This window comes from Agelaius phoeniceus, chromosome 7 (assembly GCF_051311805.1).
Source record: "Agelaius phoeniceus isolate bAgePho1 chromosome 7, bAgePho1.hap1, whole genome shotgun sequence".
Lineage (NCBI taxonomy): Eukaryota > Metazoa > Chordata > Aves > Passeriformes > Icteridae > Agelaius > Agelaius phoeniceus.
The window spans coordinates 24,472,136-24,589,487 of NC_135271.1; the positions used below are offsets into that span (position 1 = coordinate 24,472,136).

The 117,352-nt window shown below is 39.6% G+C and overlaps 2 protein-coding genes across 2 annotated transcripts; one reads left to right on the forward strand and one right to left on the reverse strand.

The window, feature by feature from the left end:
* Positions 1-1,419: 1,419 nt before the first annotated feature.
* Positions 1,420-3,571, reverse strand: LOC143694509 (uncharacterized). Its single transcript, XM_077181275.1, has 2 exons — positions 2,613-3,571; positions 1,420-2,443 (listed from the first exon to the last, which is right to left on the reverse strand). Exons 1-2 carry the CDS (start codon positions 3,569-3,571, stop codon positions 2,407-2,409), a joined length of 996 nt encoding a protein of 331 aa, XP_077037390.1. The 3' UTR covers positions 1,420-2,406.
* Positions 3,572-3,668: 97 nt separating this feature from the next.
* On the forward strand, positions 3,669-108,574 carry BMPR2 (bone morphogenetic protein receptor type 2). Its single transcript, XM_054636119.2, has 13 exons — positions 3,669-3,802; positions 55,105-55,278; positions 56,548-56,727; positions 82,762-82,872; positions 83,394-83,485; positions 85,498-85,728; positions 89,161-89,275; positions 90,859-91,019; positions 92,125-92,272; positions 93,227-93,363; positions 96,912-97,084; positions 98,139-99,400; positions 101,097-108,574. The coding sequence occupies exons 1-13, from the start codon at positions 3,727-3,729 to the stop codon at positions 101,345-101,347; spliced, it is 3,111 nt and encodes a 1,036-aa protein (XP_054492094.1). The 5' UTR covers positions 3,669-3,726; the 3' UTR covers positions 101,348-108,574.
* The last annotated feature ends 8,778 nt before the right edge of the window (positions 108,575-117,352 follow it).

Below are 117,352 nucleotides of genomic sequence, written 5' to 3' on the forward strand. Positions count from 1 at the left end.
TTTCTCGTCTCCCCATCTTTACCTGAACCTGCACCCCAGATTTACTGTCCTGCACTCTGCAATTTTTCATTATCCTGACTACTTTTCTGTAGGTCTTACTTGGTGTTGCTGAATATCAGGAGAGCGAAATCCTAGCTTACAGATAAAACAATATCACAGGAAGAATTATAAATATGTTCTTGTCCAAGCACATAACAATGAGCGAGCCTGACTGTGACAGTTTGGATCTCTGGTTTCCTCCCACCACCGTGGGAAAAGGAAGCTGCTTCTGTGCTTAGACAGCAGCGATTGCTTTCTGCATCTGTGAGGGGGTCAGCCCCTCCTGGGCCCTGCCGGCTCCGGGGACACCGGGGTGCCGCAGTTCCTGCTCTGCAGTTCCTGCTCTGCCGCCTGGCACCGGCCTGTGACCGGAGCCAGGCACAGTCACACCGGGCCAGGGGGCACCCGGCCCTTGCAGAGAACATCTGCAGGACTCAGCTTAGGGAAGCAGGGGAAATTCTTGCAAACTGCAAGTGTGTGAGATTAGTCCAAGGGGCTGATAGGAACTCCAGCAAAGCAGATGCATAGCCCCCTGCCCTTCAGTAGAGTGTTTTCTTGATGGGGTTTGGGTTTTTTGTGAAACTAAAAGGAAGTAATTGTATTAAAAATTACGTGTCTTTTTCCTTTATTTTAGGAAAAGACAGAACAAAATTCAAATCTGTTTTGTGGAGAGAAAGAAAGAAAAGTATTTTAAGGCAGAATATATGTTTTTGTACAATTTCTTGTGGAGAAGAACTCCTAGTATTAATTAATGAGCCAAAACTAGAATTATTGAAACAAGTGAGACCTCTGTCATTTACTTCAGGCTGAGCAGGTTTTCATACACGTCATAAACAATTACAGTAATTTTCTTTTACCATCTAAACAGTGGCAGTGCTGTGCAACCCACATGGCAAGGTTCTTGTTTTCTCTGAACAAAGTAGATCTTGCTTCTTTTATTGGTAGCTGCAGCTGGGCAGAATGTGTGCTGCATAGTTTGGTGTCTGTGGAACCAGAAAAGAACATTGGATTTTGGTGCTGCAGAAAAATATTCAGTGTTAGGGTTTTTTCCTCTCTTGGAGGTAAAATTGTTCTAGCTGTTGAGGGGGGAGCTTTGGTGTTGGTGTTACTTCTAAAGGTTATTTCTTGACATTCATATTTCACAAATAACAGGAAGGATACTGTGGTTAACGTGTGGTTGCAATTCTGGAAAGTGGCAATACAAATTACAATCTGTGATTCTATATTTTATTGTCTCACCCATATCCCTGCTGGATCTGCATAGATTGGAAGTAAAAATATTGTAGGAAACTTTAAAAATATTTTATAACTATCAGTGTAAATTCACCTTGACCCTAGGAATGTCAAACTATGACCCTGGCCAAAGCACCACAATGAAGAAAATTCTAGTATAATTTATTTAATAATTCTCTTGATGATCAAAGTATCAGATTACATCTATTTCATCCATTATGGCTTGTGAAGAGGAACAGAATTATGCAGAAAACTTTTATTATCACTAAAATTCTAACTCTGACTTGCAACTACACCATTTTATGTAGTACCATTCAATATTTTGAGGCATGCAACTGGATTTCTGAACTCGTAACTGGTATAAGAATTTTGGCACAGGGAAGCATTTGCCATAATCAAACCTTCGGTGATGCCCAGATATGAAGGTGCCTTCGGTGTGCAGGGTGTTAAGAACCTTTTTTCTATGCAACAGCCAGTAAAACTTGTTTGAAAGAGCCTTGCTAGGCCAGAACATCAGACACTACGTTCCAGTCACAGCTCTCCCATCAGCTCTTTGGTCCTGTGCAGTACAGCAAAGGTTAAAGCATGCAAACAGCTGAGTGGGCTCACTTTATCTTTGTTTTGAAATCATAAAATCTCTTTAATTTAAGACACAGATAATAGTTTTGCTTGAGAGAGTCACGTGGCTGACGCCAGAGGAGCTGAGTGGATTTCAGATTGGACATTAGGAAGAAATTCTTCAGAGAAAGGGTGGTTAGCTATTGGAATGGGCTGCCCAGGGAGGTGGCGGAGTCACCGTCCCTGGAGGTGTTTAAGGAAAGACTGGATGGCACTTAGCTGCCAGGGTCAGCTGATCGGTCACAGGTTGGATTCGATGATCTCAGAGGTCTGTTCCAACCTAAGGGATCCGTGTTTCCGCGACTTGCCTGGGCTCACCGCGGGAGAGCAGTAGATGGTATGGCCAGCGCTCCTCGGGGAGCTCACAGGGACAGAGACAACGGGGGCTTGAACCCGAGGACGAGGCAGAAGCTCCGGGTGTTTGACAGGCAGGCCACCGAGTTCAAGCATGACGCAATCTCGGAGACTGCTAAACATTTTTTCTTGTTGTTACAGCGTTTTTCGTGAATCCTGAGCTCACGCCTCCCTGCTGACAGCCTCTCTCACAGACAGCCTGCATGGGGTGAGGGGGCCGTTCGCGGCCTTCCCGGGAAGGTCTACCGGGGCCTTCCCTTCTCTCGGAGCCGCCCCTCGCCCGCAGCTCCCGCCCGTGGCGGTGCCCTCGGCCCCGAGCCCCCTCCCTCAGCCGGCGGAGCTCCGCCCGGCGGCCCCGCTCTGCCTACCTGGAGCCACCTCTATGGTGCGGGGCGGAGCCGGGCGGCGGGGGCGGCGCGGCGGGACGGGCGCCCGGGCCGGCGGCTGCAGCGACTCCCCTTTGTGTCTGGAGCCGCCCGTGCTGTTGGGGCGGGCGGGCGAGAGGGGGCGCGGGCGGCGGAGCTTCGGCCCTCGCTCGGCTCCCGCCCGCAGCCGGCGGCGGGCAGGAGAAGGAGGCGGAGCGGCCCCTCGCCGGCGAGCCCGGCGCGGGGGGAGGAAGGCGCTGGCAGCGCGGAGGGGCTGAGCGGAGACCGGCGTGAGGAGGCCGGGCTACGCTGCCCGGCGCTGTGGAAACTCGGGGCGGGAGGCGGAGGACGGGAAGGGCCTTCGCCCGCGGAGAGCAGCCGGGTGCGCTCGTAGCTGGGGCCGCCGAGGAGGGGCCTCGCCGCCCCGGGCCCCACCTTTGTCGGGGTGGCCGAGGGTGGCGTCGGTGCTGCGGCGGTGGCCGGGGCAGCGCGGAGGAGCCCGCCCGGCGCGGGAGGCAGATGGGCCGGAATGCAGCCGCAGCCCTCGCCGTGAGAACAGGGGGCCTCGCCGCCGCCTTCCCCGGAGCGTGAGGCAGCGAGGAGGGGCGGCCGGAGGACAGAGACCTTTGCCGGGATGGGACGCGCCGCCGCCGTGAGCACCTAGCTCGCTCTCCGCGCCCCGGCCAGCCCGCAGGGCCCGCGCAGACTGACACCGCTGTGGGCGCGTCTGGATATGTTCCCTTCCCAACCGGGCGCTTTCTTCGATATCGTGAAGCTGCGTGGGAAATAGCCCGGTTCCCAGCGGGGTCGGGAGCCTGCCGCCGTCCTCCCCGGCGGGGGAGATGCCGCGGGGCTGGGAGGCAGAGCCAGGCGCTTCCCCCGTGTCCGCTGAGCGCTGCCGGCTCCCGAGGCATGAAGGCAGGCGGCTGTAATGGAGTAAGAGCGAAGACGGCTCCTCTCATCTGCCATTTGCCCTTCCAGACGGGATTGTAAACCGAGAGAGTTAAGGAAGGCTGTGCGAAAGCAAGAGGAATTTCCTCTCTTCGGGGTTTGGCTTTTTTTTTTTTTAACCCCCTTTTTTTTTCTCCTGCCGGCTCGAACCGTGGCTTGCCCAGGTATGCCTGCCTCACTGCAGCACCTTGAGCTGGTGCTCCTGCTCTCCAGTGCCACCCTGCTGCTCGGCACTGCGGCTGGTGAGTAGCCACTGGGTGGAACGAACTGGCCATTTTGGCAGCGGGAAGGGGGTGGGGTCCGCTGGTATTTGGGCACATCTGTGCCTCCTTACAAAGTGCTGGGCATCTATTTTGGTGGAGAAGCCTGATAAAAGTTTTGAAATCCTGATACGTTAAGTGTCTCGGGGAATAAAATCTGCTTTATTGTGTAAATGAGCTCGACCTGCACTCAGTAAGAATGCTTTGCTTAGATCTGCATCTCTTGTCTAATAACTTACTTCAGTTTTGGAAATATATATAATCTTTTTGTTTTGCATACCTCGCCCTTTGTAAGGTAATGCAGGAATTTTTAATATATATTTTAATCGTCAGCAGAGCTGTGCCTGTTTCGCTGTGGGATCTTCGGGCACAGCCATTTTTAATTTTATCAGCATCGGTGCTTCTCGGGGCCTTACACATGTGCTGTAGTTTTGTAACAGAATTACTGTAATGTGTATTTTTTTTTCCCCTGGAAAGATCTGAAGCAAATATGGAGCTATTTCTTTTGTCACTTGTGATTATAGAACACAAAAAACGCTACTAAGGAGTGCTGAAAGGTCTTGAAGGGTACTCTTTTTTTATAACAAGAAGTTGGAAGCAGAAATGCTAAGAGCATCCTTACTCGTATATTTGGATACTGTAGTCCTATTTTTAATTGTCTTCGGAAGCTCAGTGTTAGATATGCAGGGTGTTGGAAAAGAGATGTGTGTTGGTCTGGCATCCTTTGCTTTTCTGTCACGGTGACAGATTAACATGTTGGAGCCCTCGAGTGTAACCCAGCTTTGTTAGGCAGGAATACCAATTGTTCTTGCAGTATGCATTTTCCAGCACTTTTGGAAGACTCCTACGACTTTCCTGTCGTTTTACTGATCGGGATCCAATCTGCAGTGCTTGCTTTTCTTCGTGATATTTTGTAATCTTCTGGATATAGTTCATAAGCGAATCTTCAGAGGAGAATTGCTGAATGTTGCTAAGATGACCCAACAAGCATGGTGGTTTCCATGTTATATTTCAGTGAGGTCTTAAAATTAATTTGTCAAAGTTGAAGATACTTGGTACCATTATTAGGAAAATCCTGTAAATTACACATGTTTAGGCAGTTTTCTCTGACTGGATAGTCCCTCCTGATTTTCTTGCTTCTGCTTACTAAGAGCTGCCTTTCAGGAAGATTCATAAATGAAAAGCTCGATGTTCCCTATATCATCCTGACCTTTGACTGCCATTATTTTAGATGGATGTCTGCAGCGTCTCTCTGTGGTCGTTTCTGAGGAGCGTTTTTGGTTTAGTCCCCTCTTTTTTTTTTCCTGGGAGAAGGGACTTCTGAAGGTCAAAAATCTTGGTATTAAAGCACATATGAATCAAGAATGCTCAGCATCTCAACTTTTCTTTCAAATGTATTTTTTAAAAAACTATAGGGTTTTTTTTGCCTTTGTGGAAACTTCAGTGAGTTGGTCATTTCTGTGCCCTGATGAAGAAGGGTTACTGAAGGAGCAAGTACAGATTTGTAGCAGGCCAAGGGCTGGGCAGGTGCTGTAGGAGCCCATTTGCACGGTTTACCCAATTCACTTCAATTCTGACCTGGCAACAGCATTCCCAGTGTTTCAGTTCTGCCTTGTTAAAAGGGTATTAACAATGCCAGCTTGGTCGGTTGGTTTGCGAATAGGAACCTATTTTCTCATTGTGATTTATTTCTTAATTGTGAAATTTTCACAATTCACATTTTAAAAAAACTTGGTCATAATCCTCTGTAAAAGTAATTACATGGATGATTTGAGCTTTAGTTAAGGAAGCTAATGGCTGATTTTAAGTTTACACTGCATTTCAGAAAAAAATGTCTATACATGGGGAAGCTACACTAATGTGTAATTCTGCCCTTTTATGTTCATGAAAGAGCCAACACTCTTTCTTCTCTTCCCCTCCCCCAAAGTATGAACTGTATGCTCCCATCAGAGTGAAAATGCTGCCTTTGTAGCTTTGAAACCCCTATTAATTCTTTCTTCTGATTAGTGAACAGATACTATATCTCAGCAGTGTATAGAATTGAGTGACTATAAATGCAAAATCATGACATCAGAGGGAAAGTATTTTGATAACAGGTTTTTAAGTTTCTGTCTGGAGGAGAATATCTGGACCTCTCTGGGGTATGTATGGACAGGAAAGGGAAGATAAAACGATGAATAAAGAAGATGACACAAAAAATCTTACCATGGGGTTGTAGATGATAGTTCCACTCATAATCTGGAATATGAATGAAGCAAGAAAGTGATTCTTCCTTCCCCTTTCTAATTGAAGATATAATAAAGAACTAGCTCTAGATGCAGAAATATTTGCTGATTTTTAGGAGGAAAATATTACTGGCTTCCTCCATAAAATACAGATTTTAACAGTTATCTGATAAGTCTGTGTTTAAATAATGTATTAGTCTTTGTAAAGAGAAATGCTTTAGTGAGGACATTTTACTGACAGCAGGCTTGGGTAGAGGTTTAAAAAGCAGTATTGGACAAAAATGGTTTGCAACATTTTGTTCTTTATTTTTCAAATTATTTTAAATACTTATTTCTAAATCTTTTGTTTAGAACTGTGAGACATATAAAAATATGTCTTTATATTGTAGAGGAATCTGATGTGTTAATCATGAGGGCTTGTGCCTGAAGAGGTGGTTGGTGAGCCTTTGAGCTGTTCCCCGGTATTGCAAAAGAATTTTGTTTGGGTGTTCGTATGGACCAGATATTAAAGATACAATCTTTCCTCATTTCACTTGCTTACGTTCTGTGATATGCAATACTGAACCACTTTTCCTTCTGCATACATGTCCAGGGTAGACAGCATTCCATTGTCTAATGTGTAAATTATTTGCAGAAAGTATAAGGTATATAAAGTAAACAGAATATCCTTTTATCTTTGGGAGTATTTTCATAATTCTGTATCTGTGCGGTTCAACAGGGCTGCAAAAATTAAAGTGTGGAAGAAATTGGATAGAGATTGAATTTTTTTAAATGATAATTTTAATTATTAATTAAAATGAGTGAACTGAAGCATCTTTATCTAATTCTGTCTTGCTTGTTAAAGTTACTTTAGTATCTCAACATAATTTGTCTGAAATGTGAATTGGGTGAAATGAGAAATAATCTCCTTTGGATATTCAACTTAGTTCTTCTAATTCAGTGTTTCAAATTAGTAACTGATCCTATGTATCTTGCATATTAAACAGTGGGGTTTTTTTAAACTTATCTCCACCCTGATTTCTACTTATTTACTAGAGCTACACCCATTGTTTATGTTTTTGTTTTTCAAATGTAACCTAAAAATTCTGTTTATTTTTCTGTTTGTGTTGGGAGTCATCTCAGAAATCTTAGCCTGGGAAATGGAAGCCAGGCTGTTGGCTTGAGGTGCACACTGGTGCCTGAAGGATAACCACAGCACAAGTGCAGCCTGGACACCAGTCTGGGCCTTCATGGGCTGTGTGCTTGTGTAAAGAAATTGTGTAGCTGTGCAAGCTGTTCACCCTGCTGGGAAGAGCCTTTTTTCCATTAGGTAAATCAGCCTGTATGAGCCTCTGTGATATTTTTACTCAGGTGCTTCCAGTTCCCAAGCAGACTTCAGTACTGGGGTACTACACTGTGCAGTGTTGGCACAGCCTGTGAGGAGATGGAAGCTGTGCTCATCTGGTGGCCAAGGAACCCAAATTTCAAGCCCTGAGACATTACACAGATACCTTGCTCCAGTGTGAATGGTTTTGCCTTCAAAGGAACCATGTATAAAAAGCTGGCTCAATTGTCTGCCTATCCTTCTCTGATAAAGGCAGGCCAACCTCACTTCACCCTGGACAGAGAGGGAAGCATAACTGTATTTCTTAAAATTATTCTTACAGTGAAGTTTGTTGAAGTGGTTATTTTGATGGCATCTCCCTAGCACTTACTACAAATTTCTCTAAAAAAGTATTTGTTGACTTCTATGTTGTTGCTCCCCTTCCTTTTTATATTTCCTTAAGTATTTATCAGTAGTTTGTATAGTCAGTGGCATTGTTTCCTTGGTAAATACCATTTTCCCCTGCCTTTCTCACTGGAGAGACAAGAAATTTATATTGGGTTCTTCAGAAATGTTTTATTCCTAACAACAGAGTGCCTGGTACTGGAGCTGCATTGTGTTTGGACTCAGTCTGGCTGTGCTATGAGTATGTGCTGTCATTTTCTGGGCAGAATATAACTTTATAGCCAGGGCTGTGAGCTGAGTGTAAAGTTTCATTTGGAACAAAATGTTTATGCCCTGAATAAAACAGGCTGGGTGATGATTTAGGTTGGGTAGGACTGGAATCTGTGCATAGCTTACAGGCAGTAACTATTAATTTTATTGAGATTCTAGACTTAGTGGAGCTACTCACTGCTTGATTTTGAATTTAAGAATAAGTGAAATACAGGAACTGTTCCCCAAAAGACTAACATTTCAGTATGCAAACTGATTTTCTGCAGAGTGGATTTTATGGTGTTTTGTTTTGGGATTTTTTTGGGGGTTTTTTTGGTTGATTCTTTTTTACTTGTTTGTGGTTTTTGGTGGTGTAGTATTTTTTGGGGTTTTTTCCCTCTTATATTTTTTCTGAAGCATAAGTTCACAGAAGTATAAGGCTAGAAGTTGTTTCTCTGTTTCCTCCATGGCCTGGTTGTGTAAGTACAGATAATGATGTCTGTCTAACATCTCTAAAATCTCCAGTGAAGAGGGATTTCATAGCCTGTCTAGGTAGTCTGGCCTGTTACAGTGCTTAATTATCATGTTTTTCATAATGCAACAGTAGTAGATTTTTTTTTTGCCTCTTTTATAATGCAAGATTGTTTAAGATATGCCATAATTAATATGTGGCAATCCACCTGAAAATGTAATGTAGTATACATACACAGGCAATTGCCAGGGAATACCAGTTTAGATAAGTTTCCGTGTTTAAGCTTTTGATCATCAGTGTTTTAAAATGCAATTTTTCAGTTTTTAAAAATTTTTGAGAACTGTGCTCTTCCCAGAATTTCGATTCCTGATGGTGCCTTGGTGACTGGAGATGTCTGTTAATGTGTTAATTGCAGGGCCGGGAGCTGGGCTGAGCAGCTGAGAATCTGATAGGAGAGGTCAGTCAGGAGGTGTGGTGAGCAGGAAGAAAGGCTGGGGCAGGAGGGATTTGAAAGGATGAAGGATTGGGTCTGGTTTGCTGTGGGATGAGAACCAAGGCGTATGAGACAGCCAGACAGAGATAGTGTCTGAACATTTGTCAGACTTGCTCGGAGAATGAGTGGAATGAACCTTCTGCACTGGGAAGGGAGACAAAGCAAAGTTATAGGTAGCAGTTTGGGAGATCTCTGTTCTTTCTTGTGAGAATGAATGAGACACACAGTCATTCAGATGATGCCTTTACCCTTCTCCTTTTCCTTCAGTCGTGTAAGTTTCAAAACCACAGGCTTTTGGGTAGTGATGGCATTTTGTTTCAAGTCACTGGGATGTGTCAGTTTTGTCAGTTGCCTTACTGAGTTTGCTTCTCGTGTGTTCTGTTTTGAACTGTAAATGTGTCTACCTTTTGTATCTCTCAGTACTCTGTATTCTCTCTTTGGTTTATTCTGTGAGAGAAGGAAGGAAAAATATGCATTATGGACCCAGAAGACTGACATCTGTGAACCCTTCTGTCTCCACCTCTAACTCCGTAATCTGCTAGCCAATTTCAACCATATGTGAAAGATGAGAAAAGTCTCAAGAGATTAATTTGCTACCATTTTCATGAAAAATTAGGAACTGAATAGAGGAATAGAGGAAAAAGTTCCAAGGTAGAGGTTTTTCAAGGGAAAAGAGGAGCATAACTCAGCCCAGGATGTAAGTGTTGGTGCATACACTGCTCTGGACTATGCACAGTCCTGTTTTTTTCCTGTTCACTTGGCATGCTGTAGGAGATCTGGGGGAGAATGAGGGATCCCTCTGTGGGAGATGTGGGAGTTGGCTAAGAAGTGTGGGAGAAGAGGCACATTTCTAGGCAATTAGTTTGCTGCTAGTGGAACAACTGGTGTTTCTGAGACAGTGTAGTAGCCAATTTTTTTGACTGAACTTGCAAAACAATGCCCAAATCATTTTAGTGAATGCTTATCATCCATTTATGAACTTCACAGTGTGTATGAGTAACTTAAATGGTATGCATTGTTTTTCACACTTCCAAAACTGCGTTTAGCTGATTGTCCTGTGTCTATTCTGTAGTTCAGATATCCCACACATCAAGCTTCCTTATGATCCTCTTTTCAACAGTGCTGTAACTCAGGCTTTTCCAGTGGTCCCTTTGAATGTTTTTGTAATGCATATATTTCTACTTGTTTCAATCTGTGAAGTTCATGAAAAGTAGTTTTGTTGTTTGTTTAAGCAGGAGTAATGGGAAGGTATGAACTGTCACCTTCTGGAGTAAGTGGCAGACAATGACACTGGCAGTGGTTCAGGGAGCCCTGCATTACCCTGCCCACCTGCCACTAACAAGCCAGTACAGAAGCTCTTACTATTATGTCCAGCCCAAAGCTGACATTTCTGCTGCTCCTTCTACTACATATCCTTTGGCTGTTTTGAGTTGTAAGCAGGATGGGTGTAAGAAAAGATGGGTAAGAGAGGCTTTTTTGGATTTTTTGGTGGTGGTGAGATGGCTGTAAGGATGATCGTAGGTCACGTATGTTAATTGGCTCCTTAGTTTATACATTGGAGAATGCAGCACCTAATTAATATCAGAGTGTTGGGCGTTGGCAGTGTCATCTCAAGCTCGTCATTCCTGGCATCAAGTGCACTTCCCTCTGCATAAGTCACAAAGGTCAGCTTTACCTGGTGTGAGAAGCTTTAATGTAGTTCAGGGACAAGAACAACTGACTAAACATGATCTACTGCTCTTGCTTTTCCCTTATGAGACTTCCTCAGTATGGTTTGGTTTCTGTTAAAAATAAAACATTTTATTTCTACAATTAAAGCAGCAGATACTTGATACAAGACTCCTAGACCATCCATGTTAAAGAACCTTAATTAGATTTTCCCAAGAATGAAAATTAATCCACAATCTTTTGTTAGACTTCACAAAATTGTATCAGGAAAAAGCTATTTTCTCTAGTAGTGATTATATTAAATAAATGATCTCACAACAGTATGCTTAGTTATCCACTGTAAAAAAATACTTGCTTTTCTTAGTGGAGTGGTTCTGTTGTAGTCAGATTGTTGCTGAATTAGCCCTTCCTTCTGATGCTGTCCTTCAGAGAGAAGTCACTAAAGCTGATTTCTTTGGGAGGCTTTGTGTTCCTATACCTTCCAAGTTGCAAAAATCTTGGTGTGGACATATTTTTTGCAGAAGATAATGTGCTGTATGCAGTCTTTTTATTTGTTTAAAACCTAAACACTAGAAATTGTTTTTCTATATTTAATTGTAGAGAAGGGACTTAGTTGAAAATTAAGGTGTTTTAAAATTATTATCAGTTCTTAAATATAAATTTTTATTATATTTACCTGTCTGAGATATGAATGGTATGTAAAACCAATATAGTAAGGTGAAGAAAACTAAGGTTGTTGTAGGAAAATTGTAGCAGCTGTCTTTTTAGTTAGACAGTGGCACTGTCATATATATGCAAAGCAGGCACTTACCCCAAGAAGCAGCTTTCTGTATTAAAATAATTTCAGTTGCAATCAGAGAAGGATAAAAGGAACCCTGTAATGAAGTTCGTCTGGATGCCACCGCGGTGTTGGTTTCTTCTGTTTGCATGTTTGAAGTTCTTTTCCTTTATTTCTGGCTGAGATGGGCCAGGCCGGGGAGCTGCAGCTGCCAGGACCGAAATAGCCGGGCGGGCCGGGGCGGTGCGGCCGGGCAGGAGCCGCGCTCGGGGCTCCCGGGGCGCTGCCGCTGCTGCTGCGCCGCTCGAGTGCTCGGGAGTGCAAGAGCTCCTTCCAGCCCCCTGTGCTATTCTTACTCGGCTCTGCAGGCAGGGATGAATGACTCAGTGAATTTAAATGAGTGAAAAAAGCGGTGGAAACAGTAGGGTAAATCATTCCTCGCGCCCACTGCGGTATTATTTGGATCTCTGTAAACTTTTTTTATATAGAAAATATGCAGATTCTCAGTTCTAATGTGTATGACATAGATACAGTGAAGACGAATTGTAAAACATACATGTATATATGAGTGTGTGTGTCCTTACATGCTCACTGTTACCAAAATTCTACCAATATGTTCTGCTAAAACCTAAAACTTTTAATATTAGAAAATTTACTGTTTGCATGCCGTTCTTAATTCCCAAAAAGTCCTCATAAATGGCGTATTTTGTGGGATGGGTAAACTTTACACTTATTAATTACATCCAGATTCTATCAGGACCTGTTAAATAATTTCTCTTTTAGTTATGCTAAGATGAATCTGACCTAATTAAATTTTAGTTAAATTTAACCTGTAGTAGTTAATGCTGTTGCAGCAGAACACAATTATTTGGTCACAGTTTTTTTCTCATTGTTTTAGCCAACAATTTCAAATCTAATAAGTATTTTTGCTGATTTTTTCCATACAGACTTAGAAATATCTAAAGTGGCAAATAGAGAGACTTTGTTGTCTTTTATTGTTTCCTGTCAGAGCAATAGTACCATTAAGGAAGCTGTCAGCAAATTTAGCTTCCCTTATTTTAAGAAATACTGAAATAGAATGTTTGTGTGCAAAACAAATAACCCCCTAATTATTATTTTACTAATCTGTAGACTGTATTTTACTAATCTGTATGTAGAATGTATAGCTACTTAAAACTGAAGATGTGGCCTTTGGGGTACACAGGAATACACAGTCGAAATGTGACATCACAGAGTAAATTAATTTTAAAAATGGGGAGAAGGTGGGTTGTTTAAAGTAAGGAACACTAGTGATACAGTAATAATATAATAACTTTGTGGTTTCACTTGGAGAATGTAAGAATATTTTCTTATCATTTTGCAATGTTCAGGGGAAAATATCAGCGAGGTCCTAAGACACTTGAATAGTAAGTGGTGCCATAATACATGAGACTGGTAAGAATATTGTGAGCAGGAGTCACTTCACTGAGGAAATCTAGGGGCATTTAAGAGAGAATATACTGAAAGGGATGTTGCATTGAGTTCTGCTGAGGAATGGAAGAGTTAAATGTGGAAACAAGTATTCAGATGTTATGTACTTTGAAGTAGTCATCAAAACAAAGTCTTTCATCTTGAAGAAGTGAAGGTCTGCAAATATTGTGAAGGAAGCAAATATTGCCAAAGTGATATCATGGCCAGCAAGTTGATTTTCTTGACTGGTTTTGGAAGAGTGGGAGAAGGGTTAGCAACAAAAGAGCTGAGCTGAGAAGATAATAAGGCATGCAGAAAAATAAAGAATGGGCTTTTAATGTGGTATAAACAAAACTAGGAACAGACTTGGTGATCCAATAACGAGGGAAGAAGATAGGTGGGGAAAAAAAAAAAGCTCTGCAGTTAATTAAGGTTCTCATGAAACACCAGGAGACCCATTGTGAAGAAGAGTGAATTGTGTGTAGCACCAGGGCAATGTGCATTGTCCTCTCACTCCTGATGCCCTGTTTCAGAAGGGAGCTTGCACTGGCTAAGTGAGAAAGCATCTGAAATTGCCAGTAAATCCAGAATGTGTCCTAGAACTCTGTCTGAACTGCACTGTGTGTAGCCAATGCTCACAATAATAGCAGCAACGGGGTTTTGTTTGACCTGTAAAGAAACAGATGAAAAGCAAAATTTTAACTTTTAAAGAACATTTTAAAAAAGTTTTTATGTGGCGTATAATGCAAATATTTACAGAACCTTTTTCCAGAGATCTGAATAATCCACAGTTGTACTAACTGAAATAAGAATTTTCTTCAAATCTCAACCTTTTTTACGTCTTTATCTTTTTGATTATGATTAATCTTTCATAAATTTGTTGTTACATATGAAAACCAGTGCTGAATTGAAGTGACTGAAAGGCTATGGAGCTTGTGTTTTAATGTTGCTTTACTACAGCAAGGTGAGATATGGCTTCACTTTGGTGCTGGTTTAATGTATTTGTTGTGCATATGGTATCTTTTCTGCCAAGTTCAAATCTTAAAATGTAGTTAAATCCATAGTTTTCAGACATCAGAATTCAGCATACATTTAACGACACTGTTGTATATCACTTTCAGTCTTCCTGCAGTATGTTCATGCATATAATGCAAAAGAAAAACCCAAAGACATAATAGCCTTTAGACAGGCTTCTAATTGAAGATAAATCAAGATAATTCTACATACTGAACTTTTTTGCTGTATCAAGTAACTTGTCTTTTATGTCTTTGCTGAGGGGGAAATGAACATTTATGTGAATGTTCTCTATTTAAATGGAAATTTAGTAAGTAAGTCACTTTTCCCTTTCTGTGCTGATGTGATGCCAGTTCTGAGCCTCTCAGTGTTGCTTTTTTCATGTTTTTGTGTTCATGCTATAAACTTAAACCCAGAATCACTTTGGGACAATGAAGTCCAGTACAGTTATATTCTATTTCCACGTGCTTAATATATAAGATGCTGGTGTAATCCCACAAGTCTTTTTAGTATTCCTGTGTTCTGAATACTTTAATCATTTGTACACATTTATAGGTAGTTCTTTGAACTTGACAGAGGTTTTGGAGATCAGGTATTTAATTGAGATTGCCAGGAAATACAGAGAAGTAAGCCTATTGCAATATCCTGGCTTCCTCAGATAAAACTAGACATCCTGGCTGGATGTTTACCAGTGTTATTACAGAAGAAGGTATTTGTGTCTTGATTCTTTCCTAGATTTGTCCATCCTTCTCCACCCTTGGTTTTGTTATTCTTTTTAGGATGGTTAGAAGAAGCATATCACGAATTTACCTTTGTTTCCCACATGTGCTTTCAGCGTGTAACTGCAGGCAACTGGTGTAAAATGCAGGGGTACCACAAACAAACAGTTACTGCATTGAGCTGAAATATTTAATAGCACAGGAGGGTGACGTATGCGATGGAATCTGATAGTAAATTCCTTTGTGGCAATGACATAAAGCAGTTTGTTTCAGTGCCTCATTGATAACACTGCAGCTTGCCTCACTTCCCTGAGGTGTGGGAATACGAGGTGCAGAGGTAACTGCATTCCAGCGAGTCTCAGTCTAGACAGGCACGAGAGCATCATTCATCCTGCAGCAAACAGGGCAGCATCATCACCTTCTTAAAAGTGACCTTGCAGCTGAAGAATGTGCTGTGGTGGGCACAAAGGCAACTGGAGAGCTCAGTGCCATCACCAGCAGCATGAGTCCTGGAGCTGAGGGTCTCACCTGAAGGGATGTGGTCAGAATTGCAGAATGCTGGCTCCTTCTCATTTTATAGGGGCGGTGGTTTTTGAGAGAAATGGTTTAATGAATTGCTGTACAGTTAATTATGTTTGATTGAAGGAAAAGCTTATTATCTAGTTGAGGTGGGAGGAAGTTTGAAGTGCACTTTTATAGTAATAAGTATTAGAAAGCACCAGTAGAAACTCAGTTCCCTTTAATTGAAGAGGAACAGAGCGAGCTTTGGCTTTTTCAAACAGTATTTACAGGAAAAGAGCTTTTTAATTGTATTTCATTTATGAAATTGTATGGTGTCTATTTCTAAGGCATAGCAAAATTAAGAGGTAAGTGTGATGCGGCACAAAGTGAGCCCTGTTAAATATTTCTGCTGGATTTGGTAGCCTTATCTCTACATGGACACTACCAGAATTAGTTGGAGAGGAGTTAGGAGTGGAAAAATGTGGGAGCTACTGAAGAAAGTGTGGAAAGGTATTTTCAAGTTTTCTTGGTTATGTGAGGACAAACAGTTAATAGCAGATGCCCCTAATAGCACAGGAGGCACAAAGAGTGAGATGCACCATAACAGCTTGAGGATAATTGTTAAGAACTCTTAACAAAGAGATGTAAGGAAGAGAGTGAGTTCAGATGGAAACGAGTTTGCCAACTGCTGTGCTTTGATTGACTCTGTGCATGTTCCTAACCTGTGGTAAGTGTTAAGACAGCTCTTGGAAAGAGGTTGTAAGTATGCAGATGCTGAGTTGCTGTAGGATAAATTAAGTAAATTAACACTGTAGTTTCATAATTTATGTTATCTGGCTTTGTGGACATCCTTCCTTCTCCCTTGTCAATTGTTCTGCTTGAGCAGGAGATTGTAATCCTGCAGATTAAGATCCAAGTGGAGCATTTAAAGAAGGGAAGATGTAAATGTTCTTAGCAGAGAATGAGCACAGTTCTGTAGTTTTGTTTTCACTCACAAAATCAAAATTACCTAAAACCAGAGCATTATAAATAAGCATGAAATTAGTCATATAAACCCCTAAAACTCATTATAGCAACTATCTGACCTTAGTTCAGATGCTTTGTGCATAACTATGATGGTTTTTATGAGGTGTTTCTCTGCAGAGTACTTGCCTCATTTGGTGAAAAAGGGGTAATTTCAAGGGCTTGCAGGGAATAGACTTTCACCGTTGCACACTCTCCTGCTTCTCCCTTCCCCATGGATGTTATATCCTCCAGCTCAGAGGTGGTTCTTTATGTGTGCTTCTTTCTTGATGCTATCTCTTCTTAAATTTCACTTACTGCCCTTATTTCAGTTATTGTAGAAAGACATTTTTATTTCCACTTGAACATTGCTGTTTTATGCATTTCTTCTCTTTAATGAAAAGAAACGAGTTGTATCATGTTACTAAAAAGAGATCTTTGATAAGTGCTCAGATCAACTGGGGTGCATAAAGGAAGTGCAAGAGACTGAAGTTTATTCTTCCCTAGAGGAATGCTTAGCTTCTCTGACTCTTCTGGTATGCTTTCAAAAAGTAAGGCTCCTTTATTTTTCTACTTTTATTGTCTTGCAGAACGCAAACTCTGAGTCTCTTAATTGGCAGATGCACTGTGGATGTATAATTTGTTCTGGGGGAGATGCTGTTGGGGTGAGATTAGAGGCAGTGTAGGACGGTCATTGCCTACCTAAACTTGGCTCAGTATAGCCCACAAGAGGTGGCTCACCTACTAAACTTCTTTTAAACATGCATGAGCTTGAGTGAGTAATTAAGGAAGTGATTTCAGATATATATTTAAATAAGGCTTTCAGAAGAATCATAAGAAGCTTCGGTTAAGATCTGGGGAGAGGGGCAGTTAAGGTAAAATTGTGGGAAGGGCTATTTTAGTCCTTGAGGAATATACACGTTCCATGCCACAGATTTCCAAATGATTTCTCTTATGGTGCATTTTATTAAAAGGTTCCAGGACTTTTGAGAGGCAAACTGGTAATATAATTTGTCACTGCATAGACAAAACCCAAAATTATTCTCAACATTGTAAACTCCTGTGTGGCAGGGGAAGGTGGGTGTGAGAGTTCAAAAAGAAAATGATCATGCTCTCTGGGAGATCTGTATCTAGTCATTAGTGTGATAGCGGATACCTTGCAGTTCTGCTGGGTTTATTTTGAATTTTCATCTTTGTGTTGGAATTGTATTGTGTAAGACTGATGAGATCAGTCTTTGGAAGTGAGCTTAGAAATGCTGTAGCCTTTGCTTGCTCTGCCCTTCCTATCCTTCCGGTTTTTATTCACCAAATGTATACAAATGTGAACACAAATACTGTCTTCGTCTCAAATGTCTCCATCCGAGGACAAAGACAGAGTTCCTTTCTCATGTCCCATACTTGGCATATGGTAGCATTTATCTAGTTCTGCTAAGGACTACAGAAGACTTGTTTTAGCAGTGCTGTCTGTCTCTACAGATTCCCGTACTGGAGTTCAGTTGTCCCAAGTGCAAATGATCACACCAAGTAGCAGTGCTTGAGCAGCACAACCACAATCTGTAGTAGTTTGTGTGAGGTCTGCATCCCCTTGTACACTTATTTACACAGCAGCTTGAATCTGGATCCCCTGGCTGTCCTCAGGGCCCTACCTAATTCAGGCTTGCTATTTCTGTGTGGAACAGAAATAGATACACTCAAAGGTAAAGTTGCCTGCTGCCCTTCAGGGCAGAAGTTGGTTTGGAAGCAGTATCTGGCTTTTGCTTTGAACCTGTGACTGTATTGAAGTTGCAAGCTGCAAGCCCTGATATTTTGTAAAAACAGCTGAGAGAAAAGGAAGTAGTAGTTACGGCCGCTGTGTAAGATGAAGAAAGGAAATGGGAGCCTCCCTTAAGTGCAGCCACTAAGAAGAACAGTTAAAAATAGCTTCTTTTCCCCTCTAAACAATTGTCTAAGTTGCCATAAATCTTGTTTTTTCTTGGGACGTGGAGACAAGTCTCATTCCCTGGGTGCTCTGTTCTGAAACACCAGTTGTGTTTTGAGAACTTGCTCTGTGCACATTGATTATTGCGGGACAGATGTTTAAAAGGCAGAAACAAACACCGAGGCCCAACAGTGATTGTAATGAGCAAAAGCATGACAGTACTTTAAAAATACATACACAGTGGATGGGAGGAGGACCACAGTGAGATGAAGTATCTTGTTGTTGCTTAGTGTGCCACCAGCAAAGAGAACACATACCTGGTTTGCTGCCTTGGAGTGCATTGTCATCCACTTCAGCATCCATTCATTACAATGCCAAACTGATGGATTTTTTGAGATTTATCATGGTAGAAAGCTGGTTGTGATGGCTTTATACTAAGTAAAACTGCTCTCAAAGAGAAAAGTTATGAGAAGTGGCAGTTGTATGATTTATTGCAAATCATACAACTATTAGAGATGAAGGAAATTTTTGTTTTGAAAGGTTTAGAAATTAATTTATTACTTTCTCACCAATGTTTACTGCTCTGTTTTAGTTCTATCCAAAAAGTTCAAAAGACAAAACACTGTCATTTCAAATATATTTTGGAGTGTTTTACTTTGTGCCTTACCCTATTGCTGTTTGAATTCTGATTAGTTAAACTGATTTTTTTATAATCATTCCTGACCACTACATTTCTTCAACTTGTTATGCCAAGCAGGCCACAGATTCCAAATATCTGTAGTTTTGTATCATCCACCCATGCTCTTTCTCTTTTTTGATTGAGCTGCTTCTGAGATGTTTAATAAAGCAGCTAAGAAACAGATGACTAAAGAGGTAGTGTGTACAATTGCCCAACTACTTCAATACATTTTAATGACTCAGCAAAAAGTGTTTATTTGGTAGGCACATGGTGGATGTTCCTTATTTTAGATGAAAGTGAATTTCTAATCTTAAGCTGCATCTAAATTAGCAGTTCCAAGTCTCTTTACTCTGACATGCTTTCACTGCTTTTCTTAGAAGCAGCAGGAAACTAGAATGTTCCCTGTTCCTTATTTTCTTCCTTGTCTTTTGAGAGTGAATCTAGTTGGGGTTTTATATTGCGAGTAAAAACAAATTTTAAAGACGTGAACACATTATTTTCATTTCCTTTTTTTTTTTTCATATTTGTGTATTTCCTTTGGTTTTTTTCACTTTTGTTTCTCTCTTCTGCCCAGTGTTCTTCAAGTGTCTGTTCTGCGTGTGTAGAAGAGAGAAGAGGTAATTTGAGCCTTAGCATTATCCAGTTATGGTGCTGGAATGCTTTGGTGTCTAATACTAGTACATGTGGAATTATTCTGAGTCCTGCTTTCTCTGTAGATACCAAGAAATTCCTAGACCCATAGGACATTTAAATGAACAGATGAAACCCTAAGAGTGTTTTCGTTTAACCTTTTCTGAAGCTATTAATTTTTTGCATCTCAAATAGTGAGTTTAGCATGAGGGAGTCCAGTGGGCTAGTGTCTGAGAGTCAATAAAAGCAGATCACATGGATTTACCCAGATATTGCCAGCTTCTCAGTGCAGTTTGGTGAATTTTAAGATACCCATACTGTGGTAAAACTTTAATTAGTTTTAAATTAGTTTAATTAGTAGTTGTGGCTATTTTTTCCTGTAATCATTTGACTTCCAATCCCTTCGTATTTGTAACAGCCCTTATTTTTGCTAATGGTGAACTTTGTAATTTTTCTGAAGGCTTTCTGTGTGTGAGAGAGAGCAAGCTCAGGATGATTGTGGTCTTAATTAAAATTATTGGCTTTGGAATTAGGAGACAACATTTTAAGTCCTCTTTGGACAGTTGGAACTCTGAGCATCCAAATTCCAAAATGGACTATGTAGTGTTATTAGAGTCTTGAATTAAAATGCTTTAGTTGCCAAACCTTACATTATGGCCGCATGAAAGCCATTATGAAAGTGGACATGGACACTGAGCTATAGTTTCTTTACTGTGGGAGAAACATTCTAACTAGGCACAAATTTCAAACTATATTAATGAAAAAGTACAGTAGAATTAAAAGTATCACAGTCTTTTGTGGCATACAGATGAATGTGTGGTAGAGTATTGGTTAATAGATGGAAAGATAAGACATCTCTTAACAGAAAAGGTTATTTCAATGATTTACTACTTGGAAGCACGTGAAAATTTAGTGAGGTGCAAGAATGCTGATAACATAATTGGAGATTAACTTTTTTCTGTCTTGATTTTCCCCTGTGACTGAATGGCTGAAGCACTAGGTAGACACTAGGCTAGTGTGAAGAAAGAATCCTTTTCACAGGGGCCATGGAATAAAGATCTGTTTAAGCATGTGGGGAAAACCCCCATATTTGAGTTAGTCACCAGAAAAGACTGGAGAGGAGTTGTTCTTTCCTAAAGCCTTTGTAGATCTCTTAGCAAATAAACTAAGGAGTAGATTTTTGATGATGACACATGCACACAGTTTGTGCATAATTGCCTGTCTCTGCCATAGTATGAATGTGTTCCTTCTGTCAGGATGGGTAATATTCACCTGTAGTATGTAGTCTTGTTGGTACTAAACAGGAATCTGCAGTGAACCAATTAAAAATACATGTTATCTTACAATTTTTATTTGTTGATGTAATTCTCTAACTACTATGGAGTACAAATATGCAGTCTTGCATCCAGAAACCCCAGTGAGAGCTTTCTGCTGTAAGGTTATGGAAGAAATTAATTTAAAAAGAGAAAAAAAAAGACAGCCACAAACTCAAAACTTCATATAGTGAAAACAAGATGTTATTAAAAAGATCTCTTGTTGTATGCTTTGAAGTGAGCAGCTTATTTCCTACTGTTTGCTACAATAATATTTTTCTCCTAAGCACAACATTGTGATCAGAATCATAGAATAAATGCCAGGGACCTAGAGGGTGAGCAGGGGAAAGGGAAGAATAAAAAGCTGCTTCTATGAAGCAGACTTGTTCTTTATTGGAGACCACAAGCATTTCCAGTCTTTCTTTTCTCTGTTGCAGCTGCATCTTCTCCCTGGCTTTTGGCCTTTTCATTTGGTTTTGACCTCCTTTGCTTTTGTCTGCTTTTCTGAGCAGTGGCACCACTGCTGCTTTTTCTGCTGACCTTTGTTCTGCCTTTTCACTGTTTTCCACATACCAGCTTTCTTCATATTTTTGGGGTTTTTTTTCTATTTTGTGTGTTTTCCTGGAAAAAGCAAGATTAGAAGACAGGGTCATGCTTTTAGTTCCATCTTTACCAGAGTAGGTGCTTGGCTGCTGGATGAGGAGCTGAAGTTCACCTCAGTTTATTCATAAAGCACCAGATTTTTCCCTGCCTGTGGAAGCAGCGTGTGCAACAATCCCATGTCCTAGGGAGACTGTAGAGCGCTGCTGGTCTGTGAAAAATTGAGTTTCCAAACTAACAACCCCTTCTGAAGTTTTTCAGAGGCCTATAATTTTGGTACTTTGTCAAGAAAATGAGCAATCCTCTCTCTGTTCCCCTTCCACTTCCCCACAAGAAAAAAAAAGCTCGCCACAAACCAACCAGGAGCCACACCCTTGGTATGAGGCAGCTCGTCTGCCACAGCTTAAATTCAGCTTCTTCCACTTTTAGAACTTGTCAACAGAATACTTTAAAAAGGTATTTTAATATGGACTTCACAACCTATTTTTTCTAGTCTTGTTGCAGTCATGACAACATCATTTTAACAGAGTCTGTTTTTAACTTCTCAGTAGAAGAGTGCTTGCTGTATGAAATCTGTGACCTCACTGATAGTTTGGTGAATGTCTTAAGTTACTGAAAATGGAGTTCTTCTAAGATGTGTCAGATCCTTAATTACAGGCAGAATTCCAGGCTGGCTTATAATAAATGTAATTACTCCCTTCCCTCTCAATTTAAATTAAAAGCAAGTAAATATAAATAATGTCAATCCAACTGTCCCTTAATGCTGTACTCAGTTGGCTAACATTGGAAAGGTGGCTAAGAGTGCAATTAGTTTTTAGAAGAGGTCCTGAAACTTGAATTTCAGGTTATGTGTATAAACATACCGAGATGAAATAATGTGAAAATAAATGAGAACAGGAGTACTTGTTGTGGTGGTCAGTTTAACAAAACCAAATCATGATAAAAAGCCAATGACAAAACAGACCTAGTGTGTTAATGTAAATATTTGTAACCTATTTGACCTGAATTACCACTGTTTTGCAATTTTCATGGAAACTTTCCCTCTGCTTGAATTCGTCTTGTAACATTATTAACAAATTCTAAAAAATATCAATTCAGTACTCAGTAATTTCACAGAGAAATGAAATTTGCATGGAGAAATCTGTAACTGCTAGCAAAATCTTTTGAAGAAGACAGGCAAGCACTCCATTATCTAATGATGGAGAATTGTCATCACTCCTATTCTGCAGCTTGTCCCTACTCCTAGTGCTTCTCAAACAAGCTACCATCTGTGGAGGACAGCATTCTAGTGACTGCTCAAGCTTGTTTTCTGCTCTGTAAGCAGAAGAATGTGTATTCAGGTGAGTGTTTTTAATGGACCTATTCACAAGAGCATAAAACTCCTCAGAGCTGCACATGTTCCAGTTTATACAATCAGGCTCTCAAATAACAAAACCCTGTATCCCAATGGAAAGAAATTTTTGTGTTCTGTCTCTTGGACAATCCCAGTGGCATAAACTGTGTGTCTGACAACTAGTTTTATGTATGAAAGATTGTTTTCAAGGCCTTCACAGGAGAAGTAGCTGTTTGTCGTGGTCCCGCTTGTGAAGAGGGCATTATAATGGCTGCACAGGTGAGGGTGTGCAGCTGGCTGGTGTGGATGAGGCACCTTATCACACCCTCCATAGTTTGGAGAGCCTGCATGAGGCAGTGTAGTATTCTGATGGGGCCAGCAAGAGGTTTGATGTTTCTTAATTGACTCAACACTGTTTTCTCTGGCCATGAGATGTTGAATCTTCAAAGGAATATGAGAGACTGGCTGAAAGGTATAAGGGGGCATCAGTGTACAGTACCCCCTACTTTTGTGTACACCAGGTGAAGCTTACAGTGGCTGTGTTGAAGTAGTTACCTTTCTTGGAGGGAATTTTTCATCCCCATCTTGATGAAACATATTTGGTGGCTCCTGCAGCAAGGGGAGGCCTGCTCCAGGTCTGCCAGGCACTGCAGATGGTAGGGGGATTCTGGTAAGTGCATATTTTGACACTCATGTTTTAAATTCCCCAGTGCTGCAGTTCCAGTCACTGCTCATGATGAAATCATGTAACCAGTAAATTATTTACAGAGGCAAGGCTGCATTGGCAGAGGTGCCCTCATTGTGAAGTGAAAGCTCCCTAAAGCAATGAAACAATGTGAGTAGAATTGGAGCAGAATTTAAAGGAAGTAAAGATTGTGTGGCAGCCAGTCAGAAGGTCAGATTGGGTTTTCTGAAGTACTGGCTGGGTTTGTCTCTGTAATCTGATACTGCAGCCCTGGAAGTTTGTAGAGCTTTCTGGTTTTGTTTATAAGGCGGCTAAAATGTGTGTTTGGCATAGCATCTTCTGATAAGCTACTATAGCTTTGCTTATCAAGAGCCTGTAAGGGATTCACAGATCCTCTTCTCAGGTATTGTTAGCAAGGCTGGGTGGACAAGGTCACTTCAGTTCAAGCTTGCTGAGAAGAGCATGCTGCCCACTCTTGGTATGGCAGAAATAGTATATTTAAAACAACAGCAACAAAACTACACTTCTCTCTACCTCCAAACTTACTCTCACCCTCCACATCCCAGGTGGAAATCTGCCTGAGAACAGACTTGTTAGCAGATGGTAAACTCCTTTTGTGGCCATCCAGCTTGGACTGCATAGGCCTCCCAGGTCCACAGCCTTGTCTGAACAGAGCATGGGACAGAGGCAGCTGGCTGTCTTGGATGGACATCAGGGAGGAATTCAGCAGAAATCAGCAATTGGATTTTAAGGGAAATTTCAGAACACCTTACATTTCAGTATCTCATAGATTCTTGCTGCTTTCAAATACTGTTACTACAAACTTGAATTTATTATCTAGTACTATTGTTGCAGGCTTTAGGCTATGTCAGCACATCTTTAAAAGCAGTCTGTGGGAGTTTTTAGGTGTGTATTTGGTGTTAATTCCAATATCAAATATTAACCAACATTACAATATTTACTAATATAACTTAATTGCCTAATTTTACAGTGTTTACAGTGATTATGGATATGATGTTTTCAAAAGTTGTGTGGAACTGAGAAAAACAGGTTTTGAAGGTAGATTCCCCCCAGACACACCCCCAATGGTCACTGAAGCTAGCAGACAAATTCTCTGAACCTTTCTAAATATTGTTCATAAATAGTAATAGATGTCTCATTTGTTTTTCTGATTCTTAACTATTCCTTGTGATTTATTATTTCATTAGAAGCAAGCCATTATCCCACAGGAAACGGTTTTAGAGCTAATATATACCACTGTAAGAATTTTTTTTTGACTTTTCATGGTTCCTGTTTAATAGATAGTAAATTTTTGAAGAGTTCTGAGTAAGTTACCCTTTTATGAATGAATTATCTGTTGTTCTTAACATCTGCAACTGAGCAGTGTTCATTGAATATACACAGAGGTAGTGCACCCTAGCTAGAAGATACTTCAAATCCTTTCAGCTGCAGATAGTCAATGGTGGGATGTACTCTGCATTTCAGTGCTTTGGAAATGTAATCTGTGTTACTGGTGGTCTTGGAGCAGGTAGGACAAAGTGGAAACTTCAGGACTGGTATGCAAGCTAGGCAGCTGGAAGCAAAGGTAATATTCACTTGTCATTAATTTGATGCAGAATGGTGCTTGGCAAGGTCAGTGCATTGGGATTTGCAAATGGTGCTACAGTGTCACCATTCATTCAATTTTTGGTTTAGTGGGCAGTTTGTTACCTTGAAAATAGCTAACCCATGAGATAAGAAGTTATTCTGTTCTAAATTCTACAAAATTCTAGCTGCACTTCTTTTATGTAGATAGTTTTATCAAGAAATACATTTCTCTTTGCCTTATCCCTTCCCCTGTCACCCTTCTTCTTTTTCATTTTGGGGCAAACAGAAGTAATTTCTCTGTGGGGATGGTGTTTAATGTGTTTTTAAATTTGTAATTTGTACAAATTACAAATTTGTAACTATGAATACCAAATCTGGGGTTTGCATGGCATTGCTTTTGAAGAAGTGTCTGCAATTAACAGTTGTTGAGGTTTGGTGAGTGAGTGCCCTTTGAGATAGGAAGAGGCAGAGGGGTGCTTGGAGTTCTTTGCTTACTTGTGTCCCATTTGTCTCATTCTGGCAAAAACCTTCAGGAGCTAGGCAGGAAACTGAGGCTTCTGGAGCTGATGATTTAGTCATCCTTCTACAGCAGCAATCCATTAGGAAATCTCTCCCAGCTTCTCTCCTGCTCTTAGCAATGTAGTCCTTCCTCTCCCTTGTACTCATCTGGAACCCCTCATTAAGCAGCTTAAAGTCTCTAACTGGCAGAAATTTAAGCAGTGTTTTTGTGGGGCTACTGACCTAGTTTTCTGCCAGACTGGTGAGTTACTGCAGCTCGTGGGGCTCCTGCTGTGGGTCAGCTCCAACACTTGTTAAATAGTGGGAGTGTGCAGTGCTTTTGTATCCTGCTTTGAAATTTTCAATGTTTCTGGCAATTATTCTGAGAAAGAAATTTAGCTCTGCCTGCTCACTATTTATTCAGGAATTTCAGGCTGTTGGATGGTGAAACACAATCTGTGTATGTACCTAGATTCTGTGAGTGTCTGGGTTTCTTAATAACCCACATCTACATCCTATTGTAATTCTAAATTTGAAGAGCCTGTGGCACTTCCCCTCTGGTGCAGAATGGTCTGTATTTCTTCTTTTATGTTATTGGAGCAAGATTTCATAGCTAGCTATCTAAACTTACCCTTTACATATCAGACTGATAACATAATTCATGTCTGTTGGTGAAGCAGGACTCTTCTGCAGAGGAGATGAATGATTGTAACAACATGAAATATTATAATGTCACAACCACACTTCAAATGTGAAATTTGCTGTAGAATTCTGTAGAAAAATACAGTATTCATGTGCTGTACAAAATGGTTTACAAGGTGCAAGCAGTTAACAGAAATGCTTCATTATGAAAGGTCCAGGTGATTAACTAGCAAAGTTCATAAGATACCAATTTTTAAGACTCTGTTGCTGTGTATTTTTCTTCTAACAGCAAATCTTTGAACTTCTTTACCTGCAGATAGATACACCTGCCTTCCGAGCTGAAAAGCTTGGAAGCTATTTGCCAGCTTATCTTTCCTTATTTTAGTAACCATTTACGTTAAGGAAATTAAAAGGATGTTCTGAATAATCAAACACCTTTTTATCTTCCATTATTATCAAAGTTCATTCTCATAAAACTAATTTAAGGTCATTTTTGTTGTGATACAGTGCAGTTGTCTTGTGTGGTTAACCTGTCTTTATACATCATCTCTCTGTGAAACACCCCCTGTTCCCAGTGCCTTTGCCTTATCCTAGAGGAAGACCTGAGAATTTTGCATTGGACAAGTAGTCTTGAATTTCATGAATACTTGTGTGTAAGGAAAGGCAAGTCTGATTATTTGCAACACTTGAAATTCCAAAGTCCACTGGTATTTGTCCAGGAGTGAAGTTACTCAGGGTCAGCACAAAGAAAGAAGTACCAGATTTACTGCTCAGAGATGGGTCGGAAATGTCCGTGTGGAGTAATTATTCACAGGAAGCTCTATGGGAATAGGAAGTCTGAAAAGCCAAAACTGATGAGTTATAAAATCTGGGGAGAATCCAGGCACCTGTGACTAGCAGGCTCATTGCTGATTTTGCTCTTCAACTTGACTGATGGTTGCCCAACAATCTGCTTTTGATTTTGGGTATTTCAATGTGGATTTGTTTATTTTTATTTTTAAAAAAATCTGGTTTTAAATATATAATTGTGGTAAAATTTTCAACTTTTCACTTGGCTTCTAGAGGTTTCTAGAGGCTTTTTAGAGATGAGTATAAAATGGTTTTCAGGAAGGGGATCACGTTGTTAGTAAATAATCCAATTAAATTTTAATGCAGAGACTGTATGGGTGTCTGATTTCTCTGGGACAGAGAAATTGATCATTTATAGTTACTGAAATAATGAATCTTTTCTCTGTAGTTTATTTAAAGGAATGTTCAGAGAACCTCTTTGCATATTCTGTCAAAATATATGCAAATTGACTACCCAGAAGTCCTTTCACTGAGCTATCAAAAATGTATGAAAGCACTTCAAAAAAATTGAACCAAACGATCCTGAAGTGTTATCAGTAACATAGCAGATTGTTTGCATTTCTCATTTCTGTACCAAGAAATTTGAAATTTCTTCATCAACTGGTAGATGTACTTGGTAAGAGGTTGCTGGGAAATAGATGGTGTTACATTTTAGCTCCACAGAGGTCAAAGAATGCAGTGCAGTGGCATTTAGTGCTCAAAGGTTTAGTGTTTTACTGTTCTTTTTACTTACAATTTGGTACTGTTGATTATTCGGTGCAGGACGAGGTTGCAGCTTAAACTTCTGTAAAATACCCATAAAGGCAATGTGACAAGTCAATGATTTAAAAAATAATTTCCCCATGATAAAGGCCTTGGTTTTAATTTGTGGATGTGTGGAAGGAATGACACAGTGGAATACTGAAACAATCAGACAACAAGAGCAGTTTTCTAACGTGCCTCCAGCCAGCATTGATGAGTACAAATTTCTATTTCAGTGATATGACCACTGGCTCAAAAATACTGGTTTCTTTGCATTTGTAGAATTGTTAGATGTTTGGTTTGCTGTTGAAGGAAGCAGTGAAGCCTGGGGGGAGGGCAGTTCTGTGGTGATTGAAGTTGATCTGAACCTTGACCTGGCAGGGCCTACCTTTGTAGGCTTCCACCCACCTCCAGCCTGCGCTGGTGGCCAGCTGGCCTTCTCTTCCCTGCCAGCCCCAGGGTTCACTGAGACCCTTCTGAGAGCAGCTGCTCAGTTCTGACATCCCCCTGCTCCCAGCTCGTTCTTTGCCCAGAGCATCTCCAAACTGCTGCTCTGTGCAGTTCCATCAGTGGCAGCTCTCTCTCAAGAGAAACAGCGAGTAGTGGAGGGGAAGAGGCAAAATGGTGCTAATCCTGCTTCAGTTTGGGTTGAGAGGCAGTGTAATGGCCCAGGAGGGAAAGAGAGAATTATTCCTGGGTTACTGAATAACAGGGTTGTCTAGAGTTATTGAGCAGCCGATTAGAAGAAAAATCTGTCTCACCACAATTGATCCGTAGAGCACAAGAGACTCAGTAGTTCACTGCTGGTGTGTAAAAAACCACATAAAACAATTTAAAACTGCATTGTCTCAATGAAAATCTTGGCTTAAGTGTTGATGTTTTGGGAACTTCTTGCCTGAGGAGAGAGATTTCTTTTTTTTCTTCTGCTATTCCCTTTGATAGTTTACTTGGTTCATAGGAGATGGAGGCCTGTTTTGGGGCTTGACTATATTGTGCTTTTTAGTGATCTTTGGAGCAGACCTTTGCTGCCAGAAAAAAGGAACTGAATAACTTTGAGCTGGTTGTGTGTGATACACCGACTTTTGTTACCGTCTTTTGAATTTCTGCAGTGATTTTTTTTAACCTCTGTTTCTGTCACTGGGTAAATAGCAAGTGGTGTGAATGCTTAAGTGTTGGGGTTTTTCCCTTTTTTTGTTTTATTTTAGAGCACCCATTTCTACTTGAGAAGCATTTCTTTGTGGTACTTCCCAGCCCTTTTCTTTTGTTTCATGAGGGCCTCCCTAGAATGCTTAAATATGCTAATCCCTGGCAGAAGGAGGGTAAAGGCTTTATAAACTTTTTGGGTTTGTGAGCCTTTGGTTACTTGAGATAATGAGAAAATGTAAATAATAAAGATATGTAAATGATGTGGATATTTTTGTCTAAAAAGTATACTGTTGATATAACTGGCTTTTGAGAGACTTCTATAGTGGGAGAGACAGTAAGAGATGAGAGACATTGAAACAGAAAACTTGCAGAGCTCTGAGGAGCTGTTTCTAGCTCTGCTACTGTATCACATTTGATGTCGTTTAAAATAATATTAAATAATATAAAATAACTGTTAAATTATTACAACATTTAAATAATTATTGCTGTTCTGAAAAGCTGCTTTTTAAAATAAATCATCAGTACAATTTTGCATAAGGTTATACTGAACCTATTTATAATTTAAATATTTCATACTGAAGAGGTGATTAAGACTGGGTCTTTTTTTTCTTCTCCCATTTCATCTTGCTCTGTTTTGGATTAATTGATAAAGTAATAGCTGCATTATGGACACGAGCTGCATCATGTTTGGATAAACTGTAAGAACAACACACAGAAGAATGTGCAATGCGTATACTGCTTGAGATTTTTAGAAAGTAATGTTCATTTTTGAAGAAAATACAGCATGGATACTTGATGTTAGACAGCTCTATGATTTTTAGAGATACTAGCATAAGCAAGAAAAGAAGGATATGAAGACTATTGATTTTACCACTCTATGATCTATTGCAAACTTGCTAAATACCAGGTTCAAAATCGTATTTTCTTGGGGCACATACAACAGAAAATGAACAAATCTTTAATGATAAGCACAAAGTTAAGGATACATTTATTCTGCTGAATACTGGTCTTGAATGATAAGCCAAACAAAGACATTTATCTTGTGTTCATAATAAACAGCTTGGGTTTGCATAAAGTCAGACTTTTCTTGGTGCTTAATTGCTTTTTTATAAAGTAATACTTTATAATGGACTTTTACACAATTGGATAATTCATTTTTTTATGTGACCTGGTAAACAAATGGTTTTGGTAGTCAGTTATGGGCATTTTCAAATGTCAGCTTGCATGTTCTAAGGCTGTAATTGTCTATTCCAACTCTAGAGAAAGATGTAAATCTTACCAAGATTGAAGGAGGTCATTGCAAGCAAAATGTTTGGTTGCTGTTTTTAATGCAAGCTGTTTCATGCCATTACCTTCCTGAAAAGAATATTGATTAATGACATTAAATGGTATTGAATTGCATTTAAAATTTTGAATTGCTTAACATCCATATTTGCATTCTAGTTGGCTAAAGCCCATTGTTGCTTTTCTGTGGAAGTTGTGATTTGATATTTGGTTTCTTTCTAAAGACAGTTGGTAGATGTGCAGGATAGAACAGGATGATGAAAAGGAGAAATACTCATTTCATATCTGTAGAAGAAAAATTTCTAGAGTTTTTTTGTTTGTGGGTTTTTTTTGTTGTTTTTTTTTTTTTTTTACACAAAACGCTGTAATCTCTGACTTGGAGAGCCCTAAACTGCTGCTGCTTAGAAACCAGAAAAGTGTACTGGAAAATATTGTATGTTTGTGTGTCTAACATCTGAAACGGGTCAGAATTGGAAATTATCCAGAAAACATATGCAATGTAAGTGTTGGATTTCAAAAGTACTGTACTCTGTTACTGGCACCAAGTGAATAGCTGGAGGGAAACTAATGTAACACCCTAAGACCTTTTCACACCCTGAGCAGTGAGCTTGCTGAAATGCCTTTTAACCAGCAGGATAATCCTTGTAAATGATGTGTATTTGGTCATTGGGAAAAACCTCTTCTCTCATACTGGAAATAAAGGTCTTCTGATAATTTTGCCCATACATTAAGAATGGTGAAAGGCCAATCTTGTGCATTTCCTCATCTCCTTGTTAAGCATCCCACAGGGGATTTGCGCTGCACACCCGTGGTGGTACAAATAAATCAGAAGTGTGGTTTTCAAAGCACATAACCGGCTCCTGAAGGAGTGTGTGGAAGGTGAATGCCTTCATCTGAAGCTTCTTCCTTACTGTGCTGTGTGTGCTTTGTCACCGCGTTGTCACGTAGGCACTGGTGCCATCCTGCCTGCGGTGGGGGAGGTCCAGTGTCCTCTCAGCTCCTTCCCTCTGCTGCTGCTGATCCTGCTGCTTTTCTGCTTCATTACCCTGATGTGGGCATTGTTGATGCCTTTTCACTCTGTCCCTCAGTCTGATTCAAAGGCTACTTTAGTGTATCTAAAGGAAAAGGTCTTTCACCTCCTTCTCTCTCAATATATAGCCTACTTAGCAAATACTCCGTGGTGTGATTATGGAACCGTGTTCGGATGCACTGTTGCAAAGATTTAAATGGAATCCAGACGGAAATTTTAGTCCAGTTTGGTGAGAAAATGATAAATGGAATAACAGGTTTTTCGTGATAGCAGCTTGCTAAATTACAGGTTGCTGAAGAGCAAACATTTCCGTCTCTTCCATCCTGTTAATTATGCAGAATTAGTGTCTCTTCTCAAATATTCTTACGTATAAATTCTTATTTTTACATTTCACAGGCATTCATTTGTATGTATTTCATAATCTGAATTAACAAAGTGAGAGCATGATGTTAGTTGCAAGCCCTTCCTTCAATACCATATAGTAGATTGCCAATTAATTTTCAAATTAAGTGATAACTAATACACTAAATCATTATTTAGGCATAAAAATAGTTTTACATTTCAGCTGGGTTATGACCAGTGGATATATAATTTGTGATGAATGTGGGAGTGGATTGCATGGCAATGGTAACCCAGCCAGTGCTTTGCCCCTCTTGGGCAGATGGACTTAGCTGCTGTCTTCCAGAATCTTTTCTCTTGCACCCTTAATCTTCCTTACCTGTACTTTTTGTTTGCTGTGTGCATTTCCCACACCCTGTGTGTGCTGTTAGTACTGTATTTAATTAAATGGTTCTCCTTAGCAGAATCACCCAGGTGCAGTGCTTTACTGAGCAGCACGTTAGGAAATGCCTGTCGCATGGAGCAAAGTCTCGTTGCCAAGTGTCCTCTGGAGAGACCTGCACCCCCTTCTTCCTCTCAGCAGTAGGGAGGCATTAGGTTTTATCTGTAGCATTCATTACAACTTCACTTTGTGCTCATTAGAGCTTATCCATGTATTTTATTGGGTGCAGTCTCTTGCTGTTCCTTGTTCAGTGATACAAGATCAAGCAGTAACCTTCTCCCTTACCTTTGGGAAATGCTTCTTCCATTCTGGGTGGAGAGAGCTGGTCCTAACCCAGGATGTACTTGCTGTGTTCATTAGATACTACAAACAGAATGTCTGTGATGTAAGATTGGCAGAGTAAATGCCTTTGCTAAATAGTGTATGTAATTTTATGTTTGAAACAAAAGGCTAGGGCTGAGAACTGCTTTCAGCACAAGATGGTAATGGCAGTAAACTTCCTAGGTGGTTTTTTTGAGCTTGGGCAGTGCTGGCATTGAGCCTGAGGAGATGGGATTCTTTGTTGGTTCACTGCTGGTAATTTACAGAAGTTATACCCTGTTCAGATGGAACTTGGCTGCCACCAGGATTTGAATGTGTGTTTTCTTGCAGGGTGTCCCTCCTGTGTGCAAGTGATCTTTTTGAAAGGATGTGTTTTGGGCCTTGTTAGCAAGGATTTGGCCTATACCTTGTAATATATATGATAGTCAGTCAAACTCAAATTACAGTTTTAATAAAGTTTGCAAATTATTGTCGAGAAAAGTGACATTTATTTTCAAGTAAATAAACCCTAAGCCAGACAAGAAAATCCTACTCCATAAATGGGTAACAGGCAGCATTTTCTGTGCACAATTAATTGTATTGTGGCTAATTTTGTTTTTTAACTTGAAATTTAATGTAGATCTGCTGGGAAGCAGAGAAACTGCTTTCTTTTGTACAATTAGGTTGTATTGTAATATTTTTTTTGTTTTAAACCAAGCTTGTAGTCAGTCAGAAAAGGAGATAATCTAAAATATGAATATGAAGCATAAAAATTACTGTCATTTAAAAAATGTGAAAGTATGAGTGAGTATTACATTCTTCAGCAAATGGAGTTAGTAGTGACACTGATGTGTTACTGAGGTGTTTCCTTAGTTGATACTTGTTTAAAGAATGAATCTCCTTCTGCTTTGTAGAATTTGGTTGCTATTGCAGTTATTTGCCCTATCAGTGATGCTTAGAAAAGAAATCAGAACTTCCTTACTATGAAAAATGAATTATATATTCAATATTTGAGAGGGAAAATGAATTTTTTCCCCCTCAAATATTGAATATATAACTGAGTTTCTAGCAATTGAAATTAGAAGAGTTAGGGGTTTCTTTTTCATCAAATGTTAGGTGACATGAGCAGCACTATATGTAAACTTGGTTAATTGTTAGAAGGTATCAGTGCCCGCTTTTCTTGGAGGAGAGTTGAAGTGACCTGGAATTAGCTGAGATGAAGTCCGGGCTATGCGATATTCTAGCATGTCTGTCTGTCTGTCTATTTTGGAAGAAAAAGCCCTGCTGTCAGGCAGGGTGCCCGTGTGCCCTGTGCTTGATGGGGGCTGTTTGTGGCGCTCAGAGGCGTCTGCAGTGCCCGGGAGCTGCCAGGACCTCATTAAGCGCAGCTTGGAGCAGAGCCAGGCATTCAGGGCAGGGGAGCCTCAGCCTTTCTCTCCCAGCCAAGAGAGGCAGCTCAGAAAGGGAGGGGGGAAAGAAAAGAGGGCTTCACCCATCAACTGCTGCGTTTGATTGTGCTGAAGGGGTTAGCTGAGTTCTTGGAAATAAACTCTGGGCCGTAACTTTTGCTGGCTCTTGTAAAAGTTGAATGTGGCTCCTCCTGTCCCTGGCCTTTTTCCTTGGCGTTAGTGAGACACAATAGCTGTAACAGGACATTCAAAGGTTTTCCCCTGCTCTTGTTCTATACTTGAAATCAAATGGGAAATAATGTGTTGAAGACGTAAACATCGCCACCTTAGAAAAATACAATCTTGTTTTCACATGTCCCATTCTTTGAAATCCGTAAATTATTAAAAAAGAATTATTCAAATCCATTTTCTTAAACTGTGAATTATAAAAATAATACTTTCTTTAAGGCATAAAACGATTTTTTGTCTAATACTAAAAGTATATCCTCTATATTAGTTATAGCAAAAATTTCAGGTAATTTGTAACTTTTCTGAAATACTCAGTAACTGAGGGAACTGTTGGAAGAGATCAAGAAAGAACAGATTCTGAGAAGTTCTGCCTGACAGAAGGATTTTCAACTCTGATACCACATTTTTCCTTCTGTATTGAACCTATGATTTTGATGTGGATAAAGATTTAGGACTTTCTAAAAAACACTTTAGCTCTAAGCGGCACCAATATAAAAAGCTTTTCGTTTAAGTGCTCCCCTGCTGAATGTTTTGAACAACTAAGATGAAAAACTGTGCCCTGAGATGTCTGTGCAAAGACAATCCAGAATAATTTAGTGTAGCTGAGCCATTGTAATGTGGATTGCTTTTAACAGTGGATTGGATGTGTGTTGGGTGGATGTGTCTGGATCTCTCTTCTGTCTTTCTCTTTTACCCAGAAGTGCCCAGAAAGATTGCAGGGGGAGCAGGGGGAAGCATGAAAATGAGTTACAACCTGCTGCCAGCCAGGGATGTCAGCTGTGAGAGGGACTGTTTGCTCGTGTTAGCTGACTTGTTTTGCAAATTTGAAAAAACAACTCTTTCCAGACTTTTTTTTAGAAATTACAGTCCCCTCATCAGTTTAATAGTTTATTTAGGAAGATGATGGCATTCTTAGCACAGCTGGGGAAACCTCCTCTACCTGAGGAAATAAATGGTGGCTTTTGTTGATGGCTGTGCTGGCAAAGCTTGTACAGTGCTGTTTTCTGTTTTGAGAACGGAACCTGATAATGAGTCAGAATATTCATAAAACTAACACATGGCCCCTCAGACTCCCCAGGACTTGTGATTTCAGCAAAACCCCTTTGTGGAGATGCAGTAGACAGACTGTCATGCAATTTACTGTTTGGGACCTGTATGTATAATTTTTTAGACTAGAGAGTATGTCTTGAAGGTATTTGTTACTGTTTTTCAGACATTGGACTTACTTAAGCTTTAGGAAGTGCTATTGAACGAGATAAATTGTAGTAAAGGAGACTGTATGCTGGTGAAACACTGCTGTTTGTACAGCTGCAGGTCAGTTAATAGAGACATAAAGAAGCAGGCCAGGATGGGGATCTGAATAGTCCTGTATTGTCTGAAAACTTAGCAGGGTTGGTTAGGAGGGAGGGAAGCAGCCTGGCCCATACGGTGGTGTTAATCATTTTCTGGGAGCAGGGCAGTGCAAGGGGCAGAGCTGCTGAGTGGTTACAGTTAGCTTTAAACCAACATTTGTTTTACAATGCAGATAAGTTCTCTGAAAGAAAAGGTACTCTTTTTTTGTTTGCTTTTTCACAGGGATTTAAAATTGCTGTAAGGATTGAACAAACAGGTGTTCAGTCAATGTCAATGGTTGTCTTTTGCTGGTAAATCTTATGTGTGTAGAGAGGAGTGATCAGAATTGATACACAGGTATTGACATATAGTTGGTACTTGAGCCTCAAGGGAGTTGATTTACAGTTTCCCATAAAATACTGATTTAATTTTTAGGGGATGTAGCATCAGAGAGAGGAGGATCCACTAATGGCTATTACTTTCTGTAGACTTCTTTTTCAAGAAATTGCAGTTCTGCAAGTATGTGAAACAACGCTGTCAAAAGCTAAAAAATATTGCAAATATTGCTGACCAAGCAGAAAACTCAGATTTCCTCCCCCAGTTGGAAAAGATAAGTTGAACATTTACTACATTAATAGTACACAGCTACTGATAATAGTGTGTAGGAAAAGTGTAACTGACCACTGCAGCTTATTTGTTTAGTAATGCTAGAATGGGTGAAGAACAAATGTAACAATCCTTACAGAAGCATTTGTTGTTAACTTTTTTCCGCCCTAAGCTTGACAATGACATATTTTGAGATAGATGTGAAAGATGTATCTATTTGCAAATTTAGAAGTGGTAGGTTCCCTTGACACAGTCTAAGCAATGCTGGATATTTTTAGAGCCATATTTTGAGACATGGGAGCTCTACAGCCGTAGATCCTGCATGCCATCTTTGTGCTTAGAAGTAGCTGAGATAGTTAGAAGGAAGTAACTTCATTGAAGTTTTACTTTTTTTCCCCACAAAATATGCACAAGTGAGAGGTGATCTCCTTGAACTTGTTTAGCTCACACAAAAAAAACCCCAAAACTTTTAAAGATTCTGAATAATTATGAGCAAAATCATTTCTTGTTAAAGTTAAGCAGACAAGTATATGTGGTGTTTTTCTGTGCCCTGATAGTGTGCCAGAAATGTGTAATCAAATTTGCATGTCTGGGTTTGCATTACCTAAAGCTCCATGTATGTAATTTAGAAAATATTTTTTGGTTAGATAGTTGGTTTAAGAATTTAGAGAGCCATTTAAGAAATGTTTTCAGTTGTTCTTGCTGTTGATGGTAGCTTCTCATCATTGCTTGCAGGTTAGATACTGGTACTACTTGAACTTTTTCTCAGGCCTCAACTCTATACAGAAGATACCCATCAGAAATTGTAGACACTCCCTCGTTTATGATTTTAAAAATGAAAAATTATTGAAGAAAAAGAATTTAAGTTATTACTTACACATTTGTCAAATGACAATTGTAACTTAAACCTTTTTATTGTACTTCCCCACTAGTGACTGTCAGATTCTTCACTGCAATAGATGGATTTTGTAGGGACTCCAGTTAATTGGCAGCTGAGGTTGTTTTGAGTGTTATGCCTAGGGCTCTAGAAGGGAAGAATAGATATGTGCTCAGTCTACTATTTTTCAAATATGGCCTGCACAATATTAATTAATTTCATGACCTCTATATTTCTTTCCATTACTTATTCTCCTTTCAGAATGGGAATTCATACTGTCCCTATTTTCCTGCTCTTGAATTCTTTGAGAGGTGTGCCAAGGAAGCACAAATATTTGATGTCTGCTGAGAAATGTTTTTTCTTCTACTCATAAGAACCGAGCCATCTGTCAGCTATAGCAGAAACTTGCAATAAGAACTATAGGCAGTATTCTTTGGTGTGTTAACACTTGTTTTCATTTATGTGTACTGGAGGACACAGGGATGAATCTCCAGGGCATTGGGACGTTACCAGTAGAGGACCATGCTGCCATTTGGAAATGGTGGCCTACAAGCACTCTGTAGATGCTGGCATTGTGCCTGCCGTTAGCAGTGCTGAGGTACTCGTCTTTCCTGGCACCACAGCCCTGCCCAGGGCCTTCATTTGGCACAGAAGGTACAATAAATATCACAAGTTTAACTTGCAACTGAGGGGTGACTTCCAAAAAATTGATTGGACCAGAGCCTGGCGAATGTCTTGGTAATTATTTTTCAGACTAGGAGCCAAACCAGAGAATCTATCAGAATTTTCATTAAATCCACGTGATTTTGGCAACAGGAATACAGTGGAGAACTAATGCATTCTGATGGTGTTCTAATTTTTACTTGACTATTATAATGGCAGTTACAGTTTGCACTGGCACCTGAAAGGATCTTTTGGTTTTTCTTGCTTCCATAACATTGAATTTTATGTGAAATGATTGTCTGTTATTCACCCCTGGATGGCTGCATAAAAAAGATAAGCCAATGGTGCCCTTATTCCAGTCTTCTGTCTTTTCCTAGAGGTAAAACAACCCTGGATCTTAAAAAGTCTCCGTAGTACTTCTTAAAAAATTACTATGGCTGTTAGTTTTTTCTAAGATTTTGATTCAAGGATATACTACCTTCCCAGGTAGTTAGGCAGAATTGGTTTGCAGCAGATGTAATGAAATATTACAAAATACCCTGGATGCAGCATGGTGAGTCAAAGAGCTGGGCTACCAGAGAAATCTCCTGTAAATGTGGAATTCTGGCTCTGCTGAAATATGTGGCAAAACTGCCTCTGACTTTAATGAGGTCAACCCTTGGGTTGTAAAGGGACTCAAATAAATACCTTGCATAACTCTTTTCTCGTTCTGGTGGCATTTCCTGCAGGCATTTGGGTGCAGATATTGATAGCTTTATTTCTTTTCAGAACTGTGAAAATAGGTGAATTTATCCAAGTCTGTGTGGTCTTTGCAAGAGCAACTTCTGCCGCAGATGTCCTTGCTAGTCTTGGAGGCTTTGTAGGAAAGAGAGGCTCCTTAGAAAAGCAAGATAGACATGGCATTTTGTTCCATCTGGAATCTGAGTATCTTGCATCAAGGAAGTTTCAAGAGCTGCAGTTGCTATAGTGATGCTTGCAGTGATGTTTTTCAATACTTTTCTTTGAACACGTATAAAAAGTAAAGCTTAAGAAAATAAAAAATTGTCAGCCTCAGATTCATTTGGCTTTAAATGGTGTCTGGAGTGGAATCTTTTAAATCAATTTATGCATGTCAAGAAAACTGTATGAAATTAAAAGAATGTCTGCTCTGTTCACACTACTGCCAAGTGTAAGTTTTGGGTTTTAATAGACAAAACTCTTGATTTTTTAAAGATACTGCTTGTGCCAGTGTAGGATTAATGTTAGTGTGTGCTTCAGCAGAAGGTGATGGGGGGGTGTGTGTGTAGATCCCATAGGATTCAGTTGTTTGTGATGCTTTAAAAACAGACACCTCTGTGAGAAGCGTATGGCTGAGCTCAGGTTAAAACACAGCAGGACACTGCATGTGCCTCTCCTTCCACTTCCTCCCTGTTCCATTGCAAGTGCCTTGGTTGGGAAGCTTTTGCTCTGCTGAGGAGCAGAGAGATCTCTGCAGTGTTTCTCAGCTTCCACCCTGACATGGTGTTTGCCTCTGACGCTGCCATTTGGCACTTGACCGGAACTTTAGTTCCATTTAAGTAAAGTGTAAATGGTTACATGTGTATGCTAAAAAAGGTATGGAAGTGAGAAATGGGGATTAGAGCTGATGATGGGAAAACTTCTGGCCAAATTGGGAGCACTGTGTTTGCCGGAGGTCCTCTGAGAGCTGCTGTGCAGGGATTAAGTAGGAGGCACTTTTAAGTAATCTTTCCTTTGGCTGTAAAATCTCTTGTGCCTCCTTTTCTTTCCATTGGAGTGGTTCTGGTGCCGCTCACCTCTAGCCAGTGTGCTTTCTTTGAACTCTGCAGAAATGAGTATCCATGAGATGTTTACTTTTCTGTCAAATTTGATTGGAAATTGCGAGTGAGCAATGTTTTATGATGGGCGGGAGAGGAGGACAGAGTCTGTAAAAAAGAGCTTCTCTTGTCTTGGCATCTGGTGTCTCTAGGTTATGGAGCAGACACAGGGTTAAGAAAGGGACTCCTTTTTGTGTGGGCAGGAACAAAGCAGTGGGGGAAATCTCTGCTGTCATTGTTACTGCAGTGCTGTGCCCATCCACTGGTGGGCGCCTATCAACGTGAGCTCCTGCGGGTCAATTTGTGGGTTTGGCTGGCAGGCTCACCTGGGGTCACCAAGAGAATCTTCCACAGAGGTATGTGTGCCAATCAATTCACCAGGGCCCACAGGGGTCTCTGGGATGTCCTCACCTTCCCTCCCTCAGATTCTGGAGTTACATTTGTTGTCCCGTAAAACGAGAGAACAAATTGCTTCTCCTGAGTAGGGACTTTGATAAGAACTTTGGGGTAACAGGCAACATGATAGTAACCAGGATGGATTTTATCTTTCTTATTTTAACGTTTTTGATATTTATTTGGATGAAAGCCTGAGTTGGATCCTGTCTCAGTTTATTAATAATCAGAATAAAGACACAGTGGAATGACTCAGGGCAAAAAATACTGAAGTGTGGAGGCCAGGTCACAGGCTGAAGGATGCCAAAGACAGTCACAATGGAGCCATGTGTCGTGTCAACTTAATGCATCTGTTAGTGTGGGGGTTTTGCTGCTGATACTTTTTAATGGTTTAAAAAAGAGGAACTAATTTCTTCATCGTGAAATTAGATTGTAGTAGGAATTAATATCCGCACAAGCTTGGATAAAATTAGGTGAGAGTGATGGTGACTTGGCAGCTGTTCACAGGAGCTGTGCTGTGTGTATAGAGTGACCTAGAAAAGGTGTAGTGGTGCCTAAGAGAGAAACTGGCAGCTGCTACCAATGCATCAGGGGAGGAGCCGGCATGGAAATGATAAGCAGATTGAAAAAAAAATCAGTAGGGACTGGATGTGGTGGGACTTTGAAAGGTAAGGTATAACGAGGTTAAGCATCAAGGGGAGGGAGGAATAGCAAGAGAGAACCTTACTGCTTCAGGGGTGCAGCAGGGAGGTGGAAAGGTGCATAATAATGACTCCTGTGGTGGTGTAAAACCTACCTGGAATTTTAAATGTCATGGGGCAGATTCTGCACTCACTGTTTCATTAGCTTTTAAAGTCCAAATACTACTATTACAATGATAGTATTTTATGAGTAGCTACTCAGTGTGTTCAGAGATTGCTGAAATTCATTGTACATATCTTGTCTGTGTTTTCAGTTACAAGTTAGTATTTTTCAAAGCTTGAGAATTGTCCTATCCTGTTAACGTTTTTCTGTAGTGTTGAAAATACCCTGAAGCTTGACTTTCATGTACAGAAAAAACCAATTATTTTTGTTTAGAACTTTATTTACATTTGTCTTTTGCTTCCTTGTTTGGCTTTGTATTGAGCCAAGAGAGCTTCAGCTGAAAGGAATGGTGACTTTCTGCTTATTAGGTAGAGAAAGCTCAAGCATAAATGAATTAATCCCTCTTTTTTTTTTGATCCATGGAATGCTCCTTTTCTTCTGTAACTGGTGGTCACTGGTTATTGTCAGATGGTAACAGTTGCACATTTCCTTTGTTGGACGTTCTTCACTTTCATTTGCTGTTACTCTACAAAGATGACCTGGGCTGGATTTTTGTGTTTGTGTTTTGTGTTCTGTTCTCCTCTTCACAGAGAAGCGACTTATTTATCTGCCAACATTTTCATTATTTTAATTTCAGTTTAGTATTGATACCTGTGTCATACATCCATATGGTCCAGAGTTCTCAGAGAGCACTTACAACATACTAATTAGAGGCAGGGGGAAAGGATTAATGAAGCTGAGCATGAGTTCCTTTTATATTTCCCCCGAGATCCAACTGATTCTGTTGTTGGGATCTTCTTCATTTTAATTTCTGTTAGTGTTTTCTGGTCCCTTAATAATACAGTGGCTGGGTAGGATTAAACCTCACATCAGTCAAATATTTCCTGTTTTCTCATCCTCATTGTCTTCAATGATGTGCAACTGTGATTTAGAAAAAAAGGTGTAATGGAAAATACAGCTTTTAAAAATAAAGAAGACAAAGGCAGTGTGGATGAACTTGTGTTTAGACCTTCTTAGACATCTTTACTTGGATGAAAGGGTAGGGAGGTTGATTTCAAGAGATTTTTTGTAAGAGTGAAAAAAGCTTGCAAACCTGAGAGATTTACCTTTCAGTATTATGGGATAGACACAGCAAGCAAGATCTGGAGAATAATCATGTTGTAAACAAAGAAGCTGAGGATAAAACTATGATAAGCTGCTTTTCTTTAACTACTCTGCCTTGTTCAGGCAGAGCATTTAAAAACTGTGAGTGGCTGTTGTTTCATCTCATCTCCGACACAGGATGTTCAAAGACCTTTAAATCCCCAGAAGGTGAGGGAGAAAAGACAAACTAGAGAAGAAGCAAGGAGGAAAGAATAATCTATTTAATCTAAAAGCTTTCTGGAAAGCTGTGCTTTGAATACCTGGTGCATATTTATACTTTTGTAGTTCCCCTAGGCAGTCTTATCCTCTTTTGACTGGCTGTGATATTCTGACTTTGGCTTCCTCTTCTGAGATATAGAAGCCATATCAATAGGTAGATACTGTGATCAAGATGATCCTGTTTTTCTCCCTGTACAGGAATCTTAGGATTTAATATTTAATTTCAAGTTACATAGACTAAAACCACTCTTAGTCAAAGTAAACCTTTTGCAGCAAAAAGAATGCCATGTCCATACTTCTGATAGAGATACACAGCTCTACTCTGAAAACATTTTTTTTTTTTACCAACTACCTGAGGGATGAAGTAAGTTGGTTGCTAGTGTCAGCAGAAAACTAAAGACACTTCCTTTTTTTTTTTGTAAGCAGTGCTGTAAACACATCAGTATCTTTTTAAATATGCTGAGTTCTGCTGCTTTCCTGCTTGGTAGTAGCTCAGTCTCCACTAAGAACAATAATTCTTTCTCACAGCCTTAGGGAAGGAAAAATATTTGGACATAACAAACTATTAGAGGACTATTTAATACCAAGGAATTTTTTTTTAATTGAGGATTCTAGAAAATTCACAAATTTTCTACATGTGAACTGAAAAGATACTTGAAAACGTTTTGAAGATAAGCCTGTAACTTCCAAATTGTTCAGTTTTTTCTCTTTTCATGATTTTATTCTAGCATGTATAAGGTAATAAGATCTCATGATAAGAATAATTTTGTCATTGGTTTAGTTTTTAGTGAGTGAGACTGGGGGAGAAGGCTGAAAAGTCAAACCTTCACTGCATGGCATCCTTAGCTCTGAATGGCAGTGTTTAGTAAGCCTCCGGTTCTTCATTTTGCCACGTTTTACTGTAAATGTAGTTTATAACAAGATTTTCAAAAACCTCGTGCAATTCCTATTACTTACGTTCCCTTTTTATGTATCATAAATAAAATAATGAGTTATTATCACATTATCCTTCTGTACCCTTCTCTCTGGCAACAATGGAGTATTCCTGAAAGCACTTTCCAAGTAAGCTAGCTGTCTACAGTCTATGATAATCAGCTGTAATGGCACATAGGCAGCTGGTTTGTTAATCCTTTGATTGCAGTATTAGTTTGTCTCAGAGATTCTGAAAACCTGTCTGATCCTGTAAATGTGTTTAGTGAATATTTTAGAATAAATTATATCTTGCCTTAAGACTCTAAAACACATATTCAGGTTATGAGTTTTGTATTTTCTGGGTTTTTCCCTTTTGTGATACCCATGTTTATGTTTAAAGGGGAAAAAAAAAGACATCTCTGTCATAAAACTGCTTAGCAAAGTACTGAACTTAAATTCATTTAACACTGGAAGGATTTGTATTTTAATCACCAGAAATTGTCCTATCTGGCTTATCACCCTGTCAAGTAATTCAGGCTCGGATCAGGATCTCTTATTTACAGAGAGATTGCTTGTAAGTTTTCCTTTATACAAATCTGCTAAAAAGAATAGAAAACCTACTTTGTAGGTGCATATTGATTACTTAAAATTATCTGTGCAACCATGTATTTTTTATTAAAAAGCATGAATAATGCATGTGCAAACATGAGTATTTTTTTATGTTGCACTTTAATTTTCGTAAATTAGAGCCAGTTTTCTAGCAAATAAGTACATGAGTTAATAAACCTGAGCCGAATTTATTTCAAGCTGCTATTTAAATGTTTGTTGCAAGTTATATTGCTTTCTAATATTTCTAGTTCAAATTAAAGAGAAAAAATATTAGTTCATACAGTCATAGGATTGTTAATGTTGGAAAAGGCCTCTAATATTAACAAGTCTAACCATTAACCCAGCACCTCTGTGTTCACCACTAAACTATGTCCCCGGTCATAAGTGAAAATGTTCTCAGTAGAGGCTAACAAAGTGTTTGATCACAGTTTTGTTTCAAAAGACACCAAATCAACTAAGTAATATTTTTTCAATGTCGCTGTAATAAGTGTATATAACACTTTGTGGTGTGAAAGACTAAACTCTTGGAAAAGAAGTGAAAAGAGAGGAAACCACCTCTTTACTGGTAAATTCTGCCATTGTAAAGCCTCTATGCTGTTGCGGTTTTTTGGTTGTCATAATGAAATTTGGCGTTGTTCCTTCCTTACTAGTCCCAAATGCCAAGATGCTGTTTGTGCTTATTTCCTTCCTTTTAAGTAGGTCTGAATCAGAAAAAGTTCAAACTCTGCTGGACTGAAATGCTGATCTTGTCTGTGTCTGTGGTAGAGAGCTGCAGCGTGTGGAGCAGCCCCCACAGTCTGGCTCTGTACTCACACCCCAGCAGCTGGCTGGTGGATTAGGCTGCCTTGGCACCTGAAGAACCTGATGTTTTCTGCTCACACTTCTGTTGTGTCTTGAGAGGTGTTTTAACCTGTGCTACCTGAAGTGTATGTGCAGGGTGAGGAGTTCAGATGGTCTTTAGAGCATAGCTCTAGCCATCATCCTCAGGTGTGTAATGCAAAATGTTAAGCAAGTTGATCACAGTCCTTTCCTTGAGTGTCTATTTTGGGAGTGCCCTTTTCCATGTTTCCTGTCATTAGCATCAACAGAGATAATCAAAAACAATCTTCTTCTGTTTAATTTTTTTTTTTGTTTCCTTGTCCCCAGAAGTTGTTTCCTTGGTGTGACGTACTGAACTTCAGTACATGAAAGCCAGTCCTTGAAACAAGTGTGTTCAGTAACCTGGGCTTGTCTGCATGTACCAACCATGCCCTTTTTAACTGCTTAAGTTTAGAAATCAGAAGTTAATGAAGAGCTTGTCTTGACTAGACACTGATTTTTTTCTTATTATACTAAGTCTGCTAAAGTTTGCCTATATCACCTTCTTAGCCAATGAAGTTGGTTTTGGTACAACGAGGATTTAAATGGAAAAATGCATAAAGAAATGCATAAAGAAAATGTATGAGTTGATTTTAAATAGTGCAGTGCTGTGCCCATAAATTTCTAACAATTTAAGCACCGTAACATCAAGAAATACATGAACAGGTGACCTCTGTTCAATGGGCTGATAACCTTGAAGTCTAACAGAAACAAAAGTCAATATTTTCTGGTTTTGACCAGTTCAACAAACACCATAAATACCTTTAGCTGACAATTCTTTCCATTCCTGCTCTCAGTTAAGGAACACAAAGTGTTTGAAGTAAGTCCCAAGTTCCTGTAGCAGCCACAATCTCTCCCAGGTCCTCGATAGCCTGTCCTCTGCGTGAGCTGCCTTTCACCTTGCGCTGGCTGCCTTAGGGTGCCTCAGGAGCTTTCATGTTGAGCATGCTCTTGACTCAAGATAACAATGGTTTGTGGGGTATTCTGTGGCATACTAATAAATGCCTTGAAGAAAAAGACTTGAGATGTTTTTGAACTTAAACATGTATTCTGGGAGGAATTCTGGAAAGGTGAGAAGCTTCAAACCCTCGTGAAGCATGTCTGGGTAGAAGCTAGTTTCTGCCTTTTGCTGCTCTTGTCATTTTCTTCAGGGTTTAAGATTTCAACGCCAAATAGGTTATGTTTCTGTCTGAGGGCAAAAATATGATTGTGATTCTGGAGCTTAATTTCCTTGTAGCTTCAGGTCCAAGAACGTTTGCCAGTTTTTGAATGTTTCAGCATATTCACAGTAGCGTATTCACAGCGTCCTGAAAATGTTTATAGGAAAAATTTTTGTAATACGCTGTAAGACCCAGGCTGTATGGGTTCTATCTTTTCCAGATTTAAGGTACTGAAAAGCTCTCCAGAAAGTGTTTCAGTAATATCTGCAGTAGAAATGGCATCCCTGCTAGGTAGAAAAGTGAGTGCATTACATGTGTTGGGGGATTACCAAGTAGCAGATCTTTTTTAGAGGGAATGTAAAGCAGACTCTGAAATAAGCAATTTTGCTGTGGGAAGTCTGAGTTTGGGGGATAAATATCACATCATTAGTTTGCTTTACTGTTGCTTTTGCTGCAGAGTTTCCTGTGTTATTCCATGCAAATACTTTACTTTGACAGCCCAGATAAACAAAAGCCAGACGCTCATACCCAGAAAAAAATCCTGAACTCCAGTCTAGGGCAAAGATAAAGAATTCAGGCTTTTTCAGTTCCATAAATAGACACTGGCCACTGGAAAAGATTGTGTGACTAAGGCTGTGGTGATTTCTATTCTGACATAATTGCTAAACAGTAACATGAACTTACTTATTTTTTCTTTGAATGGAGATAGAGTCATTTAGGAAGTGAAAAATATATAAAAAAATAATTGGAAAAGTGCAGGACTTGTTTAAATCCTCTAACTTAGTCACTCTTTCAGATTAAATGTAGACTGGGATTTTTCAGGGAGACCTTGAGAAGTTGGATGTCTAAAATGCTGTCGAGTCAGTGAAGGCCAGCTACTCCCTTTCCTGTGCTTTTCCAGAAATCTGGGTTTAAATGAACATTAGTGCATGTTGGACTAATTCTTGAATAAAGTGGAAGGTTTAAAGCTGGCTTGCAAAATACTTCTTGTTGATTTTTTTGGTTTTTTTTGCTCTACGTTGTGAGTCTAAGTAGATTCTCTCTGAGGTGATTCAGCTATGTGTAAAGACTTGAATTCCTGTTTGCTCATGGAGTAAAATAAGCAAAAATCATTTCATCTAGAGACAAGACAGTGCAAACAAGTCAGTGGATTTGCAGCCACAAGGATGCTTTTTGCCATGTGAATCCTCACAGAAAATCCTCATCTTCAACTTTATTAATTTCATGAAAACTCTAAGATTTTTTTAAACAAGCATTTGGAGTTGAGGGTAATTTTTTATACTTTGTCCTCCACTAATGTGTTTAGATTAGTAGATTAGATTCTCCCTTAAGTGAGTGTTAAACATATTCTATGATTTGACACTTTTATGGTATTTAATGGTTTAATAATGTTTTATGCTAATTTGCTTCTACTTTGGAGTATTTGAGTTTAACAGCTTTTTCAGAAGACTTTTTGAATCTTCTTGGACCCTTGTGTTTCCATATAGAACACACAGACTGGATTTTGCTTTGATACGAAATGAAGTTTTTGGAAATGACTCTAAATTGAAGTCTAATGACAAAGATGAGTATTTTAAAGCTTAATGAAGTGAATCCTAAAATGCCATGACATTTTACTGTATTTACAACACCAAGAAACCTGCTGCAGTCTCTTTCTCGAAAGCCTTCAACTATTTCTGAAGTGCCAAGTTGTGTGATAAAATGTCATCAGTCCTGTGTAATTACTGAACTAAGATACTGGTACAGTTTTTTTTAACATACCACAGGGGTTTTTTCAGAGTTAGCAAGTGATATATTTGGGAATTTCATATTGGTCAGATTGATAACCTTTGCCCACTACCTTTTTGTTACGTGCCTTTTCTTTTAATTCTGTCTTGTTAAAAATCAGGGGGACTTTAGCAGAGGGGGGAAAAGGTGGAAGGAGGAAACCTGCTGGACTAGACAGACTTACACACTTAGGACATTTGTTTCTATTGTATACTGGCTGAATGCAGCTATGCAACAATGTTAAGGAAAATGCTGAGTCACTGTGAGAGGTAGATTCTTTTTCTTGTTCAGTTGTATACATTGTGGAGGAGATATTGTAAGGTGGAGGAAGCTCTGATTGGTGATTCATGTAGTCAAAGATCAACTCTTTATGGCTGTAGTGGAGACTTTAGGACGCTTGGGTTTAATTCTGCAGTTTGTCCTTCTCTGACCCTGGCTGAGTCAATATCCTCATTACAGATTCAGCTCAAATCTCTTCCCATATCAGCTGAAAAATTCTTATCCTCTTCATGTAAAGCAGTATTAACTGTTCAAATTCACTTGACATTCTTGAATTTTGACCCAAAACAGAGGTGTTGCTGGCTTTCTTGCCACCATGTCTTGTTCTCTTACTAGATAGATAAAACTTTGCGTCTGTGGCAATGTCTGGTTCTCATGAAGTCTGCACAGCAAGGTGGTCTGGTGGTCCTCAGAAACATTTAGAAAGTTGTAGAAATAAGGCAGTGACATGGTTTATTGGCAGTAAACTCAGGTATTTTTTCATAAAATCTGGCAGCGTTTGGGAACGACATAATTTGTCAGCTGCTAGCAATAAATCTCTGCCATCCTGGTTCTTTGCTGCCTGGCTTCTGTTGCATAAGCTGGGTTCTTCTAAGGCAACACTTCTTTTGAGAGTGAATTTGGGTAAAAGGAGAACAAGGCCTTCAGTACAGAATTTGGGTTGACAATTTACTTTTTGGCCTCTCCATAATGGCTATTTACATTAATTCCAATTAGTGGGATTGCTGGTGTGGTGGTCAGAGATGTACAACACTAGTGTAAGGCTGCAAGGGGGGCATGTGTTGGTAGCCAGGAGCCAGTGAGGTTGTGCCAGGAGGGGCAGCTGGTCCCAGAGGAAGCCATGGACTGTGTACCAAAGTGGTCTGAGACAGCAGTGCCTGAGTGGAAAGCAAAATGTGAACCTTTTGCACACCATGACTCAATACAGTTGCCACATGATCTGGCTCTGTTGCACTTATTTAGTGCCAGCAGACCAGTGGTTCTGCAGAATGAAGCTGAAACACCAAGATAGCCAAGGACTGTTAAAGAAAACTCGACAGGAAAAGGCTCCATTGGTGTCTCCATTGCTGCTTATAGCCCTGATCAGCCCTGTTAGAAAGTGATCAAGGAAAGAAAACAGGTTTCAAATTTCTTTGCTTGCTTGAAGGCTAGATTAAGAAGGAAAGACCATGTATATCCATCTACAGAAAAAAGACACTTGAATTTTCTAGTCTGTTTCAAGGGCAAAGGACCTTGTAGTAAACATAAGTTATTTTGTCATCTGCATGTGCAGTCAATCACTTTGAAATGGGTATCAGTACAAGCATTCATTTTAGTTTTGGCACTAGTTCTCAGTCAAAGCCTGGCTCTGTGTAATTGCCAGCATTTGAAACTGTGATGTTAGTCAGCAAAAGCAGACAAAACCAAAATAATTTTCATCAACGAAGGCTAAGGACATGCAGTGTACTGTGAACAGATTATTTAAGATTTTAGCACCAAGTATAAACTGTAAAGGGTTTCTTGTCAAAATATATTTTACAGTATATCTTGAGGTACATATTATGTCCTGTAAAATAGTTAAGGATTATGATGGTTTTTATTTCCCCTTCTTTTCTTAGGAGGAGAGGAAAATATGTACATTTACCGCAGAGTTAAATTTCTGAAGCATTTTTCTTTACCTTCCTTCCTCCTTCCTAGAAGTTCTGCTGTGTTCTCTTGTGCAAATTTCCATTATTTCATCTTCATGTCTTTAAAATATTAGTCCAGTGGTTGTGTAAAGCAATAGGATGTGCAGCCTGCCTGACCAAACATTCCCAGGCTTTGTATTGCACTGAGCTGCTCCTGACCTCCTGCTCACAAAGTCTCCAGGCCGTTTCAGGTTGGTTTAGACCTTCATGTCCTCATGCCTAATCCTTAGGCAGACAATTTATTTGTTTTTCTAACCAGTCAGTACAGAGCTCTGCTGTTCAGTTGGTCAAACATGCTACAAAACAGAATACTGGAAGTATAAATATGTGGAAGGTTACCAGTAGTTTAGCTTTCTTTCCTCCCACTCTAGTTGGTATTGAGGGTGGTCTGTCTGGAGAAGCACAACTTCCTTCAAAAGACATCTGCTTATGATATATTTTAATATAAGTGGATACACATTTAGAAATATTTGTAATTAAAGCCTCTGAGGAGAAAAAGATAAAAAAAAGCAACAGAGTATTTACTAAGTGATGATTTCTTCAAGACTCTATTTCTTTGTACATCACACAAGAATTCAGCTATCAGTATTTGAAAAGATATACTCAGAGGAGCTTCCTGGTGTATACCTTCCTTAGAATAGCATGTCTTCATGATGCAAACTATCTCATAACCCTGTCTCGAGGGCAATGATGTTTCCCCCTATTGTGTAAATAAAAGAGTTCCACAGAAAGCTGACAGAGCCAAAATAAAACAGGTTTTGTGTCTAAGGCTGTTCTGATGAAAATCTCACTAATTGAAAGGACAAGTTACAGAAAAAAACATTGATCTTTGAAAACAAATCTGTTGCAGCCTACTGAGATTTCCAGTTGAATGTGTGGTGGCCTGTATTTAAAGAAATTCCATTACAGGCAAACATGCTCAGAAACCTTTTTCTTTTTTTGCCTTTTTTTTTTAAGTCACCACCTTTATGGAGTTAAAGGCAGTTGGTGTAATTACCAACAAGGTACCCCTGTGTGTGGTCTGTGATGCCAGCAGGTCTGTTCTTGTAGATTGCATGCAGGTTTGTCTTCAGACTGTTCTCACATTCTTTTATTTGTCACTGTTGAGTCACAAAATGTTTTGCCTGGCATTAATCATGAAGTGGCAAGTGTGTTATTTATCTTTAATCCCAATGATTAGACTATGGAGTAGCATTCAAGTAACATTTGAGTCCTTTTTTTGTTCCTTTCCCCCTCGCTTCACACTTGATGTGAATTCTGTGTACTGCATTGGATAGATGCAGGGTCAGGAAGCATCAGTGAAGTACTAATGGAAGCGACTTCCGATGCTATTAATGAAAATATGACTCATGTTCTAAGGATTTGCAGTTGGATTGCTGTAACTTTTGGTATTTCTCTTTCATTGTTTTCAGTAGTTGTTTTCCTAGAACACGCAGTGATCATGAAAGAATTACTATATTAAAAACAACAGCAACGTACTCGTTTGTTCAAACTCCTCCTGCTATGGATGAATGGTGTGTTAGTCGCACACAGCATTTCTACACAGTAGATGCACTTGGAATTTTCTTCTGATCTTTGCTATTCAGAAATATCTTTAGTGGGGAAAAAAGGCAAATACTCAGATAATAAACATCTCAGGGTGTTTTTGTAGTGAACAGACAGAATTCACTTATTGGTGTGAATCAGTTCTCTGTTTCTGGGCAGCTGGAAATAATATCATAATTGCAGGGAGAAAATACTGAAAAAAATCTGTATAGCGTTTTTTCTGTGATAACGTTCAGATTTCTTTTTGTTGACAGTAGAAGTGATTAAGATGGTAAATCACATAAAACCCTGAGCTGTATGCCAGAAGGAATTTCCTGAAGCCCTGGTCCTCTTTTTCGGGGCTGTATAGTGGTATGGGGGTGAACTCTATGCCCCCAGGCCACTGAGACAGTAAGTGTGAGCCACAGGATGGACTTGGGAAACAATGGGAAATTCCCAGTTCCTTTGTGATTCCAGGAAAGTAATTTATTGTAGTCTGTTTACCCACTCTTGGAAAATGACAATAAGTTTTCACAGTCTGATTCAAGTAAAGTCTGTTACAAGTGTGTGTGATGATCAGACTCACCAGTAGTGGCAGCCAAGCAGGAAAGCTGAGAACATTTACTGTTTCTTAGATGACTGCTTGGAGCACCCATATTCAATCTGAATGCCACTTATGTTTGTTTCTGAATCTGTATATAAAAGTGTATTTTTGTATACATAGAGGTGTAAAATGGGCTGGAGAGCAGCAAAACTCATTTTGAGGTTTGGGGTTTTTTTCTGGTTTATGATAGGGAGTTGAAGAGCTTGCCATGCTCTTGTTGGCTTTTTCCTTGGTAGAACTTGTGCAAATAGTGCTTCCCTTCTTGGCTTTGTTAGAAATCTCTGCAGGATGAGAGAACAGAAGCTTGAGTTCATTTTATTATTTCTGTTTAAGTATTCTGACATAGTTTTTCTGGTATGCCAATACAACAGGAATGGAAAATTGACATTTCATTATAAATCCTTCATAATTTCTTGTCTGTTTTCCTTTTTGTCCTCTTCAGTGTCATCCTATCTGTTGCTTCTACAGTTTCTCCAGTAGCCAATTTTTCAGTGGTGTATGACATGTAGGCATTCAGTTGCCATTTATTTATTTCAAAATCTCTCATGAAATTTCATTAAAGGATCAATTAGAAAAGATCTGAATGTGTAATGAGTTCAATGTGATGAATGGAGTTTACTATGAAATTACTGTATAAAGGTAAATTCAGGGTTTTAAAGGATGGCTTCAGCCATGCAGCACATGTCCTGTGAAACCTATGCTGCCACTTTGGTGCTAGGTCTTGGTTGTGTTTGTGTGCTGGGACATTTCATGTGTGGGCAGATACACTGCATAGCTTGATCTGTAAATGAATGGCTTCTGCATTTTGCTGATTTGAGGATACCCTGCTGGTGCATCTTGGGTCTGTGAGATCTGTAAGGAAAAGGGCACTGTACAGTGAACTGCTCATGGCTCCCTAATATCTGGTGAGCACACATGTCTGCATGTTTCTGACAGGTAGCAAATGAACTGGATGTATCAAATAAAGTGGTTCAGCAGCCTCAGTCTTCATAAGCTAAGTTATTTATTTTAATTGCTCTTGTTGTTTAATGAGGATCTTAACATTAAGGTATTTCCTCGGGTCTGTTTGGATCTATTTGAACTGAGGACAAGCAAGAGAATCCAGTAGTTCTAGTCTTACCCTATCATCTTGCCTGCCTTGGAGACAAAAAAGAGTAAGTAGCCCAGCTGAGAAATAATTTTTGTGTCTTGTTTGCTGCACATTGGAGACATGCAAGAATTGCAGAATGGTTGAGGCTGAGAGGAACCTCTGAAGGTCATCTGGTCCAACTCCTTGCTGAGGTAGGCTCACCTAGAGCCAGCTGCCTGGGACCGTATCTAGACAGTTTTCAACTATCTCCAAGCATGGAGAAGCAGCTTTGGAATTGTTTCCAGCTAAGCTGCTCCAGAGTGTGTTAGTGGCTGCCCTCAAGCACTGCAGGTGCACAGCTCCCAAGGGACAGGGAGATGAGGTTCAGCTCTGAATGCGCCCTGCATACCTACTGGCTTCCTTGATGACTGAAAACTGACAAACATCATCCATGTGAACATGTGGAAATCCAAATGAGCAATGGTATTTCACCTTGAAGAGTAAGATTTCTGTTGAAATAGGTCAGCTTTTATAAAGAGGCACTCCAGAACTTCTGTGGGGTTTTTGTAGTAGTACTTTGTAGTACTTCTTTTGGGCAAGGCTTAAGGTATACAAGCATACTCACCTAGGCTGCTTTCAAGACCTGACCTAGAAGTATTCCAGTACTAAAAGTTTTTAAATCTGACTAGTTTCCACTGCCTGGAAGAAAGAAATGCCAGAACAGGAATGTACTGAAATCACGAGCAGTAACTGAAGCAGCTCATCTATTCTGTTGTTCTGCAAGATGGTTTCTGTACATCTTAACACCCTACCCAATTTTCTTCGGCATTACAACTTCAACAATGAACGTACAGAGGCCACGGAGAAAAATAAAGTGGCTTTTGTTCCATGTCCCCTGTTCTCCAGATGTTCCATGCCATCAGGGAAGGGGCAGGGGTCAGCAGAGTATTGCAGTGGGTACTGCTCCCACAGGGGCCGTGCTTCTCCGAGTTATAATCGAAGCAGGAATGTGCAGTGATCAGCATGAAAACTCTACTTCTTGGATGAGTAACCTTTATTTTTTTGTTGGAAAAGTTTCCCACTGAGATCATCTGACATTAAATTGTGTCAAGTTCACTCGTATTTTTATTACTTTGCAAGAAAATTGATAGACAATCAGGTAGCTAGCTCTGTGTTGTGTTTTCTCATGCTTGCCCCATCCTCCCCTCTGCAGGTATTCTTATAGGGAAATACAGTCTTTTTAAATCACAAAAGCCTTTGGTAGTTACTTTTATTTTCTGTAGTACGTGTATGGTTGGACAGCATCTAGCATGACTCTTAAAAACTTCTCTTTTTTTGGGTGTCTTCTCATATTCTTACCTCTCAATCTTGATCCTAGAAGTTTTATAGAAGGATTAAGCGACCTGAAAAGGGAGCAATTAAAGCTGTCTCAGTTGGTGGTGCACAGACATGATACATGTCATTATTTTTTGTCTGAGTCCAAGGCAAACACAAAAGGTTTTGGTTTGTTTTGGTCTTTTTTCTTCTTCTATTAGTTCATGGGTTCAAAGATTTTTTTTTTAACATATTGAGGTATTATTAAAGTGGACTTTCCTGGATTTACTTTTCTTTTTAAATAAGGAAACCAGATTTGTGTGGCTGTTTCATAAATTCTGTTCCTTTAAATCAATTTTTCACAAAGGCAACTTATGAAAGGGCTTATCTTGAAGCAATTTGAGCATTTTGTAAACAACCAGATCTTGGATGGCCTTAGCCCCACTCAGCTATCATATGCAAGAGGTTTTAAAACCTTCCTACCGTCCCTCAGAGCAGATGTGTCCTATTTCACAAGGCTGTATACTTTTGTCCCATTGTGTCTTGAAAATTATAATTCTGTGATAGTTTTTCTCCTTTGACTTTTCAAAAAGTGAGTCAGATGCAATTCCCTTACGGCAGTGGGGTGCTGTCCTTTCATACGCTGTCTCTTGGCCAGTGCCGTGTCATGGAGCAGAGAATGCAGGACAGATGCTTCACGCCTGGCATACTCAGCTGTTCTGAGAATGAAACTGCAGCGTGCAACTGGCAAGTTCTGCTGGAGGCAGCATGTGCTGGCTGTTCATGTGTGACCTTTTTGTACTCAGTAACTTGACTAACTCTGCTCAGAGAGATTTTTTTAAAAAAATCAGATGTGAAATTTAGGCAACTGACTTTCTGACCAGAGTTCAGAGAGGTGGGTGAGCAGCATGGACTGCCCGCCAGGTTCTTGGAGTGTGTGGAGCTACAAGGGATTGAATTACACCGGGTTAAGAAGTTTCTCTCTCCTTAGCTGAGAGTTTTGTCCCCACTGAGCTGACATGCAGCTCAACTGATCACACATGCTCTGCCAGACCAGTAGAAAAATCAGCTAAGTTGTGCTATTTTAATTACTGCTGCCACACCATAAACTGGGAAACACTGACAGAATGCTGGCCTGTATAGTGCAGCAATCCATAGTTGTCTCAACATAAAAGAATTACAAATTTTGACTCCTAATGAGTAGTAACAGCCTTAAAAGTGAGACACATGTACCCAAGTCTCTTGTTTTTTTTTAGCCAATCACCCCAGCTGGTGACACAGTGAAGCAGTGTTCTTGCAGTAAGTCTGCCTTGCTGAAACATGGCTTCTTTGGGGCCAGTGCTGAAGAATGATCAAAGAAATAAACCATCTGTGAGAAGATATTTTATACAGGACCTTTAATAATTTACAATTACATATGCTATAATTTTACTTTAAGTTCAAAATCTCTTTTACCCAAAAGACCAATCTACTTCATCTTGCATCTTTTTGCTGCCAATGCTTTGATGGGAATTAAAGAACTGGATGAAGTCTAGTTGTTGAAAAATGTACTACAAATTCTTACTGTGATTGGATATTTGCTGAGCTGTACTTCTGAATAGCATCTAAGTGCCTTGTAGTTACTCATCAAGCTTTTTTTGAATGTATCTTTTCAGAAGACCTTAATAATCTCTTTATTAAAGGTAATATTTTATGCATGGAATCACTGACAAAAATTATTTTTCTTTATTTGGCTAAAGCTACCCAGAGTGAGGAGCGGCTGTGTGCATTTAAAGACCCCTATCAGCAGGACCATGGAATCAGTGAGAGCCGAATCTCCCAGGAGAATGGCACAATTTTGTGCATGAAAGGTAGTACCTGCTATGGACTTTGGGAAAAAACACGAGAAGGAGACATACATCTTGTAAAACAAGGTATGTAACAGTTCAGTTTTAATGCAGTAGTTTTGTAACTTATTTCCCTTCTTTGTGATCTAGCCAGCTCATCCAAAGCTGCACAGGTGCAGAACTAAACTTCTTGCACATTGTTAAAATGCATAATTTTAAACTTCCCATTTAACTATTTTAAATGTGAACAGAAAGTTTGTTTAAAATAATAACTTCTAAAAGAGACCAAAGGCATCGATGTACAGCTGAAAGAAGAATTTCTTGTTACATAGGATGTCCAGAGGAAGATGGCTTTCTTGAATTTCAGTATATGTATTGATGTAATGATAAATTTAACAGCAAGTGTCTTATTAAGTAAAAAGTGTATATTCATATTGATTGGATGTTTGTTTACAAAGGAAATTGCAGCTATAGTTCAGATATCAGTACTGTAATTCAGTGATGTTCTGTGGGGAGAATGAAGGTCGGAGGTGTGGAGGGCCTTGCAGTTTCTGAAGACAGGTTTTGATTGTGATTCTCAGGGATTCTTCTCTTTTTTACTTGGATGCAAGTTAATGTAGTATAAGGCTGAATGAAAATGCAGCTGGTGTTTACAAATAGCCTGTGGAGTTGTAGTCCATGATTCCTGTTTGATCTGGCAATCTGCTGAAGGGAGCAGCTTGACTCCTCACCTCTGCCCCACTGCTGCCCCTTTCCCTTCCAGGTATTTGTGATTTAATGACATTTAACTGCTGTTGACCATGCTTGGGAATGAACAGTTGCTGCAGGGACAAAGAACCTGGTATGAACCAGGCAATAAGCTGTGGTCCTGTAGAAAAGTCCAGTGATGCTGTCAGTGAGGAAGGGCAGAATTTTGAAAATTATACAAGAAGCACCAAGCTGTAGATGCAGTCTTGTGTCCTAAGGAAGGGATTGGGTCACAACTCATTTAGTCTGTGGACCAGAAAATGGTGTTATGGTCTTTGGTATCAGAGAGATGAGGAATAGCATATTTCTGCTTAGAAGGCTCAGAAATTCAGATTTTATCATAGTAAGGCAACAGCTGAATGTTGGCCTTCATCCCTGCGCATATTTTCTTTTCCTTGGCTATGGGGAGTTCTAAAAGAAATTCTTCAGGTTTAGGTTTAAAAGATGGTAGTAAAGTCAGACAAGCAAATTATGATAACTGTTTTCACCCCACTATGTAATGTTTAATCAGGTAATGTATGGATTTCTGTAGGTGTGTTTATCCAGTCAGTAGAATTAATTTTATGCTTACTTGAAAAAGAAAGAAAAGTAATTTGCTTCTTTTTGCAGGTTGCTGGTCTCATATAGGAGACCCCCAGGAGTGTCACTTTGAAGAGTGTATAGTTACAACCACCCCTTCCTTGATTCAGAATGGAACATACCGCTTCTGCTGCTGCAGTACAGACCTGTGTAATGTCAACTTCACAGAAAACTTCCCACCTCCTGACCCCACTGATACAACACCTTACAGTAAGTCAGATGTTTGTGTTTCTGTCTTTTCATGGTATAAAGATTTTAAGGAAAGAGCTTTCTTTTTGTGCTACTGTTAAATGTGAAACCTGTGACCTTTCTGTGTCACAGAGATGGCAAACAGAACAGAGCTTTCCCTTAGGAAGTTTGTCACACTCATATTCCACGTTGCTCCACAAAGAAATGCTTACAAGATTGTTTGTATTGGCAACTGCTGAATACAGATTACATTTTTCAAAATGGTCTCTAATCTTTTCTGTTTTAATATTTGGATGCTCAACCTCAGAAGCCTATGGAGGTATTCAGAAGATTCATGACTTCTGTTGAGAAGAGGCCAGTGGTTTCATTAACACTATGGTACCTTTGGAAAGGTACTGACCTGTCTGGTCAGTCATGAATCACAGGTAGTTTTGAGTGGTAGAACTGGTCTTGTATCAGAAGTTCTCTCCAACAGTCTCTGAAATCTGACTTCTTTCTTTTGCATATCTCTGGTAAGGGCTAACTTTGACATAATGTTCAAAGAATATTAGTTTGAGCAATGTAATTTTCTTTTCAGTTATTTATTATCAAATCAGCCTAACATACAGATCCAAATCAAGGGATCAGACCCCTTCACCTGGTATGTCAGAAGCAAGATCATAATTAGCAGGTACACTGCTACACTGTGTTCCAAAAGTTAAGAACCTGTAAAGAAGCTGAGTTAGTGGCCTAATCTAAACATTTGGATGGCCTTTTCTACATAAGAATTGTGAGAGGGAAGTTGAATAAAGTTAGGTATGTAAATGGAGGTACAACAGTTCTGTATATCAGGAGTGCTTTATCAGTGGAAAGTATTTTGGGAAATGAAGGTGTGTAATTGGATAGCATTTACAGCTGTAGAATGTCAAATGAATAGCTTGTGTTTAGGAATGATAGTGTTTGAATTAACTTCAGTGTGAAGATGCTGATACTTATCACTGGTGCTTTCAAAAATGGCTGTAGGGTCTGGTATTTGTAAGGAAATTGGATCAAAATGAGGGTTCGGTTTGGCATGCTAAAAACCAGTGATCTTTAACTTGGAAAGTGTGTACAGTATGAATGGGTAAAGAAAGTTGGTAGAACATGCTGCCCTTTGGTTGACAGTACTGTTTGTACAACCAGTAAACAATCACCATTTGGAATCAGTGTCACTGTGCAGTGCAGAACAGACTCTGCTTGACTTTGGTAAGAGTCATCCCCAAATGTAACTGGAGTTAGTGTTGTGCAGGGAAATTAGACAGGAGGAAAAACAGCTGTAAAGGTAATTCCTTGTCCCTTTCTGGAAGACCAGGTTATTACCAAATGATTTGTGCTTGTTCTTCTCAAAGGATAAAAATTACAAGCTGAATTGATTCAGTTGTTGAGCAATAAGATCTTCAAATAATTTTAAATGGATTTTTTGATACCAAAGGATCTATCTTGACTTGCAAAGGGGTGGGGGGCGATGGGGTGGATTAAATCTGCAACACAGTCCTTAATTCACCCAGCTGTAATTGAGTGCTGCAGCCTACATTTCTACTGACTCAAACTGTTTTGTGTTATTGTGTCACCTTCCATTTTCATAATAGGCAAATTTGGCTTTAGGCATAAGCACAAGCAAAGGAGGTTGCTTCAGAGCACAATTGTCTGTCTGCTTTGACTGGGTTAGGAGATGGAGATGGGCCATTCCAGCAGCAAGGATGGCCTTGTTTACCACTCTGGTGTTTTATTTGTGAAGCTCTACCATTGCTGCATCTGACAGAGATGGGGCTGCTCCTGGCTGTTCATATCCAGCACTCTGGTACAACCATTCTGGAGGTACAGGATACTTGAGAAAGCTGAAGGGGTGAAAAAGCAGGGAGGCTGCAGCACACAGACCCCTGCAGTGTTGCTGACCCACATTCCAAGTGGTGGAGTGTTCATGGTCTCTCAGCTCCTTCCAGAACCCAGTTTTGTGCTAGATTGTGCAAAATAAGATATATTTTGGCACATGTATTAAGTACAGAATTCTTTGGCAAGGTTGAGTTTTTATAGAATTTTTGGGAAGCTTTGTATTAGTTACTGGATACCTTTCTTGGGCACTCTTCCAGCCTTTCTGTTATAGTTGACAGAATGCTGTAAGGACATTAGCAAGGTTAGCTGCACAGGCTGTGGCAATCTGTGTTTCCATACCTTTTAGATTATTAAATTGAACAGGTCACAGTCACATGGGAAATCTTCTGCAGAAGGTTATTTCACTATAGCCTGTGAACTGTAAGAGCATTATTTTTCATCTATATTTTTGATAAATAAAATTCTTGAATGGCCCAAAGTAAGGTATGAGACCTCCTAGACAATCCTGGAAATGTTGAAGTGGAGGTGACTGGTGTACAATTATGTGAAGCCTGATTAATTCAGCCAACAGATAACTAAGTATTTGTAAATGGTTTTTTTCTCATTTCCAGTAAAATCATACAGAATAAAAAGTTCCTGGAATGACAAGCAGAAATTCAGCTGTAGTTTAAAACCTAATGGAACCCGAAGACCTTGCTGATGACCCTAATCAATTTAAAGCTTAATTTTTAAGGAAATTTGCAGTTATTCTTTTAAAGATGTTTCCTTGCAGCCAAATTAAGGATCTGTGGAAACAGCAGAATACTGTTAGGCCCTTGAGCTAAATCCACCCAGAATAAGAATGGAATAAAACAATTACTTTATACAATTTTTTGGTTGCCATTTTTCTATGATACTGAACAGTGGTGTGTTGAAAGATACAGCTAGACCATAAATGATTCAAGAAGACAAAATTAAGATCTTAATACATGTTAGATATACCAAACTATCATTGTCGTAACATATAGCAATTAGAAAAATTAAGTGTAACATTTAAGATACTGTCAGTGTTGGTTTTTAGGATGTCAAAACATTTATCTCACAACTGTATCTGTGTAGAACAGAACAGTTTGTTGGTTTTTTTTAAATTTATGTTTGATTAGAATATAAATACATAGAATATAAATACGTATAATCCAACCTGTCCTGTAACAAAATTTTTATACAAATGAAATATAAGATGGAGGACAAACAGGTTCTTGAAGCCTGAAATTTAATCCTTACTGCTTCCTAATGTGCAGCTGGTAATTTAAAACAATCATATGTCTGAGTAGTTATAATATTCATCTCTTCTATCTTAAAGATAATCCAGGCAGATTTGAGTAGCTGTTGGTTGCTAATCCCTCCAGCTAGAATTTTGCAAATACTGTAGGATGGGTGATAGTCTAGAAGCCACACTCTGGAGGTATTAAAAAGGCAGAGATTAAGATAGTTGTATCCTGATGCCAGGAGAAGTAGTGGTTGGAGAATGGTGTCTGTTTCTCATTTCAAGATTTGCCCGTGGAGTTTGGAGCTGCTCAAATGTAGACGTTCAGAAACAACCGCTCATCCTCTATCTTTAACTTGCACTTTTGCAAGAAAAGGGAAATATGTACTTTCTTCTTTGATAAATCTCTCATGGATAGATTCACTGTTCTTCCATCTTATATTTTCAGTCAGTATACTCATATACCCCTTAACCCTCTCTAAAAGGGGCCAGCTGTGGCTTCCTGGGTCAGTGTGTTGAGATGTATTTACTTTGTTGGCCTTGTCAAATATTTAGTTTGACATGCTAAATATCTGCCTGTTATGACTACAGAATGCTTCCTAAATTCTGAGACTGTTTTGAAGACAAATTTATTAGTTCTTCAATCATTCATAATAGCCAGTTAAATAGAAATTAAGTAGCTAAAGACTTAAATGATCTCTCTTGTTGGTCATAGATATATTGCTGTAATGAAACATTCACATTAAAATAACATCAAGATGAAAGAGTAATTTTTAATTATTTTTTCCCTTAAGGCTGCTTCCTGGTGCTGCAAATAAATTAATGTAGCAGCAACTGAGTGTTAAGAATGCATTTTTCTATGACAGGTGGTGTATTTGTGTGATATGTGGAAAAAATCCCTGGCAAGAGTTGAGCAGTTACTGGTACATGTGGTTGAATATTATATAGGGTTTTCATCTCATAACAGCAAATGGTGGCTGCAATTTTTAGAGGATTTAGGAAACCTCTGTTAAATAAGAGCACTGAGTTGTGGATAGAAAGAGATCACCTCACACAATCAAGGAAGTTATTCTTCACTCTGAAACACTGATAACAGGCTTATCTTTCCAGTGTAACCTTCTTGCCTCTCTTTGCCAGCCTTCTTGCTATGTATATGAAATAGATATGTAAAAGTCTGTCTTGAAGTGTTCATGGAATTGTGTGGAAACTTTGACAAAAGCTACAATTAAAAAAAAAGAAGTAATTACAAATGTATGTGGCTGGGACAGGTTAATTATGATAGTAATGAGACAGTTTTCATTTAACTATTGTTTTTGAGAGGCAGCAGTTAGACTCATGTAGCTGTGGGCATGTGGCCCAATCTAACTCCCACTGAAGCTGAATTAGATCATGTCAGGCTAATTTTGGAAAGTTGTAACTCTGCTCACTCTCAGTTGTCTTGAACTGCTTTTTCTGGAGAACAGCATCCGATATTAATTTATAATTGAAATGCATTTACTTCAGCTGGGTTGGAGCACCTGAGCAGCTAAGTTTGTAGCTGATGTTTAAGCTGGTCTTTAATTTCTGATCTGCCTAATCTAAAAACCACTCTGTAAATAAACTTTTTCCTTCATGTGCATTATTCTTTTTGTTTTCAGGTGATTTAGATGTAAAGAGGAAATGACAAAGCTTTGCAAGGTGGCAGATCTCAGGTTTTAAAAGATGAAGGTGGGAGTGATCTACACATGGATTAAAACTTGTACCCTTGAAATGATTGGGAGTCAGTGAGGCACCTTCAGTGAGGAGACATTCTATCTTGTTAATGCACCTTCCCTATGCTATAAGGCAGGGGAGGAAATAGTAAGACAGTAATTAAGGGCCTAAATATCTCCTAAAAAAAAGAAATTTACTTTGAGACAGTTAAGCATTTGATGCAAGAGGATGGTACTGTGCCTCTGAGGAAGTTGCTTTAGGGTGCTGTAGAAAATGAAGTTGCTGAACTGCTGAAGGAGGTACAGGTGAATGTGAATGGAGATTTCTTAGTATGTGTCTCTCTTAAGAGATTTAATGTGGAGCAGCTGATAGAGAGAGGGGGAAATGAAATGTAGGGCTTTTTTTAACAATTTCTTAATATACTGGCTTCATTATGAAATATTTGGATTTTTAGCCAGCTGTTAACAAACATGTCTTCTCCTGAACCTTCAGTTGCCTTTCTGTCTAAAATTTAGTGCTTAGTGGGGTGTTTTTGCTGTTTATTTGGTTACAGGAAATTAATTAACTGTGGAGGCGGCTGTGACACTGGGTACACATTGCTACAAATGCTTAGTGATAAGCATTGAGAAATGTTGTCTAATTAAGGCTATGTCTTGTGTCATTGCAACTGAGGGAAAAGTGATGGTGTTGTGGATTAGGGTAGGGGAGAAAGAGTAGAAGTGAAAGTTTTTGCAGGAATCACAGTATTAAAGCAATTGCTATAGAAGGTTATTTAGAAATTCAAGTGAAAGCCTTAACTTCTGTAGAACCAGTGCAATGCTTTGCAAGTCTCTCAAGATAACTGGTAATGCTTGTCGAATAACTTCAGTTTCCCATTAAAACTGAATCTATCAAAAGCAGAATCTCTTAAAGATTGTTGGTAGCAGCACTTGGCTGTTCTAACTTCTAAGACATCATAGTCTCCTGAGATTAAATTTGAATCTTTACTGTATTTAAAAGTAAAGCTTTGATGTGAAATTGGAGTCTTGCATATGAAATGTTAGCTGTGAAGGCAAAACATACTTAGGCAGAAAACTGTATGTGTAAATTTTTTCTCTTACAGAAACATTTAATCAGGAAGATGAAATTGAAGTGTTTTACTTGCACTGACATTGAAATGTTTTGGAAATGTTTTTAAATTTCTGCTATGCACCAAACCCACAAAATGCTGAAAACCATGTTAAAAGAGCAAACATGTTTGTTTGAAAAAGCAGAAACATTTCAAATATTATTTTTACAAAGACACCAAGAACCCAAAACCCAAACACTCGTTTTAAAATTTTTTTCCTTTTACAAGTACGTTCCTTACTGCTTTGTCAGCCTCTTGTTGGAGCACACTTGGTGGGAAAGGCAACTGCAGGAATTAGTGGTGCATTGTGACCTGGAGGGCCATGAGCAAGGATCTTCAGCCAAGTTCTCTTAAAAATATGCTGGAATCTAAATTTTTTTGGATGTGAGGTGGGATTTTTTCTATATCTTGACATTGTAATGTAGTGTGTTTGTTAAGTGCTAGAGCTGTATTTGTGCTTTGTTTCAGAGGGCTAAATATATTTTTCTTGAGTCGTTAGAGATTTCGGTTGCTCCAAGTACATGTGAGCATAACTTCTTGTTTATTCATTTGATACAATTGTCTGATCTGCATCTTTGTCACCCTTGAAGTAGCCTGCTTGTTTCTAGTACTCCACAGCGAATATTTTATTCATATTTAAGATCTAAAATTAAGAAAGGAAACACAAATTTTTTGTAATGTAATCACTGGTTTTGCCATCTTCAGTAATAGTGAAAACGTGCATTTTAAGTTAACCAATATCTGTAAATAAGTGAATCACAGTCTGTTATCATGTGCAGTTCCTGAGGCACTAATTTGCATCTCAGCTGGAAGTTACTTGCTTATGTTTTATGCACTTCTAAGACTTTAAAGATCTGCAAATATCTTTGGGTAATACAAATATAGTAAAGATACTCTTTCCATTTACTGGGAATGCTGTGTACTGTCAGACTTCTATGTGTTGTATAATACAATCAATGTCATCATTAGCTGATACCTTTTGTGACAGTGTGTGTTGGGGCTCTATTGTGAATGCCTTACAGACACAAGGTAAAAGTAGATAAGGCTCCTAGGAATGATACTCTTTCAGAATGCACTAATGGAAAGCTGGACTGTAAATAATAAAGGTAACAGATAAGGAATTGTTTCACCTCATCTCAAGGCAAAGTGGAGAATAGACAAGGGTGCTATAATTTTTATGTCTTTATTCACATGCTGCAGTATGTACTGTAATACATATATGCCATATCATCATTATTCCAAACAAACCCTATACTGCTACTTAATACAAATAATTTGAGAAATAGATAAGAGCTCTCTGGAAGGCAGATTGACATATCAGTGCACTTTTGGGTGACATAGATCAACAGGCTTTCCAATGGTGATAGGCTTCAGTAACTATTCCTCAAATATTTTAAAGCTGGTGCTGTAAGTTTTGATATTTCAGTGGGAGTTAAAACTACACCTCCGTGGAAGCATTTCTCCTTTAAAGACTTGTGAATTTTGTTTAGGTAACTCTGCTCAACAAAGCATACTCACTGAATTAGCCAAGATAGTGTATATTGAAGTCATTGCCAAGCAAAATGGAAACACTGTTTATGTTTTGTGGATGTTCTGCTTGTCTGTGTCCCTGTGCTTTTTCAAATGTTTATTTTCACATTGGCTGTGTTGATCTCTTTCCCTGTGTTGATCTGCTTTCCCTGTCTTGTCATGCTAAAGGCTCCTTGCACTGAGCTGGAATGGCAGAAATGGCTGTGCACAGGCTGCTCTGTGGCTCCAGCTCCTGACAGAGGGCATTAGCTTCAAAGTACTGCAGTTCTGTCTCCCTGGGCAGCCTGGAGCTGCTGGGCTTGCTGTGAACACTGTTTCTCACAACCCCCTTTGTCCTGCCATATTACCCACAAAGCATTCCTCAGGAATTTTAGCATGGCTCTGCTCTGGTTTTCTTGAACAGTTTTGCAATGAATGGAGTTAAGATTAAAAGGCACAAGAGCTCTGTGAAGTTTGATTATAAAGCACTGCTAGGTGTTGCCAGCTACTACTAATAAATTCCTACCCTGTGCCCAGCACAGTAATAGTCTTTGTCCTCAGACTATGGGCATAGTAAGAGACAGACTTGGGACTAGAGCTGTTAAGTACAAAACAGAAGATCACTTATAAATATTGGTTTATTTGGTGTTCAGTGCTATTAGGCTCATCTGTGTAGAACAGTGTTTAGATCATGGAAAACCTTTCATGTCTTTTTCTTGCTCCTTAATTTGACATTTTCAGTAAGCCTCACTTGTTTCTGTACTATGTGCTAGTTTGCTGACAAAAATCTGATTCTCTGTCGTGGTTTTGAAATAGATACAATTTATAAAGAAAGCTTTAGGTTCTTGGCATTTTGACTTACTCTTAGAATAACCTGTTAGCCCAGCTGCTTTTCAGTCTTACCTGAGTTGCAGCTGTAGCTCTGCACAATGCCTCAGAGGAGACTGAAAGTCCAGACAGACACTTAAAATATGTTGGCCCTTCAAAGCTGGTCATTAATCACGTTTCCTTATTGAGCTGTTTTTGATAATTTTTTTTCTTTATCTGAAAAATAATGTGGTCCAGAAAATCCAGTACATTACTTAACATTGATTTCTGTCTCCTTTCCTTATAACATTCAGGATATCTTCAGAGAGGGTATCTGGAGGTAAAATGCTAATGACAATCTGGCACAATCCTAGGAGCTCTAGGTAAATAAAGCATTTGTTTTTAAGAGTGTGATGTTGTTTCTAAGGATACTTGAATTACTTTTAGACAGAAGACCTGGAGTTTTGTAGGTTAGCTGCCAGGTGGCTCCTGTGGAGCAGAGGCTGGTGAGAGCAGGCTGTGGGTGGAGATGGCAGCATTCCCCCAAAGCAGGGAGCAGAGCTGCAGTGCTGGGCTGGATTGTGCTTGCAGGTGCTGCAGCCAGAGCCTGAACTTGAAACTGTGCTTATCTTTGTATAAATGCACTAAGAGACTCTTCTTTGTGTGATTTGAGTTCTTTCACAACTGTGCTGGTGGACCATCTTCTGTTGGGAGTGTAAAAAGGGTTAGGAGCTATACTTGATAGAAGCTGTGGATTGTCTCTTTCCCTTCATCCTTTTAACATATCAGACAAAATCTTTGCATATGGATGGATTTTGGGGACTCACGTCCTTCTATTAAAAGAGTGAATGGCAAATCAGCTAAGAGCCTCCAGTGTTTGGATTGTGAACGTGTGACTAACTCTGGAATTCTCAATGTGAAGTTTCTGTAACTGGGCATCTAGCTCCTGACATATGTCATCCTGGCTATAGATATCTCCATTATTTCTAAAGAACTGAAATGTCAGAGTTATTTTGAAGTTGCCTGAGGTGATCTGTTGGCTTTCTGGCTAACAGAACACTCGTGCTTGAAAAACAGAGTTCCTAGAGCATCCAGGGGAGCCAGTACAATCATTGTGCTCCTGGTCGTGTTCCCCCTGATTATACACCAATTGCAGGCTTTGCAAAGCTGCAATTTCTAAGATGGAATAACTCCTATTGTTGCTGTCCAAATGGAAGATGATGGCAGTGTATTCACTAAAATCTTGGTGAAGAGTCCTGTGAATGTGATTGTACTTAAACAAGTTGATACCAAAGTCTGTTTACATTTGTGTTGGTTGTATAATGAAGAAAGCTTACTGTGCCTAATAGGTCAGACTAGGGTGTGGTGAGTTTCTGAAAAAGTTATATGGAGACCTAAATGAAGTTATAAAGAATACAGTTCCTCAATCCATAACTACTTTTGTACACCAATACTGAGTATTTCTTTATGTCTTTTTATTTTATCTTGGTATTTTGCAGTGTTACTTTTCTTAGTCATGTTGCAGTTTTGTTTTCTTTCTCTGATAGGTTTGGGAATGTTCCTTTCTTCCTTATGTATTGAATTAGCTGTTGTTGATGTATACCATTCACTATTATTATTTTTGCTGGTTTGTATTTAAATAAAATGAATGGTGAGGTGTTGCTATGGACACTAATACATAAACATTAGAGTTAGGACACCAAGTGTTGTGTCTATTTTTGTGTGCAACAGAGACCTTTTTTCCCTTGTTGCAATTCTCATTTGGACTGAATTGTGTGGTAGGAGGTCTCATTTTTCATGTCAGCTGTTTGAGGTCTGCAGATTTTTTTTTGTTGTATTTTGGCTTCCATGTTCTCAGTATCAGAATGGTTATTGATCTTTCTAAAACCAAACATCTGATTTATTTAGATAGTCCATACATTTCTTTCTCAGAAGTTCTGGTTTATTTATCAGTGGTTTATTTTTGGGATACTGAGATGTTTTGTTCTGTAACACATTTTTTAATTTGAAAGAAATCAATATATTAATTAGCCTACTGAGTTTCACCCTGTTTCAGTTTGTGTCATATACTTCCATGCAGAATCAATTAATGGAAAAACATTTACTGTATAGATATGTCTGAGCAGGGGGAGTTAGGAATTCAATCTTTAAAGGCAAGGAATGTACTGAAAGAAGGAGGTGTGAAGGTTTTTCCATTACCTTTGCTTTTTTTTTTTAATTGTGTTTTAGCTTTTTCCTCTTATTTTGAAGTAGAAAGAGTTGTAATTTTCTGAGAGATGTGAGGAAGGACTTCTTTTTCTAAGACATTAATATCAAGTTGCAGTGAAATAGGAGTTTGTGATCCAGTTCTTTTAAATTCCTTTGAGATTCCAGTGAGGTGGACTCAAATGTTTAATAACTACAGTTATATACATTTATTTGAAAGGTTGAGCCTACAAAATACTGCATATATGTTTCTTGGCATTATTATTTCCTGAAAGCTTCTGGAGTACCTGTGAATGATATTATACAGCTTTTGACTTTGGCCTGGATTTTTGCCTTCCCTTGGCCTGGTGGCATGAGGCTTATTTAGAATCTGCTTGCAGGCCTGTAAGTATTTTCTGAGACTAGCAAAAGATTCCTTGTTCCAGACATTGGTATTGACTTAAAGCTATATATAGTTGGAGCAAGGGTGTAAGGTATCCTTGCATCCTGTGTGAAAACACTTCTCACTTTCATAATGCTAGAACAGGAAATACAAGTGTTGGAGCTGTAGCAGGGAAAGTCGTTTTTTCCCCCCTATGCCAAATAAAAATATTTCTTTTTCTCTTATTTCTTTTTCTCTTTGAGCTGTGGTTCAGTGCCCTGTCTGTCAATTTGTTCACAAGCTGATGTGTTTGTCTGAAGGAATACACTGCTGATATGTGCTCTAAACAGCTGAACCAACTGTATGGAGCCACTGTGATCATTTTTGCTTGGTTGTAGCTCTCTTTCTCCTATTAAAGTATTAACCTGCTCTAAAGTAGTGGTGCATGTAGAAATATAGCTTTAAACCCCAATAAATTAGTACTAGTCTAGTAAAACAGAAGCACAGTTTTTATGTATTTATTCCTTTGACCTGGGGGGGTTTTCTCTTTAAGAAAACTAAAACCAATATAATACACACATAAAAACTTCAAAAAGAAGTAAAACCCAAATCCACCCCCTGCTCCCCAACAGAAAAACCAGACAAAATAACCCCCAAGCATGGAGAAAATACTCACATTCACACCAACATGAACTCCTGACAGGGTAGACATTCGAACTGCAGCAAATACAGATTGGTTATATTCAAACTGTGCTTCTGTTTTTCTCCATTTCTGTTCTCTGAGGATATAATTGCAGTGACTAAGGCAAAATGGATGATGCTGAGCCTCAGTGAATTGCAGTGAGCAGTGTTCTTCCTTTGGATGCAGGTCCAGACACTGCTGTTTCACAGTGCTGTGGGAAAGCAGAGAGAATGTGGAAAACTTACTGCAAATTAAGGCATGGAAAACCAGAGAAATCAATGACAGATGAACATGTAGAAAATATTTTAACTGTTTTTTTCAATGAGTCTGAGGAGTAACTTGAGTTTCTCTGCCTGTATCAGCAGGGTCAGCAGCCCCATCCTGCCCTTGTTACCTGCAGGTGGGGCTGGGCTGTGCCCCCACCGTGGGTTTGGGTGAGCAGAGCCCCGCTCACCCTGGGTGAGACACTCCCAGCTGCAGAGCCATTCATGGCATCTCTGGAGCAAACTGGAGCTGTGTGTGGGTGAAATAAGTACAGACTGCAGGCAGGAGCATTACACACACACCTCTGAGCATTGTGCCAGGCGCTCTGGGGCTGCTGTCCCCAGGCCAGAGACACAGAGCCCAGGGAGGTGCAGGCTGTCCCTGGCCAGCTGTGGAGGGTTAAATAGGAGACTCTGTCTGGCACAAAGAGAATGGTTAGTGAGTAAGAGCAGTGGGAGGGAGTGCATGAAGGAAAAGGTTTGAAACTAATTTGAGATTTCAGTATTTAGCTCAGGTGTGCTAACATTACTTTTCCTTTTTTTTCTACACTTAAGTGTTATTTTCAGGAAGGTTAGTTGGTTTGGGGTTTTTGGGGAGGGGGCTTTTTTTTGTTTGTTTGTTTGGTGTGGTTTTGTTTTTATTATTTCAATTAAAACTGAAACCAGCAAGTTCTTTAGTGGAGGGGGAAATTTTCATGATAGTCTTGAAATGTTAGATACCTGTGATGAAGACAATAATAATTAAATATTGCTAAGGGAGGGGAAACTCATAAATTGTGAATCCTTGATTTCACTATATATTCCAGAATAGACCAAATGAAATAAAGTACTAAAGATATCAGTCTGAGTAGGTTCTCCCAACTCTGCTGCACTTGATCCTACACTGAGCTGGTGTGTAATATTATAGTCTGTAGTAGACTACTCAGAGCAGGGAGTGGAGGTGAGCATAGTCCTACATTTAAGAAGACTCTGGCTGTGTGGTCATTGTGCCATGATTGCTGTGGAACAGAAGTTTCCTGTTGAATAAGGGACACAGCACCAAGTATTTGATTAGCTAAGATCATGTGTCACCTAAATGTTCATCATATGTTCATTTTATGCCTGCACACTTGCATGTGAGTTGGTAGGTGGACATAAGCAGGTAAATTTAGAGCTTTTTCTAGTTTTTTTCTACCTGTATAAGAATTGAAATTGCCACTTTTTAGGCATTTATAGTGCTTAGGCCAAACCTGATGAGTAGCCTAGCACATCTGATGCCAGAAGCATGACGTGAATTTCTTGCACTGTCTTGGTAATCATTGTAATGGGTTATGTCTTATTCCCAAAAGTGCTATTGGCACAATGCCAGCCTGGCACAATGCCAGTGTTATGATAGAGCAGTTGAAATGAGATTGGAAGGCAGGCTTTTCCATTCCTTCTAGATGCTTATGGAATGAAACAGTTATCAGGTAGGTGCAGGTTTTTCTGAGAAGCAGATATGTTCTTGCAAATGCCATCAACTTCCACCTGTAATGGATCTATCTTTTGATTGTTTGGTAGAAATGTGGTCAAGTACTTGACAACTTCATACATTTTTGTAGTGAACTGGGCTCCTGACAGACCTTTCCAGGTGTTGAAACCTTGCAGGAAATGGCAGCTTAGACAGAAAAAGTGTGAAAGAAAGAAGTGTGATGTGTAAGCATCATAAAACTCACGGAAAACTTGGATATCCTTTTTTAAAGGACAGAATGGAACCAGAACTCTTGTCTAAAACAATAAGACAATATCTTCTCAGAGGCATAACTGATGTGATTACCTGTGAGTTGTTAGAAGGAATAAGCAAGGAAAAAAAGGAAAAAAAACCCCAACTATGAAGCTATAGGTTATGAAGCTATAAGGCTGAAAGCATGAAGTTGATTTGCAATCATAAATCCTCATTTTTGTCCTGGTTATGTATTTTCACTTTGAGGAGGCTTATAGAGTTGCATATTCCTAAATCTAGACTAGTGATTGAGGGTGTCTTAAATTTCAAGTGACCAAACTAGGATGTGTTAAAAGTGTCTTCTGTGAAGTGTAGAAATGCTTTGATGGTGACCAGCTGGGAACCAGAAGAGCCATTTAAAAACTTTGCCTGTGACTATATAGTTTGTGATGTGTTAAAGCAGGAGCACCTGTCAGAAATGAGTCTGTCACAAGTTTAATTTTGGTTTTTTTGTTTTGCAAAAAAAGATTTCTACTTGCTCAATGGGACTTGAGGTTTTTGCCTTTCGTTTAATAGGATTTCATGGTACGGTCAGGATTTGAGTAAATTAGATTGACAGAAGACTTCTTTATATTCATTTTTTTAAAGGCTCCTTTTTCCATTCTAATTTCTACAGTATCTGTGTAAATAAATGTCTTGTGAAGGTTTTAGACTTACAGTTTAATTGTAAAGCATCATTAAAACAGCTGAAACCAATACTCAGGGCTGTGACCAGTTCAGGGATTCATTTAAGAAAGTTTTTATTACATGGAAAATATGTTTAAAGTAGAAGAGTTACAGAAGCCATATCATTCAGTATGTTTTATTCAGTCTGTGAAGTTCATCTAGCAATCATGCAGATTCCAACATCATTTGCAAGTCATTTCCATAGGATTATGAAATGTCTCCTCATGACCTATTCAGATTTGTGTTGAAATATTTATTCCTGGTTTGAAACAAGTTTGTTACTGTAGGGCAGACAGAACATGTTATACAAGTGAAGTCAGCTGTAACACGAATTGATAGCTTTGATGCCAGCCTTTGTACTTGATGGATGTATATTTATTTTGGCAGGGAGTTGCCTCAGATATGGTCTTTCCTCCCCTCCCATGGTCTCCCCGCTGGCTGCTGTAGCTCAGCAGAGCCGTGGCTGTGCAGCACAGCTGTTGGGCACTGCTGGGCTGGAACAGCACCTGGGAGTAGGAGGCAAGGGATGCCTGAGCTGGCACTTGTGCTGCAAGAGCTGAACATCAAACGGTGTCTGTATTTCATCTGAAATCAAGCACTTAGATCTGTAAAGGGATTTTGCATAAGTGCAAACTAAGGATTGCCATTTATCATTATTGCCTTTTTCATCTTCATGCTATTTTAAAGTAATCAGAATAACCTTTGAAGTTAGGGGAGGTACTGTTTTCCCTATTATATACCTAGCTAACATAAAGCACTAAGAAGCAAAGTAACCTACCTAAGATCAGGCTGTTCTGTGTCAGAGCCAGAAACACAATCTAAGTTTCTCTTTGTTTTATATTTCAAGTTCTGAAAATTTTTTCTTTCCTTTAGGAAAAGAAAATGCATTTACACATATCTAAGGTGCACTTGTGTGCCCTCATACAAGATGCAGTTTTCTGTTTGAAGAAGGTCACTGCAGCTGGTGCCTTGGAAACAGAAGCTGTGTGGCAGAGGAGGTTATTGATTTTGCTGGGGTCCTCAGGAGGTTAAAGCCTTTCTCCTCTCTGGGCCTCTCACTGTGTCAGCTCCTGCCCTGCCGAGTGCTGGCCCTGCCACTGCCTCCTCCTCACAGGCAGGTTGTCAGGTTCCCACAGCCTTTTCTGTCCTTTATTTCCTTCTGCTTGAGGATGTCCCCAAATAGCTGCATCTCCTGTCCGTGCAGTGTCTTTGAGAGAGAGGTTCTTCCTTCCCAGAAACCATCTGAATCTCCATTTAAGCAAGGACAATAGAGGGAAACAGCCCTTGCTAAGGCCTCTCAGCTGGGAAGGAGAGGTGGCTTTCAGCAGGAACCAGGAGAGGTTCAGCTGCTCTGCCACCCTTCTCCACTCACTGGCAGGGACACAGGGCAAGCAGTGTCCTCAGGGATGGCCTGTGCTGGGTGGGACCGAGTGAGGAGCAGGACTGAGACTCTGAGACACCGATGCAGACTGAGTGAGACTGCCAGTGGTCCTGGGGAAGAGAAGGGGAGATGCTGTTCACAGCGTTCTGCAGGCGCCCTGGAGTGAGGTAGGAGGGGGAATTCTGTCTGATCCCAACTTCTGCTTCATTGCTCAGTTCCTCCCAATACCCATTTCATCTGGGACATACCTGGTAAGACCAACCAGTACAATGCTAGAGCATAGAGAAATGTAATGATTATTTTCATCTTAAAATTACAGAAGACTTCTGAAATATTTTTGAAGTCCTAGAAAAAGCATTTGCTAAAGTTAGAAACTATATGGCCAGGTAGAGAAGATGATTGGGGAAAATAAGCGAGTAAGTAGGTAGGATTAATGGGAAAACAGGACATGTACATTCATGTTACATTCTCCTTCTAAACCATGATAGTAAGAGCTAGAGCAGATGTGTACCTTTTGGCAAAATACAGGCATTGTCTGAATTTATATTAGCCAGACAAACACAATCTTTTACTAACTGTGAATATTTCTAAAATATCAGACAGGTTTAACTCACAACTCTGTAGTGTCGGCCTTCAAATTTAAATTCACAAAACCTGTTACGTACAAGAATGTACACTCTACAGAGTTGTACTAGAAGTACAGAAATATGTTCCTGAATTAAAGAGAGTAGGAGAAGTTAAGTTTTAGTACTAAAATACTTGCTACACTTGAGGATTACACTTGAGGATTACAATATTAAGCTGATTTAGGGTTTAGCTGATCTGGAATACTAGGACATAAACCAAATGTATAAGGAAAGATTTTGTCAGAACTCGTTCTTACCCTGTTTGTATTGATCTTGGGCTTGTACTTGAAACAGGTTGGCTGCCTAAAATTGTGCTATAATCCAGATTTCATTGCATGCTTAGGGAAAGGTTTTGGAATAAACACCCTGTACAATCATGTCCTTTAAATCAGTTCGCTCTTCATTGCCTGTTGCTAAGGTCGACAAGAGAGAAGAGCTATTGCTGAAAGGCAGTGAGAGGAGGTGTGCAGCTGTCAGTGTCCCTGCCCACGCGGGAGCAGCCGCACATCTCCGTGCTGTGCTGGGAACAGAGGCACTGCCACTCCCTCAGGTGTGCCCAGCTGCAACCTGCTGGGACAGGCCCAGCGTCCCACGCTGCCTGCGCCTGCCTCGCCTTCCCACCGACCGGAGGGCTGGCACGGGGGGCTGGGTTTGTCTAGGAGCAGGGGGAGCCTGGCTGCCTGGCAGACAGCATTCCTGGGCTTCAGCACTCTTGGAGACATGAAAAATGCAGCACAAGGGATCTGAGCTGCCTATTCTGAAGGATCTGAGGGGTTGGTTGTTAGCTCATCCGTATAAAAACAGGCGTTTCAGTGTTTTGATGTAATTTTTTGGGCTCTATTTTTGGTGCCTGGGAACATTACAGACATGGAATATGTGGCTCTTAACCTGTTGGAATTAAAATAACTTCAAATATCCTTAAAGAGGCTTTCTGAAGCACTTATTTTTTTCCATTGCAGCACATGTAGTTTTTGATCCAGTGCATTACAGAGGTTGGAAGGGTGCCATATGTTAAAGCTGGTGTTACCATTTGGTTTGATAAGCAGGAAGTCCTGTTGGTCCAAGATGAATATAAGGGGATAATGTAAATGTTATTTTCAGACTTTTTATTAAAAAACATTTTTCTGACTTTTGTTTCAATATGGAAGATGTCCCCAGTATATTGTTAGGTGCTCAAATTAGCTTTCCATTTAGCTTGAAGGTAAGGTTGAGGTGTACTCAAAACCAGTTTGACTATAGAAGCAAGATACTTCTTTTATCTCTCTAGTAATCAAATATTTATTGGTATATAGGGAACTTCAGAAAGAATAACCTAGATTTAGTTTTGTGTTAGGATTGCTATTTATTTTACATAGATGATGATTATAAGGTTCTATTCAGTAGTGTTAGAAATAATACTGAAGATCCCTGAACTCCCAGAAGAAAAGGCAGGAAGAGGAGTTTTGTTGGGTTTTGATGAACTCATTAATTTCTTCTGCACACATGTGACAAGCTGCTAATTCACCTCTCTGTATCTAGTCATCAAAGAAAGAGCACTTAGGGATTTCATAACCCACTCTCCTGCCAAAGACATTACCACTCTTGCTTCATTTTTGATTTGGATGTATCACGGCAATCTTCAACATCAAAAAAAACTCCAGATTGGGTGCTTGGTGGCAGCCAGTACAGCAGAGAAGGGCAGAGGAGGGCTTTTAGAGACAAAGTTTACATTCAAATTGCATTTTCCAGCAGCAGATTTTTGAAGAGAGATCTGCCTGCTGAAACTCTGCCACCACGGATGACTGACTTCCAGCTATAGCAGGATTCCTCTGGAGCACATTATGGGAAATAAATTTTACAGCCCAAGCTGTATGATGTTTTGAGGCATTCACTGAGGAGGCAGATGGATCTGTGATGCATGAGTGCCAGGTTTTGATGTTACTGCAAGTCTCATGAGAGACTGGTGCTTTCTGACATCCAGGTTCCACACAGTGATGTGATTATGTGAAAAGTGTATTAAAATTTTAGCTCTCCCGATGTGGAGAAAAATATGAAAAGATGTGTCATAAAGGGCACCTTATGACAATAAGTATATAAAATTTTATATAAAAAGTTAAAATCAGTCAAATATGATGATGCTAAGTGCAAAGTGGAAACATATTTGTGACTGTCTAAATCTTTTCTTCAAACACTGTAATGATTGGAAGCAAGTGCAAATTATCTGTTTCATCTAAGCCAATAGACTAGAAACCAGAGGCTTGCTGTTAAGTCCAGGGAAAACATCCATTTTCAGTTATGAAAGAAAACTGCCTTAGGGTTATGGATTGGCAGGATTATTCTGTTAAAGAATGTTGCACCATCTCCCACAAAAAAACCAGTTCCCATTGTGTTTTCCATCTGCGTGTGCACTGTGCTTCCATAGAAGTTATCTTGCTAACTTCATTGTGCCTTCAAGTGCCTCCAAAATTTTATGTGAAAGAGTAGTTCCTTACCTTAACTTTGGTTTAAGTATTGAAGATGGTCATGTTGATAACATTTTGTAGTCCTACTACAAAATTTGGACATGGATCTTAATTTTATTAATAATTTGTCAAATGCTTACAGAAAGATGCAAACTTACCTCTTATACATGGGTTCATAAAACAGAATTAGGGTAATAGTTGTTTTAAAACATGCACCTGTAAAAGCTTAGGTCAATAGCAGAAGTTGTTAGGAAATGCTATTTTTTCCTTTCATCATTCTCAGCTATACATAGATTTAATAGAAAATTGGGAACAGCTCCTGCTGGAGTTTATTGTAAATGTCTGTAGACCATATTTTAAAGGTATTCCAACCTTGTAACTCCAACTTAACTAAAAATATAGGTTTAAATGCTTTTAATTAAATCAGTGTAGATGGGACTCTTCTTTTCATTATGTGATAATCTGACCTGTGTCCCTGGTATCTAAAAGGCTACTAACATTTTTTTTTTGTTAAAATTTTGTACTTTTTTCCCCCTTACATGTTTTGTTATCTTCACTGAATGAATTTAGGATTTACATAAAACAATTTGGGTTGTTCTGGCACAGTGCTTATATCAGAGGCTTTCTTGTCATTTGCTCTAATGTGATGAAGACTGTACTCTCTTGCTGCTGGACAGTGGATCAGGAATGAAGCAATGGTCACTTGGTCAGAAAGAAATGTTGGTTACTGTCCAGAAAGGAGGGGAGGAAAAAAGACCTTATGATGTGTTTTGGTTTGGTTGGAATGTGCTGCTAGAATGCAGTAAGGGATGCATGTTTTACTAGTTGTGGAGAATTCTGAGGACACGTTTGATCCAAGCTTTGTGTAGACAAAACAGATAAACAGATTGTAATTGAGGTCTGTGAGCCCTTGGAAAAGATTGCTAATTGTATGTTTTTTCAAAGGATCAAGATCTTATCAATGTCATGAAAATTGTGCAGGGCTACTGTGAAAAGAAATGTGACTTTAAAAGCAAGTAGAATTAAATATACTTGAAAGGCCTCTTTCTGATGTGCAGAGCATATTTGCAGTTATCTGCAGCTGAGGGCCACATTGCCCCCACCCTGCAGCCTCCATCTCACACTGCTGGTGACAGAACCAAAAGCTTTCCCTCTTCCTTCTGATCTCATCCTCGCTATCACTGAGATTCCTTAATGGAAGAGCAACTTGTGCACCAGATTGGCTATGAACATATTGAATCTATCACATCAAAGAAATAGTTGGAGGATGGCGTGAAGACTCTGCTTCTTTTTAAAGTGATCTGTATGGGCAGATCTTTTGAATCCCTGTGTAATTTTACTGACTTTGATCAGAGTCCATACAGCTGTAGTTGTTTTGAACAATCAGATGTTACTGTTGTGCTGTAAAGGTTAAAGGATGGTGTTTTCCTCATTTGTTAAGAGTAATGTTGCTACTTATGTGTGATATGGCAAATTAAAGAAATGTTAATATTTTGGTACCGATCGGCTTTGAGATCACTTTGCTTTTGATACATAGCTACCAGAAATCCTGTGGGAACATAGGTAATTACTTTTAAACTGGTTTTGATTATATAGAATAATTGTATGTTTGTCTAAAATGTTTTTATACAATGCTTCTCAAAACTTAAATACACACATATATTTTCTAGAATTATTTACTAGTGTGTGGCAGATACACAGCTGTGAGTCATTTACATGAAGAGCAGGCAGATTTCTGAAAATGGAATGAAAAGCTTTAATAGCAATATAGAGATCTGGTGGAAATTTATGTGCAAATGTCCTTTATTATGTGATCACCACCATGTAAATATATAGCATTGATGATAGCATTCCAAGGTTTCATATTCAGATATTAGAAGGAAACAATGTCATTGCTTGCACAGTTTCAAGGCCATATCCTTTTGTGTGTTTGTGTTGGGATACAGCCTTTAATTACACAATCAAATTTTCCCCCTTGGGATTCCTAGTTTTTCAACTTAGTTAACACTTAGTGCCTCTTCTCATGGCTGTCTTTAGATGTCTCATTGTAATGGTGACCTCTCTGGCATCCCAGGGAGCTCTCTGGCCATTGCAGTGTAGCACCTTTGGTGGAGGGTTAGAGAGAAGATTTCTGGACAGCTTTCAGCCTGCCATAGGGAAAAGACTGTCCTTCCTTCTCCTCATTTCCCATTCCATTTGCTTCATGCCCTCTCATTTCAGCAATAGTACTGTGGAAACAATGTGTTGAATGGTGAAGTAGGAAATAGGAGAACTTGCCTGGCTTCCTCACAGTTCATCATCCAGGCTGCAATGTTTCTCCAAGAGCACAGATGTGGGTGCTTGACCTGATGCTATGGTGTTGGCAGTGGTGGTGGGTTGGTTGGTGCTTTTTCCAGAGCAGCCTCCTGTCTGCAGTTCTCACAGTATTTGCTGAAGGGGAAGGAAGATAGAAGAATGGTGCATCCCCTTTCTGGCTCCCAGGAAGTTCTGTATGTTTACAGACTCATTTGCCATTGGCTCTTGTTACCTGGCTTTCTCTCAGTTTTCTCTCATTTCTCACAACTTTCTTTGGTCATAGGATAAATGCTAATTTTGAATTATGGAAACAGGAAGCCTACAAAAGAGGCTTTAATTTTTGAAAGTTAAATTAGAGGGAAATAAAAAAGTTTTTTTCAAGCATAGGCGCAGATTGGAATACTTTTGCATTAATTAATATTACAAGCTTATGTGTATAGTGGAAAAGTTACTTTGAAGAAAAAACATTGTTCTTCCTGATGCCATTAGCACTGGCAGTATTCTTCATTGTATGTCATTCCTGGGGAAGGTTAGGAAGGCTGCAGTTTGACAACTTCCATGTGTGGCAGTATGGAAGCTTAATCCAAAAACCTCAATTCATCAAATATACTGTATAAGTGCTTGGAAACTGTTATGGCAGTAATGTCTGAGAAAAGGGAGAGAAATGCTTCATGTGGTAGAAGTGCCTGCAGGGAGTGTCCCAAGAGCAGGGCTGGGTTCAGCCAGATGACTCACTTCTAACTGAATACTGGAAGCATTCCTCTTCATGGTTTGCTCTGAAATACATTCCCAATTATTTGTGTGTACCTTGTCCATACACAGGAGCTGTTGTACTCGGGTTTTGGAACCTGAAAACAAGCCCTTTATTGATGATGAGGTCAGGACACTTCTGGGAATGGTGGCTTGTTGGTTACCAGCTGCTCCCCAGCCAGAAGGAGGTTGTCCTTCTGTTTTGATGAGTTGTGCTTTGTTTCTTTTTCTTACTTTAAAGAAAAAACAATTTACACTGTCTGCTGTGGTATTTCTTTGTGATGGGATTGGTAGGCTTGGTAGACTGTAAGAATTACTGGCAAAATGTTTCAAGACAGAAGTGTGTACATGCTGGGTATCTTCCACATGGAATCTTTGTACTGCTGCTTGTAGAGTCAGTAGATCTGTGAGCACTGCTCCCCTTCCCATTCAAGTGGGATAAGAAATTGGCTTTTAAGGTTGTTTGGGCCTTAGAGCAGTTTCTGTTGGTTCAGTTTTTCATTGTGGCACATTTGGTGTAGATCAGGGAGGCTAAGTTGAAGTTGGAAATAAAAGCCTCACTAACAAATAGCAGTGAAACAAGCATTTTCATTAGCCTTCCTTTCAGTTACAGTAACATAAATAGTAGAAAGCTCTGACAAGATCTTCTGTGTACAACTGTAGGTAGAATTTAGCTCAGCAGCCAACTCCTTAATCCTTGGATTTTCTAGAGTCTGCAGCTAATTCTGCTCTTTATGACATTGCTTTTTTTATGCAATGCATTGGTTTGGGAATAATACTGAGATACCAGCACTCCCAGTCTGAGATCTGAAAACAGTGCTTTTAAATCAGTTGATATTTGTCACTATGTACCCAAATATTGGTAATGATTCCAAAAAGTCAAATGAGATTATTGAGTGGTTCTTAGACATGTTTAAAGTCAGTTTGTACAATGACATGATGAAGAAATACTGAAGCTGTAGGGCGTGTGTCTGGTCCTGTAAATAAACTTGAAAAGCAGAGTCCACTGATTTGAGGGAGGGGTTGTCAACAGTTGAAGACCAATCAAGTGTTAGTTCAGAAAAATATAATATCAAATCATGGCTTTCATAATGAATGTCCTAATCATAATGAGTCATGGTTGTTTTCACCCAGACCATAAGTTCATGGACAAAAGCATGAAAAGAAACTTCTATACTTGTGCATTTTACATCCTTATTTTAAAAGTGCCTTGATTAAAGGTTAGTGATTACTTTTATTGACCTACACTGATGTGTCTTTTGGTGAGTTAGTTAAAACATATCTCCAAATAATACCAAGAGAATTATGACTCTTGTGCATATGTATATAAAAAACTTGTATGAATTGCTTAGAAGTATATAAAAGAGCAAATGTGAACCTCTCCATATGCCTTGAGAGGTCCTGTATGGTTCTTAGGTAGGCATTTAAAGGTGAGTATGGTGTAAAAGACTAAAGATGAAATATATCCAGAGAAGGACTAATAAAATCAGTGATTTTAATAAGAGTTCTGTTAAGTTTTGGAAAGTTTTGAAACTGGGTTGATAAGTGACATATCCTTTTTGTTCTGTTTAAGAAAGATTGATAATCTGACAACATCAAAAGTAGTTGTTTTACAAAGCAGATAGAGGGTTGATAGAAATAACAGTTTTGGAGGAGAGTGAGGAATTGGAGCTGTCTGGACCTTTTGTCATGGCAGGATTTTTGTGCTTTCCTTTTAGTGTAGATTTACAAGCAAAAGATAGTGAAGTTGTCCTTGCTGGGAATGACTGGCTGTCACACACAGCATTTTACTCACTCATGCTGTTTTGAGCTGCATGTTATCACTCCATTGAGATGCTCACTTACCCTTACGAAGAAATTTGTATTTAATATTCTTAAATTTATTACTATTGCTCATCATCCTGACAGTAGTAACTTGCACTGTAGGACTGATTTGGCTGTTGGAATGTCAACAGTTTTATTTTTAAATATTTGTAAGAATTGAAAACCAGTTCAAGATATACCAATCTAAAATTCTTATGAAACAACTCTCCTTAAAAAAAATTAAAACATTCTTTCCTCTGGAAGGCTAGGGACGTCTGTGAGGTTACCTGGTGGCTGCACAACTAAACAGAAGAAGGCTGCAGAAGGGATGGTCCATCAAGGAAGGAGAGAGAAATTATCCTTTTTCTTTGTGTGTTTTTCAGCTGCTGATGCGAGCAAAATGCTGTCTTGAGATTTTCTGGTATCTCTTCAGCCTGCAGAATGTCAACATTCACAGGCTTCTAAGGGGAGTGTGCCAAGGCAGCCAGAGCTGTGGAAGAAGGTGTTGCTCAGGATGCCCTTGAACTGCAAAATCCTTTCCAGGGTAGAGGAGGGCCCTCCTGATGGAGGCATGTTGTTAAGCCTTTGATTGTACAGAAAACTAAAGAAGAGCAATCAAACTCGAGCACCAGATATCATTTGGCAAACCATGGGGGAAATGATTGCTGGTTATTTGGCAATGGGAGGGTAGCAAATGGCAGTGCTCTAGTTCTGCAGTCAAGGAAAATACAGCTGGGATTATAACCCAAGGGTCAGTCTCTCAAAGCCTGCTACTCCTTAGTACGTGCTAGCGCTGTCTTGAACTGATGCAAAACCCTCCACGTTTAATATATATTTTAAAAGATAACCCAATAAAATGTAAATTTCATTCATAAAAATATGAAAGTCAAAACTACCATTTCCCTGCCAGCAGTTACTCATCTGCCTGCACTTGTGTCATGTTTCATATAGGTTTGTATAATGTAACAGTTTCCTTTATGATGTTGTGGCTTTCAATATATATGTATGTCTATGTTTTGAATACATAATTTAGATGACAATTGTAATGTGTATCTTTTCATCTCCTCACTACAGAAGTCACAGCTCATATTCCACATTAGTGTTCTATGGCAACAACTTTCATGGCGAAAGTTATTTTATCAAAACCAGTAGTGATGGTATTTCTTTTGACAGAACAAATATAAATTTGATGGTATTGTGATTTATCACAAGCTCTGTTTTATTTAAGGGGAGTATCAGATATGAGCTGCATGTTGGTTTTGATAGATGATTTTTCACCTACTTCTGTCACAGCTGAAATTCTCTCTGGCATTCTATTCTACCAGCTTTTCATTATTTCCCCTTACCATGGTGGTTATGTAAAAAGGACAGTTGTTGTCTTTTAAATTTGCTTTTCCTTCTTACATGGTTCTCTTGCGTATGTCCATACTCAGAATATGAAGTAGTGAATCACGTTGAATTTCTTTTAAGTGCAATTCAAGAAAAGTGAATTTGTCAGTTTATTCAGCTAGCATAGATTGGGATAAATTGTATTTCAGTCTCACCTAAAAGTTTATTCAATGTTTAAGTCTTGTGTGCATTTATATGTGGTTTTAGCCTAGTTAGGTCTCATTACAGTCTTTTAAGGAGTACTTTTTGCAGTATGTAAAACATGTTTAAACATAGTTCCCAAACTTGGTTTTGAAGCCAAAGTAAATGAGGTCTTGTAGCGCCACATTCCAGTGATTCTGACACCAGAAGAGTATCTGCACTAATAATTTTTTATATTAAAGTGGCTGGATTTTTATATGCCTGCAAAGAAGCAAGACTGGACTCTGACATGGAGGAACATTTCAAGGCACTAATAAATGTTTTCAGGAAATCTTTTTTCCTCTCTGGGAAAATAAAAAACCCAACCAAGAAAACCTGAAAAAGCAAGATACTCATTTTGACAAAAATGAGTCAAATGGTATTTTACAACAGACTCAATAAAACTAGTTTCATTTCATTTTGTTTAGTGTTTTATTTTTGTTTCAGGTTTCCTTCTTCAGTCTGTAGAGATACTTCTGTCTTTTTGTATATTAAGAATTATGCCAAAAATTATCTGAGCACTTACACAAATCAAAACCTCAAAGTATTTTGAAATACTTGCTTAAGTGGACTTATGTATGTTTTAGGTATTTGAGTGAATGTGAAACATTCAATTTTCATCATATTTGCAGCCCAGTTTGCAAACTCGTGAGATTTTTGTCCTGGGAAAAACAACAAAAAAACCTTGTAAAGGTGACAAACCTGATTCATACCAGGAAACTGGATTAAGGCACAGATCACAGATGAGGACTGCATCAGCTTGGCCTTGTATGGCTGTGCTGAACTTTGCCAGATAGAAAGAAGAGTCACTTTCTGCTGTCAGTGCCTCTCGCTGCAGAGCAAGGAAGCCTGGGCCAGGCTGCTGATGGATGCGTGCCCAGCTTGTTTTGGGCTGATCAACTCTTTTACCATCCCTAGATTTTGAGGGGAAAAGGATGTGGGATGTTTGACAATCCAGAGTACATTTTTCTTCTCATTGTTGTAATAACAATTACATGTTTTATAGTGTTGATTCTTTCAAATTTACAGTTAAAGAGTCCTCATCTTGTTTGCTTTCAGATTCTTCTCATTCTTTTCATCGAGATGAGACCATCGTTATTGCCCTGGCATCTGTGTCTGTACTGGCTGTTCTCATAGCTGCTCTGTTCTTTGGATACAGGATGCTTGCAGGTAGGGATTGACAATATTTTTGGCATTGTTTTTTTTCCATTGTTTATTTAGTTATTGCTCAGAGTTATACTTAGGTCTTCTGCTCTCCCCAGTCCCTGTTATATGCTTGTACATAATGCTGCTCCCCTATCTCCTCTCTGACATTTTATGGTGATATCCCTTTTATAACAGTTTGGAGAGAGTTATCACATCTCTAAGCTGGCATTTTGGGACCCATTTTTCTTCCACAAACCCTCTGCTCAGCACAGCTTAAGTGAGATGGTGAACATGCTTTATAGTTATTGCCAGTGACTTTGAATTATCAAAACAGTTGTGTAGCAGGTATCTGTAGTTTGTGGCTTATCAGCACCTTCACTGCTCATTTTGCTGACTTTGAGAAGATTTTACAGGACTCCTTTTTACTTATTTCATCCTTGCCTACAATATGTAATTCTGCCAGGTCTCAGGTAAGTTGCATTTTTTTCACTTGGAGCATGTCCAGAAAGGAAACTGGCTGATTTCCTCCTCACCCTCTTCCCCAGGAGACCGTAAACAAGGTTTGCACAGTATGAACATGATGGAGGCAGCAGCATCAGAGCCCTCATTGGATCTGGATAATCTAAAGTTGTTAGAGGTAAATATTCAACTCAGTTATTAATCTTCATTTTTATTCAATATAATGCTTGTGATCATATCCCAGACATAGTTACAGAAATGAATGTATCAGTGCTCCTGTAATATTTTCTTCGAAATCACAGCTTCAAGAAAAAATTAAAATAAAAAAGGGATTACTGCAGGTACATTTTGTCTAATTTTGTTAGTAATGTTATTGGCATTAGCTAGAACATGTTTTACCTTGAGAACAAAAAAAGAAACACTGGGAGGTAGTGGGGAAAATTAGAAGGTGCTATATTTCAGCATTGCATCAGAAGATCCATCTGTTTTGCTTGACACTGCTTGCTTTTAATACAGTGTCCTACTGTAGGAATTTGAAATTCTTTAGTAACACTCTTGGAAAATAGAATTTACTGCAGATAGGGCAGTATATTTCAGTAGTGGTGCATTTCTGTGTAGTCATTCTTCCCTGTGGGGCGCTATCCAGCTCCATGGCAACCAGAGGCCAACCAGAACTTTCTGCTCAGCTTGGTGTTAGATGTATCATCACAAAACTGCTAAATGTTATGCTTCCAGTTGGTGTGCTTGATATAGCATGTGGAATTTTAAAAACCTTTTAGCCAGGAAAAAAAAAAAAGTAGAATGACTGAGATGCAGAGTGGTGCTTTTCTTTTTTTTCCCAGTAGAAACCCCACCTGGAGATGCAGACTGCAGACATGCAGTGTGAGTTGCTCTGACGGTGTCAGCACTGATCAGCATAGAACCTTAGGTGTCTTCTGACACCAAAAAAGTACTTGAGGCAGAGTTTAGGAGAGCCTAACAATGGGTTTTGTAGAAATGTGCAAAGCCCCAGATGAAAGCACTTGTAGCGATAATGCAGCCTTTCTCCAAGTCTGAAATTTGGGAGAGAGAAATGCTATGGTGTCTTCTGTCCTGTTTCTTGTATCCTAAGGAGCTGACCCCTTGCCTCCAGTCACAGGGTGTTGTAGGACAAATGTTTAAACCTGTACTTGCCTTTGGACATCTCTGTGGGTAGATTACATTCCACATTCATACCTTGAACTGACTTGCTGCTGCTTTGCAACCCAGTGATATCAAAGGACTGAGAAACAGAAAGTCTCTCCATTAAATGATACATTATTTTTGAAAACTTTCCTGTAAGACAATTTTATAATCTTTAGAAACATTACTTTTGTTATTCCTTCTGTTTTCTCTTCCTCCTCTATTTGTAAGTATTTAAAAAGTTAAAAAAATGGCTCATGAAATCCTTACAGTTTCATGTATGGGTCTTCCTGAAAATTATTTTAAATAGATGCTTAAATTCTTATGTAGTTGGAATTTTTTGAGCTTTAGAAATGAGGGCTCTTCCTGAAGGTGGTCCTGCATTTTGGCTTAGAGTAGAGATCGCTTCTTTGTTCTGCAGTTACTATGGAGATGTGCAAGGCCATTCTTGAAGACTGTCTAACATAGTGGGGGCTAGAATAAATGGTCACATGTAGTCAGGAATTAGTTACTTCCTTCTGGTAAAATCTATTTACCCTTTTTTGGCATCTATTTTGCACTACAAATGCGTATTTTGTTACTACTAAACTGAAAGGTAAGCTTATAAACTGTCCTAAACCTAAAATATTTCCCTTAAAGTCTGTGATTTCTGGAGTGAAATGAAATTGATCACATAAAAGCTATAAATCTTTAGTAGACAAAAGTTGTAAGAGAATTAGCAGCACAAAACACATGTTTTATTGATTCTGTATATAAAAGTACTGAATAGATTATTTATGATATATGTACTGGATATTCAGATTATAAATCAATTTAGTAAAGACTATGTTGGCTTGTGCTGAGGTTTCTAACTTCAAATAGCCTCTATGAAAGCATTCTAATTCTGGTTTTCATTACAAAATACTCGCTATCTTCACTGTATTATAGTATGAGTCAGGATAAAAGTTGGCGTGCAATTCTTGTAGAGTGAAAACTTGGATTTTGTCTTCACCTATTATTTTGTGAACCAGTTATTTCTGGTTTTTGCAGCTGATTGGCCGGGGGCGATACGGAGCAGTGTATAAAGGTTCCCTAGATGAACGTCCAGTTGCTGTGAAAGTCTTTTCTTTTGCCAATCGTCAGAACTTTGTCAATGAGAGGAACATTTACAGGATTCCACTGATGGAGCACGAGAACATCGCCCGCTTCATTGTGGGGGATGAGAGATTCACTGCAGACGGCCGGATGGAATATTTATTGGTGATGGAATATTACCCCAATGTAAGTGCTTCAAGGAAATCAGTTGGCTTGGTTAAGAATCCTAAGAATAGCCACGTGAAAAGGATGTACTTAAGGTTTTGGTGGTGCTTCTTGACAGTAATGCAAAAATAATCCATATCAATGACAGTTTTAATGGATCTTGTTGTGGGTTACTGTAATACCTTTTCAGACTTCCTGATTAGTGCTACCAAATGAAGTCTTACAAATTCCTAGCTCTGGAGTGTTTGCTTCTGGTTTTGGTGCAAGGTTTTTTTAGTCAATTTTATCCTTATTCAATGACAGAATTTGAAGAGTTGTTTTTACTTAAAAGTAATCTAATAAATTTAAAACTTCTTAGGACATTATCTCTGTCTTATGACATTGCTCAGTAGCTGTAAATAGTGGGGTTTTTTACAGTGAAATGTAATAGATACAAGATTGTTGTCAAACTAGTTTATGGTATTATAAATCATGGTGCCTTTTTATCCTGGTATCTTCTTTAAAGCTTTCTGTGGCATATACTGATGATGTAGGACATGTCTTAAGAAGGCAGCCTTACTTTCCAGAACCATATCTTCAAATCTCCTCAGCCAATTGAAGGCTTGTATTTCTCAAATTCATGGATTAGGGTACTTCATGGTCTGTGTGTGTACACACAGAAATAGAAACATTTAAAAAATACACAGTATAAATATGAATAGCTTTCCTGAAAAATCATAAAATGTATGATTTTATGTATAAAAATATATGTACAAAAATGCAAAAAAAGATATACGTATAAAAATATGTAGATATATGTATATGGAGATATATGGAGATATATGTATAAAAATGCAAAAAATGGTGTCACAATTTATCTTGGGGGGGGGAGTTTGCCTGTGTATGGGAAAGAAGCTTAGTTTTTCAATCGAATAATTTTCTTTAACAAGCTTTTTAGTCTCAAGTAAGCAAACTTGCATTTCCTGCAGGGTGTGAAGGGAATGGCTGAAGCCTGATCTTTTAGGCAGTAGGACAATAGCTGCTTATTTGAATAGCAAAAAGGAGCAGAACAGTGCTACACAGCAGTAATGATGGCCTGTCTTAGGGTTCTTTAGGCTCTGTGTATATGCTTGTATTGCAAGTTAAATGCAGCCATGTAAATACATACCTTAAACATAGGCATGTATTTACACACTTGTGCATTATATACAAACTTAAGGCAGCAAAGCACAAATATAAAAAGTGACTTAAGTGAAACTTCTAAGTGAGAACACACTCTATCATGTCAGCTTGTAAGACAGGCATCTAAGAAGAGATTGTAGAAGCTGGAAGTGACCATGAAAAAGGTCAGTTGTGCCCATACCAGATGGACAGTGGCAAAGCATGTGATTCTGACAAAACTGGCATGTTTTCATGTAATAAAATGAAACTTAAGTAAAATCAAGTGAGTATTCTGCTACTAGGAGGGCACAACATAACTGTCTTCACAGGTGATCTGGTTTTGCTGTTTTCTCGAATGAAAGGATTTTCAGTTGAAATTTAATTTGATTGAAAATTGTGTCTTGTCGCTTATGTAAATAGGCTCTGTTAATGACCTGATTAAATGTACAGATGAAGCTTATGACTCCATATTATCAGATTCCTTCCCAATGTGGTATTAAGAACAGCAAGATTAGTCTAAAATCAATCCACTGGTTGTTTGGAAGTCATTGGAAAAAGTGCACAGCAGGTGTAATTAATGCACAGTGTGATCTGTATTTTAGTGAGCAGATGTTCTGTTGTATGTGGAGTTAACAGCAGAAGAAGAGGCCTGCTGTGGCAGCCCTGCTAGAAGGGAATTCCAGTGTTCAAACTGGAGCCATAAATCTGATTTCAATAAGGACTAACCAATACAAGATGTGCAGATGAAATATTCCCCATCCAAAACATCATTCTCCCTCATAATACTTTCCTTCCTGAAAATAAGAACACACAAGCCAGGGCATTTTTACACATAAAATTGTTCTTGGTGTTACCTTGGTGAAAGCAAGACAGATGGGTTTGAGCCAGGTTGTATTTTTATCCAAACATGCCTTCAGACCGAAGGAAATAGGTAAGTTAGAGGAATGATATGTGCATTTATCAATCAGCATGCTGTTCTGATGGGACTCTGAGGTGTAGCAGGTCAGTAAAGGAGTCAGTTGTGAGGCATGGCATAGCAGGAAATACGTAATAGCCACAGAATTATCATCCCAGTAGTCAGACACTCTTGTCCCTTTAGAACAACAGAAAAATTGTTCTAAAACACAAATAGAATCTCTGATTGTTAAAAATATCATCTTTGATAAAAATTATAGTCAGAACAAATATCCCCAATTTAACGTGTAACTCATGAATCTGACAAGATAGCCTTAAATACAAATATATCTCTCTCTAAATCTTGGCTAAAATGTTTCCTGGTTATCATTTAACTTCACTAAAAGCATAAAGTCACAGCCTTCAGCTCGCTTAAAAAACATCTGGTGGTGGGCCAGCTCTGCAGCAGAAAGATCTTGAAGCTGGTTTAATACAGTGAATATTTCCCAGTCACCTCATGACAACCGTCCTGTGGCCTCCGTTAGAATGGGTTGGCATCTCAACCCACTAAGCCAAGAAAAAAAACTAAGCTGATGACATTTGGAGGCTAATAAGAGGACTTATATTTCTTAAAAACTGTAAAAAACAAGGAAAATTGTGAAATTACTGTTAGAAATTAGTTAGGCAGATTACTTGCACTTTATGCTGGAGGATTTGGATTGTTTAAACTAAGTATATAATCACTGGGGACTGTGCATTGAAGGTGTCACCGTTTGCAGTGTCTTGTTTTGGATAGCAGTCTCAGTTTCTAGAATATCTCAATATCATAACAGACAAAATTCCTTCTGGTTTTCTTAGAGATTTTGTGACAAATCACTAGAGGATCCCTCATTTTACACATCTAACTTCACTTTCAAGAGAAGGGGAACATGACATTCTTTTTTTCCATGTTTCCTCAGTGCATGTGGACTCACTCCTATTTGGAATTGCCTTTGGGGTGTTTTTGTTTTGATACATAAATAGATTATAGCAAGACCTGTGAGAGACATTGAGTATTCTGTAAGTGACAATGGTCTAAAGCCCACATTTTAGAAACCCAAGCTGTTACGTCTACAGTTACCTTTATTCTGTTCTACAACAAGACTTTTATAATGAATATCTTTTTTTCTAGAGGCAGTCCCTGTTATTCTGTGATAAAATTCATATTTCACTTTGGAGAAACAAAATGGCAGCACTGGAATGAAATTTCAGTCAAATATTGTGTTTTAAAACATGTGGGTAAACACACAAGCAGTGGCAGGTTTATACCTTTTAGAAGCAGTGGATAAAGCTGAGTCTCCAAAAGATTTTGAGTTATTCTCCTGAACAATTATTTTAATCTGTGTTTTTTGTTTTGTCTTTTTCTGGGGTTCTTTTCAGGGTTCTTTGTGCAAATATTTGAGTCTCCACACAAGTGACTGGGTGAGCTCCTGCCGTTTGGCTCACTCGATAACGCGGGGCTTGGCGTACCTGCACACGGAGCTGCCTCGAGGAGGTAAGGCCAGGAAGGGATGCAAAGATCTCAGTATATTCTTATTTCTGTCAAGCCATAGATTCCAGCCTTTCTTTTATCCTACTGTGAGCAGGAATTGATGAATGCAAATAAAGATTGCTCAGAACTTCTGCTCTGTTCCCTCCTTGGGAACAATGCTGTGGCTCTGTGGCCCTTGTGTGACAGCCCTGGTCTGAGGTGGGAGAGGCAGGAGGAGACAGAGCTGTGCAGTGCTGCTGTATCATGGCAACAGATTACTGAGGAGCTGAAGCACTGCCTGCCTCTCTGGCAGAGGGTAAACAGATGAGGTGTTGTCTGTTTTTGCAGTTCAGAAATCACCAAAGCAATTTTTAGTTTGTATGTGAACCGTATGCTATCAAATTAAATATTCTAACCCCACTGTAGTTTTATTTATCATGTCTCTGGATTTTTGTTTGAGAGTTTGGGCCTAGTCTTTGCTGTGTACAAACAATACTGCTGGATTTTCTGGTACTTTATTAGAATCCTGGCTGTGACAGTGTATTGATTGGGATCTATCTATGTCTGTGTGCATGCTGCACTCACTATTTCAGCAGCTGAAGTATCATAATTATAAAGTAGATATTCTGAGATGTATCAGGCTGCAGAATATGGCCTGGCACTGAAATGTTAGGGTTTTGGCAGTAAATAAAAGGCTGGTTTCATTATATCTACATTAAGGTGCTAATGTTTGGATTAAAATTTCAAACTATCTCAAATGTTAAGCATGAGCACTAACAAGGAATGACACCTAAAGATGCTATTAAAAGTGCTGAAAATACCCAAATCAGTATTCCTATGTGCCATTGAAACTGCAGCTATCATCTTAACTTCATCATTTTGAGATGTGCAGACAGGTGTGTCCATTAGCAACCGAAAACGTGTAAGCTTTCCATCATAAAGGAGAGACAGCCACAGTCTGTGAATGCTAGGAAGAAACACATAAAATAAATACATAGGAAGGAACACCTAGAATAAATTCCACACTAAAACGAGTTCTGTACTGCTGGCTGCTTTACTAACAAAATAAATAAAAAATCAGAACAACTGAGATTATTCTTTGGAAAAGGTCAGATCCGTTGCAAGATGAACATGTTCAGACTCTCTGGAATAATTTTGTCTGCATACCTTCTGAATAAGTGCCAATGATAATTCCAATTGTAATGTAAATAATTGGTGCTGCATTTGACACAGGAGTGTGGAAGTGACAGCGAGTATTTGCAATGGCTGTTAGGGCTGTGGCAGCAGGTCTGTGTTTAGGTGCACAGTGTCTCCACTGCCAAAGTCGTGCTGAAATACCCCTTGGGAAGAAGAGTGTTGGTGAACATTAGAACTGTGTATGGCAGTAGCCTAATATATCATACAGATACAGTGAAACTCTGGGTGCCAGTCAGTTTTCTCTAGATGGCTTCCTCTGGAGCTCATTGTAAAGAAACAAAAACATTAGCTCTCTAAAAAGTAAGGTGGTTCTCTTTTCATACTAGCTGAGCAGACATAACGAGGTTCTCTCATTTTGCCAAACAGTAGAATTGCTGAAATGGTAAAAGCACTTGTGTGTGTCCAAACAGAGCATTACAAACCTGCAATATCCCATCGTGACTTGAACAGCCGCAACGTGCTGGTGAAGAACGATGGCACGTGTGTCATCAGTGACTTTGGGCTCTCCATGAAACTGACTGGGAACAGACTGGTACGACCCGGTGAGGAAGACAATGCAGCCATTAGTGAGGTGAGTACAATGGCTGGATGAATGTTCATGGGATACAATTTCTGTAATGGGAATGACTGCAGTATGGGTGAGAAGGGGCTGAAGCCTTTACAGGGAGAAACTGGTTTTATTTTCAAAATACTCATCACAAACTTGCCATTTTGAAAGGTGATAGATTGGCAGATTGAAGTTTCTGTGTGAGATATGAGAAGACACAAGGTAAGTTTGGTTGCCACGTACAGGTTCCTTTGGTTTTGTACTGCAAATGCTAAATGAAGACCAAACATTCTTTGTTTTTGCTTTTAATTTTTGGTTTTGGTGTTAATTTTTCTGAAATGGTGACATACCACATTCTGCATCTTCTCTTTGACAGCTAAGACAGGCTACTGAAATACAGTGAGTGTTTTAAGTAAAGAGTGCCTAATAGTTCAGTGTAATTGTTATCTGTGCTTTTACAGAAAAACTTCATATGTCATTCAAAGAACATGCTACACAGTGCTCCCCTCTAGAAAGCAAGTGCTAAATTGAAAATACCTAGTGCAGAAGAGCTCCATCTAGATATTTCCATACTGATCAAAGAAACAGGGAAACTGCTGGTTAAAATGCAGGGATGGGGAATAGTTCTTTGACAAAATACTGTCCTACAAGTACTGATGAGTAAGTGCTCTAATCTAACACATGTCCTAGTGAAAATGAATAGGTATCTTCCAAGACTGTTAATAAACTTTGACTATGGGAGTTGTAGGGTGGCACCTTGCTGACAGTCCAGGAATAGAGAACAAGTTCCTATTCAGCAGGATCCTCTTCCATTATCATACATACTTTGGTGTTTAACAGAGCAATTTGGAAAAAGAAACTATATTGTATCAGCTATATCGTATTTCATTTGAGAACATTAAGTAAGGGACAAAATAATTTTGTTTGGTACATACAAAACAGTGGCAGAGTAGGGGAAAGGTTTTGTTATGTCTAGACTGGTAAGAATCTAGAAACTGAGGACATTGATTAGGAAGGAGCTGTGTTTTCCTCAATTGTAGAGAATACCAAGCAGAATAGGGCACTAAAAAACTTAATTGAATTTGGAAATTCCTTCCTGATGTGAAGCTTTGATGTGATGTTTCCCCAGGTTGGTACAATCCGCTATATGGCTCCAGAAGTGCTTGAAGGAGCAGTGAACTTGAGGGACTGTGAATCTGCTTTGAAACAAGTCGATATGTATGCTCTGGGCCTGATCTACTGGGAGATATTCATGAGATGTACAGACCTCTTCCCAGGTAAGAAAAAGAACTGCAGAAAACCGTAACAGTAGGCAGTGGCACCAGCACCCAAAGCCACTCCTGATCCCGAGCTTTTGTAAGTGGAGAAGGGAAGCGGTTCCCTCAGTTGCTTCTGCCATTGAGTCGGTGCCATCTAGTGTTCGAGGTGGTGCTTGTCAGGACGGTGAGTCTGGGGGCAAGGTGTGGCTCCTGCCCAAAGGCTCGGTATGACCTGTTCCGGCGGTTCGCAGGCCTCTTGCTAGCTGCCATGTGAGTGTTATTGTTGTTGTTATTATTACTGTCCAGAGTTTAAAAACACTGAGAGTTAGGCTGATGGCAAAGGCAGTGTTTCCAGTTCTGAGAACTGATAGAAGTGCTTGAAGTGTCTTTCAGACTTTTCACCATGAAAAAATGCTATGACTTAATGTAGCCTTTAGTCAGTTGTACTTTTGTTTATGATAGGACATTGAAAATTTAGGGAAATCCTCCCTACCTGTAACATAAACAAAAAGGAAGTAGACTTAAAATTTACGTGTGAGATTGTGCACATGCACCATCTTCTGCCCAAGCTCCAGCATATAGAATGGATCTGAAATGCAGCATACTCTCTGCAGTCAAACAGCTGTAGTTTGTGTGCAGAGGCTTGTAATCCTGCTGGGCTTCCTCCCAAATGAAGTGAACATCATCAGTCAGTGGTGTTTCACGGAAAGCCAGTGTCATCTTCAGGCTCCAAGACATTCCAAACGTGCCACTGAACCAGCACAGTCTCAGGATGCTATCCTTTGAAAGGTTGCTGAACAGCACTTAATTCATTTGCAGTTAATTCAGCTTTTTTTGGAAGTTCGACTTTGGGGAAAGTGGGGAACATCTCGATAGACAGCAACTTTGATAATGCCTTTCATCAACTGAAAGCCTTTGCTCTGCCTTTTAATCTGTGATTGATTTTTTTTCCTTTCTTTCTTGTGCTAACAGGGGAATCTGTGCCAGAGTACCAGATGGCTTTCCAGACTGAAGTCGGAAACCATCCCACTTTTGAAGATATGCAAGTCTTGGTGTCTAGAGAGAAGCAAAGACCAAAATTCCCTGAAGCATGGAAGGAGAACAGCCTGGTGAGAGAGAATATTTTCAAAGAAACAGTGATTTAACCAGCTTTAGGGTGTACTCATTTCTTAAAAGCAATTTTTTAGGGTTTGGGTTTTTTTCCTCTTTGTTAGTATTTAAGGATTGAGAGCTGTTTCTGCATGGACTTCTTAAATACTGAATTCAGTTTTTAAAAGTTATTGACATGAAAGCCAGATTTCTTTTAAGGAAAAATACTATTGTTGTTGTTGCTGCATGCTGCAGTGTGATTACCGAAGATAACCTGTTACATTAATTTTAGACATGGTCTGTAGTATTGTACATTAAGTGCCCATGTGTTCTCTGTGTGCTGAATGAGAAACACAAAGCCATTTTTTGACTTTTGACATCTTATAAACCAATAAAACTGAACTAGGATATCAACTAAATAGTTGGTGAAAACATCAATATACTCTTCCAAAACTAAAATTGGTAAACATTGTAATAAACTTTTTTGAACTTTTATAGACCTCAAGATTTTCAGAGGCTAAAGCTTCTAGAAATAATTTCATTTTAACTACATAAAAGATTTTATATGGCTTCATTTGATCTGCAATTTTTTTTTTTCAAGACTATAAACATTGTAACATTGTTTGTTGTTTTGAGTGAGTGCAGCTATGGCTTAGAACCTTGCTACTGTGGGCCAACAAGTTAGAGCAAGTCATCTGAACTCTGGTGAGAGCCTGTGCTTGCTTTCATCTGCAGCAAAGTTCAGGCAGTGTGAATCCCCTTGGCTTAGAGGGGGCTGTTTGTCTTATTACAAGCAAAGTGCAGTGCAAACAGTGACTGGATTCCACCTGATACAAGGTAACACAGCTGAATTGCAATCTGAAAATGCCGTGTTTGGCTGTTATTTAGAAAGATACTTCTTGTTATTCCCATATTGAATGATGCCCTTCAATCTTCAGAGGCTTTGGTGGTTGATAAGTTTGTAGCTACTGTGCAGACAAGGAGGGGCCCAAGGCCTCACCTGGTGTGAATAGGTAGGAGCCTGCTTTCAGAGAGGAGCATAGCCTGCAGTGGTGCACTGCAGTAAAACGTGTTGTAACCCAGCTGAGAGCTTCCAAGAGAGGTGCTTTTCTTACACACTTTTGGCCACCCAGTCTCCGGGGCAAAGGGGGAAGAGGAAAAAAGAGAAATCAGTGCCCAAAATATATAGGAAATCAAACAACAGCTGTTTTAACTATAGCCATGTTGGCAAATGTGGTGTTGGAAGAACCAAGCTTGACAGCTGTTTCTGAAGACAGTTAATGCTGAAACAGTTCAAGGTTTGTTTTGTTTTGCAGACTGCAATTTTAAATGTTAATTATGTTCTAGCAAGCTGATAGACTCCAGCATTATTAGATGATCCCCATATTTAAAATGCCTAGCACATTCTTTGTGGTGTTACTAATTTTTTTTCTGTATAATCAAAATGGTGATAACTCCAGCTCTAAGAATTGATCTACACCATTGCTTTAAGAGAAAAGAATAATAATCACAGGGTCAAACAACTTCCTCCACCCTATGTCAGTCTAGGATAATATCTGAATGAGCACTCTAGGGCGGATAGTGTTGAAAATTAAACTCCAGATAAGCTCACTCTGGACCCGCATCCTAACCTCCTGTATCTAATACATGGGATAAAAGACTTTATTCCATTATTTAAAGCTCTGCCGTTATGTTGGGTTGTAATACCTTCATGCAAATTCATCTTTGAAACAAATGCATTTGGCCTTTTCATTTGAGAAATATAAATAAAAAATAATGCTTTCTTTTTCAATCACATAATTAAGGTACTCAAAAGATTTGGAATCCTCATTTGTGATTACCTATGCAGTCTTAGTCTGCTTCTGGAAGCATCGATGTTGTTACAGACCTTGATTAGCAGTATTGTTTTTCGTAGTATAAAGCAACAACCTGAGCAGAGGATGTACATAAAATAATTCAAAGGCTTTAAGCTGTGTCGAGATGTTACTATATTCTTGTCTCACTTGCCAAAGTGGGGCCACACTTGACTTCAAGGTCAGCAGTGAAGGATATTAACAGAATAATAGAATAATGCTAATTTCTGGTCCCTTCTGTCTTTTTGATGAGTGCTGGTACTTGTAAATAGTTCATTTTAGCATAGTTGTCTTTCAACCTGAAATTAATAGAAAACACATAATTGTGGTAAATGTGATGCTGAAGAACTCCAGTGTTGATAACTCTCTGTACAGTCACTACTGTGTCCTTTAATGATCCTTAACACACCTAAGGAAAGGATCTGCTACAGGACAGACAGTATTCAATTAAACACTGGTTGAAAAGTCTTGCAAAGAGGAAAGGCAGGAGATTAGAATATCCACTGATTTAGTCTGAATGGTGACAAAATCAAGTCCTAAAAGCTGAATGAAGGCATTTTATTGTGGGAGAGAAAATGGATCCAGTGCCCTGACTCATGTGCCTCAGCTGAGGGGAGGGTATTGGCTTATGCCCTGTTATCTGCTGTGGGAAGGGAGATGAAAGGTTTGCTTGTGGGGGAGCTCGTCCCCACCTGTGCAGCCAGAGCTGCATCACCAAGCAGCAGTGCTTGCCAGATGCAAGCCATGCCAGGAGCTCACTCTGTGGGCGAGGAGCTCTTGGCTCCTACTCAGAGCTGGTCCTGGCTTCCACTGCCAGCAGGGCACAAGGCATTTCTGGCACACAGACAGTCAGCAGGACTCACTGAATGCCTTAGTGCCCAGCTGGGACTCTGCACAGTCCTCAGTGCTGGAGAGGCTAAAGCTGGGCTGTAGATGTGAGCTGTGCTGGTAGACCAGATCCTCTCCATGGCCATAGGCTGGCAGCAGGGGCCCATAAATGTCTGCCTGGCTTTTGTCCTCCAGATAGAGTGCAGACAGGAGTGTTCAGTGCTCATCATTTCAGTCGTTTCCTCTCCAGTTCCCTGAACATATGGCAGCACGTTTTGGAGGTCTTGAGCTCTAATCCTGACTGTACAGCTCATCCCACAGTGTGATGCCAGGAGCACGTGTGTGTTTCTGTTTCTCCACCTGTAAAACAAGTGCAATAAAAATCTCCTCCCATGGCGCAGACAAATTCATTGATACAAGACATTTGGATGTCACTGTGGTGAACAGGAAGACAAGGATGATGAAGTGAGCACAGCTGTTACTTGCATACAGTGCAGGGGAGCAAGGCAGTGACCATTAGCAGAACTGTGAGAATAACCATGGCAGCATTTCCAATATCAGCAATCCTTAGACACAGCTCTCAAAAGGCAAGGAGAGTGAGCAGAGCATGCATCCATCAGAGGGCTGGCTGAAGGCTGTATGGACATTGGTGAATGTAGCTTTTGCTTAGTGTCTTCCCAGTTGATGTCTGTATGTGGTGTGATAATTTTAAATTGCACATTGCTAGTAATAGGTTAAATTAGCTTTGAATGAAATTGTGTTTCTTCTGTTTCTCTCTTTCACCAGCTTGTGACTGTTTCCAGGCATGCAGAATGCTGCCATAAAACAGTAAATTAGAAGCCCAGTATAAAGGTAAAATAACTAAAAGGGGTTTTGTCTCCTGGCAGGCTGTGAGGTCACTTAAAGAAACAATTGAAGACTGTTGGGATCAAGATGCAGAAGCTCGACTAACAGCACAGTGTGCTGAGGAGAGAATGGCAGAGCTCATGATGATTTGGGAGAGAAATAAATCAGTTAGTCCAACAGTCAATCCTATGTCAACTGCCATGCAAAATGAGAGGTAAGAGGAGAGCACATTTGGGTTTAGTCAGCAGGAAATGCCCAATGCAGTGCTCAGCTCACTCCAGGACAGAAGCTACAGCTTGCTGCACCCATTCAGTGATGTGTGTTACATGACCTAGTCTGCATATGGGTATTGCATGACATAATCCCAATTGTTTGTGCTCTTAAGATCTCCTGTGTGTATTCCCAGAATTCAGGCACCTTTTATGTATACAACTGTATTTCTCACAGAGGGGCCTTTTAAACTCAGCTTAGGCAAACTGTCTCAGCAGGCTTGCCATGATGGAAAGTGACAAAGTGAATTGTCTTTAAGTACACTTGCTAAATGATGCATCAAACTTCTGTTTAGTGTTCTGCTAAAAACTGTGAATTTGCAGTCAGTGTGAGTTCAGGAAATTACCAAGTCTCAAACCTGTAGTTTTTCAGTTAACAAAGTGGAGGGCCATTGTTTAAGTTGTTGTTCTGACCTCAGCAAGAGAAGTGCTGCGTGTTCTCTGCTTATATATGATCCAGAGGGAATGACAATTTGCAGAGCTGACTTTAGTGCTTAATAATATACTCTAGAAATCCAGATTTGAGAGAAGAATAATGTTGCTGTATATGACACTGTTCATTGTCCTGAGAAAAATATTATGTTCAAATCATAAAATACCTAAATTGTCAAAATAGTAGATATTTTATGGGTTAGGACCTTGTGACATTTTCCCAGAATCACTTTCTTGATTTAGTCTGTTGGGTTTTTGCTGACCTTCTTCAGCATCACTTCTCTGCATCTAGAGTAGAACCGTAGCAGTACTTCGCCAACTGGACAAACAGCATATTGGACAAATAGAACATTACTGTTCCCCTAGGAAATAACATTCATGATGAAATTTTGCCCTAGTAAAACCAATTTACTTTTCAAGGAAGTTGCTGAAATACCTCAGTTTGTACAGTGTCTATCCTTAGTTTATGCATGAAAATAAACAGCTCAGCTCTCTTAAATGAGAGGCATTATAGTATGAGGTGATTTTTACATATATGATCTTAATACCTCTTTTTTTTTCTTAAAGGAATCTGTCGCATCATAGACGTGTTTCAAAGATAAGGCCATATCCAGATTATTCTTCCTCTTCCTACATTGAAGATTCAATCCACCACACTGACAGCATAGTAAAGAACATTTCTTCTGAACATTCAATGTCCACTACACCATTGACTTCAGGGGAAAAGAATAGAAATTCCATTAACTACGAGCGGCAGCAAGCACAAGCTCGCATCCCTAGTCCCGAGACAAGTGTCACCACTTTGTCCACCACCAATACAGCTGGCCTCACTCCCAGCACTGGCATGACCACCATATCCGAAATGCCTTACTCGGATGAAACAAACTTACACACTACAAATGTCATGCAGCCGGGTGGGCCCACCCCTGTTTGTCTGCAGCTAACAGAGGAGGACTTGGAGACAAATAAATTGGATCCAAAAGAAGTGGATAAGAACCTGAAAGAAAGCTCTGATGAGAATCTGATGGAACATTCACTTAAGCAGTTTAGTGGGCCAGATCCACTGAGCAGCACTAGTTCCAGCTTGCTTTACCCACTGATAAAACTTGCAGTAGAGGTGACAGGGCAGCAGGACTTCACACAAGCTACCAACGGTCAGGCGTGTTTGATTCCGGATGTCCCAGCTGCTCAGGTCTATCCTCTACCCAAGCAGCAGAACCTTCCGAAGAGGCCCACCAGCCTCCCTCTAAACACCAAAAATTCAACCAAGGAGCCACGGTTAAAATTCGGTGGCAAGCACAAATCAAACTTGAAGCAAGTGGAAACAGGCGTAGCCAAGATGAACACAATCAATGCTGCAGAGCCTCACGTGGTGACGGTGACCATGAACGGAGTGGCCGGGAGGAGCCACGGCATGAACTCTCACGCTGGCACAGCCCAGTATGCCAACGGCACGGTGCCCTCTGGCCAGAGCAGCAGCTCGGTAGCACAGAGGGCCCAGGAAATGCTTCAGAACCAGTTCAGTGGCGAGGACAGTCGGCTGAATATCAACTCCAGTCCCGACGAGCACGAGCCCCTGCTGAGGCGGGAGCAGCAGGTGGGCCACGATGAAGGTGTCCTGGACCGCCTGGTGGACAGGAGGGAGCGGCCGCTGGACAACGGGCGAACGAACGCCAACAACAACAACAGTAATCCCTGTCCAGACACTGCTGCAGCCAGTGTCCAGAGTGTAGTGAGAAATCCTGGGCAGACCCAGAGCAGAAGAGCACAGAGGCCTAATTCGCTGGATCTGTCAGCCACAAGTAGTTTGGATAGCAGTAGTATGCAGTGTAAGTGCCTGCAGGGCTGAACGGGTTCCCTGACACCTCTCTACCTAATAACTGCATATATCTGCTCGGGTAGAAATTATTTCTGTCTCCCGTTTCTCCTCAAAGATACTCATTAGATCGCATATAAATGTAATTTCCCTCAGCACAACTTCTGTCTTTTTGATAAAGTCCTGTCTCCATCATTTCCAGTATATTAGATCACTATCATCCTCCCATATACACAGAATAAATCTGTCTCTTTTTAACCCATCCACTCTGTCTCTAGGTTAACTTTCATTATTCCTTGCAAGGCTCCTACCTTTGGTAGCTGCAAAGCATATTGAAAAAGTGTCCTTTTTTTCCTGCAGGGGCACCTTACACCTTTTTTTCCTTACTTTTCCTCATTCTTTCAAGAGTAGCTGTCTCTAAGATGCATTGATTAAAATAATTTATTATAGTAACTATTTATATGCTTCATGATTTTAAAGCATTTGATATTACTGTATTAGCCCAGCCTAAATGGCCAGTCAGGCATTTCTATTTTGCTGTCCTAGCTCCAACAGTTAGAGCAATTCTTCATCAGTTTGCCATGTACATAAATATTAATCCGTGTAATTAGAGAAGGAATTGATTTTAATAGTTTATTTCAGAATAACTTCCTGGAGAGTTTTATGGCCAGAAGTCTAAGAGGTTACAATGGGGCTTTCCTTTTTACAGTAAAAATGTAATCATGTAGTTATAGTTAAATTAGATGCATCCCCTGGATTTGAGCCTGTTTGAGCTATTGGAAAGATCTCCTGGTGTGCATTTTAAAGAAAATATATTTCCAGAAGTCACTGTAGTCTTGAAAGGTGCTTGCAAATCTCATGACTATGTTTAGGAAGATGCTGTGATAGTCGTGGAGTAAACTGGGATGCCAGGCATCTTTGGAAATAAAAGGTTTAAAACCAAACAAGAACATATCTTTCAAGAAATGTAGTTTAATATTCAGCAGTGGAATATTTAAGCCTTCCTTTTAAGTAAGAAACTTTAATTTTTGTCTTAACATGTTGATGTGAGTTGAAATCTTACCAAGATAAAGAAAAATACTATTGCAGTGACTTTCTTTTATTGAAGTTTAAGTTACAAGAAGGGGTTGTGTAAAGTTTTTTTAACAATCAGATTTTGACTGCTGAAGTTTTATCACGGTTAAAGTTGGTTCTGCCAGTTTTGCAACCCAGCATTCCAAATCCTGACTTAATGTCTTAACAGAGAATGGACTGTTTTGTTTTCAGGTGAAATGCTTTGCCAGGTGGAGTAGGATTAGGGGAGCTAACAGTGCACTATTTAAGTTTTAGCCTTTGCTGTCCTGTAGTAGCAATGTTCTTTTGTACCTCCCATTGCAGGTAATATAAGATACTATGATTGCAAAAGCCCCTCAAATGTCAAATGCTGATTCTCCCGTTTGATGCCAATGTGCACTCCAGGTAACACAAATTACTTCACTGAAGTAATTTCTTACAGAGAATAGAATCTAAGCCCTTGTTTTAGTGGCAGCTGTTGTAGTGGATAGACCTGTCATGCCTCTGCCCCACAGTTGCTTCTGTGTTTATAGATTTTGTTCTTTTGTTTCTGTTCCACATAAGTAACAATCCTGGCCTCCAGTCTAATCTCGCCTTCCTCATAATACTATTTTCTGTTCTGTTTTCTTGTTTTGGTTTGGTTTTTTCCCCTTCAGTAGGTGACTCCTCACAGGATGGCAAATCAGGCTCAGGAGAGAAGATCAAGAAACGTGTGAAAACTCCGTACTCGCTCAAGCGGTGGCGTCCGTCCACGTGGGTCATCTCCACGGAGCCGCTGCACTGCGAGGTCAACAACAACGGCAGCGAGCAGGCAGTGCCCCCCAAATCCAGCACTGCTGTGTACCTTGCAGAGGGGGGCACTGCCACTACCATGGTCTCTAAGGACGCAGGGGTGAACTGCCTGTGAAGCGCTTCAAAAGCCGACCTTTGTTTTGCGTTATTTGAAAAAAACGTGCAGAAGACATTTTAAAAAACTGCTTTCTCCTCCTGTCAGCAACCCCTACCAAGGACTCGCTTTAAATAGATTTCAGCTATGCAGAAAATTTTTAGCTTATGCTTCCATATTTTTTTATTTTGTTTTAATTTTTGAACGTTTTTGCACTTTTATTTAGTATCGCTAAAGTTAAGTCTGTCTGTTTTGACCACGGAATATATATATGTGTATCAAAGATGTGGTCTCAAAATATTTTTTTAAAAAAAAGTAACAAAAAAAAGTATTGCTGATAATCAGTTTGGACCAGTTTCTTAAGGTCACTAAGAACATAAGCAGACTATAAGACAGGTTTGACTGCAGTGGTGTCTTGTAACCATGTTTTGATTTCTGTGCACAAGCTAGTCTGTATATTTCTATGTTACAAAGTGTATTCTCTTTTGAACCCCTTATTTTCCTTGTGTCATGTTGAAATGTGCAATAGTCTATAGTTCACAGTAGGCTTTATTGAAAAGTGTGTTTCTAAAACTGCCACATGTTCCCATTTTTGTATTTGTTAATTTTTCCTTGACAGTTGAGCAGTCAGCCGGTCATGACAGTGAACTTTGCACATTGTAGCCAGCTTGAAGCAGCTGCCAATATCACATTGTGCTCAGAGGTGACAATGCATGAATTTTCCCCAACTTGAAAGGGCTTTAAAAAAGGAACAAAAAAAATTCTGAGCTCCGTACCTTTCTTTTGATCCTCCCTAATCAAAATGTGTTTCCTTTATAGTAGTAGATGCCAGCCTGTGAAGCTGAGTAACAAAATGTTGAACAAATGTAAGGAGACAGTGTCAACCATTTTTTCCATTTTATTTTGTGTGCAGTTTCACCCCCTGTATTTATGTAAAACCTTATTTAGATCACTAATGATGTACATTGAAAAAATACATTTTATTCAGAAATATTAATAATTGTCATACTTTAAAAGCTTGAGTGAAGATGGGTTGTGAACGTATTTTGTTTACACAGAGAAAAAAACCATCGATCTTACTTGGCACAAAACAGTTTGGTGATGAGTCACAAGTCTTTCCTGATTTACCTCCTTACAGACAGGATGGGGTAAAAATGAGCCTGATTACTTATGCAGGTAGGTGCATCCTAATTGATTGTTGTTGCCAAGTTGAGTTGAAACTCGTCCTCCCTTCAGAGTTCTTAGAGGCCCTCATTCATCTTGTTAAAGTTTATTGCATGCTTTTAAAAATCATGGGTGTTTGTGGGGGAGGGTTGGGGATTTTTTTTCCCCTCTGCTTAGTCCCTTCTTTCAGTTTGTATGCACATTGATTTTAGCTGTCAGTGAATGTGAATGTAGTATGTATTGAGATAAATTGTTTATTCACTATCTCAAGTAAACCCGTCATTTTTTTGGAATGATTGGTTTTACTGTCTACTGAAAGAAAATAATTTTCTTATTAGTTAGAATCTCCTTCCACCTAAGAAACAGCCTTCCACCTGAGAAGCATTCTTTCCAATTGAAAACCCTTCAGTAAAAACTATTTGGATATAAAAAGATGTATCACATCAGTCTTTGGTAACAAGCAAAGATTTATCACTTCATCTGAAAACTGGTGATGTTCAAAGAAAGGAAATCAATTCAGTCAGCCTGCCAGACTCCTGTGGCAGGATACTGGCAGCAAACAATTGCCTCCCCCAGCCTGTCTCCTTTCAGCTGACTGAAGCAGATGCTCTCTGCTTTTAAGCTCATTTGTTTCCTTGCCATTTTACCATTTTTTCCCCCTGAGGTAAACTTTGCCAACCCTGTTCTTCTCTATCTGCTGATACAGCTAATCTAATACATGCCTTGCTTACATCTGATTGATTCTTGCTGTTCCCCAAATTCCTTGCTTGTTCTTGATTGCTATGATTTTCTGTTGTAACACTTCTTAACATTTCTTAGATTCTCCTAGATATCTCCAAGAGATAGCACTATAAATGCAGACTTTGAGTAAGTGTAGTTGTAGAAATTCAAGCCACAAGGCACATTTTGAGCTCCCTGTGTTCTTTAAACACCAGTTCAAATATTACCTCTCGTCTCTGAGGCATAATTATGCTTTCCCCCTGTATAATACAGTTATATCACCCCTTTTTAAGAACACAGCCTTCTTCTGGTTTGACTTAATTCACTCTCTGGCTTCCCATCTGCTGTAGTCTCACATCCCAGATGTTGAAAACCTGCCAGTTGCTCAGCTGGGTTTCAAGACCTGAATCAGAATTTCTGGCATTCTATTCATATTGCTCACTGGGCTCTCTTCTCCTCTGGCCTCCTGTGAGTCTCCATTTGGAGTGTTTGGTGGTGTTTTTTGGTGAGCACTGATCGTGGTCTTGAGGATTCTTCACTCCTATCCCAATGACTTTTCTTTGCCTTGCATGTATCATCCATCAGCATTTCAGAATGTGGGCTGAAAACAATATTTAGGACTCTAAGTCAGACTACTCTGGGGAGAGAAAAATTACTTCTCTGACTGCTGCTTCTTTCTGCTGAGACAGAATTGCACCAGTCTTTTAGCCTTTCTTTGCAGGCCATGCCTTTGTAAGAAATCCAGCTTTTTTGTGATCAATGCAATCAAAATAACTTTAATACCAGATGAAGATATTGTTCTGCAGTTTTCCTTCAACATTCTTAAACAATATTTTTTTTTTTCCTTTGTCTATTTCTGTTACTTGCTGGAGGGCCTTTGGAATGAATTATAATTAGTAGCAAGATTGGCTGTGCAATCTACCATGGATAAATATAATTTGTAACATGATAGAAAAATGTATTTTATCAGGAAATACCCTATAGATTAAACAGATAAAATCTGTTCTTTTTTAAAGGTCAGTCAAAGCAAACTCTAAAGTAGGTACCAAAATACTGTAATTCTGCACAGCTAGATGAAATCAGATTAGAAGTTTGGTTTTAGTGTTTAATTTAGTAATGCCATTTTTCCCTCACAGCACATAATCCAGTGTCCATAGAAAACTATCGCTGTAAGTTAAATGAAATTGAATTTTCGTGCTGCAGGGAATCGTCCTTAACCAAACAAAATATATGTAAGAGAAAGAATTCTACAAATCAAACGCAGGGATGGTTGATATTGTACAATAAACAAGGAAAACAAATGTGATTTATTTCCTTGTGAGTTATGATTTTGCTTATTTGATTTTCAAAAAAAGGAAAGTTATGAAAGTTGATAATTTTCTATCAGTTTCTCATGCATATTGCAGACAAGATAAATACAGCAAAATTAAAATAGAATGGTAGTGTAAATACCTATTAATTGTACCACTGTCAAATAGGCAATAGTAGAATACTTGTTACGTAATTTGTAATGGAGAATTCAAGTAAAATGATAGAGCAAACAGTTTTGATGTTTGTCTGTATAAGACAAAATCCAACATCTTGCTGGGTATAGAAAATGGTTTACTAGCAGAAGGCAGGAGAGTTGTTTAGGTTAATGCATTGTCCCTTGTTCTGTTTCCTGTAATAGAGATACCAACATAACGTGGTTTTTTTGAATTCTAACCCTTTGAACAGACATGCCTCATAGTCTTCTAAAATTGCTATTTGCAGGTCAGATTATCTGCAACACTTCCCTGAATTTGCTTATAATGCTTTACGGTATGATATACTAGCCAGTTAGTATTACCAAGGACTTTCTTGAAACTCCAAGATGCACTTACACTGCACAGCTAAAGTAAAGGTATTCCTAATTTAAAAGAAAACCATCTGATAGTATCATAATTAGGATATTTTCAGAAACAACATTTGCGTTCTTGTTTTGCTTTCTTGGTGCCACTCGTTTGTCTCTAGTTCTCATATAGAAAATTACCTGATTTTCAAAGGCAACACATTTTGATTTTTTTTCGGTGCACTGGGCACAAAACATTGCAAGATAGATGCTGGCAATTTTCAGGAAACAAGCAACAAAAAACTCCCACCTCATAAATATGTTCAGAAAGTTCACATCCTCCTACCTGTCAGCTTTCTCTAAAAGAAATCTGGAATTCTACCTGCCTCAGAGAGGAGAATAAGGAAGTTCTTTAATTGTATGGAATAAATTATTGGCCCCAAACTTAATAGTAATGAATACTTACTTAAAAATATATATGTGTACATTGTATATGCCCTAGTTCCAGTGTTCAGTGCATTTTGCTCTAATGATATTCCATTTTTAAATGTTAAAAAATATTCACTAATACAACATTACTGTGTCGATGTTCAGATCGTTATTTTCTTTAAATGAAAAATACAAAAGTTCTCAACCATTCTTCCATTGAAATGTTACTGTGGACATTTCTTGCCTAATTAGGGTGAATTTTAAAATTGACATAATTTATCTATACATTAGAAATGAATTATACTGTAGTTTTTACTTGTATAAAAATGATGGCTGGTCCCATTGCTGAAATAGGCTGGGTTTAAGCCATAAAAATATTTGCCAAGCACAGTAGCATATAAATGACCTGATGTCTAACTGGAAGATTTTTAGCAGCTCATCAAAGTAAAATGAAATTGGATTGATCAGTCTTTGAAAGATCATAGACTGGATAACAATATTTTGCATAAATTGGGATTATTTGAACTTTTCTCTCTGGTCTCCCAGTACCCATTTTAACAGGTAGCTATATTAACCTTCTTTTTAAAACATGCTTACTAATTTTTGTTCAACCTCAAGCCTTTCTTCAGTGAAAAAACTATACATATTGCAGTGCAGCCAGATATATATATTTTTATGTAAACTCTGTGTGTATTTAGATGCATATGTATGTTGTGTGTCAGTTCCAGGATTAAATTCTGTGAGTTACAGCATCAGATGGTAGCACTGGTAGAAAGTATAATGTGGGGGGGTTTTTTCATATGTCAAAATTGTCTGTAGTGCATCACAGTAAAGCTGGGATCAGACTGTGACACACAGTCCAGTTGTTCAGGATCTCCTGTGACAGACTTGTCACTGATTGTTTGGGTGGAATGGATTTATGAGAGAGAGAGAGAAAGAGAAAAGCCTGGGAATGCACATGACAAGCTTTATCTGAAGCTGAGTAATTTAAGATACCTCTCTCAAAGATCAAAAAATAACCCAAAACACTTAAAACGTGATAATTTTTACAAGGCTTTTTTAGGTAGTAGCTATAGTTATATGTGTGGTTGCCATTTAAACATAGTGTTTTAGTCCATTAAATCAAATTGCATTTTAGGCTTCTGTATTGTCATATGAAACTGTAGCTATAGAAATACATCCCTTTTTGATCTCACCCATCCCCCAAGTAGGTTCAGTTTTGACATGAAAGAGTAACAAATCAGTTTTCTCATTTGGGGATTCTTCTGTACTGAGTAAAATTGGGGGCAGAACTTCCATTTCTGCAAGAACAGATTTGTGCTCCTGCAAACGCGAACGGATGTTATGTTCAGCACCCGTGTTCCTGAGAGAATGGGCACCTCCAGGGCTCATGGCTGAGCCCAGTGCTCTTGGAATCCAGCAGGAGTCTGCCTTTGACAGTGGGCAGAGGAGGGGTGGGTTCTGCTGGCTGTGCTGTTAAAGGTTTCTGGGGAGGATTAGCCCTAGGAAAGCTGGTGTGGAATGTGGGGATGCAGGGGCAGCCCTGGCTCATGAGCCTTGCTGGGTGTTGCTGATGGGGGATTCAGGCTGTGGAGCTGGGTCAGCACAGGGCAGCTGTGGCATTGTCAGGAAGTGGAACTGCACTGGGGGAGTGGGAGTGGAAGGGTTCAAGATAAATCCTCATTTACACCAAGGCCCTTTAATGTTCATCTGGGCTCCATGCAGGTCCGTGTTAGCAGTGCATTATTAATACAAGTTACTTCTTATGGCCATTTCTGTTTATTTCACTGTGGTTTAATATACACATGTGCATAATAAGCAGGAACTAGTTGGAGTTATGCTAATTCTTAGAGTAATCATCAGCCATTTTTCAAAGCCTATTGCTGTTTTCATCAGCAATTGTTTGAATTTGCAAGTCGTTCAGTTGGTTAACTTCAATGCATACACATGCTTCCACAGCACAGGAAGGAAGGATTTCTTCCCAGTCCTTACAGGCTTCTGCAGATGTATCACTGGAGTGTGTCCATCAGGCACAGCACCTCACCTGGTAACTATTTTAAAGCAGAAATAATTAGCCTTTATAACTTTCTAGTTCCAAGGTCTCCCAAACCTCCACTTTTGTAGCCCATTCACTTGTTTTTAAGACAGAAAACATGTGTGAAGTTTATTTCTAGAGCACTTGATTCACTTTCTTTTTTGTGCTTCAGAACTGTATCATGAAGTTTCACACTTCAGTCTTGTTTATTCAGAAAATAGTTAATGTTTCTGGTCTTTGTAGTTTGTAAGAAGTCACGAGAACAAACAGGCAAGTCCTGATGAGCTGACTCATTTGTCACTTTTGAATTTCCTGATTGGTGACTCTTCTCTCTCTTTCACACTGTTGAAACGTATTTAAAATGGTTTGTATGTATATGTTTCTTGTCTGCTTTTTGTCTCTAGAGGAAAGCGTGCTCTAATCACATTTATATAAGCTGGAATAATGTTTTACAATCGCTGTTGATTATTTTCCCCCCCAAATGCAGTATAAGAGGAAAATAAAGATGGCAAGAATGAATTTTTAGGGTTTGGTCTTCTGTTATGGCTGAAGTAAGAAGATGTGAAACTGCCATTTTCCTTATGAAAGACTGTAAAGAGAGCATTACTTTGTGAGCGAGCTTTTCTGGGGGAAGAGGGGGAGAAATCCTAGAATATGGAGTCTCATCAGAACCCTTTTGTTAACGGGTATTTTTGGTTTTCCTCTCAAATGACTGAGGAAATATCATGTATGAATTTATAAATAATTGCTTTCAGTTATTTCTTTTGTATAAGCTGCGCAATACCCTTGCTATGCTGTATAAGTTGTGTTTCATGGAACAGTGTGAGTATGAAATAAAAAGCTAATTTTTGGTTTTTAATCATCTGTGGATGCCACTATGAAAGCTGACATTGTTAAAGCCACTACAGAGTTTTCTATGAATACTTGTAAGAATTGCTTTGTTATATATAAACCTAAATAAAGAGATTGTATTGATACAGAGACATTGGATAAGAACATTTAAAAGGCTATTCTTTAGGCCTGAGAGAAAAGGCTTGCTGTAAAAATGGTGCATTATTCCATTTATTAAAGATCATATTAATGACAAAAAGCATGGTCTTTTGTTGGTGGTTCATATTGTTATTGGCCATGAGTATTAACATGCTCCAGGAATGAGAGGAAGAGGAAATCCCCCTTGCAGCTGTGTGGGTTGGTTGAACTGAAAAAGATGGATTAAGTTGTAGTAGAAGGATGCTGCAAATTTCCACTGACTGACACTTTTCCACTATACACAGGTTGGTGGCATCCATCCTGCACCTTGGATCTTGTTTTATCTCTTCTCCTCAATTATTGTTAATTTATTTTTCTCTATCCACAGTGATTATTTTTGCAAGCAAATAAGTGATGCAAGTCTCTGGCCAAAGAACTCAAAAATTCAAAGAAAGAAAGGAGACAGAAAGAGGAGCTTCATTTCTTGCTGTCATAAATAAGGAGGAAACAACAAACTGAGGCAAGTAGTGTATGGTTGAGTATCTGCCTATATGGCAAATGATCTCAGCCCCACAAGTGAACCTAGAAACCTTTTGCTACAGGAAAGGACCATGGCAGGCCTTGCTTTCCCTGGAAGCAGGAAGCACAGTGGGAGTGGAGGCCAGCATGACAAAAGTAGCTGTGTCCCCAAAAGCAGTTCTCACTTCTGGCTTGGTTGACAGTAAGAGCAGCCAAGTCCTGCCCTACCCCAGCAGGTGTGGCTGAGCCTTATCCTCAGGGCATCTGAGAAGCCTGACTCAGCCCTGCAGGAACAGAGTGTGAATGGTGAATTTTACTGATAGATTTTTCTTTGGGTGCATGAGCTACTTGGACTTAAGAAAGTCTCCTCATGTGTGACCTCTGCCAGCTCTCCCCTGCAGAAATAACCACTTTTATTTGCTTTTGCTTTGCTAATGGGAATTGAAAGTAAAACAACAATAATTATATTCCCCTTTGTTCCAGAGCAGCGATGCAGCTGCAGAACGTACTTTGTGGAACACAGCCATGTCAGTCTTCCATTTGTTTCCATTCAGGGTTTTTTCCCTATTTACTTCTTGCTAATTCTGATGTTATGGAAATTCTCCACGTGCAGGAGATTATACACATCTGCTCACTGCCATGACCCAAACCACATTCTATTGGATAAGAAGGTTAATTTTCCACAGGCAGGAAAACTCAACTATACCAAAATATTTCTATAAACTCAGCCTTTCATGTTAACCTGAAACATTGTCATCCTCCATCCAGGGAAGAGTTGAAATTCCTGGAATTTAAATGGCACACTTGGGTATTCTCCTTTATGTCAGGGGATCTTCTTTCAGCTCTCAGTACCACAGGGAAAGTCTGTGAGAAATCCACAAATGGTGATCTGAGCTGAAGTCATGCTTTGGGGATCACTGATGCCTCTTTTACAAAGACAACAAATGAGGCTGCCTGGGGACAGCTGGTCTGTGGGAGGTGATTAAGGAAAGCAAGTCTGTATTTACTATGCAGTGTCTGAGCAAATGGCATTTCCAGACAGGGCTCACATGAGCACTGGAAAAATGTTAAGGATGCAAATATTGAGAAATGTTGGAAACCACTGACCCAGGTGCATTTCAATTCACAGGACAGGAGCTTTCCAGCACCCTCTATCACGGTCCATCAAGTCCTTTGGAGAACAAGGACACACAGTACAGAGCACACAGGTGCCTTGGGCAGATAATGGACAAAAGCCAGTGGGCAGCACCTCAAGTACACAAGGTGGATTTGAGGAAGGAGAAAGCATGAAGGGGAGCTATGGAGACTTGTTTCAGGCATCAGCAACACTGTAGAACTCAGCATTTGTCTTTGGCCTAATTTCTTTGTTGTTGCTGCCAAGTGCTAGCAGGAAAGGATAGTGTAGGGCGTTGTGATAAAAAGGTACAGAGGTTGTACAGCTCGTTTTACCTGTGCCACTGAGTGTAACAGCCTGCAAGCAGATCCTAGGAAAGGTACAGGCCTATTTGCTTTCCCCTGTCACCTATTGCAGCCTTTTTTTTGGGAGAAGTTCATGGCACAAGCTATCAGATTTCCTAATCAGAACGACTAGAAATACAGCTTTCTAAAGCTACTTTTGTGCACAAGGGACTGTGGGGAGTGAGATTGGCTTGTGCTCTGTTCCTGGTTTTGTTCCTGACAGTCTGTGTGCTTTGCAGTGACTGGTATTTTGCCAGTCTGCTGTAATATTGAAATTACACCTGTTTTCTCCATCCCCTTCCCTTTCTCTCCCTTGGTCCCACTCCCTCTTTCCTCTTATTGGAAAGGTAATAATTGATCCCTGCAGAGATGTTGTAAAGAGTAACTTCCAGCACCTCCAGGTCTCTGGATTAGTTAAAACATCAGATCTGGCACAACTCACTGTAGCAGGATATAGGTGTGACTAGCCCAGGAGGTAGGCATTGCTGATGCACACATCAGCTGTACTGGTGCAGCCAAGGTGTGCATGGGTGACCAGAGAATTTCCTGCAGGACTGATCTCTGCTGAGCTGGGAACACTTTATTGGGAGCCTGTATTTTTTTTTTTTCCATTCCAAGAATTTTCTTACAGGACCAATAATAATTCTGAATCAGGCCTCAAAAGTGGCTGGCTTAAAATCACTACTAAGCAGGCTAACTTTATTTATTGTTTGCTTCTGGAAAACCAGAATGCAACTAAATCACGTGTTTGAGCTTCACCCTGTGATTATGTGAGGATGGAAATGTGCTTTTAAGGCACAAACAAGCAGAAGTTCCCATCCATTTATACAATCTGTGAACTGGGACTGACATGAGAAGTATTTGCAGCCAGGCAGAAGCAAGCAGCAGTGTCAAGAAGACTTGGGCACTGTGTTAACCCCAGCTCAGCAGCCAGCCACAGGAAGGGCTCACAGGTTCTCCTGTGGCAAACCAACAGCCTTGGGAATCCTTCCCCTGTCCTGGGGTGGGGTGCAGCCGGCAGGCAGAGGAACTGCACTCTGCTGGGGAAGGCGGGGAGGGAAGCAGGAGGAAGGGCAGAGTTGTTGCAGGAGGAAGGGCAGAGTTGTTGCAGGATGAGCCCTGGTGGGATGCCAGCTGGAAGAGCTGTGGCTCCGTGCTGGCGTGTGGCAGAGCTGAGAGCAGCTCTTGGGCTGAGCTCTTGTTCAGTGTGCAGCCTGAGGCAGGTGCCCCTCCTTGGGGGAGCTGGGACAAACCAGCACAGCTCGGCTGGGCCTCAAGGAGGAGACACCCTGCAGGCTGGCCATGATGAAGCACCAGCTCAGCCATGGCAGCCACAGCTGCTGGAGATGTCTGCCTGCTCCTGCTGAGCAGAATCAGCCTGACACCTTGTCTGAGCACTTGGCTGTGAACAGCAGCAGAGCTGGGGCTTTGCCCACCTGTGCTTTCTTCCTCTCCAAGATGACATCCTCTCTCTCAGTGGTGGCTCTCTGTCTCTCCTGGAGGCACTCAGGCTGAATGGGAGAGGCAGTGCATGAGGACAGGATGGTACCGCAGAGACAAATTGATGTCTGGTTCAGATGTGACCAAACAAGTTAAAAGCTCCCCTGCCACCCATGGCTGAGTGCAAGGGAGGATTCAGAACTCTGCTTGATCCATTCTTTCCCAGTAAGTGTTTTCCCAAATTGGAGAATCACATGCTCATGCTTCATCACACGCTCTGCTCGAGTTAATTAGTTTAACTACAGAGCTAGTATATGTCTGTGGAGGGAGAAGAAAAATCATTTTGTCACTGCCTCTCAGTGCATGAATAAACCATGCCAACATGCTTTCCACCAACTCTTTACCTTTTCTAAATGTTATATGAACAAGTAGAAGCAAAATAAGATTTTAGGCCTGAATCAGTAAGAGTGAACTCTCTGCTCTCTTAAGTGTCTGTAGTTACATGCCTATTCATCACTTACACAGGATGTTTAGCATCCTACAACATGGTCATAAAACCTACAGTATAGAAATATTGTCACTTACCAAATTAATTTATAGTGTCAACATTTGAAACAAATAATTTATAGTGTGTAATTCCATTGTCGTCACAGTACAGAAATTGTGCTGGTGCCTTGCTGGAGCAATCAGTGTTTAATGTTTGTAAATGAAGAATTTCTTCTGTCATTTCCATGTGTTCTTCTAACATGAGACTAGAAATACAGAAATGCATTACATGTCTAAACACAACACAAATACAGACAAATCTATTATATTTGCAAGCTCTGTAAATATGAGCTAAAAATGCTAAGCTTTTGAAAGATAAATAATAAATTCCTTGCTTCCTAAAATGTAGGCAAGCTTTATTATTGAATTGGAGGAGTCATGTGCAAATTATCATTCAGCATCTTGTAGGGTACCTGGGGGAGATTATACTGTCTCTTGTTTAAGTGGACTAGGCCACTTCTCTCAGTGTTACTGAAAAAAAGATTCTGGAATGTGGCAGACAACATGCTTTTCCTGCTGCTCATTCTCTTCCCTCATCCCCATCCAAAACCAGTTTCAGGTCCCATCACTGAAGAAAATGAGACTCCATTTGCTCCTTTAGCAGCTAGACACTCACCACAGGGTTATTGCTTAGTGTTGCTGCTGACTTTTAACAGATGCTCAGAAAACATGTATGCATGGAGAAACATGTCACATGTAGGTGAGCTTGGCACTGGCTTCTAAAGAAATTAACCTTGTTCTTCTCCCAGGTAATTACAAGTGCCAGGAATGTGCAGTGGGAGCATCTCCCAAGCCGGCATGTAAGGACTGCATTGAGAACTGAGTTTCTTTGTCAAAAATGTGTTATCTTAATGCCAGTGAGGAACTGAAGCCTCTGAATGTTATTTCTATGACAACTTTTCTTAAAGATTGTACCTTTAAAAATGTGACAGAAGTGCATTTTGCATTTTTCTTATTGCAGGGAGTTTGATTTATGTCCAAGGTCCCATCTGTTGTTTTTTATTGTTTTAATCTTAATACCTTATTTCAATCTGTTTGCCTTCTCAAATCCCCACAGATTTTCTGGAATATTAACTAGGCTCTTACAGGTTTTGTGTGAAGTAAATTCTATTATATTTGTCCTATTTTTTAAATGTCTTTTTCTCCAGTTGATGTTCAACACCCACATAAACAAGCAAAACAAACTCACTCTGCAGGAGAGAGATGAGAAATGCAATGAAATATCCTGAGGCATAATCCAATGTTTAGATTAGACTCCCAGAATCTTTAGTCTTTCAACCTTCAATATGGCTTACATTAACTGTAGGTTAAAAAAACCAATTTCAGGCAGTAGATTGCTCCTCTACATGTGCTGCTTTGCATTTATTTAATTTTGGAATAAGACAATAGCATATTTGAAGCTGCTTGAAGTACAGTCATTTTCTGTAAGGTTTACTATTATTACTATTATTTTAACAGAACATTTTTCATAGATATTATTATGAGCAGTGAGCAGTACTACTCACACATTTTCAGTCTGTAGTACCAGAAAACTCCCTAAGTATTATCTGTTTTATTAGGTGTGCAGTGGGATTTGGGCCTCTCAGTTTAGTTAAACCTCTTTGACCCTTGTTTCTCTGCTTTTCATTTGGTGTTAGCAGTTGAACAGTTGCCTGACTTGTTTACATCCCTGCTTTCAGCAGGTTCCAGATTTGTTCATGCAGCTCTGAGTGTTTGATCAGTCTGCCCTTGAGGGCATTCAATATGCTTCAGCCTTTGGATTGATTTGTTTGGATCTGCAGCATTTACCACAGGCCGTATTTTAAGGAAGAGCCAACGGCTTGCACACAAGGGGCTCTCTGCCACAGCCAGGCTTCATCTCCCAGCACTGAGTACAGAGCAGCATGTTTTGGCAGGACTCTGAATGGGTGCTGAGGGCCTCCAAGCCAGTGGGATGTGGGAGTGCTTACCACCTCCTGGGGTGGCACTGCAGCCTGCTGTGTGAGCACCAGGGCCAATGGGTTGATAAAAATTCCCAGGCGGGGAGGAGCTGGAGACACGGAGATGGGCCCTGTGCACGTGGGGTCACATGTGACTCCAGGGCATTTGGAGTCACTGAAGTGACTGTGGTCACTAAAAGGCAGATGCACATGCTGAAGGTAGAAGGCTCACAGCCTCTGTGGTGATGAGGAGTTTCATTCCTGTTTTTTGGATCACTACTGGCACCATTACATTAGGTGTTGTGGCCAGAGTTAGAGTGTCATGGATTTGAAGAAAGCACAGCCTAGAGGTTCCACATGAAACCATAAGAAATGTGTTGCTCAGAGGTGGCCTGGACAGCATTTGGCAAAGTGTGCAGGCAGAAAGGAAGGTGACAGCTGAAAGAAATCCAGAGCCTGAGAGGTGTGAATTGCAAGGAGAGTCTGGGGGATCTGGATCCAAGTTATCTGGGGCTGGGGTTTTGTTTTGAGGGTTTGGGTTATTTTGTAATTGAAAATGAGTTTCAAAACTATTTTCAAGTTCATAATCCTGCTTTAGCTCTTTCCATTATTTCCATAAGGTGTAGGAGTAAGATCCTGTTGTAACACATTTGTTACAGTTTAAACAAATGAATGTAAGAAGTACACGGTGTTTGAGTAGGGCTGCGTACATGACTTTACATGTCGAGCTCTCACGTCTGCTGCGTGCAGAGCAACACAACTGATGATGAGCAGTGCACATAAATGCTTTGCTTTATATTCTCACAGCTACTCTGTGGAGCAGTGTCATCTCTGCAATGTGACAATAATGTGGGAAGTACTATCTATAATTGTAACAGGTATCTTCTGCAATCAAAGTCGTGACTTGGCTCCATAGCATGCAGCATGAAAATAAATATGAATCAGTACCTGTCACTTTGGCCTCTTCAAAACAGTAACAGGAGTGAGAATGCATGCAGAATATTTTGTGCTTCAGAAGTATCTTTTTGGCATACTCCTTGCAAGTATTGGGAGAAACCGCTTCCCAATATTTCTGATAAGTGTAAACTGGGATGAAAGTCTGCTGCACAACTGCACAGGTGCTGGGAGTGGGTGCTATCACCCACTCAGAGGGAAGAACTACGTCTTCTGCTCTTGACTGAAAATTTCAGCAAAGAAGTGAAACAAACACTGTATAAATTAACCTTCTTTAGGATAACTGCACTGTTCTGGGCTGCTGCTGTGGTTTAACCTGTCAGGCAGCTGACAGGTTAACCCCACACAGCTTGCTCTTTCCCAGTGGGTGGGGGAAGTGAACTGAGGGGGAAAAAAATGAAAATTTGTGGGTTGAGATACAGTTTGATAGGGCATATGATGGTGATAATAGATATTAATATAATATAGTAGACATTACATATGTATATAATATAGATAACAATAACAGAAGAACACAGAAAGCAAGTGATGCAGACTGCAGTTGCCCAGCCAGTCCCTGAGCAGCAGCCCCCAGCCAGCTTTCCCCCTCATTCACATGCTGAGCTTGTGCAGAACATCCCACCGTCCCGTTGGGGTCAGCTGTCCTGCCTGTGTCCCCACAGCTTCTTGTGCTCCCCAGCCTCTTTGCTGGTGGGACTGGGTGAGAAGCTGAAAAGTCAACATTTCCCCTGGTGCTTTCTGCCAGCAGCTCCAGGTAGGGCTGTTCTCTAGCTGTGGTGTTTTACTAGTTGGTGAAAACATAGCTGTTATTTTTGATTACATCCCTTGGGTTCTGATGATGTCATCTTGCCATTTAGTTCCTAAAAACTTGTTCTCCTTGTCTCTTGACCTTGCTTTGTGTTATGGCAAAATGGGCTTTCAGAAAGATTTGAACTATTTTCTTCCCCTTCTCAAAAATTTATTCTGCTGTGTTGCCCCACAGATGAGTCACAGAAACTACTGAAGGACAAAGCAGCAGACAGGTTCCATTTATTTCTCCAGACATGCTGGGTGCTGGTTTTCTACCTCCTGGGTATTTACCTGTGGAGAGCTTTAAAGCTGATGTTCTCTTTTTCAATATGTACATGGAGTCACTGAGGGAATTGCAAGATCCCTTCATCCCCAATGATGGGGTACACAGCTTATACTGTTCTCTGTCTCTCAGCCATTCCCAGTGAGGAGAACACTGTCTCCCAGATATTTCATTAATGATGGGGAATCCGGGATTTTGATGCCTTGCCACATTGTACCAACAGCGCTCATGATGGCTGCAGGAAAATGACTGGGAAGTGTCCCTGTGTGTAATTTACAAGGTAACAAGTAAATTGCACAGTTGAAGGAAGGGATACAATAGGCCTGATGGTGATCTGCCGGGCTTCTGGTGCCTTCACTTGGCAGCCACTTTCAGGGGTAGCACAGGGTAATTCTTGAGACTGGGCACAACCTTTTGCAGAAGGTTTTGATTGACCCTTGCAGCTCTCCTTCAGGCCATAATATTAGCACTTACAGTACTTGTGAGAGAGCATAATGCCTTTCAAAATAAATGTAATTAATCCAGAATGCAAGAGCTTACTTCACAACAGCCTCATCACTACATCTGTCCTGTTCTCTTTTGCCAGTCTGATTCCTCACAAACAGCTCTTGACTCTAACAAGAGCTTTACCCTTCAAGGCTTTAGGCAGGCCAGTATCCAGGCATTAAGAAGGGCCAGTGTCTTGATTTTCAGGTTTGTTTTACTTGTCAGCCACAGCTCTTCAAAGGGGAATTAGGGATTTTTGAGTGAAGTGGGCTTCAATCAGAAACAGCAAAGGAGAGAGGAAAAAAAGAAACCCAAGCCCAACCAAGATGAACAGAGACCAATATGTAAATTGTTGTCACACCATTTGTATCATAGCAATGCTTTTCAGTTTAAACATGCAACTTGTACAGCATTATTGAAAAAAATTTGTGTAAGTACTGGTAACTCAGAAGGCATTTGCGATAGAGACAGAAAAAAGGTTTATTGATTCTTTCTCGTGTTGAGG

What these genes read in the sequence shown, in the direction of transcription:
- BMPR2 (XM_054636119.2), top strand. Translation starts at nt 3,727, where the DNA reads ATGCCTGCCTCACTGCAGCACCTTGAGCTGGTGCTCCTGCTCTCCAGT. An exon ending in TGGATACAGGATGCTTGCAG is followed by an intron (nt 82,873 to 83,393) that starts GTAGGGATTGAC and finishes CCTCTTCCCCAG; the next exon opens with GAGACCGTAAACAAGGTTTG. An exon ending in ACTGCCATGCAAAATGAGAG is followed by an intron (nt 97,085 to 98,138) that starts GTAAGAGGAGAG and finishes TTTTTCTTAAAG; the next exon opens with GAATCTGTCGCATCATAGAC.
- LOC143694509 (XM_077181275.1), bottom strand. Translation starts at nt 3,571, where the DNA reads ATGAGAGGAGCCGTCTTCGCTCTTACTCCATTACAGCCGCCTGCCTTC. An exon ending in CACCATAGAGGTGGCTCCAG is followed by an intron (nt 2,444 to 2,612) that starts GTAGGCAGAGCG and finishes CACCCCATGCAG; the next exon opens with GCTGTCTGTGAGAGAGGCTG.